This window comes from Vicia villosa, linkage group LG3, assembly GCF_029867415.1.
Source record: "Vicia villosa cultivar HV-30 ecotype Madison, WI linkage group LG3, Vvil1.0, whole genome shotgun sequence".
Classification (NCBI taxonomy): domain Eukaryota; kingdom Viridiplantae; phylum Streptophyta; class Magnoliopsida; order Fabales; family Fabaceae; genus Vicia; species Vicia villosa.
In genome coordinates, this window is record NC_081182.1 from 68690639 (window position 1) to 68834817 (window position 144179).

General features: G+C 35.2%; 6 protein-coding genes and 2 long non-coding RNA genes across 11 annotated transcripts; 7 read left to right on the forward strand and 1 right to left on the reverse strand.

Moving 5' to 3' along the window:
- Positions 1–26519: 26519 nt before the first annotated feature.
- On the reverse strand, positions 26520–28087 carry LOC131656037 (uncharacterized). The gene is made up of 3 exons (XR_009299953.1): positions 27772–28087; positions 27213–27297; positions 26520–27113 (listed from the first exon to the last, which is right to left on the reverse strand). It is a non-coding gene; the product is annotated as an uncharacterized LOC131656037 (long non-coding RNA).
- Positions 28088–28438: 351 nt separating this feature from the next.
- Positions 28439–33946, forward strand: LOC131661785 (C2 and GRAM domain-containing protein At5g50170-like). Of its 3 annotated transcripts, XM_058931412.1 has the most exons (9): positions 28443–29111; positions 29974–31158; positions 31378–31560; positions 31658–31941; positions 32051–32167; positions 32317–32579; positions 32817–32985; positions 33067–33336; positions 33438–33946. In XM_058931412.1, the coding sequence occupies exons 1-9, from the start codon at positions 28760–28762 to the stop codon at positions 33645–33647; spliced, it is 3033 nt and encodes a 1010-aa protein (XP_058787395.1). In that variant the 5' UTR covers positions 28443–28759; the 3' UTR covers positions 33648–33946. The 3 variants fall into 3 exon arrangements, with proteins under 3 accessions (XP_058787397.1, XP_058787396.1, XP_058787395.1); XM_058931413.1 differs by lacking the exon at positions 32051–32167 and having other exon boundaries at positions 28442–29111; XM_058931414.1 differs by lacking the exons at positions 33067–33336; positions 33438–33946 and having other exon boundaries at positions 28439–29111; positions 32789–32925.
- A 13545-nt stretch (positions 33947–47491) lies between these two features.
- LOC131661786 (plant intracellular Ras-group-related LRR protein 9-like) lies at positions 47492–50713 on the forward strand. Its single transcript, XM_058931415.1, has 3 exons — positions 47492–48444; positions 49230–49396; positions 49790–50713. The coding sequence occupies exons 1-3, from the start codon at positions 47710–47712 to the stop codon at positions 50442–50444; spliced, it is 1557 nt and encodes a 518-aa protein (XP_058787398.1). The 5' UTR covers positions 47492–47709; the 3' UTR covers positions 50445–50713.
- A 6932-nt stretch (positions 50714–57645) lies between these two features.
- LOC131661787 (serine/threonine-protein kinase STY13-like) lies at positions 57646–61066 on the forward strand. The gene is made up of 6 exons (XM_058931416.1): positions 57646–58335; positions 59056–59188; positions 59348–59543; positions 60167–60291; positions 60377–60535; positions 60618–61066. Exons 1-6 carry the CDS (start codon positions 58205–58207, stop codon positions 60930–60932), a joined length of 1059 nt encoding a protein of 352 aa, XP_058787399.1. The 5' UTR covers positions 57646–58204; the 3' UTR covers positions 60933–61066.
- Positions 61067–61822: 756 nt separating this feature from the next.
- LOC131656038 (uncharacterized) lies at positions 61823–63003 on the forward strand. The gene is made up of 3 exons (XR_009299954.1): positions 61823–62007; positions 62331–62476; positions 62587–63003. It is a non-coding gene; the product is annotated as an uncharacterized LOC131656038 (long non-coding RNA).
- A 12889-nt stretch (positions 63004–75892) lies between these two features.
- LOC131656039 (pachytene checkpoint protein 2 homolog) lies at positions 75893–82758 on the forward strand. Its single transcript, XM_058925819.1, has 14 exons — positions 75893–76194; positions 76287–76350; positions 76640–76746; positions 77699–77766; positions 78266–78369; positions 78457–78561; positions 78755–78844; positions 78941–79016; positions 81035–81104; positions 81192–81262; positions 81436–81526; positions 81915–82042; positions 82173–82301; positions 82398–82758. The coding sequence occupies exons 1-14, from the start codon at positions 76083–76085 to the stop codon at positions 82536–82538; spliced, it is 1356 nt and encodes a 451-aa protein (XP_058781802.1). The 5' UTR covers positions 75893–76082; the 3' UTR covers positions 82539–82758.
- Positions 82759–105675: 22917 nt separating this feature from the next.
- LOC131658266 (uncharacterized) lies at positions 105676–106741 on the forward strand. Its single transcript, XM_058927578.1, has 3 exons — positions 105676–105946; positions 106044–106255; positions 106472–106741. Exons 1-3 carry the CDS (start codon positions 105676–105678, stop codon positions 106739–106741), a joined length of 753 nt encoding a protein of 250 aa, XP_058783561.1.
- A 7014-nt stretch (positions 106742–113755) lies between these two features.
- On the forward strand, positions 113756–117354 carry LOC131656040 (uncharacterized). 2 transcript variants are annotated; one of them, XM_058925821.1, is made up of 6 exons: positions 113756–114028; positions 114502–114705; positions 115277–115386; positions 115743–115790; positions 115917–116125; positions 117086–117354. In XM_058925821.1, the coding sequence occupies exons 2-6, from the start codon at positions 114531–114533 to the stop codon at positions 117201–117203; spliced, it is 660 nt and encodes a 219-aa protein (XP_058781804.1). In that variant the 5' UTR covers positions 113756–114028; positions 114502–114530; the 3' UTR covers positions 117204–117354. The 2 variants fall into 2 exon arrangements, with proteins under 2 accessions (XP_058781804.1, XP_058781803.1); XM_058925820.1 differs by having other exon boundaries at positions 113758–114028; positions 114494–114705.
- The last annotated feature ends 26825 nt before the right edge of the window (positions 117355–144179 follow it).

Genomic DNA, 144179 nt, shown 5'->3' on the forward strand with positions numbered 1-144179 from the left:
AACAAACTAATTTTTTTGTAATTTTTGAAATTGTTTTTGGATTTTTTAAGTTAATTAAAACATAATTATATAAATAATTACACAAATAATTAAAACTTAATGATAAAATTATCCTAAATATGTACAAAATTAGTTTATGATATATAAACAATATTTAACACAAAGAACAATTTTTTTTATGATTTTTTGATTGGTTAGAATAATTAAAAAGTAAATATATAAACATATACTAATTAATTATGTAAAATATTGAAATTATGAAGAAAAATAAAATATTTTTATTTCAGAAAATAATATATATTTTTAGAAGTCTAAAATATTTTTTGTGGAATTTTTTGGAATTTAAAACTATTTTTAATTATTTTTGCAATAAAAATAAAATAAAATAGAAAATATAAAAAGGATACTTATCAAGTGTGGAATTTGATGAAGGTGCATGGTGTGGGCTGTGTGTTATGATCATTGGATGAGCTGGCTTGATTGATCATGTGGTTCAGATTTGGAGGCGCATGATATGAGTGTGGGGAGCATGTACTGAATTCAAGAAGAATTCAGATTCTCTGACTGGGACCCATGCTGGTTGACCAGCGAATGAGAAACGTGGAAAGGGCCACGCAGGCACGCTGAAAAGTCAAAGCTGGGGCTGACGAACCACGCTGGGACGCGTGGTCGTCTTCAACCTCCAGAAGTGTGGTTTTTGGACTCAAATAGCGGGGGTTTTTAACCTCCCTTATTTGAACGATAAAATATGCAGTTTTTGATAACTTCTGAACCTGCAAAAAACAAGCGTTAGCAATGAATGAAAGTGACCCAGATCCCTTAAAATCACCTCCTGAACACGATGGTGGTATTAGTTTTGCAATTTGAGGTCTGTAGCCATGGATTCGAAGAGATTCAAGTATGAACACTCATGAGCTCGTGTTAATGGTAGGGGGTGATTCTCACGTGGGAACTCTCATGTTAAAGCCCAGATCACTCATATAGGACCTCATGAACATATTAAGATGGTTAGTTTACATGGAAATTGATTGCATATAAGAAAACGAAAGTAAAGGGCATATGTACATGAAGAACTTTATGTGCACTATACGACTCTCATGGGACTATATTATGAGTTCAATCTTACTCTATGTTGTTTGAGAAGATGATTGGAAAGCTTTGTTTGTATTAATATTGATTGAAATATAGAATTGGAAAATTACAAAGTGTATGTATTTTTTGGAGAATTTTATGATAAAGATGGCTATGCTCTTGTTCTAATTCGTGTGTCCCCTTCTTTTGCTGAAGTATGATGCTTCTTTTATAGCCCAAAGTTGCTTGGAACTCAAGCTAAGAAGCTTTGTTGTCTTTGTTGAAAGTTTGATTTTTAAAATATTAAAAATCTTTGAATTGTTGACCAAGCTTGACTCCATTCAATGCTCTTGTCTTGCTCTTCAATTCTTGCAGAAAAAATGAAGATTCCTTGAAGTGAGTCATACTTGGAGGCCAAGCAACCATTATCCATGCATTTTCCTTTTAATTTTAATCTTAAAGTAAGATAAAATTATGCAAAAAATGGCCAATAAAGATGTGGGCTTTGTCTTGGTCGTGGGAGGCCCATAGTAACATGGCAAAGATGTTTGGACCATAAAAACTTGGACTCATTTGGAAAAAAAACATTTTTGGGCAATGTTGATTTCATGCATTTTCCCAAAATTTAGCCAACTTCAACAAGGTGTAAATCCTTCAATTTTTGTCATATGAAGGAGATCTTGCACTTTTTGGAAACCTCAAAGAGTCCTCTAACCAATGTCTTTGGTCTCATATCAAAATGATTTTTGGTTCTCCTTGTGTGTCCATTTGAAAAAAGTGTCTTTTTGTTGACTTTGAAAATGACCTGTAATGTCTTTGGCCATATTTTTCAAATGGTGAATGCTATGACCATGGGATCAATTGCATTTGAAAGATAATTGAATTTCCTTCAAAATGAGCTTTGGTTGACATTTTTTGGATGAAGGATGAGAGAGTTATGATCAGTCAAAGTTGAGTTGACTTTTCAGGCAAAAACCCTAATTTTGAATCTTAGGGTTTTGTTGATTTTTGATCTTTCCTTGATGAATTGTGATCATCCAATGATCAAATGTTGAATCCTTTGACAAAATATGGACTTTGACAAAAAATTTCATTTTTGACTGTCAGTTGACTTTTTTGGTCAAACGGGTCGTCTGTTGACTGTTTGAGCTGCTGACGGTGCGTCTGAGTGAATTGAAGTTTGAAAATTTGTATGATGGTACTTTGAGATGTATGGATGTATATGAAATCCATTTGAGCTCTCAAAACTTGTTGCTCCTGTTAAAACAAGAAAAACCCTGATTAGGGACTGTCTGTATAGGAGGCAGTTAAGCGTACCTGATTTTTGTGCAGTGTTGAGTTTCTGCTAATCATGTGATATTCAGAAGACTTCTAACACAAAAATCTTGGAAATTTGAATTGTGAATGATTGATTTGATTGATTGTACAAATCACTGTGAATTGTACTGTCTGCAGTTTGTCTGTCAACCGACTGTTCGTGTACTGAAGCAGCAGTTAAAGTGAAAAATCAACCGTCAAAGTTAATTTTCTTTTTTTTTTTGTTGTTATTTTTGTTTTTGTTTGGTGTGAAGCATGAAAATTTATTTACATGACTTGTTAGAAAACAGAAACATAATAAATAACTGATATTTACGGTATGCGGGCAAAATTACCGATAATAACCTGAAAATTGTTAAATGCACAGAAATAGAAATATTTGACTGGCAGAAACACACAAAATATTATCTTAGTAATTAAGCAATATTATGACAACTAGTACAACATTTAATACTGACAGTATAAATATTACATACTATATTGAAAAGTACGACGAATAAACGGTACGTTTAAGAAAATAAGAAACACGACAAATTTTAAAAATGACGGTTGACGAACCATGCTATGATTAATAACATGTAGAGGAGTGGGAATGCAACCATTGCAGGTCCACACTTCTCAGGACTGTGTAGGCAGAAGAAAGTCATGATCACCGTAGCAATGGTGATGACTGTAAGAAACAGTGTTTCTATCCATTTTGCCATTTTTGCTAGGGAAGAAGAAATGATGGATTATGAGGTAGGAATTTGAAAGATGATTTAGAATTTGATGTGAGATTTGTGAAAAGAATGAGAGGTATTTATAGAATGGAAAGATGATAGAGACGTTGGGGAATGATGTGATTCCGTACAAAAGGAAATTTGAATGGAAGTGAGATTTGAAAGAAAGTGTAAGGTATTGTTGGGAAAAGAGAGATGGATAGAATAAAGTTGAGATTTGAATTTGAAAGGATAGATTTGAAAAGATTTTGAAAATAATGGAATATAGCACAAAAGTTAGTGGGAAAACAAAAACAATTGTTACCAGTACAGTGTGAGTTTCCTGCTTTTGCGCCTGCAAAAAGATTTAACCCTGCATGAACTGTGTTAGTACTATTTATCTGTAAAATAAATAAATAGTATTTGTGAAGTAAAGAACAGTATTTGGCGTTTGCGTAAGAATAAATTCCACTGTAAGCCAAGTTACTGTGTAAGAAAAATTCTGAAAACCAAGTTCTTCATATGTCAGGATATTTTGAAAAAATCCATGTTTATATGAGACTCTTAATTTTCATATTGAAACTTTCCTGAAAAAAGAAGTGGGCAAATTTTGGGGTATAACAGAAGTCATTTACTTTCTTGCACGTTACTTTCCTTTAATTTATATTTCTGTAACTTACATTCTTGCATGTTATATTTCTTGCAATTTACACTTTCGCAATTTACATATTTTCTTATTACGATTTATGTATCGAAGTTACACTAACATATATAACCAGCGTCATCTCGAATGATCAATCATTTGACTATATTAAACACCAATTTCTCGAAATCAAAACAAACAGGTATGAACCAAATCATATCAACAGACCATTCGTTTGACTATGTCCTAGGATCAATCTAGTCGATCCTGCGAGTAACCAAATCATATTTATTATAGTTTGGAAGACTAGCGGTTGTTTACCGAAAATCACCGTAAACAAATTGGCACACCCAGTGGGACAGTGTCAAACTGAGTGTTATTAATTGATTGTTTTGTTTTGTCTAGAAATTGTCAAGACCTTGTATGAACCTTAGGAACGGTAAATTAACCAACAGTGCAAAGCCAATTCCTAAACGAAGGTACAACAAGAAAATGGTCGTAGCGGCCAGTGGAGGGGGAGAAGAAGATCCCCCACAAGGATCAGGAACGGTAGCGGCAAGTACGACGCACGTTTCGACTTCTACTCAAGGAGCGCAGCAGATACCGGGTTCGACAGGATCTGAACCAGCGGGTAGTTCGCAAGCCATGTTTGAAAATACTTCAACCTCAACAGGGACTATCCCAGTTTCAGTATCAACTACCGCTCCTCCGTTCGCAAGCACAGGCGAAATACTACCCGTATCGACAAACGCTGCAAATCATATATCTTCCCCAGGACCATCATTCGCTGCAGATGGTTGGAGGCAAAATATGCCGTACGGGATGCCATATTCATACATGGCAGGATTGCGAGGACCAGGACCCACATATACTACAGCCAACCCAACACCGTTTACACCGAACGTGGGTTCAATAGGTCGAAGTGCGCACAATACTAGTTTTTCTGCTCAAATGCCCCATATGACCACTAACACTCAAGCAGCATTTCGACAGGAAATGGATGCAAGTAACCAGGATATGGTAGGACTCCTTGCTAGGGAATTAGGAACAATCTTTAATCCAATAGCAGCAAGCATCACTAGGTCTAGCCAGGATAGCGCAGAAACATACCAAAGGTTATCATCGCAATTGGGACGAATGGCGGATTTTTTAGGAGTCCTACAAAATAGACGAATGAATAACCAATCAACCTACCAGGAAGAGGATCCAATTTCCGAACAGATCCGAAACGCAGTACCCCCACCAAGGCCAAATCCATTCGTACAGAATCCAACGGTCGAAGTAGGAACTCAAATCGAAACGACTGAGACTGGCCAACAAGCTATTCCCCGGCAACAGCCTAGACTAGTTGTGGTAGGGAGAGACGAACATCCTGACGAAGTTGTCCACATAGTCAGGAGAAATGATTTGGCAACAGAAAATAATCTTACTGCCATGATAGAAAGAATAATGGCTAATAACGGCCTTAATACTGGATTTCGACGTCCAAATTACACATCCCCCATACCCGAATACATCATGCAAAGTGAATTACCAAGAGGTATTAAGGTACCCAAGTTTACCAAATTTGTAGGGGATACTAGTGAATCGACGGTGGAACATATAGCCAGATATTTAACAGAGGCAGGAACGCTAGCAAGGAAAGAAGATCTAAGGATCAAGTATTTTCCTAGTTCACTAACAAAGAATGCTTTCATTTGGTTTACTACTTTACCCCCAAACTCCATAGATACATGGACACAATTGGAAAGATTGTTCCACGAACAATTCTATATGGGTCAAACCAAGATAAGTTTGAAAGAATTGGCTAGCATCAAAAGGAAATTCATAGAGCCTATAGATGATTACCTAAACAGGTTCCGTTTGTTGAAATCAAGATGTTTCACAGTCGTTCCAGAGCACGAATTAGTCGAAATAGCCGCTGGCGGTTTAGACTATTCGATTAGAAAGAAACTGGATACCCAATATTTAAGAGACATGGCCCAATTGGCAGATAGGGTTCGACAGGTCGAACGACTGAAAGCAGAAAAGTTTAAAGTGAACAAGAGTTATAAGAAAGAAAGAATAGCCTACGTCGAAGCTGAAGACATTGATAGTGAAACTTTCGAAGACTCATGCAGCATAGAGGAGGTCGAAATAGATTTAGCTGAATTAAAAGAAGCACCGCCTTATGCTTGCAAACTGCTTACCCCTGCCAATGGAAAAAATCCAGTAGAGAATGATAAAAGCGATAGATTTCCTAAGAAAACCTATACTTTCGACGTCACCAAATGTGACGAAATATTTGACTTACTAGTAAAAGATGGCCAAATGATAGTGCCTCCTAACTCTAAAATCCCTCCGTTAGAGCAACGGAAGAAGAGAGGCTTTTGTAAATATCATGGTTTTTTAGGCCATAAAACCTCACAATGTTTTCTTTTCAGGGATCTAATTCAGAATGCTATTAAGGATGGTCGTTTGAAATTCGCTGATAAGACCAAGAGTCATATGAAGGTCGACACTAACCCTCTGAACATTGCTGACACCAACTTGTGTGAGCCATGTGACATCAACATGGTGGAAGTATCTGAAGTCGAAATTGCTGAACCAGAAATGATGTCAAAGGGAAAGCAGGCTACTGAAAGCCTAAATGATGACGTGGTCTTCAATACTGATGTTGAAGGATCCCTCGACCCAGAAATGACCGACAATCTGGAAGGAAAAACTAGTGAGGCCACTGAAGACCTCAGGATGAAACTTTAGCAGATACAAATTTCTGAAGCTCCTCCAGCAGTTGTTAACATGGTAAATGCTAGACGACCTTTGTCTGAAATCGAAGAGCTGGAGAAATGGCTGATAAGGCAAGAGGGAAATGTGGATATTCCACCAAGGGGCGAAACTTTGAAAGATTACCTTTGGAATTGCCACGAGAAGAATGGAGGAAGAATGCTGATGTGCCCAAGGGGCTCTATAATGCTGAATCGAAGAGTCCAAGCCAACTTCGAAAGGGCCCTACGAGAAAGATTGGAGCAACCTTGGAGAGGCGGAAACCTGCTGCTGAAGATATACCCAAGAACTGAGGAAAGTTTGGTGAGTTTCTTAGTCAGATGCCATAAAGCAAATACAGAAGTGGTGTTGTGTCCCAGGTGTGGAGCAGTGTATGATGAACTCCTAGCGCGTTCTCTCGAAAGGACTTATTTTATTATGAGTCGAGAAACCCAGGGTCTCCGTCCTAATATATATACGTTCGACAATCGAACTTCATATAAGAGGCCTGACAGAGTGACAGTCCACACCCTAAGGCACGAAGGGTCACATTCAAAGTCCCTGCAGATATACCTAGGGACAGATGGATGCAAGCTGGTGCAAGAACCGATAAGTGGAGAAGTTGGGACCAAGGAGGAAGAACTACAATGGCATATAGGAAGCAATTCCAGGCCTCAAATCGAGAGATGTATAGGCTAGAGAATTACAAAGGCAGAAATCCTATGTCCAGATCCCAATGGAGAAGGCACCAGAGAATGAAGAAGGCTCAAAGGGAATACAAGCCAAGAGAGATTGGAGAATCTAGTAGCAACCAAATTTCAACCCAAGGGGCAAGAATAAGCAAACCTCCAGTTGAACGAAAACTGTTCGAATCAGAAAATGAGAAAGAAGAGGAGAAGTTGCATTCCAGCCCTTGGAAGGATGACGATAGGATAACAAATGATTTCAATTCGGATGGAGTATCATCTCTCAACCTGATTTGTAACATGGTGTCAGTACTTCCTCACGAATTTAATCAAGAAACTGAAGTTGAGGATTGTGAAGAAACTGACATCGAAGAGATGGCAAAACACATACATGTGTGTTACTATGTGCTAAACAACGGAGCAGTTGAGGAGCAGAATGCTTTCTTCGAAAGGCCTGACGAAGGCATGCGAAATCATCTGAAACCACTCTACATAAGGGCTAAGATTGAGAACGTTGGCATTAATAAAGTTCTGGTAGATGGGGGGCAGCAGTGAATCTAATGCCCCAATACATGTTGAAGAGAATTGGTATGTTTGACATAGATATAAGTCCACATAATATGGTTTTGTCAAACTACGAAGGCAAAATTGGGCAGACTCTAGGAGTTGTTCAAGTAAATTTAACTGTGGGTTCCGTTACCAGACCAACTATGTTCATGGTAATACCAGCAAAAGCAAACTACAACCTCTTGCTAGGTAGGGAATGGATCCACGGAGTTGCTGCGGTACCTTCAACTATGCACCAAAGACTAACCATTTGGAGGCAAGATGGTATAGTGGAGAACATCGAAGGGGACCAGAGTTACTATATGGCTGAAGTTAATCAAGTCAACAAAACTAGCTTCGACAGGAACCTGGGAAATATAGGACCTTGTCATGCTGCGGAGGATATATACACCCCGAACAAGAACGCATTATATTATCTATCTTTACATCCAAATGGCTTCTAGTGGAATAGAGAGATAATGGACGGTCCAGAGGATGCCGCATCAAGAGAGAATTATCCAACAATACGGCCAACAGGCTGGGACGACGACGTTGATGATGTCTGAGTCCTCCTTCTTCGAGAAGATTTCGGCTTATATAGCCGAGAACAAAAGAAACACGGTTCTCGAAGCCGAGTTATCAAACATGACAGTAAATTCAGTTTCAGGAAATAAAGGGATATCGAATTCAGGGTTACATGCGTCCCCTCAATCCTTTGAAGATCCAGTTCGAGTGGTAAACACCTCAAAGGAAGAATTGACCCAAAAACTGAACGCAATCTACGATAAAGAACCTTTAGGGTTCGAAAAAGACCCTATGGCCTCAAATATCAAGATGTTAGCCCAAGATCCACTTGAAGAAGTAAATCTTGGAGAAGGAGATCAGAGGAAGGTAATGTATGTTAGTGCAAAACTGGAACCAACTCTGAAGTCAAAAGTTATTGCGTTGCTGAAAGAAAACAAAGATTGTTTTGCGTGGGATTACGACGAAATGCCTGGTTTGGGACGAGACTTGGTCGAACTAAAGTTGTCGATCAAAGAGGGAAAAAAGCCCATTAAGCAAACTCCAAGAAGGTTTGCACCAGAGATCCATTCGAAGATCAAAGCAGAGGTAGAGAGACTTCTGCGCTGCAAATTCATCCAGACCACAAGGTATGTTGAATGGATTGCTAATATTGTACCAGTTATTAAAAAGAATGGTTCATTAAGAGTATGCATAGATTTTCGTGATCTGAACGCAGCAACACCAAAGGATGAATATCCTATGCCTGTGGCAGAAATGCTGGTAGATTCAGCCGCAGGTTTCGAGTATCTAAGTATGTTGGATGGATACTCTGGATATAACCTGATTTTCATTGGAGAAGAAGATGTATCTAAAACAGCTTTTCGTTGCCCAGGGGCAATAGGTACTTACAAATGGGTAGTAATGCCTTTCGGCCTAAAAAATGCTGGGGCAACATACCAAAGAGCAATGAATTCTATATTTCATGACTTTATAGAAACATTTATGCAGGTATACATAGATGATATTGTGGTAAAATTTGTATCAGATTCCAATCATCTAGATCATCTGAGCCAATCATTCGAGAGAATGCGAAAACATGGCTTAAAGATGAATCCCCTTAAATGTGCTTTCTTTGTGCAGGCTGGAGACTTCCTAGGTTTTTTGGTCCACAAAAAGGGGATAGAAATTAACCAAAATAAAACGAAGGCTATTATGGAAATGAAGCCTCCCTCCACGAAGAAGCAACTGCAGTCCTTACTGGGGAAGATAAACTTTTTGAGAAGATTCATCTCCAATTTAAGTGGACGCACACAAGCCTTTTCACCCTTGCTTCGACTCAAGCAAGGCAAGTTTGAATGGCTTGCTGAACATCAAGAAGCTTTCGAGAAGATCAAGCAATACTTGATGCATCCTCCAATATTGGCTCCCCCAAATGGAAAGAAGCACATGCGCTTGTATATTTCAGCTTCGGATAATACAATAGGTAGCATGTTAGCTCAGGAGGATGAAAATGGCATCGAAAGAGCCATTTATTACTTAAGTAGAGTACTCAATGATGCAGAGGCTAGATATAGTGCAATAGAAAAACTCTGCCTTTGTTTATATTTCTCATATTAAACTCAAGTATTATATAAAGCCAGTTGATGTTTATGTTTCGTCCCATTGTGATGTTATTAAACATATGCTATCAAAGCCAATATTGCATAGTCGAATTGGCAAATGGGCTTTGGCCCTAACTGAGTACTCTTTAACATTTCAACCCCTTAAGGCAATGAAGGGGCAGATTGTGGCAGATTTCATTGTTGATCATGCAGTAGTGGAAAACTCTCAACAATATGTGGAATTACCACCCTGGAAGTTATACTTTGACGGTTCAACTCATAAAGAAGGAACTGGCGTTGGAATATTGCTAATTTCTCCTGAAGGAATTCCAACAAAGCTCAAGTATAAAATCGAAGGCCCTCTATGTTCCAATAACGAAGCTGAATACGAAGCGTTGATAGCCGGACTTGAAGCTTTGTTAGAATTGGGGGCAACCAGAGTCGAAATTAAAGGAGACTCCGAATTGGTGATTAAGCAACTGACGAAAGAATACAAGTGCATCAAAGAAAATTTGATCATGTACTTTGTCATAGCAAATAGGTTGCTTAAAAAATTCGAATATGTGGATCTGAACCACGTTCCAAGATTGCATAATCAAGAAGCAAATGATTTGGCACAACTAGCCTCAGGGTACAGGGTATCGAAAAGCAAATTCGAGGAATTAATCCAAGTAAGAGGCAGAGCAATGGCTACGAAACTTTCTCCAAGTGATTTGGAAAATTCACAGCTAGGGTTTGCTAACAAAGAAGAATTCGAAGTTTTGAACATAGACTCGTTGGCAGACACAGACTGGAGAAGTCCAATTGTGAACTATTTAAAGGACCCTTCGACAGACACGGATAGAAAGGTAAAATATCGAGCCTTATCATACTTTCTGATGGGAAATGAATTGTTCAAAAAGACTCCTGAAGGAGTATTGCTAAAATGTTTGGGTGAAGCGGAAGCTTACTTAGCTCTCTCGAACGTGCATAGTGGAGCATGTGGTGCCCACCAAGCGGGGCACAAAATGAAATGGCTTCTATTTCGATACGGAATTTATTGGCCTTCCATGTTAAAAGACTGCATAGAATTTGCTAAAGGGTGTCAAGAATGTCAAGAACATGCAGGTATCCATTGTGCTCCCGCAAATGAACTAAGTTCAATAGTAAAACCTTGGCCTTTTAGAGGTTGGGCGATAGACCTAATTGGAGAAATTCACCCCAAGTCATCTAAAGGTCAGAGATACATTTTAGTGGGAATAGACTATTTTACAAAATGGGTCGAAGCGATACCACTCGCGAATGTTGATCAAGAAGCTGTGATCGAGTTCATTCAAAAACATATTATATACAGATTTGGAATCCCAGAAAGTATAACTACAGATCAAGGATCAGTGTTTACTGGGCGAAAAATGCAAGACTTCGCCAAAGAAATGGGCTTCAAGTTGTTTACTTCTACACCTTACTATGCTCAGGCAAATGGACAAGTCGAAGCGGCGAACAAGATAATAATTGGTCTCATCAAGAAACATGTAGGGAAAAAACCTAAAAATTGGCACAAAACTTTGGACCAAGCACTTTGGGCTTGTCGAACATCTCCGAAAGAAGCTACAAACACTACGCCTTTTCAATTGACATTTGGACATGATGCAGTACTCCCAGTTGAAATATACTTACAATCAGTCCGGATACAAAGACAAGCAGAAATTCCCCCTAACATGTACTGGGAACTGATGATGAATGAATTAGTTGACTTAGACGAAGACAGACTTCGAGCTTTGGAGATGATAAAGAGACAGAAAGAAAGGGTGTCCAGAGCATACAATAAAAAGGTGAAAGGTAAAACGTTTATTAATAATGACTTAGTTTGGAAAGTTATTTTACCTATAGATCGAAAGAACCAAGCTTTGGGTAAATGGTCCCCACATTGGGAAGGACCCTTTCGAATCCTGAAAGTATTCTCAAACAATGCTTACGAGATAGAGGAATTAGCAGAAGATCGTAGGATCTTAAGAGTGAATGGGAAGTATCTAAAGAGATACAAACCAAGCATGCATGAAGTAAAGATTGCAAAAACGTAGACGTTTAAGTTATACTACGCAAGCCAAAATGGTCAGATTTACACCAAAATGGCTCTATGACCAGAAAAACATGCATGAATAAAAGTAAGAAGGCGAAGATACGTCAGAAGAAGATTTTCATTAATTTTAAACGAAGTACAAGCTACATTGGTCCCTATGGAACATCAAGGGTTACAAAAACCAAAGCAGTAAAACCTAAAATGATCTACCCCTTAGTTGACCCTTTGATCTAAGCCTTCCAAAGACAGCATAGGAAGACTCTCTGCTTCGAACATATTCATGCGCCCCGAGTCTCGCATCCTTCGCACTACACCTCTCTTGAGGAACAAATAAGACAAAAACCTCCCGTAAGGAAGACAACTTACTGAACCTTGTCGAGAGGAAGTTAATGCGACAGCTTCCACGATTCGTTTAAAGATCAACAAAGGAAAGTTGATCTTCTCCCCTCGCAAAGCGCAAGAGATAAACTCTAAGTCCTCCACCATAATGCTGTTTTCGTCACAGCTTCGTGGATAAAAGTTACCCACCAGAAGTTGGTGCCAAATCCTGATGACTTTGGCGCTATATGGATCATTATCCATGAGACCCTTCAGTAAGACAGAAGTGGTCATGGTAAAACTATTATCATCAAAAGTCGCTCCAGTGTTGCTGCAGTGCAACAAATCAGAGATCGTAGAGGGCTTAATAGAAACTTCAGCCCCTCGAACTTCAGAAACTATGGTAGTTCTTCCTTCAGGATCAATGCGTAGATACGCAAACATCCAGAAATCAGCTAGCATCTTGGGATAGACATTTCCTTCTAAGATTGCTGGGTAAAATCCCATCCCCTGGTTGTTAAAAAGGGCACGGAGGCTGACATGATGTGCACTAAATTCTTCTCGGGAAGGTTTGAACTCTTTTTTAATGAGAGTTCTGATGTTAGCATATGTTATGTTGTTGTTGAGTGTCATTCTAAAGGTTGAAAAGATTTTGGACTTTGTGTTGAAAAGGGTACGAGAGGAAAGAAAGAGATTTCTGAAGCGAGGGTTTGGAGAAAGTGTGAAGAAAAGAATGGGATACTGACCCTTTATATAGCCAAACTGGGCGATAAAGGAACGTTTCAGTTTTAATGAATGATTAGACTGCGTTTGGTATTTCCAGAGAGAAGTTATGGTCACCGCCGTTTCCCGCCCTTGGAAGTTGGAACGTAATCATAAAAAACTGATGCACGCACGTCTCAAAGAGACGTTTGAAAGGAAATGAAGTCATCAAGTAATGATGATTACGGCTAAAAGGAGTGGAAACGTCAAGTCTAAGGCTGCGAAGAGTAATCGAGCCACGTGAGGCATTCATTAAAATCACTGTGGCATAAAAAGAAATATATTTTGATACGTTTTGAAGTATTGCCGAGACATTACCCATGGTCATTTTAGAGCAAAAATGTGAACAGATAAAAAGATGAGTTTCGCATACATACATATATCTTGGAAATAATTGATTATAAAACAAAGGAGTTCACACCACAAAACGGAGTACAAAGTTTGAAGAAAACTAGTCAAAGTCTCTAGGAAGACTATCTTTGATCTTCGAATACTGAGTCTCCCATGAAGACATACGAAGCTCAAGCAATGCTCGTTGCTTCTTTAACTCTTCGATTTCTGGCACCAGTTTCTGTGCAGCCTCGAAGTGTTGGATACCCAATTGCGCTACTTCAGTTATCTTTTGATCATTGGCTTGTCGAATGGTTGCCTGACGAGACTCAGCTTCCTGTATCTTCTCTTCGAGCCTCTTAATTTCTTGCTTCCAAGATTGTATATTTTTCTCACACTTATCATATTCTTCCTGGTTCTTCAAACGTTCCAACCTAAGCGTCACCCTTTTTGGTTGCCTCAGAGGCAGCTTTCCACGAAGAGCTATGAGAGGCCATTTTTGCAGCAAGTTGTTCATTAACATTTTTCTGTCGAAGAATGTTAGGCTGAAGTTGGTCGATTAAAGAACCCAGTAGTACAATCACCTCTGAGACTTCTTTCGAAACCGAAAGTAAATCCACTTTCTTCAAGAGTTGTTTCAAGCCATGACACTTCGTGGGATCCTTACTTAAGATTTCAACGAGGTTCGTTTCGAAGAAATTTTCCTTTATTTGATGAAGGAGGCGCAGTCGAAGCCCCTTCTGCAAGGTTAGAATCCTCTAAAACTGGATGACCTTCATCATCTATCTTAATCTTGCTAACCAGAGGCCTAGTCTTATAATAAGCGGGAAAGAATTTATTTGACGAACTATTTTCTCCTGGTAACGGGCCCATGAAAGCGTGAGTTTTTCCAGAAAGTTCAAAAGGGATGATTACCTGAGAAGCATAAATGGCGCGTGCCTCCGCAGTATTCGGATTTGGTATGTACTCTTGGTTCCCCATCTGCGTAGGTTTCTGAAGCTTCAGAACTGGTTGGAGAACATTTGAAGAAGACGCCATTGAATGATGTTTGATTTGAGAAAGGAGCTTGAAGGCAACTAAGTACGGTCTTTTCTGAAGGAAGTTTGAAGGAATAGAACTGAAAGTTAGAAGAGGAGGAAAGACCAAGTAGTTAAAGGTTTAACGGAAACCCTTTCAAATCTTTTGGGTAAAAACCAAAAGACACGCGGCAAGCATTAATTTAATCCAATGGCGGTCGAATAGTCACCAGCTCTACTCCTAGGATGTAGGAGTAGTGATCATGAAGTAAGGTTAAGACGTGGGAATGTAACTGCTGAGAAGATGTTTTTGAAAGCGACAAGACGTTTTAGAAATAGAGTCATAATTGATTATGACGTCAATTATTAGTCTCGGGACTCTAAGAAAATAAAACGAAATCCCATCATGGCAAGAAACGCCCATTTCTCTCGTTTTTCGAAACAGGCATTTATTGGGGGCAATTTGTTAACTGGAGATTTTGTTTAGAAGTTTGATCTTCGAAGGGCTTAAATTCGAAGAATGATGGTTACTGATGACCATCTTTGAAGATTTAAAAATGGCTACTGATGGCCATGCTTCGAGAAAGTGTTTAAGTTAAACGAAGGAAGAGAGTATTGAAGCTGATACGAAAGACACCTTTGCCAAGACTTAGGCATTTCGCGAAAAATACATAAAGTACTGAAGCTTAGTGTATTTCCGTGACTTTTTCGAATATAATTATATGGCCACACGTCGAAAAAGGACTTGAGCGGGAAGGTTTGAATTGCGAAACGGTTTATATAACTGCACACAGACAGATGGCATCCCCAGAGTTCTCGTGGATAACGTGGCATTAGATTATTGTATGACCGTTAGGGTCGAATTTAGTATAAATAGGGGTCTTAATGATAGGATTCCGTGTGTTCATTTTGTACAAATCACTCACATATTGCTTGAGTATCAAGTGTTAAGAGAAAGAGTTCGCTGAGAAATGTACGTATGACACCACCAATTTGAATACATGTGTATTTACTTTATCAAGCATCTTTTCAATTTCTTTATTTTCCTTGTTTAAACTTTTACTTTCGAAGTCATTTACTTTCTTGCACGTTACTTTCCTTTAATTTATATTTCTGTAACTTACATTCTTGCATGTTATATTTCTTGCAATTTACACTTTCGCAATTTACATATTTTCTTATTACGATTTATGTATCGAAGTTACACTAACATATTAACCAGCGTCATCTCGAATGATCAATCATTTGACTATATTAAACACCAATTTCTCGAAATCAAAACAAACAGGTATGAACCAAATCATATCAACAGACCATTCGTTTGACTATGTCCTAGGATCAATCTAGTCGATCCTGCGAGTAACCAAATCATATTTATTATAGTTTGGAAGACTAGCGGTTGTTTACCGGAAATCACCGTAAACAGTCTGTGAATAAGGTTATAAAAGTTCAATCAATGGTTGTGGGAAAATTAACCTAGGGTTTATAATTATTATTATTGAGGAATTAGTTGTAGAAAATTTCTAGATGTTGGTGGAGTATAACTATAATATTGCTATGTTCATGTGATGATCGAAATTGAATTGTACTGGAATCGAAGGAAGAAAATTGAGTTTTAATTTTGTTGGAAGATGCTGTCAGCGCAGGTAAGCGCCAAGGTTTAGACGCAGCACGAACTGAAGGTTTCTGTGGTGTTCGCGGCGCAAAGAGAGATTCACGGCGCGTGCTATACGAGTTTTAGAAATATGTTTTGATTTCTGGCTGTTGATGTTTTATGTTGGTTGTTGGGATCAAGCCTTAGTAGGATTAACTTGAGAAGAATTATAATTATTATTAGTGAAGAAATTGGTTTAAATTAATTAGAATATTATACCGTTGGAATTTATTGATTTAATTAGTAGAAATTATAGTGATTATTCTTAGTGATGAAATATGTAGTTAATGGATTAAGTTGTATGATGATGGAATTGGTGTGAAGAAGAAATAGCACTAGTAATAACGATGATATATGTAGCTGGCTGAATTAGTAGCATAATTGGGATTAATAATAGAATTAACGAATAGTAGAATTGGAATTAGAATGATAAGAATTATTGGTAGTAGATTAATTAATAAATTGAAGAATTAGTACCTAGATGTTTAGGGGCTGTTTTGTAATGATTAAGTTGATGCAATTGATGCATGTTTAAGTTGTTGTTTTCGTTGCTGTTGTTCTGGTTGTTGTTGTTGATACGCTGATTAAGTTGCAGGTCTTATGACCAATGTTGTTTAAGTTATTGATGATACATTGATTAAGTTGCAGGTCTTATGACCAAGGTTGATTAAGTTGTTTGCGGTTGTTGCATTGTTGTGTTGTGATGTTGTAGTTGTTGTTATGGTTGCATGCATACATTTGCATATTACGTTAGCCTGGATTGACAAAATGTTTAAGTTGGCCTTGACGGCACCTGTTTAAGTTGGCCTTGATGGCACCTGTTTAAGTTGAAATGCCTCGATAACCTGGCATATGTTTAAGTTGGGAGTTCTGCTCCAATGGTACCACATGCATTTGCACAGTTGGGACGCATTTGAAGTTGTTGTTGTTATTACATTGTTATTGTTGTTATAAGTTGTTGTTGTTATACTTGTTGCTGATAATTGTTATTATACTTGTTGTTGGTAAATAATTATTATAACTGTTGTTACTATTTGTTATTATAACTGTTGTTTGAATAAGTATGAAGTAGTGAAGTTGTATAATCTAATCTTAATATATTATTTATCATACGCTTGTTTATATTGTTGGATATCTCACCCTTCTGAATGATGTTTCCTTACCATGGGAAATTGACAGGTACTCAAGATAGCGGTGGAAGTTTGAAGTGATTTTATGAAGTTTTAGTTGCTGTTAGTTCGAGTTGGTCTTGCTCTGATACGTAGCACTCAGGGGGGATGAACGATTGTCTTTTAATTGTTGTTATAACTATAAGTTGTTAACTTTTAAGTGGAATTTATGAAGTAATATGATGTTGGTGAAGTTGTTTTAGTTTAATAAAAATATTATGCGAAGTGAAGTTGAATAATTGATATAATTATTATTATTATTATTATTATTATTATTATTAATAAAAGGTGTTTTATTTTTTTAAAAGAGTAAACAGGTTTTATCGGTTCATCCGAGTTATGTGTTATGTATCTATGATATATGTGATTAAGTTGTTTGGTTTTTTACGTTGAATGTGACATCCCAATTGTATGTTGAATTTCCGCACTCTGATTTTATTAAAAATTCGTTGGGTAGATTTGGGGTGTTAGTCCTAACCTAAAATAAGTGTCATAGCTGATACATTTTCACTGATTAAAAAAATGTGATAAATGAAAGAGAGAATGGCAGTTTTATCAAATTATCCTCATTTGTTCATTTGTTATTAGAGTATTTTTATTATCATTAATGCAATATAAAAGAAATAATTAAGTAAGAGTCTTAATTAGAGGGTACAATTCGGAAATAACCCCTAAAATTATATTGAAAACTAAAAGTAACACTTATTTTAGGACAAATATTTTTTATAAATGTGACATTTATTTTGAAACAGAGAAAATAGTATGTTTTGTTCATGAGACTTAGTAATATGGTTTATCTGAATTTATACTCAAATCTTCGGATATTCTTCATAAGAGCTTTGGGCCACATATAGGCTTTTCTCTAGCCAAAGGTATTGGTATTACTGACTTATCTTGTTACTCTAATTCATTATTATAGTTTCATTGAAAACTTCTTGAATAAGTATCATAAACAATTGATGTTGATTCAAAATATAAAGATATTAATCTTGAAGACACTATGTTTAGAGTCATCGTTACTCTAACTAAAGTGCTACTTTCATAATAAAACTTGAAACTATTGAAGAGTAATTCAATATTCAGAATTTGAGCATCAGAAGCTTTGGATGTCAGAAGTTCTGATGCGGGTTGATCTTCTGATGGTTACTCAGAAGATAGTGTTGACCAGAAGTTCTACCTTCTGGGTCCAGATAGCGTAGCTGCTTATTTAAAGGGTACTTTAGTATTTGCTAGTTTTGTACTATTTGTCCTTTAGAGTTGTTCACTAAGTTTATTCTATTAGGGCTTATGTGGCAAGATTTTCTTTTGTATAAATAGCCTTGTAGTAGCTATCATTTAGTAGTAGAATATACAACAACACATTTATCCTCTCATTCTCTTTTGTGTCGTTATTCTTTTGTTTATTCTCTTTGTTATCATCTTGGATTCTTGTGCACCAACAATTGGCATCTAGAGCTCCGGTTCCAAACACAGAGAAGCACAAATGAACATGAGTTTGTGTGACTGTGTGATTGATTTTGCTTATGAGAAACAAAGTTATGTTGAATCACATTTTTCTTGGTTGTTTGTGGGTTGGGAAACACTGTGTGAGTAAAATCTGTTTTTCTGCACAAGTTTGATGATGAGTGGAAGAAACTTGAATACCAAACTTCTAGTTCTTGATGGCAAAAGATGGAATAGATGGATGATTCAAATGCATGTATTATTTGGTGCTCAAGATGTTCTAGATCTTGTCACTAAAGGATATGCTCTGATTGCAGCGGATGCAACAGAATAACAAAGAGAAACGCAGAGAGAAACGAGGAAGAGAGATCAAAAGGCGTTGTTCTTCATCCATCAGTGTGTGGATGTGAATGTGTTTGAGAAGATTGTTGATGCTATAACATCAAAGGAGGCGTGGGATTTACTGGTCAAGTGTTACAGTGGTGACGTATCAATGAAGAAGGTGAAGCTTCAATCCCTGAGAAAGCAATATGAAAATGTCAACATGAAGAACAATGAGAATGTTTCTGAGTATATCTCTAGAGTGATTTTGATCACTAATGAGATCAAGGTTGTTGGAGAAACCCTTTCTGAACAAGTAATCATAGAGAAGATATTGAGGTCACTTACTCCTCAATTTGATTATATTGTTGTATCTATTGTGTAGCGGTAAAAATGTGACTCGACGCGTTTTCACGCATTCGAAGTACAACAGAGTCGCCACCGAACTTTATTTATTCCAAGAAGGAAAGGGAAAATATCGATAAAACCCACATAAAGAAAAGAAATCGGATAAGTTGGTCATCGCAACCAAATTTAGGTTCGGGAGTCGGTTAAGCAAGGGGAAGTTATTAGCACCCCTCACCTCCATCGTACTCGATGGGACCCATTTAGTTAGTTTCATGTTTGCAAAAGAAATCAATTTGAGGCCTTTTATTTCATTTTCCCTCTCAAATTTGTCCAACTTTGACAAGGCATATCTCCCTCAATTTTTGAGGTATGAAGGAGTTCTATGACTTTTTAGGAACCTTGAAGAGTCCTCTAACCAGTGTTTTTGGTCTCATGTCAAAATAATTTTCCATGCTCCTTGTGTGTTCTTTTGAAAAGGACCTATAATGTTTTGGTCCATATATTTCAAATGAAGTATTTTTAGACTTGGCATGTGAGAGACAAAATTGTAGAGAATTCAATTTCCTTCAAAATGAGCTTTGGATGGAAAATTTCTGATGTTCCATGTGAGAGTTATGGCTGGTCAAAGTTCAGTTGACTTTCTCCTATGAAAACCCTAATTTAGAAACTTTTGGAATTATTGATTTCTGATCTCTCTTTGATGAGCCATGATCATTTCTTTATCAAATGATGAATGATACTTCAATATGAGGATGTTGACAAAAAATCAGGAGTTTTGACTGTACTTTGACCACAGTTGACTTTTAGGTCAACTCAGTCGACTGTTGTCTTTCTGAGCAATTGAGTGATCAATCTTTTGAATTGAGACCTGAACTTTGTCATGGAGGTAGTGTGGAGTATCATAGACCATATGGGATGCCTTGGAGCCTTGGGTTCATTGATTTTCCCTCAGAACAACAAAACCCTAATCCTTGCTTAGGAGAGGTGCCTTTGAACATTGTACCTTGATTTGAATTTGAACAAGAGAAATAGTATGGACAAATTTTGGGGTATGACAATATCAATCGGACTGCCGGAGGTCTTCCATCACATTCCCAGAGGACCTCTGATAATCTAAAAAACATATATTTTAATTTCTTATTTTAATTTATCAAAAAGAAATTAAAAATGAAAAAAAAACCTTTCCTTTCAATTAAGTTATTTGATTTCCAATATATACATCAATTATTTGTTTTAGACTTTATCTTTTTTTTAAACCTCAAAAGTAACAATTTATATATATATTTTCTAACTAAGTAATAATTTTTATTTTTGAAAACAGAATCTAAAAATATATTTAATGTTTTGTTTAAAAATTTTAATTACTATAATAAAATTAAAAACTTGTAAAAAAAAAGACATTTACTATTTATTATTGTTATTTTTTAAATTATGATATTTATTTAAAAATTAATCCTCAAAAATATCGATTATATTTTAAACTGAAAAAGTAATTAACTAACAAAATAATCCCAACTACTTCTTAATAAAAGGAATTTAATTTATTTTAAAATTAAAATAAAAAAGGAAATAACTTATTATATTGATAAAAATTTATGACATAAAAAAGTTATTCACGTTGAAAATTCTAAACGACCTTTTGTTTTAATATTTTGGTTTTCCAATACCACTCTTAAATTTTTTGGCAGTAACTTTTTTTCAGTTTTCATGCTTCCCATGGTCTTAATCATTTCATCTATGGATATAGAAGTATCTTATCTCTTTCATATTTTTTTTCTTTGGAAAGGTTATAAGGTCTGAACTGTTAACAAAAAATTAGTACAATTTCAAGCAACAAAAATGGAAGAAGAATTTGTTACCTCTCCTTTGGCAGACGAAAAGTCGTATCTTAGATTCTTGTGGGAAAAATATTTCTCTTATTTTACTCTCATCCTCCAGGTAAATGCTCAAACACTGCACTTCTGATTTATTTTTGCTTCTAATAATAAAATAGATTGATTTTTTATTTAACAATGGTTAAATTGTTAGAAGTCTGTGAATAAATTTATAACATTTCATATTATTTTTTTGTAATAAACAGCCAAAAAGAAGATGTTCTCAAACGGAAACAAAAGAAGGAAAATTATGAAGAATGACACCCTCTACTATTCAAAAAAGAAAAAGAAAATAGTTCTGATAAAAAGGAGTACTCCTCCGTTCCACAAAATACATCTTTTGAAGATGTGATGTCTTTAAGGTATAAATATATTATTTTAATACATATAAGTTGTTTTCTTATAAATTTTATTTTAAAATAGGTAGAGAACAATAACTGTTTGTTTGTTTATTTTTTAAATTTTCAGCCAGAGAGAAATTAATTACATTTGGAAAACGAGAATGGAAAATTATGATGAATATGCTAACATGCATGGTAAAGCAGATGGCCATGAGGTAATTAAATTATATTATAATTTTAGTTATTTTAATTTATAAAATATTTGTTTATTATTTTGAGCACATTCTCATTTACTATTGTTATTGTCAATATATTAATAACCAGGGTGATCATTATTTGCTACAACAAAGGGTAGCAAAATTGGAAAGAAGATTTGATGATGTAATACAAGATATTGATCATTTTAAAACATTTATGTTGATTAAATTTGAAAATTTTGGTCATACTTTTGATAATCACAAAACATCCACTCCTTATAAATCTGAGATGATTGAAAGAGATGGAGCTGAAGAACAGGAAGTGACTCCAAAAAAGATTGTTAGAGACCACGAACTTAAATTTTAAAAAAATCTCCAAGAATTTTATCCACCATCTCATAAAAACAAAACATGCATTCCGACTTTTGTAGCAATCGGCTCACCCACAGGTTTCTACATTAAGTCTAGTAAAAATTTCGACTTTTCTTCTAAATTTTTTTTTCTGATGTAAGTAATTAATTTCATACTTGCTCATGTTTTATATTCATATTTTATAATTCTATTTTATATTTATTGTTTGTATCTCATATGTTGATGCAGGGTTTATCTTCTTTGTTTAAAACAATAAACACAATGAATCTAAAGGATGATGAGTGTGTTGTGGCATCATATTTATTTGACTATCACACAAACAAAACTTCTGAAAAGTTAGTCATATATTATTGATTGTATTTAACTTTAATAATATTTTAAATAAATTGATTACACAAAATATAAATGGAATGATATATTATTTTTTATCATTAATTGTAGGACCGAAATTTTAGTTGTTCCAGATACATTAATTTGTGAAGGAACAAGAAAGTTGTTTGAATGCTTAAAGCCTCGTAATTTGGTTGACCAAGAGGTAAAAATATGTGGTAATAGTGTCTATTTTTAAACATATTTAAAAATTTCTAATGTCTATTGTTTCAGATTCTTGATTTAGCTGCAAGTATGTTCACTTATGCTGGAAAAAAAGACAATTTATTTCAAAGATGTTGCTTTCTACCAACTACTTTTTCGGTATTAATTTCACACAACTTTAAACTCTATTATTTAATTTGTTTAACTTTTTTTCACGTATACCAAAATGATTTTACAAATGGATATTCTCTTGTAGCAATATGTGGAGGCATGGAATGCAGGAACACAAAGAATGATTTAAATATACCAAAACAAATTTATGGGGAAAATAGATAATATTTCAAAGGTAATGAATTATTCTACATAGAGAAATTATATACTGATATATATATATATATATATATATATATATATATATATATATATATATATATATATATATATATATATATATATATATATACTACCATTTATATAAATTCAATTTTGATTATCTAATATTGAGTAAATACAGATATTCATACCAATTCATGATTGGGACTCAATTCACTGGTTTCTTCTTGTAATTGATCTTGTTAAAGAGGAGTTAGTTTGTCTTGATTCTTTCCCATCTAAATCAGCATTATATCGAAGGAAACATTATATAAAAAAAATGGTAAAATAATATACTTCAATTTTTTTTATTGTCTTATTTGAATCTAATATAATATAATTTCTAACACAAATATCACTAATTTTTAGGCTATTTATATGGAAGATTTACTCTTGGATCCTTCTTATGTTATTATGTTTTGGGAAAGCAGACATGCGACTCGTATGTTATTATGTTTTTATTTATTTTTTATTATTTATTCATATTTTGTCTATCTAATGATGAAATTAAAATTTAGGAATGATTGTGGAATATGGATGATAAAATGGATGGAGCAAATGAGAGGAGATGTGAATAAGATTTGTGTACGTCGCTCTTCACCAAACTTAATTTTAATTTATGTGAATTTCACTAATTATAACGATATTTTATTTTATAGGTTGACGGTGGTACAAGACTAAGGATTGCATTAGATTTGACAATGGATTCTTACAACAAATTAAATGGTTTCATTTTGGAGAGGACGTGGGAAAAATTTAAGAAGTTGGACAATGCATAAGAGACATGTGATGAATTTTGCAAGAATTTTAATACTGATTAAGTATTTTGTAATTAAATTATGTAACAACTCATTTTACTCTGAGTCGAAAATCTTTTAATATTTTAGTTTCATTTTAAATCTGAATTTTGAATTGGTGTAATTGAATTTTCTTTTAATGCATGGATTTAAGACCGTGATTCCTCTCCAAAGAATTATGTGTGATTACAAAAAATTAAAGTGTTATATATTTTATGTTGTGTAATTATAATTTTTTTATGAATAAAGTAAATAAATTACCTTGATACAAAAAGTCAAAAATTTATTAACTAAAATAATGACTTTTAATTGATTTATTTTAATTAGGGTTAATAGTCATTTGCCCCCTGCCAAAGTAGCGAGATTCGGTTTTCCCCCTTATTAAAAAAAAATTTAGCCTGAACCCCCTGTCCCTTGTTTGGCTGACTGGGCGAGGGGAATCTTGCTGACTGGGCGGGAATCCTGCTGACTGGGCATGGTTTTGGAAAGCTTGCAAAATTGCAAAACCTGGGTTTCAAACCCAGGTTAGAAGGGTTAATAGGCACACAACCAACCATTGAAGCAGAATGCTCAATTGTTATAATTTCCAAAGCAAATATATATATATATATATATATATTTCGTTTATATATTACTTTATTTATTTATTTATTAATATACTTTATTACTAATATATTAATATATGCTTATATATTACTTTATTTATTTATTAATATAATTTATTTATTTATTATTAATAGTTATATATTACTTTATTATTAATGTTTATATATATATGTTTATTTATTTATTTATTTATTTATTATTAATAGTTATATATTACTTTATTTAGTAATATATTAATAGTATATATTCATATTTATAATGTATTATTTATTTATAAATTTATTATTAATATGTATATATTATTTTATGTATTATTTATTTATTTATTTTACATAATCGTTTTTTAATAATTTTATTTAAATGTTTTTTTTATTCAGTTTTTTTAATTTATATAAACGTTTTTTTAATAATTTTATTTAAATGTTATTTTTATAATTATATAAATGTAATATTTAATAATTTATATAAACATTTTTTTAATATTTTTCATAAAAAAATTTATTTAGGTTTTTTAATTTATATAAACGTTTTTTTAATAATTTTAAATAAAAAACTGAATAAAAAAACTGAATAAAAAAACATTTAAATAAAATTATTAAAAAAACATTTATATAAATTAAAAAAACTAAATAAAAATGTTTATATTAACGTTTTTTAATTTAAAAAAACTGAATAAAAAAACATTTAAATAAAATTATTAAAAAAACGTTTATATAAATTAAAAAAACTGAATAAAAAAAACATTTAAATAAACATTTAAAATTATTAAAAAAACGTTTTTATTCATATTTATAATGTATTATTTATTTATAAATTTATTATTAGTATGTATATATTACTTTATGTATTATTTATTTAAATATTTATTTATTTTACATAAACGTTTTTTAATAATGTTATTTAAATAATTTTAATTTAATTTTATTTAAGTGTTTTATTTAGTTTTTTAATTAACTTTTTTAAAATTAATTAACTTTTTTTAATTTACGTTTTTTAATAATTTTTTTTAATTTACGTTTTTTTAATAATTTTTTTATTTAGTTTTTTATTTAAAAAAGTTAATTAAAAACGTTAATTAAATATTTTATAAAAAAACGTTAATTAAAATACTTTTAAACATTTTATAATTATATAATTATTAAATAATACAGCTTTTTTAATTTATATATTACTGAAAAAGTTAATTAAAAAACTAAATAAAAGAATGGATTATGATATAGAACTGTTTTGCAAATATAAACAAGAAAACATGCATGGTTTGGTGGTAAGCTTGCAGGAATGTAACCTTAGTGACTTGGGTTCAAATCCCAAACAGGGGTCAAGGCTAAATGTTTTGCTAATTTGGCAGGGGGTAAATAGTATTTAACCCTTTTAATTATCAATTATTATATATGAGAAATTAAATATACTAAAATAATGGCATCAATTTGAAATGCAATCAAGAGGTGTTGTTTAAAAAAAATAGATACGGTAGTTATATATGGAATATCAAATCACCTATTTATTAGTCTTTACAAATATCATATTAATAATATTCAATTCATATTAATACTATTCAATTTCTTAAGTTGGTCGTTACACATTTCATATTAATACTACACAATTTCTTAAGTTTGTCTTTATATATGGAATATTTATACTGTAATATTTGATTCTCTTTAATTTTCATGTGAATGAGTTTTTTTGTCATAAATTTATATGAATTATTTTTAATTTTAAAATAAATTAAATTCCTTTTATTGAGGAAGAGTTGGAATTATTTTATAGCTAAACTATTTTTTTAAGTAATAACCAATCTAGTTGAATTTTTTTTTTATGTATTACTAGTTGAAATTTGACATTGTGGAAAATCTATTTGATGCTTTTGTTTTATTTTTAATTTAAAATTTGAATTGGCATAAATTGAATTTTCTTTAAATCCATTGATTTAAGATTGTGTTTGTCATTTATTTGTTTGATTTTTTCATTTATTTAAGAACGTGTTTGTCATTTATTGGTATAAATTGAATTTGTCATTTATCGTGATTTAATACCGTGTTTGTCATTTATTGGTATAAATTGAATTTGTCATTTACTTGTTTGATTTTTTCATTTATTTGTTTGATTTTTTTTAATTAAAAATAATTCATTTTTTAATTAAAAAATCAGAGGTATTTTGACACTTGATTGATTAAAATAAATATCAATTAAGATCTAAAACAAATAGATATAAATATATAAACACAAAAACTGGGCATAAGTCATGCCAATACAAACCACCTATTCTCATGATATATTACACAGCTAATGCTTACGGTCACCTATCAAATTAACACAATGCAAACAGAACTATAACAAAGACACCAAATATAAGCTTCCACCTTCCCCCAATTACAACGAAATAAACAAAGTATCAGCAACATCAATCATGCTTTCATTCCTTAACTCAGCAGTATAACCAGTAAAAAACCAGAAAGCAAGGAACAACAACCGAGAGCCACCGATAAAATTACACCGATGCAGAAATTTCTAATCAACTGAACATAAATATCTAAAAATTAAGAAAAAAAACACCCTGCACTTAAGCATGAAAATGAACCGGAATAGAAGCACCTCTAGGCATATAAGAAAAATTCCAACAGAAACTAACTTAGATTGGGTTTGGCAGCTAGGAGGAATGAAAACTCGACGAGACGCCACAGCCCCAACCGAACTAAATAACTCCCTGCAAAAAATTGGCCCCAAATTGATGAAAAAAATACTGAAGCAAAGCTGTCTATGATCACCAAAAATAACCGGACTATTACCACCTGAATATAAGAAAAGACAAAGCAATTAAAAAAGACTGCCAAAGTTATAAAATCTCTTCTTTTTTAAAGAAAAAAAACATTGGAGAAATAAAAACATACATTTGCTATCAATGTATTATTGTTGCCTCTTATTGCTTCAATTTTACATTCTTCTCAATGTCCTCCATTTTCTTTCCATAATGATCTACAAATAAGACTATATTTAGATTTAAAAAGTTCTAAAAATAAAATAGAAACATATCATACCAAAGTACTTAAATTTAATCAATAATTTGGGTTAAGTGTTTTATAGAACAAGAAAGAAGATTAAAATTGCATAGAATACTGTAATGATTGTTCAAACAGAGATGAAAAACAAAAAGCAACACCCCAATGACAACCTGCAAAATCAAAATGCAATTAATCTATGCATTGAAACACTAATAATAATCATCATTAAAAATGAAGGAAAAAACATTAAAAAATCTAAAATTGAAATGAGATAAAAAGTAAGAGGGGGTATCAAGGGTTTTACAAAAAAAAGACATACCATATTCCTCATACACAAAACCCATATTTATTTTCCATTAAAAGTGTAAAAATAACCGATGAAAACATTGTTATTGAGAGAGTAAGTAATCTCTATGTGTGTGTGAAGAAGAAGGAGAATGAGAAAAACCTGTGTGTGATTTTGTAAGTATTGGAAGAGTTATTGATTTGACCCTTTTTCAAAAACGAAAAGACGGAGATGAGAAAGTGAGAAAGAAGGATATTGTCAAGAGGAAGAAGAAAAATATTCTCTTCTTTGAAATCCCAGCGGCAACTTCAACTCTGCCATTGTTGTGCTGGGTCTGATGCTTTGTTTGCTTCTTGTTAGGTTTCTCAATTTCATCCTATTAGAAAATGAATGAAAATAATGTAATTTTTTTAATTAAAAATATTAATTTAAAATAAAAGGAGAGTTGGATAAATATGTAATTATAAAATGATATGGGCAAAAATTAAAAACTACAAAATAGTATGACATGACAAATGATTTAAGTAATAACCAATCTATATAAGACATGTCAAGTGGGTAAAGTTACCCAACATTTTAAGTTGGGTAATGAAGTAGGATCCTTAAAAAAATCATTAGGAAGTGAAAAGTGATCGAATGTAGGAATTATAGTCATGCGCTTTCTGCTTCATACATGTGTAGTGTAAGTAACACGTCACATTGGCTTGTATTCAAAGTAGACGAATGTTGATTCATCTCCTTCAAAAGCTATCTCCCACTGCCAACTTATTTTATTACTTTAATCCCGCGCCAATACTTATCCTATAACTCATGCAAACGCGATTTCATTTTAAACTTTCCTATGGCAGAAAACACACAAAACCACACGAAAACCAACTTCTTTTAAGTAAAAGTTCCCCTCATAACCACCAAAGCTGAGTAACAAACGTGAAATCTGACTAAGGAAACCATCTTTCGTAAGCAAACTTTTCTCTCTCTCTAAATTCCACGTTCTATTATGGCACTTCCCCTCGTGTCATTTCCTTCAACTTACACGTCTTCTTTTCACAATAACAAAATCATAAAACACTGAGAACGGTAAAACCCATTCACACCGTTTCGCTTCTTCAACATGCGAAATCGCTTTTGCTTTTATTTTAAGCTCTAATCCATGTTGAAGAAACTATATGTATGTGTATTGGAAGCCCGAGACTTACCCGTGAAGAATTCTCGTGTGAAGCTTAAACTTGGAAAGTTCAAGTACAAGACAAGGATATTGAGAAACACGTTCAGCCCCATTTGGAACGAGGAGTTTGTTTTCAAGGTGAAGGATGTTGCACATGAAGTGCTTGATGTAATTCTTGTTAACCATAATGATGAATCTGTAGTGGATTTTGTGGGTGAGGTGCGGATTCCGGTTGGTTCGGTTGTTTTTGAAGAGGATAATAAGCAAATATTGCCGCCGACGTGGTTCTCCCTTCAATGTGTTAACAAGAGTGGCAAATATTTCAACAAATTTTGTGGTTTGTTTTCTTTACTCAATTATCTTCTTCATTGGTTACTTCTACTAGGTGATCATGTTGTAGAATGCTGAAACTTGGCTACATAAGAATGTTTCAATATTTAATTTTGCGGTTCCTACTTTCTACAACATGTCTTGAAATATATTTGTTGAGTAATGTTTACTAAAGAACTCATAGGTTAGCGTGGTGATTTTAATATGTTCAAATCACGAGTTGATGCTGCATTTTGCATCCGGAGCATTTTAGCTGGTTAGTCAAACCATACATAGCTTGATAGCATGAGTCCAACTCAATATTTAACAACTTATCGATCAAGTGTGTGATTAGTTCTGCGGTTAGTCAAACTATACATAGCTTGATAGCTTGAGTCCAACTCAAAATATTTAACAAATTTATTGATTAAACATGTGATTAGTTCTATGGTGATAGAAATTGATTTTGAATTAATTGTTTTTAACTAGAAGTGATTTGAAAGTAAATTGATTTAACTGTCTTGAATTATAAATGAGTGACCGTTTTGATACATTGACTGTTTTGAATTATAAATTGATTTATGTTTTTGATACATTAACTGTTTTGAATAATAAATGTGTGAATGCATTAGCTTTTATAGAATCACGTTGAATTTTCACGTATGGGCAAAAGCTTAATTTTGGAGCTTTAGCATTTTCACGTTGAAACTTGCATCGGTTCGTGGAACCAATTCTTGAATTTTTTTACCATTGCCAGAAGTACCAAGCATTTCGATTTTTACCTTATACACTGTTTTGTTCCTTGAAGGTAACTTTTGTGTTTCTTGAACAACTGTTCAACATACGAGACTGATTTTTTTATCTGGATGGCTTGTGTTGTAAATGATCAGGGAAGATTCTTCTTACAATATCTCTTCATTGCAAGGACCATGCTTCTTTTATAAATCATAAGCATTCTCCAAACTCGACTACTGCATCCGAGGACTCGACAGATTTGAAAGGTCTTCACATTTCCTCTCAACCATCGTTTTGCAAAATTCGTAAAATGGGTGAAGGCAAACATTTGTTCAAGGTTATTGCTAGGATTTTCAATAAAAAGGAACGAAATTCAAAATCCACGGATTGTTCAGAATCATCAAATTCACTATCTGATAATGAAGATAGTGTACAGGAAAATTCACCTCCATGTAGCTTCGAAGAAGGCATTGCAATAATGGAATCAAAAGAAAACCAGCCAGAAAGTCCTGAAAATTTGCAAGGTGGCATTCTAGTAGATAAGATTTTTGCAGTGTCTCCATACAACCTTAATGTATTTCTTTTTGCACCAAATTCACAGTTTAGGAAAGATTTAGCAGAACTACAAGGGACAATAAATTTACAAGAGGGAGCTTGGTCCTGGAAAGGTGAAAATATCTCTTGTTTGACTCGAGTTGTTACTTATACAAAAGCTGCTTCAAAATTAGTTAAGGCTGTCAATGCCACTGAGGATCAAACCTATATTAGAGTAACTAAAGATGAATTTAATGTACTTGTTAGTGTATGCACTCCTGAGGTTCCATATGGGAATACATTTCGGGTCGAATTGCTTTACAAGATAATGCCTGGAGATGTGTCTTCTGGAGAGGAATCTTCTCATCTTGTAATATCATGGGGAATTATCTTCCTTCAAAGCACAATGATGAAAGGTGTGATAGAGAGTGGGGCTAAACAAGGTTTGAATGAGAGTTTTGACCAGTTTTCCAACCTACTTGCTCAGAGTTTCAAGGTGCTTGATAAGGAAAATTTAACTAGCAAAGAACAATTCTTAGCAACTTTGCAGACAGAAAGCCAGTGGAATTGGTGGCAGGCAATTGCATATTTCTGGAATTTCACAATAGTCTCCACACTTTTTATGTTTTTGTATGTGTTGTTGCATATTTTAAGGTGCGGTCCAAGTCAACCTCAGGGCTTGGAATTTAGAGGGATTGAGCTGCCAGATAGCTTAGGAGAGCTGGTTACAAGTGGAATTTTAGTTATCCAGTTGCAGCGTGTTTATAATATGGTATCTCACTTTGTGCAAGCTAGATTTCAAATGGGTAAGCATGTTATTTGAACCTAATATTATTATATTTGTTGACATTTGCGATCAAATGGGTGTACAGTGTCTAACACCGACAAGACACAGAAGCATGTGGTTACATTCAATTCTATTTTCACAAATTATTATCTGGCTCCAACGAATCTGGTGTCCTTATTTATGTCAGTACTTCATACTCGTCAACAAGGTTAGTTTTGATTTCATCCTCTTATGATAGGAACTGACCACGGCATGAAGGCACATGGTGATGGATGGGTTGTTACTGTAGCTTTAATTGAGGGGGTTGACCTGGCTTCATTGGAGTCAACAGGGTTGTCAGATCCCTACGTGGTTTTCACTTGTAATGGACAAACAAGGTCAAGCTCTGTCAAGCTTGAGACATCGAATCCTCAATGGAATGGTTTGGCCTTCTTGTTAGTTATTTAAAAATAAATAAATTGTTCTGATATGAATGTTCTTTACTTAAATTCCCTATTGGTTTTTATACTAATATGCAGAGCTATTAGAGTTTGATGCTATGGAAGAACCGCCGTCAGTTCTAGGGGTGGAAGTTTTTGATTTTGATGGTCCATTTGACCAGGATGTTTCACTTGGACGTGTCGAAATCAATTTCCTAAAGCACACATCAACAGAATTGGCAGACATGTGGGTCATGCTTGAGGGAAAGCCCACTCTTTCTGTTCAATCGAAGTTGCATTTGAGAATTTTCTTGGATAATAATAAAGGAGTTGAAACTATAAAGGATTACTTGGAGAAGAAGGAAAAGGAAGTAGGCAAGAAGGTAAGCACACTCTTCTCCATTTATATGCACTTTCCTTGCTTCATAACAACTGTAGAACATTTAGAAGTTAACTACTTATTAAATCTGACTATTGATTGTTGGGTTGTAGTTAAGTCTTCCATCACCTCAAAGGAATTCTACATTCCAGAAATTGTTTGGGTTGCCTCCAGAAGAATTTCTAATAAATGATTTCACGTGTTACCTGAAGAGAAAAATGCCTTTACAGGTAGTACATGTGGTAGGATAAGACTTTGTAGTTAGCAGTACATGTGGTTCACAAACTTTAAGCACAGACAATATAATGCTTCAGAGTGGAGAATTGTTTGAATGTCATTGTGAACTTCATAAACTAAATGAGCATACCTTCTAATGCAGGGTCGACTATTTCTTTCGGCAAGGATTCTGGGATTTTATGCTAATCTATTTGGACATAAAACCAATTTTTTCTTCCTTTGGGAAGATATTGAAAGCATTCAAGTACTTCCTCCATCATTAGCATCATTAGGAAGCCCTACATTGGTCATAATTCTTCGAAGAGGACGAGGTACTGATGCAAGGCATGGTGCCAAGACGCAAGATGAAGAAGGAAGACTTAGGTTTCATTTTCAATCATTTGTCTCATTCGGTTCTGCATCCAGGTATTATTAATCACAGCATGCATATACTTCTAATCTTATCCACTAAGTGCATGTTGTGAATCACGATGAGTCTGATAAAATCACAGTGGCAATGTGAATTTTTTAAAGCTCTAAAATGTAGCTTTTGCTTAAATCATTGTAATACTCTGTAATTTGGGGTCAAACTTTCCGTCCATCAAAGTGAGTTGATGGTATATGTTGAAATTCAGCTGACAACACATTTTCTTTCTATGAAAGAACAATAACGGCATTGTGGAGAACAAGAATACTCAACCCCTATCAGAAAGAGCAGATTACAGAAGAGCATGAAGATCAAGATGTCTTGTTGATGCCTGAGAACTCTGGATCAATGATAGAAGCTGAGGAAAAAATGTTCAGAATTTACTCAGCAGAACTACCAATTAAGGTAACCAATCAATCACAAGATTCTTTTGTACGTAGTATTATTATTAAGCCTTTCTTTAATCTGTTTTTTACTCTTGCACAGATGAGATCAGTGATAATGGGAATTTTTGATGGAGGACACCTAGAACATAAGATTATGAAGAGAACTGGTTGTATGAACTATGACACTACAGATTGGGAACCAGTAAAACCTGATGTCCTTGAAAGGCATGTTTCTTACCAATTTAACCGGCATCTGTCAGTTTTCGATGTCACAAGCACGCAACAAAAATTACCAAATACAAACACTGATGGGTGGATTGTGAATGAAGTTATGGTCCTTAATGGTGTCCCATTTTCTGATCATTTCCATGTATGCTAAACTTGAAACTCAGTCTCATACTGAATTTTTCATAAATAAATTTTGTTCATAATGTTCCGTGTTGGAAAGGGAATCTGATATTTTTGCTGCAGATTCATTTTAGGTACGAAATTGAGAAATCAGTTATTGGTGAATGTGCTTGCAAATGTGATGTATACATTGGCATTATGTGGCTTAGGAACTCTAAGTTTCAGCAAAGGATCAACAGAAACATAACAGCCAAGTTTAAAACTCAACTGGAGGAAATATTTGAATTGGTGCAGAAAGAGATTTTATTGATGTCTCAGAACTCTTATGAGTAAAGGAAGAATAGATAGTGTATATATTAGGGTGATTTAAAAAAATGTTGTTTGTATTTGGTGAAATAAACGACATCTGCGTAGTGTGGCAGTTTGATTTTAATTTTCTTTTTCAACAGATAGTCATGGTTAATGAGTAATACAAAATTAATTTAATTTTGGGCCAAAAAGCTATTGACCTGTACTAAAAATTGTTTGTAGTGTAATGTGAAAGGCAGAAAGTTATATAGATGACAATAAAAGGTTCAAATCTAAGAAGATGGCAATTTGGTGACAAATGAACCATCAAAAGAACTCTTTCACTATTATATGCAACACTAACAAACCGAACTTTTTTGGTCTCCAGAACTTGGAAAAACTCCTTTTCAAACCTGGCATGGAAATTTGTTGCTGATGCTTAGCAATATTTTCCTTCTTCTTCCTTTTAAAATCGGGTCGGAGCGGGTTTTGTCTATGGGCTTTTTGTTAAATTTTTTACTTTGGATTAAAATTGAATAGTGTTTTAAGGAGGCCAATCCACTATTTTTTTTCTTCTTTGTTGATAAAAATTAGAATTTGAATACTTACGTCTAAAGTCACCATAAATTGAAAAAATTTGTTTTCGTGTTGTTTCGCTCACATGGATGGTGGATGCAAGTTGCAACCATGAAGCTCAATGATTTATGTGATAAGAATTAAAAAAATAAGAAGTAATAAAATAGTAGTATTTTTTATATTATAGTTTAATAAAATACTACAACTTATATATGTTATTATATAAAATACTACAACTTTTTATAAAATGCTACAACTTTTTGTATATTTTATTATATAATGACTCTTGTGTATTATTATTTTAGAAGATTATGACATATAAAATAAAAAATCAATCAAATAAAAAATTTGTAAGCAAAGTAGTAAATCAGACTGTAAATAAAATAGTAAATTATTAAAAAAAATTATAAATTAATTAGTAAATTAAACTTTTTAAAAAAAATAAAAAAATTTGACGGTCCGACCCGCCAACTCGTTAGTAAACGGGATGAACTTGACTTTTGAGTTCGGACACTTAAGTTGACCCGCCCAGCTTTTGGACGGGCTTAAATCGGGCGAGTTTAAACAAGGCGGACAACCCGCTTTGCCAGCCCTACTAACGAGTGCTCCAAGGTGTCGCACGCTCGCGAAAAAATAATCAGAGTCGCCACTAATATATTTATCCCATCAAGGGAAAGGAATATCAGAAAACCTAGCAAAGAATAAGAACAAGGTCTTTCGACCAGAGAACTAGGTACGGGAGTCGGTTACGCAAGGGGAAGGTACTGCACCCCTCACGTCCGTCGTACTCGACGATATCCACCTATGTTTGTTTCTATCTAAAGGGTGTAATCTATGTCTAAAGCCTAAATGCGAATGCATGCAAAAGAAACACGAGGAAAAAAGGAATATTTACAATTGTGCTCGCTTAGGCTCCGCGATCCAATGCCTACATATCTTTTTCAGGAATCAGAGCGTCGTAGTTCGGCTCACATGTTTTTGTTTGTTTTGTGTTTTTTAGTTGGGCGGCGTTAACGTTCACGCTCTTGCATAAGGGACGACCTACGATGCGATCGAGCGGAAATAACATTGCCCTTAGATGCCTACGAGGCAAAAAGAAAAAGAAAGGATTTGGTTTGTGTCTTTTAAGGTAATTCCATGATGAACAAAACCCACTACAAGGCTTCACACCACTTCCTCACTTTGTTTAGATTTGAACCTTTATTAAGTATTTTGACTGTTTTTGATTGGTGTCTTTTAAAGGGGAATTTATTTATGACTTGAATCATACCAAAAAGTTTAAGTATTTGGTGAAATAAACCAAGGTCTACACCTCAATCATTTCTCTAAGTAGTGGTCAAAAATACACTGAGGTCTACACCTCAATCATTTCTTTTCCACTAAGTTGAAAAGAAATACACCAGGGTCTACACCCCAATCATTTCTTTTCCACTATAAAAAAAGTAGTAGTATGATCCTCGTCGATATTTATTAGGATTTTTAAGGTTGAAAAAAAAAAGAATGGAAAAGGGAGAATAACCTAATATTCTATCCTAATGATTGTTTTATGAAAGTTTAAATCCTAATTACGATATCTAATACCCTAATGGAATATTCTAAGTAAAAAGGATAGAAGAAAGTCATTTAAGTTAACATAAATCAACTTTAACGACTAGGAGTATTTTGGGCACTTCACAAAGTACAAAAATATTTACAAAATAAGGGAAATAAATTCTACGCTACTCAATGAAATATTCACAAGCATTTTTGTATTTTTATTAAGCTTGAAACTATTTTCTATAAATTAAAACTAAAAACTAAGTATTTTTACATTATGTAAACCAATCAAAACATAGCAAACAAATCAATTAAAAAAAACCTAAAATAAAATCTATAGGTTCCTAAAAATCTAATTGGTCATGAAAATATTTTTAACATTTTTTTATTGGAGGGAAACTGAATTAATCTAACAAAATTAAAAGAAAACAAAAAATTTTAATAAAAAAAGGAATACTGGCAGGAGGTGAATTAGCAAAAAGCAATGAACTGAGCCTATGTGTAATTGGCGCGTGGGCCAGGAAATCGGGGGGTGTGGAAATGAACTGCACTAGGCCCAAACGCAATCAGAATGTTAGCATCAGCAATAAAGGGAGTGTAGTTCAGAAAAAACCCAATCAGGCCCACACAACCAACCAATCTCGTGGCCCAGTCTAATTCTCTCTCACTTTATATTTCATTTTTATTATTTATTACAGCATGCATTATACTACACAATGATTTTATTAAAAAGTGTGGAACGTGACATGCACATGAAACATGAGATGTCAATTGGTCATGGTGGAATTTAAGTAGAATAAGACAAAACCCAAAGCCAAGGCCAATCATAGCACGCCACATCATTACCCAATGATTGAGATAAAACAAAACTAACAGCTGGGAATATGAACCAATGGTTACGTGCCACGTGAGCAGGGGAGATTTAAACATTCAAACACATATAGACGCCGGAGCTCCGCTCCGATCGTCTTCTCCGGCCAACACACGGCGGAGATGAACGAAATTTTCCAGAAACGAACAAAATTAACAACAATCAAATCGGATTTCCGTGCTGAGTATGGATCTAACATTAGTTTTTGTGTTTGATACTTCTAACATCATAAACACGAGCCAAGAATCTATGCCCTAACTTCTGAAACTTCAAAAAATACATGATAATAGCACCATAATCCTCACATATACGCACTGAGTTCAATAACGAGGTTTAAATTCATGGAAATTCAAACTTACTTCATGTAATCACCAAACAAGATCTACATACAAGATGCATCACACGTTCTAAGCATGCTCAGAAAGTTTTGAAAGCGTATCTGAGGAATCTTGCCAGAATACGAGACAGAAAATGCTACCGATTGCTTCTCTATTATTAATAGTTGTTGTTGATTCAGTATGAATCCTTGAGAAATAAACTCAAGGTTCTTGAAGCTTGAACAAGATGGAGCTCACTTCAAAGAATGATGAGGAAGCAGTGGTGGTGATGGTTGATGAAGATGAGAGAAGTTGAATGCCACTGAGGAACACGTGGAGAGCTTGATGATGATTATGGCGATGAAGGTTGAAGGTTGTGGATGGGGATGAAGGTGTTTGAAGAATGAAGATCATGATGGAGATTAGAGGTTGTTAAAGAGTTTGTCGTGGTTTGTTAGAGTTTGTTAGAGGAAGATAAAGGATGAGAGAGAGTGAGGAGAAGAAGATGAGAGAGGAGAGAATGAAATGTGTTTGAAACTGAAAAAATGAATGTGTCTTTGCACTTGTGGAGAGTTAGGGTTTTTATATGTGAGCTCATGGTGCATGGCTTAGGGTGGAGATGCAATGTAGTGAATGATTCCCTCTAGCCTTCATGAACAAGTCAAGTGCATATGAGGTAAATCCCTTGCATGCTTTCACGTTTTCAGCAACTTGCATGGTGATATAAGGTAAAGGCCAAAGATACTATGCTTTAGCTTGGTGTATTGTACCAACACAGGTCTGAGAAACCATCTTTAGGTTCATGTATCTCTAGCTGTAGGTTGCCATTTGATTCACTCTTGGGCTTAATACAAAGAGGACGTGGAGAAGAGTAATTTTGGTGTTTGGAAGTCATTCTACTAGTGCTTGGAAGGACGAGAAAAATGGCTATAAACATGATGTGTCACCTGTGAAGTCTTGCTCGCACGCGTGACCTACCCAGCCCTAGCCAGATACCCAGTTCCAACTCATGCCTTTCAGCCCTTGTATCTCACAAATTATGTGGCCAAAAACCATGTTTCTTGAATCAAAAGAAAGAGAACATGGAGAAGAATAGATTGATGTTGGAAATAGCTCTAGAAGATGCTTGTAACGTCTCAAAAATTGCTTTGAAAATGGCCCACCACGTGCTTGATCAAATGCCTCGCGCGTGCCCTAGCCCCTAGCCTAGGTTCTTGGCAATACGTGTCTTGGCAAGGTCATGACTTTGAGGCACCATATCTTCCAAACTACACCCCCAAAATTAGTGATTCTTTGATCATTGTATAAGGGGCATAGAAGAGAGGAGATTGGTATTGGAGTTGATTCAAGGAGATGCTGGAAATTCTCTAGAACTGGCTTCCAAGATGGCACGCCACGCCACCTGTTTGTTGAATTGCTTGCGCTGCCCAGAAATTTGCCTAGCAAACTTGACTTGCATCAGTTTGAAACTCCCAACTTCAAGCCTTCATATCTCTTGATCCATGCTTCAAATGGAAAAATGTCCAACTACAAAGTTGTTCTCCTCCATGAGAAGAATAACTTTGATGTTGAACTCTTTTTGATACAATGCCTCTATCCATGTGTAAAGTGATGGTGAAGTTGACCGATCACCACATTTTAAAAATCCAAACTATTTTCTAAGTGCCTGAACTTTCTATTTATGGAAATTTCTCATTTCAACCACCTTCCATATTTGGCAACTTTTTGGTTATTCTTGATTTTATTTATTCTTTTGACTTTTCTTGCTCAACTTTCCTCCAAAAGTCAACATTTGAATAATTGGCATGATTTTGACCAAAATACCCAAAAGTCAACTGTTTGACTTTTACAATTCCTGATGATTTTCCTGATTGATTAACTTCTAACCAATGATAATAAATTGAATACTTCCACATATATCCCATGCAATCTCCCATTATAAAATCAGCTCCTGATTGATGTGTTAACCAAAAAAGTCAACGGTGGTTGACTTTGGTCAAAAACCCTAATTCAGGGGGACCAGTTGAGTCTCAAACTTGTACATTCCAATCAACACCTTGAGCTGAAGATGAGGAAACCCTAATTCAAGAAAAGCTTCAAAATAGGGATGATGCCATATAACTAGACCTCAGATCCTTTTCTTTTGATCAGGAATTCTCTTCAATAGAAACTCCTTTCTTGCCATCTTTTGAACAGTATCAATGATATGAATGCATGTATTGGGTGAATGACCTAAATGAAGTATGTCTATGAATTATAAGCCAAATAAATATGGTAGGACAAATTTGGGGTATGACAAAAGGTACTGGTTAAGCATTCTTAATAAAGAAAATATTATATATTATTGGATATACACAATATTTTTTAGAAAAATTGATTATTTATGTTTTTAATGCATTAAATACATATATTTTGCGTAAAAAAACTTATCTTTATCCTTTATTAAATAATGTTCAACTTAAATTTTTAATCTCTTAATCAGTATCTTAGGGGTACTCCTAAGCATTACCCTTATTGTATTATTATTTTAATTGATATTTGAAAAACCTTACTCTTAGTATTGCGTACCTGATTATAGTTCCATTTCTTTATCAATATCGTCAGCAACAGTGACACACTGACCACCTTACTAATCCTTAATTATTGAGAGATCATGTGTATCTACTTTTAATATAATAAAGTAGAATACATATGAAATCCTATAATTATCCCTCTAATCACCATTTTGAGGGTGATAAACGGGGACATAAATGTAATTGCATCTCCCTTAATATTTTAATTAATAAATAATTTTTTTAATCATTTTGTAACCTTTCATTATCTCTTTTTTCTTTTACCATCATTATTAACATGAAAAACTTTATTTGGAATTGTGCAATCTTTCTTGGAATACAGCAAAACCACTTTCACGGTTCTCCTCTTTGTAATCATTTTGTTTTGCTTTCAAAACTTTCATTCTTCTCTCTTCCTCACTGCATCATTGTCATTGGTTTGTCTTCTACTATTTCTTATTTCTATCTGTTCTCTCCCAAACCCTAATTCCTCCATTTTCATTTTTTCTCCTCTGTCTTCATCAGCAATCGACATCAAAGGTTGGATTCTAAATCCCTTTTTCATTTTCGTATGAAATCCTAAATAATGAACAACAACCTTATCTATTTAACCTTCTTCAACCTTTTATCAAGCAGAGGCTTAATCAAAGGAGAACTTTCAGAGAGAGACATTGAAGGCGATGATGAGCTCCAAAAGCTCCTAAACACGGCTACAAAGGGAGTCCGAAAAATAGTGAGTTTTGATTTTCAATTTTAGATTTATTCTAACTTTTTATTTTAGGGTTTGTCATTTTCTATTGAGTTGTAAAATTAGTCTATAGAATTGGGAACATTTGATTCATTCATTGTTTGTTAATATAACATTTGATATAGTTTTTTTTCCTGCAAGGAGTAAGAAGGATAATTACAAGACCTTCAAATCTCCATTATCATTTTCAAGGTTTGTACATTCCTTTTTTTAATTCATTTAATAATTTGTCAACATAGTTATGAGATTTTAAACCATCTATTTTTTTTACATAGTTATTGCAGAGTTTGAGATAAAGGAGGTTAGGTTTCTTAGTCTTGCTAAACAGAGGCTCCCTGCACTATGTGAAAGTTTCCTATTTGCAACTCAGCGGGGTTTGTCTCCATTTATACAACTCTATTAACTATTATAATTTCAAATTTTCAATATTCCATTTCAAAGGTTTAGGGTTTTATTTTTAATTATGCACATGCACTTTTTTTTTCATTTGATTTCTATACGATGATCAACAAAATATTAGTTTGATTTCTGTCATTGTTTTTAGATTCTTAACTCAGAAAGTACAGGGTTCCTTTTCAATGTTTGAAAAATTAAATATTCAGTTGCAAAGACCAATATGTATTATTATGATTTTTTTCAATTCTCCATATAAACTCTTTATTTTAAATTTGTTTTCTTTTATAGGAAAATGACTATAAAATTTGATTGTATGAAAATATCAATGGTTTTGTTCATGAATTTTCTATTTTTTTCAATAAATATTGTTAGTAAAATAGTCCTTTTTATGATATTGATTCTTCTAATACTATTTTTTCTCATCATTATCATTTTCAGTTAGTGTTCCGTTTCCTCAAATTTTGTATTATCTTCCAATTTATGTTTTTTAATTTCCCCTAATTTCTTTTTTGATTTGCAACACATAAGTATTAATGCTTAGTTGTGCAACTCCTATTTAATTTTTAATTCTTCAAGTTTGTTTTTAACTGACCTTTTAGTTTTCAGTCCTTCATATCCATAGTTAGTGTTTCTTTTTAATTTACAATTTCTACTGTTTATCTCCAATTTGTTTGCTATGGCAGGAAAATATCTTGAAAATTTGTTGGGATTTTTTATATATGGAATGTTACAATGGATTTAAAGTATTAAGTTTTTAATATTTTAAATATGATTAGAATTTTATAATGAATTAAAAGATATTAGATTTTCTATATTCTAAATAGGATTATGTATTCAAAAAATTTAGATTTTATTCAAATATGGTCGTAATATTATAATGGATTCAAAGGTATTAAATTCTTTATATTTCAAAACTGATTATATGTATTTAAAGGAATTATAGTTATCCAAATCTAGATTATAATCGTTTCATACTATCAAATGTATTAAGTTTTTTTTAGGGAGTTTTCAATAGTCCCAATTGTTCTGAGTATTTAATTTTTTTGCAAGGTTGATTAATTTACGTTTTCAATAGTTTTAAATGTCTTTCAAACTTCTAAGACTTTTATTGTATTTTTATTTATGATTTGAATTCAATATTTTATGGATTATATAATTAATGATTAATATTTTTCATAACCATATATAATTGATTTATCTCTTATTTTATTGTGAATTTTCTGCTAAAATCTTTGTACTTTTATATTTTCTGATAATTTATGAAGTTTTCAATAGTCCTAAATGTCTTTCAGACTTTTTGTTATTGTATTTTTATTTATGATTTCAATTCAATATTTTATAGATTTATATGATTAATGTTATTTTCCGTAACCATAAATAATTGATTTATCTCTTATTTTACGACCAATTTGCTGCGCTAATCTACTTTTAATATATGGAGTTTTTCAATTTTCAGGTAAAGAAATTGAAGATTAATTTAGGAAGTTTTCAATATTCCAATTGTTCTCAATATTGCAAGGGTGATTAGTTTAGGAAATTTTCAATAATTATAATTGTCTTTCAAACTTTCTAAAATTGTTATTGTATTTTATTTATGATTTCAATTTAATATATTATGGATTTATATAATTAATTGTCCATATTTTTTATAACAATATATAATTGATTTAGCTCTTATTTTACTACGAATTTTATGCTAATCTACATCTATTATAAATATATTATAAATATAAGAGATGCTATATAATACGAAACAAAATACACGGAGGCTAAAAAAATTAGTTACCAAAAAACATAACTTCCACTTTATACTGGAACATAATCGGGATTGTTTTAATTCTTGCATTTCTTTTAATTGGACTACGTAACATATATAATTTTCCTAAATATAATAATTAGGGACATAAAGGTAATTACACCCCCCTAATTATTTTAATTATTAATAACCTTGCATTTCTACCATATTTTTACTACCATCATTACTACCGTTTGGAAAATATCAATTTGCAGCATGTTTTATCACAAACTTCCTTGGAATTGTACAAAAACGATTTCCATTCATCTCCCTCTTAGAATTCTACAAAATCCTTCAAAAGCAAGATGCTAATCTCTTAGAATACATTAGTCTGCTAATGTCTTAGAATACATATACAATCAATATCATAAAGTAAAATTGATGGTTACCTCTAAACTTTTCTCTATAAATTATAGGAGGAGCTGCTCCAATTTAGTTTCATGTTTATGAAGGATAAAAAAAAATTGTAATACTACGTACTTACTATACATTTGTTAGGGATTTTTATTCTTTACAACAAATTTTCATTAAAAATAATTTGATTTAGTTTTATATCTCACTCAATCTTATTGAATAGGTCCATATTAAAACGGGTTTTAGTTTTTAACTTAAAAGACCACTTAATATTTATGATATATTTTAATTAATGTTAAGAATATGTAAATTGAAATTACACATACTTCTTTAATTCTAAAGTTCATTTTTCTTATATTGCAACAAGCCATAAGACATGTCAATTGAGTACACCAATAAAATACAATCACATATCAAAGTTCTATAACACAAAGATAAAATGGTATACTATTTGCACTTGATATAGTTTTATCTATAAATATTATTTATTTTTTATGTCTTTTTTAAAAATATATGTAATATATTAATTATAATTAAAGATACTATTAAAGTATAATAAAAGATATTGAAAATTTCAATTATTATTAAAAAATGTTAGTAATTTTATATGATAAAATGTTAACTTTTTTACTAAAAAAATTACTACTAATATTTGTTTTTGTTTTTTTAAAAAAATCATGATACAATTATGATTGATAAATACATAAATTTCTTATAAAAAACATACATTTTTCGACGGGGTGAAACGACTTATAAAATTACATTTAACATGAGACAATTATGATCGAAGAATACATAATTTCTTATAAAAATAAAAATTTGTTATTCTTTTTGCATTTTATATACATTTTTAACCATCACTATAATATATTAACTTACTATTTAACCATCGTTAATTTATAGTTAAAGAAATATTATATTTTTAATCTTAATTGAGTTATATTTGTGAATACAAATAAAAAATAAATCAAACTAAATGCATATTTTTGTTCAACGATATTATAGCTAAATTATTTAATAATTATTTGTTTATTTATTTTTAAAATATTTTATAGTCATTTTTTTATAATTACTGTGAGAATAAATTATTTAATTTGTATCAAATAGAATAAGATTTCTCAATAATGATTTACATATTCTAAAAGTGTATGCATGATTATTATTGATATTCATATTTATCTTCATCTCCTTAAAAATAATAATATGACATTCATTCTTTTTTCAAGTGAAATATTTGGATGCTTTTGTCATTTTTTGATGTTCTTTCAAGTGATTATTCAAATGGGATGAATTAGATTTTAATTATTTTTCTTTTTTTTTGATATTTTATTTTTCCTTTTTTTAGTAATAATAAAATACAATAACTATTAATAATTGGGAAGTTTGAAATATCACATTTAATGAGGCCAATTACAATTATACACTCATTGTTATTCACGTGAAAAAATTATTAGTAAAAAAAATTATGTTGAACTATTCCACTTCCGATGCATTTTTGGCGGCTCTCCATCACGTTTCATGTGCATAAACCAATTTCAGTGTCATTTTGCAATTATCCATCACGTTTCATGTGCATAAACCAATTTCAATGTCATTTTGCAATTATTCTCTTGGAAACATTCACAACCCTTCAAATTATTATTATCTTTATTTTATTTATTATATATTGTGATAGGAAGGGTATAATCAAATCGATCATCAATAATAATAATAACTAATAAATTATAAAACAATATTTGTAATTTGACATAAAAAATCTTAACTTTTAATAATTGTAATTATAATATTTATTTAAGGAAAGAAAATATATTTATTTTTAACTATGACATTTACTATTATAATAACCTATGATACTCACAAAAAATGAGAGCATTTATAATAAATCTATTAATTGATTGCTGTAATAAATCAATTCATGTCCTTCAATATAATTACCACCATTATTAACTTTTATTCTAATCACGCATGACTCACACCAAATGGAATTCTTAATATTAAACCCTTAATAATATATGGAACAATTCATCTGAAATCATATCAATTTTATAAGGAAAGTTTTATTGTTTAATATAATCATTTAATTATTTTATTTATTTTTTATCATAATCAATGTTGTCTTTTAATATTTGTTATTTGAAGTTATATTGATTAAACTGAATCTGTTAGACAAAAGAATAGATTGGTCTTATATACATTCATCCGGTAGGTATTAGCTGTAGGTGATAATAATTAATCGTCTTTTTAATTAGTTGTAATTGAGTTTAGGTGGTAATAATTCATTTTATAGGTAATTATAGGTAATTATTAGTTGTATCAACAAGACTAAATTCATTTTATAGAAAATTTTAAGAAAATGTCATTGGAAATATGTAGTTTTAGGTGATAATAATTAATCAGTCTTTTTTAGTATTTGCATTATTACTGTCTTTTAAGAAATTATTCATCTACTACTATAATAACTACTATCATAATAAAAAAAATTCATTTCTACCAAAATTAATTTCATTTCCAAGTTTAAACTAATATTTTAATTGGATTTACATGTCTTCAATTATCTTTTTCATCATTAACTCATATTAACACGCCTATATCTTTAGTATTTGACAATATTAAAAAGAATCATTATTTTACGGGATACATTTAAAATATTAATTAATTAATTCTATTTTATTTTAGTTTTCAAATTTGTTTTTGACTTAGAACATTTTTTTTACCACTTCTTAAAATCAATTCAAACTATTAAATATCATTTCTCTTATTTCTCTTTTTTATATGAACAAATATCATATACTTTATGACAATATTGTATGATGCATGTGATTGCAAGATAAATGACTACTTAATTATTTTATTTATTCTTTCTACTATAGTATATATTTCTAATTAAATTAATATTTATATGATAATTATAATTTCAAATATTTTTTCTTTTTAATGTGCATATCTTTTACATATATTTATTAACCATCGTTATATATTTATTTATTATTTATATCGAATTAACGTGACCCGTGCGAACGCACGTATTTGCAATTGTTACTGCTTTTTAAGAAATTATTCATCTACTATTAATATATTATAATATCAATAACTACTATCATAATAAAAATAATCATGTCTACCAAAATTAATTTCATTTCCCAATTTAAACTAATATTTGAATCTAATTTGCATGTCTTCAATTATCTTTTTCATCATTAACTCATTTTAACACGCCTATATCTTTAATATTTGACAATACTAAAAAGAATCATTATTTTTTGGATGCTACACTTTTTTCGATGACAAAGTTTTGCAATATCTAAAAGCAATAATTATGCTTAATTAATTCATTGGCATAATCCAATTAATTATTACGTTGACAAGTAATAATTAATTGGATTATGCCAAGTTACAAAATTATTTAAAAAATATAGATTGATAATTTCACAATTGCTTAAAACTATTTTTCAGTATCAATAAATAATTTTTAAATTCTTTTTAATTGTCATTTCATAAATAAATATACTTTTTTTTATATGTCATTTCGAGACTTATATTACACTTTTTATTATTATTTAATCAATAATACTCATATTGAATTTTACGGGATACATTTAAAATATTAATTAATTAATTCAATTGTATATACCGGATCAATTTTACGAAAAATAAATTACAAATATTTTTATAAAGAGGAAAAAGTTTTTTGTTGATACAATTATTTTTATAAATGGTAATAAGTTCTAAATAATTTTAGAAATGGAAATAAGTCAACTACTAATACAATTATTTTTGTGAAACGGGAATAAGTTACAAATATTTTTATAAACAGAAAAAAGTTAAATGTTCGTACAATTATTTGTATAAACGGAATTAAGTTATAAATATTTTACTTATCACGTTCCATTTTTCAAAAAAAAAAAGTTTCTTTTAAGTTTTTCAACAATTGTTATTTGTTCAAGATTTGTCACAGATTCCTTATAAAACTTAACTGTCTTTAAATTTATTTTCTATTGATAAAATCATTTAATATCAATAGTATCCATAAATTTACAACACATAAGAATTTAAAAATTATAGGCATGCCCGACGAGCCGAACCTATTTTTTTGACGGGCCGACAAAATATTGACTTAAATTGAACAATATTAGAGATCATGGGTTTAATGACTTCTCAATTACTATAACATATGTGTTTTTTAACAAATATTAGAGATCATATGTTCAATTTATTAAATTTAATCATATTATTTGGTGTGTAATATATTTTATTTTATAATATTTATTAAGAGAAATTGTAAAATTAAATTAACAATTACCAAACCTATTTTTCCACCATATATTTAGTTTGATAGCAATTACCAAATCTATATACTCCTAACAACTACTAATAACTTGATAAATTAAATTAATATTTGTATGACTTCGTATAAATTAATATACATTTTTTTTTGCTATAACTATATAACATTTATTTAATATTTATTTCGACTTTACGTGACCCGTGCGAACGCACGGGTCCATTACTAGTTTTTTTTATAGGGAAATGCTAACGAGTGCCCCTGGGGCACTCTTTAAGTAATTAAAGTGGTAAGTTTTTCTTAAAATGCGTGTATTTAATGCATTGAAAATGTATTGGAATTTGAAATATTGACTTTTGTAAAGAATATTTTCTTTATTTAGTATCCTTAAAGAGTGCCCCGGGGGCACTCGTTAGCATGACCCTTTATTATATTGTTGAACAAATCATGCCACTTCATTAAATTTAACAAGTGAGGAAGATGGTCTCTCTCACTTCCCAATCGTATCCAAACCAAACAAGCAAACAAAAGCAGATCGATAATCTCAACGGTGCACTAATTATAATACTAATCTAATACTAATCTTCCCAATATATAAACCAATTCATCACCATCTTCCCCTCACATCACATCACACAATCCCAAAACTAACACTCTCTCTCATCTCAATTCCCAACGCCATGGATCCCAATCCAGGAACCTTCCCGATTCTCTCTTACGTCATGTCCCGTTTCCCTTCCTTATCATCCCTAACCTCCGCCGCCACCGCCGCCACACACCCCGAAACCGAATTATACGACATCGACATCGAACAGCCACCCTCAGAAATCATCGGCAAAATGCCTAACCTAGCCGACCCCGAACTAATCGCCTCCATGGGCCGGGCCATCGCCAACGTTCATCAGGCCCGGTCCGTCCTCAACCTAATCGGCGAGCGGCCGACTCACGAGGAAATCGACCACGCCAAGGCCAAGCTCGCGGTGACTGAAGCCCAGCTATCCCGTCAGCTGGAAGAAATCGTGCACCAGCCGAGGCCGCCGGAGATCGAGATCCAAGGATGGCGGGCTCACCAAGCGGAGAAGGAGAAGGAGTGTAGGGAAGAGGCGGAGAAGGAGAAGCGGATTTGGAAATCGCTTATTCAGCTTGATGAGATGCATGAGGCTTATGAGAAGCTGCTTAAGGAGTCTGAGAAGCGGTTGGTTAAAATGTATGGTTCTGGTGGAGATGGTGATGTTGGAGGAGATGGTGATAATGGTGATGAGGTGAATGAAGAGGTTGTGGGGATTCTGCAGGAGGCGGATGGGAAAGGAATAGAGAGAATTGACCTTTCTGGCCGGTCATTGAAGATTTTGCCGGAAGCTTTTGGTCGGATTTCTGGTTTGCTTGTGCTTGACGTTTCAGCTAATCAGCTTTCGGTAAAGTGCTTTTCACTTTCAGTTTTTTTTTTTTTTTTCCCATTTTCTTTAGCATATGTTAGAAGAAACTGATTCCAAAGTTACTAGACAAAGTTTGGATAGATAGTTTAATTATGTACACTTGTATAGTACAAGTAAGTATTTAGTGTTTTCATAACGTGTTTTAAGTTGCTTTATTTGTCTAATCTTGGACGGAAATAAGCTGTAGGTGAAAACAGCTTAAGAAATAAGCTGTTTCATTAGTCTCAAGATTGCTTATGATAGTAGATAAACTCCAATAAGTCAATGCAAATGACAAAGACCCTAGATTAGTAACTCTAAATACACACTAATTTCCTTGAATTTTTGCTTCTAAACCTGTTGTTAAGATTAGACTAATCAAACTATCAGTTATGCCTATGACATGAATTGAGCTTGATTTGGAATTTGAACGTGCTTGTTTGGCTCTGTTTGTGTCTTCAAACATTTAGAAAACTGTTAATATGTAGGCTGAATAAACTTGATGTTTGAACTTTCAGCAGCAGAGAGGATGGATGTTTTGTGTTCTTTGTTATTGTGTAGTTTATGAAATGTTTGCTAAAGAACCGTGATTGCTCTATGGACAAAAAATAACCGCTTTAAGTTCATATTCAACAATTTTTATCTGCTTCATTTTGAATATTTATGCTCCTTGTGCTCTGTTGATATCTTTAAAATCATATCAGATGTAGTACTGAATTACTTACATGGTATGGCCTCTTTTGCAATTCCGCATATGTACTAATATATTCTGTGCGACATAATAGGCCATTCCCGACTCAATAGCTGGGTTGCAAAATCTGGAGGAGCTTAATCTCTCTGCAAATCTTTTGGAATCACTGCCCGATTCAATTGGGTTGCTGCAAAAGTTGAAATTGCTCAATGTTTCTGGAAACAAGCTTACTGCCCTTCCTGATTCCATTTGTCAGTGCAGGTACGAAATTATTTTGGTCATTCACTTGTTTTAAGAATCACCTCATGTATTTTGAAAGCCTTCCTTGTGGACAGCTTGAGTAGTGATAATTAGAGCCATTTTTCAGCATGCGAGAGCAAGAACTGTTATTTACTTAAATTCTCCGAACTATAAATGACAACACGATTTCTTATTTTATCATTTCATTTGTGTTTTTGGGCCCTTTAAGACTAATTTTAGCGTACAAACATTGGGTATGAATTCCACTGGGTATGAATTCCACGTTCTGCTTCTGCACATGTCATTTCATTTCTTAAGCCACAAACATTATGCATGCTCAAGTCACTTAGGAACTTGTTCAAATTATTAATGTTTTTATCACTTGATCTAAGCTATTTTATATCGAGTGATCAGGTCATTGGTGGAGCTGGATGCAAGCTTTAACAATCTGTCCTACTTGCCAACAAACATTGGGTATGAATTACCGAACTTGAAGAAACTCATAATTCATTTGAACAAAATCCGATCTCTTCCCTCGTCCATTTGTGAGTTGAAGTCGTTATGCTATTTGGATGCTCACTTCAATGAGCTACACGGGCTTCCAATAGCAATCGGGAGACTGACTAATCTGGAAGTTCTCAACTTGAGCAGTAACTTCACTGATCTTATAGAGCTTCCCGAGACATTTGGTGAATTGACTAATCTCAGGGAATTGGATCTCAGCAATAATCAGATTCATGCACTTCCCGATACATTCGGTTACCTTGATAATTTGACCAAGCTCAACTTGGAACAGAATCCTCTTGAAGTGCCACCTGTGGAGATTGTAAATCAAGGGGTGGAAGCCATATTGACTTTTATGACCAAGAGGTGGATTGATATCTTGCAAGAGGAAGAAAGTAAGAGCAATCAAGAAATGCAAGAACAAGTAGAGGGTGGCTGGTTAACTCGAAGCACGTCGTGGTTGAAGAATGTTTCTGGAAATGTAGCTGGGTATATCGGAACTACTGTTGGATCTCCCGTGTCACCCAAATCTCCCACTGAGGCATATCTTAATCAACAGCGATAAGGTGAGATTTGTCCAACTCTTTATCAGGAACTGTCAAGCATGCATTTCTGATGATGATTGTAGATTACAGATACTATGTTTGTTACCAAGCAGTAGTTTCTGCTGCTACTTTTTTCTTTTGTTCTCAACCCAATATTCAACATAAGGGTAGGGTGCTTTGGTAATTAACTTGTATAATGGAGGGGCATGCATGCCACTCACAGGAACTGACTAAATTTTGATAATTTGTTTATTTTAAATTTAAATCAAAATAATTATACACTTCACCACGTGTTGTGATTCGAATGTAACGTGATTTGAGTGGGAATAGTATATATTCTTGTTGTTTGTTGTACTAAAGTTTTTTTTAAATGGTGGGATGCATTTGTAACATGCAATCAAAGTAACAAAGAGAATGGATAGCGAGTCAGGAGTCTCTCATTCTCAGGCGAAACCTGAGAGTTTGAAGGAGAGAAGAGAAGATTTCTAAAAACGAATTTAAAATAAAAATAAAAACATTTGAAAAATTTATGTCCTTTAAAATCCTCCTTCAATACAAATTTTAAATTTATGTAAAACCTTTCAAAAAAAAAAATTCAACAAAAATCATCAATTCTTTTCACTCAAGCCTTCTCATTTTTCAAAGTCCTTCTTTCCCTTCTTCTTAAAACTCCCAAACAAATTCTAAAAGAAATGAAGAGATCATTATTATAGTTTTATGTATATAAATTCAAATAAATATTAAATATATGCCATGTCTTTAAAATGTATTATTTTCTTACAATTATAGTAATGGAGGAAACCGAGTAAATGAAAATGGAGATAAATGAACATTCAAAGAAAATAAAGCAAAAGTAAACATTCGATGGAAATAAAGCAAATTCTAGGATTGATTAAACTCAAGGCACGGTCAATGGTTTTTAGAGTTCCTACAATCATGAACACGGTGAAGAAATGACTGGTTTTTAGAGTTCCTACAATCATGAACACGGTGAAGAAATGACTCTTGTATAGGCCACATCTGGAGCACATACACGGGGGACCATGTTGCGGTGGTGAAGCAGAGATAGTAGGGAGATAGTAGCAACAAAGTTGTGATAAGCATGTCAAAAAAGGAACTTGATATTTTCAGGTAGACAATTTTTTTATCTCTAATTCTAGGATTGATGTCTCGTGTTAGAGATAGTAGCAACAAAGTTGTGATAAGCATGTCAAAAAAGGAACTTGATATTTTCAAGTAGACAAAGTTTTTATCTCTAATTCTAGGATTGATGTCTCGTGTTAGGATCAAGTAAATCTTTTTTATTCCGGAAGATCTAACAACACTCTTAGTGTAAGTACCACTTATGTGATCAAACTAAATGAAGATAACTTATGTATTTGGGTTGAACCTAAGACTTTTGTTGGTGATTTTATTCATGATATTATGTGGGAGCTAAGTATATATACATGCAGTTGAAATGTGGTAGTGTAGTAGAGTAAAAATCTATAAGATTAAATTTAAGATTGTGAATGTGTACATAGTCTACAAGAGCATCCAAGAGATCAAGAGAAGTCTAGTAGTTGTACTAAAAAGAAGAGAAGTCTGACTCTGACCTCCAGTCAAACCTGTCTTTTAGCACATTCTTAACTTTGATAGTAAAATTTAAGGTGGAGGAACTTGTGGTGGCAGAAATGGATAGAAAACATGCACTAAATAAATGCTTTTATCCAAAGTTTATCAGTATTTTGAAGCATATCAAACCACCTTGCTAAGAAGGGATGTTTTGACATCTCTAGTTGATTAAACGCTTAAGCCACCCAACTTTCTTAACAATTGAACACGTGTGAGGTGGCATGAAATGCAGTTAGCCGTCAGATCGATCAAGAGGGCTAAGAAAGTTTATGAGGGTTTACTTGCTTGGTAGAGAGAAAGAGTCCACCGGTTATGTGCTTACAATTTACTTTTCACCGCCATCCTTCTATGCTTTTAGGCCTTGTGGATGGTTTAAAAAAACTTCCATTTTTAATGAATAATGTGAGAAACAGTGACACACTAGCCATCTTACTAGTCGTATATAAACTCTCCAATCAAAATTAAATAGTTTAGAATTTAAGTTTAATATTTTAATTTAAAAGAAATAAAACATATAATATGTGATACATATAATGATGAATACTATTTATCTTGTTTTTTTATCCAAACGTTTCCGTCATGAATCGATAAAAAGTATGGATGACTAAACTCAAGGTGAAACTGATGGCTTCTAGAGTTACTATATCCATAAACACATAGAAGAAATGACTTACAAGTGTGGTGGTAATAGTCTTCCAAACAAAGTTTTGAGTCATACGATCAAATGAGTCACAAATGTTTTTTTGGGAGTGAGGTGGTTTGCATGTAGTAATAGGGGATGGAGATAAGAACCAATGTAGCTAATCTACCAGGCTAGTTGAGAAGCTTGTTCTTTTTAGGAAGCCATGCATGTTTGCATTTCTTTTCCATGATGAGGATTGTCGCTACCGCAAAAAAACACATAGTCGCCACTGAACTTTATTTATCCCAACAAGAAAAGGAAAATATCAATAAAACCTCACAAAGGGAAAAGGAATGATCTCGCAATCAAGAAAAGGGTACAGGAGTCGACCACGCAAGGGGAAAATATTAGCACCCCCCGCATCCGTACTCTACAGGATCTACTATTGTTGTTTCAAATCAAAGGGTGTGCATATTTAATGCTTACTTGCTAATGAGAATGCATGTTGTATATTACAAAGGGAAAACAAAGGATTTTTTATTATTGAGTTCTCCATGGTTTCTGGAACCTTGCGCCTACGTATTCCTAATGTGCAATAGAGAAATCAGAGCTCCGTAGTTCTTCTCAACAATTTTTGTTTGTTTTGTATTTTGTAATGGGCGGCATTAATGTCCGCACTCTAGCATTGGGCACGACCTTCGATGCGGTAGAATGAAAATAACATGCCCTCTTATGAAAAGGTTAAAGAGAAAAGCAAAAAGGCAGAGAGTTTTGATTGGTTGAAGTATTTTGGTGGGAGAATATCTCAGTGGTTCTCTTAAGCAAGAGATACATGAGTATTTCTCCTTTAATTTTGAAATTGCTTGAGATACGTATAACAATAAAGACTATGACCCGAGAGACTTTGAATTATCGAGTCAAGCGCCTCGGATTCAAAGTACCCCACACGTACTTAAGGCTTATGGTGTATGTATACGTATCAAATTTTTATGTGTTTTGAAATCTGATTAAGAAAGAGATTGTTTTAATTGGATAAAAGAAAATGGGAATTTGTCTTATTGTTATCATGCAAAAATCTACCTAAAGTTTTAGGGTTTTTGAAGGGAAATTTCCACCTAATTATTAACATGTTTGGATTGAACATAAAGTTTTATTAGTGTTCTGGTTGTGACTTTTGTGGTAACGATAGTACTTCGACTTATATGTCATAGCTTACGATCTAACTAGATAGGGGATTCATGATCCCTTTTTCTTTGAACTTAGTGTTCACGCATTTTCTCCAGATTTTCTCGCTCAATTTATTTATGGAAATATATGCAAAAAGTATGGATTCGGACCCTCTCTCTCCGTCATCATTACGATTATTGTTATCCTTTTCTAGATCCCGGTCGTATCTGGGGTTTCTCGGCCACTGGGTCTTCTCTTCAGCTTGGAGTACTTCTTTGTAATTGATATAGAACTAGGCCTTATTCACCATGTCATTTACAATGCAAGCTCCCTCCAGCCTTATTTTTTTTGGGACATGCAATTTGATCTCATACCTTTTTTGAATATCAACCATTTTAATCTATTATGTATACTTCTTACTTCCACTACTACCTTGGTGAACAAGTTAATGTATTATTGCATGGTCTTTTTCTTCTTTTGTGTGATCATGTTGAATACAACCATAGTGGTGGGTTGCCACTTTTGAGCGGTGAACCGAGTAGTGAATGAATCACATAATTTCTTCAACGAATCTATGCTCTACTCTAGGATAGACTTGAACCAGGTCATGGAAGCTTCCTTGAGAGTTAACACAAAGAGCTTACACTTTATAGCTCTGCGAACATGGTAATAGTACAACCAATTGGACACATGTTTGTCGTGTTTGTCTAAATCTCCAGTACTATCGTAGCTTTTCAACTTTTGGGGTTTCTCAAGAGACCTTGGGATCATACTGTCCAGACTGCGTGCGAAGAGTGGATTCCTCTTCCGATTAGAGATCAGGGCATCTGCGTTGTACCCTTCCTTTCTCTAGGAGCTGTCTATTGGAGAGCTACTAGGATGGTAAACCTCGAGTGGAGTGTGACTGTCACTTCTTCCTTCGGAGTTGGTGGGGGGAGGGGTCTGATGTCTTTTGCTCTAGTTAGGACTCGACGACTTGAGATCTGCTCAGTGTAGTGAGTTTGTGTCTATTGGAGTTGATTGTGGAGAAATGACAAATAAATTTGTAATTAAAAATATAGCAAATAAAACAATAGTAGATAAATTCATCATTAATCAACATACGTTTATGAAGGAAGCTTACGCCTATGGTGTGTTTGAAAGCTTCCTTCTAATTTGAGCAAAATTGGATTTTTTTTATAGAATTCTTGAGAGTCTTTTAACTTTTTTTAGTATAATGATGTACATGTTGGATACATTAATTATATAACTTAAACAGAGTTAGGTTAATAAAGTCACAATATTTCTTAGGTATGTATGAAGAGAGTATATCTTTATATGTTTGCTTATGACCGTTTTTTTATAGAACCTTCATAAACCCGGGTCTTTATAATAATTTAATTATTATTATGAGTGCTCATTTATCTATCTGAAAGCAATAAAAGAAGTTAAGTTCTTTGCCCCCTTGTCTCAGACCGGTCTTTTAAAGCTTTTCAATAGCTTTAATCCTCAATTTGTGAGAATAGGGGATAATTACTATTTATTATAAGTGAGTTGCATTTGATCTTGTGTCGGCCTCCATGATCTAACTCATTAATGGCGATCCGGCCTAATTATTTCTCGTGACATGATTAGGTCAAGACGGGCTATGTCATATTTAGATTTAAGTCTCATCCTAATACTTTTAGATGAAATACCACAATGTACACAAACTCTTAAACATGAACGCAAGATGCTTTAGGGGAAAGTTAAACTTTATTGCAAATAAATTAGTATGAGAAAAAAGGACTATAACCTTCTCCTATCCTCTAAACTTTTCTCTCTTTTCATTCTTTCTTCGTAGGGGTGGTTGATCAGTGGTTTTTACATATGTTTTTACTGTTGTTTTTAGTTATCTTTAAGTTATTTTATTTAGTGCTTTATTTCATTATTCGTCATTTTATGTTTTGGTTCTGTGTTATAGTGTTTGTAGGCTCAGGTAAATGAAATGGGAGAAATTTGGGCGGAAAAGTGCAAAACTGAAGAAAAGTGAATAAACTGGCAAAACGCATTCCTAGACGCGTGTGGAAGAAGAAAAATGCAATCAGCTGCCAAAACGCGTCCCCAGACGCGTTTGGAAGTGAAAAGTGCCATCTGCTGCCCAAACGCGTCCCCAAATGTGTCCCTGACTGTGCATGCATGTCAGACGCGTCCCCATACGCGTTCCACTGGCCCAGACGCGTCCCGGGACGTGTCCCAGGAGAAAGAAAAACAAAGGAAAAATGTCTGTCTGCCAAAACGCGTCCCGGGATGCGTCCCACTGTCCCAAACGCGTCCCCACATGCGTGTACACGTACGGGGAATAAAAGAAGGAAAGCGCGTTGGGACAAGGGTTCGACGAATTTGGGAGCGAAAATACACTGTAGAAGGCTGGAGAACTCAGATTTGATGCAAGGATTGAAGAATTATATGAGCTTTTGCCATTGAAGATTGGATTTCCTTCATTTATCTGTAATGTCTATAATTAACACTATGTTTTCTGTTATTGTTATGAGTAGCTAAACCCCCCATTGCTAAGGGTGACCCTGATTTTGAATATTATAACTTTGTTTATCGTATGCAATAATAATTTGGTTTTCATATCTCTGATTTGTTCTACCACTGTTCTTAATGCCTTAACCGTCAGAAAAACGGATATTGAACCTTTATGAATAATTTTAGCTGGACATCGATTATTTGTTGATCTGAGTAAAACATATGGTAATCACTATCACCTAGGACTAGGGGTAAATTATCATAACCGGAAATTCTCGATATTGGGATGCTTGAGCATAATTATAATTATCTATGGACATAGTAATTAGGTTATGATGTCAAAGATCTATTCACTTAGGAATTAGGATTAGATAATCTTGAGAACCGGTAGTCAATTGTGATAATTTAGTTGTTGCATTGAGAAAGCAAGTTGTAATAGGAAGAATCATTCACCACCTCTAGCAATCTACTCGTCTCTATTCATCGTTCTATTATTCTGTATATTTACTTTATTTGCAAAACCAACCAAAACCTCTTTTGAACTTTTATTTAATTGAAATATTGATAAAACTCTTATTCGTCAAGCAGTCATTGAGATTCGACATTCGGGGCATTTGCCCTTAGTATTACAAAAGGCAAAATAGTACACTTGCTATTTTACCGATCAGTGGTTTTTGGCCATTTTTGGCTAGAAATCACCCCTCAACACCGTTTTTCTTTCTTTTATTTATTTAAATAAATGGTTATCTATATAGATCTGCTTCTTCTTTTGTGTGTTTTTAAGTTTTCGTCTTGTGCGGTGTTTGTTGGTTTTCTCGTCTAAGTACGGTGTTTGTTGGTTTTCCCGTCTTAGTACGGTGTTTGTTGGTTTTTCCGTCTTAGTACGGTGTTTGTTGCTTCAGATTGACACATTTACTTCAAATCATTGCAGATATGAGGAAGACTTGGGCGTCAATGTTGCAGATCCAGAAGTTTGAATATTCTAGTGACTTTTATTTTCTCATATTTGTAGGCACTTTCATGTTGTCGTTGTATGCTCTTAACCTAGGTGTTGCAAGTTTGTTTGCAGATTCACCTTTTTCAATTTTTAGCGATCTTAAATTTGTAATGATCGCTGTAATTTTTAATTTGAATGAATATTCTTTTAATAAAAAAAAAAGAAATAAATGAAAAGTCTTCTTAAAAAATCAACACACATGGGCCCATATAATTAACTTAAATTTTAATTTTCCACCTCAATGACCCCTACTTAGAAAACCAAATCACAAAAAGCAACCATCGTTCGTGTGGGTTGCTTTGCTTATGTATCGGGTCGTCCCATGTTGTCTTGCTCAGTCTCCATGTGGTCTTCATTACTTTATCATATTATTATCCCCCTCTCACACTCTATTAACGTCCCTTTCTTCCCTTAATCAAATCATTAATCAATAATAATCAATCACTCACACTCTCATCTCAATCCTTTTCGTAAATCACGTTTCTCTCTGCAAATCACAGCTACATTACTCTTCTCAACAAAATCCCACTAAAACCCATTTTTACTGTAGTAATTACAGAGATAAAGATTCATTTTTTTTATTGTTGATTGGTTCTTTTCCATGCTCCCCTTTCCGGGGTTCTTCTCTTTTTTCCCATATCTCTTTGGGCTTTGGGCTTTTTTTTCTCTCTCATGTGGGTTCCATTTCCATGCTTTTTCTCTCCACGTTTTGATCTCCGAGCCTTTACTTTTTCAGATGTGGTTCTGAACTTCATACCACACTTCAGAGCATGTTGTTGTTACTTGTCTGTTTCATCAACTCACTGTATCCAATGTTTTCCTTCTAGGGTTCTTTTTCTCGTTCGTTTCACTTAACTCACTCATGTACCATTTTGGTGAACTGCAAAATGGAATCTGGACCTAGGCTCTATTCTTTTGATCACTTCAATTTTGACCCTAAATGGTTCATTGATCCTAAGCATCTTTATGTTGGTCCCAGGATTGGTGAAGGAGCTCATGCTAAAGTCTATGAGGGAAAGTAAGTTTGTTATTAACTTCAATTTTCTATCTTTGTTAATGATCAATTGTATTTTGCAGCTAGATTTGTGATTATTGATTGTCCTTTTATGACAATTGAATAGTTGTTCTCTTGTGTTTACTTCATAGCTTTATGTTTTGCTTAGGGTGCATATTACTTTGAATTGAACTCAGTGCTGTCAATCATGGATCACAAATAAATAGATGTTTGTTCAATTTTTGCATTGATATAGTGCTATGGCTTAGCTAGCGCCGGTATTTGACGATACTTTATAGTGAATAGCTTTGTTGCTCCACACCTCTGAAAAAAAGTGTGTCAATGTAGGTTGTGATTGCGTTTAGTTTATTCAGTTTTTAAATTATTACTGATGTCGACGTGTCAGTGACCGATCATGTTTCCGGTGTATGTGCTTCATAGATGAATAGCATAACGCATGACAATAACGGTTTGTTCAAATTCGGCTGTATTATAATGTGACAGCAGTATTTGACAGCAACGCGGATCAAACTTAATGTTCATTTTCTGCAACAATGACTAATGGATATGAATTAGCCTTCTTTGATCTGAGTGGTTAGTAGATGTGTTGAACGCATATGTTGATCTGCTCCACCCAAACAACCTTAACACTCTTACCTGAGTAGTAGTTAATTTTGAGTTGTTACTTTTTGGTTTATAGATACATCACTCATCTAAGTAATTCTGTTGTTGGGTTCGTATCAGATATAAAAACCAAATTGTTGCTATTAAAATTGTACATAAAGGAGACTCTACAGAAGAAATTGCCAAGAGAGAAGATCGGTTTGCAAGGGAGGTAGCTATGTTGTCTAGAGTACAACATAAGAACTTGGTGAAGGTGAGAATTTGGTTTAGGCTCTCTCACGATTCTTCTCCATTGCGTATACTATATATGTTATTGAATCAATTTTTTGACTTATCATACAATTAGGACAACTTGTTATTTGTTAAGTTTGCAATAGATGACTGAATAAATATTTTTGCTCTCTCTGTACAGTTTATTGGTGCCTGTAAAGAGCCAGTAATGGTGATAGTCACTGAGCTGTTATCAGGTGGAACACTGCGCAAGTATTTGCTTAACATGCGTCCTAAATGTTTGGATACGCATGTTGCCATTGGTTTTGCACTCGATATTGCACGTGCTATGGAGTGCCTGCATTCTCACGGGATCATACACCGTGATCTTAAACCTGGTAATAGTTTCTTCCTCCTATAAAAGAAACTCTTTTATGTCGGGTCCAGTAAATGTAGGCTTTTTTGCTCTGTATTTTACATTAATGTTTCCTCCGGGTGGTATTACGGCGGTTTTCTTTATGCCAAACTTTCCTTTCTGGTTTTTATAAGTTGTAATAAACTGGAGTACTTATTTTTACAGATTATTATTTATCCCCGCCCTATCAAAATTTGAAGTCCGAAAAAAGGATGACATTATTGTGGTTTGAAATTATCATCTTTAATCATGGTTGTCACCTGTCACATGCTTACTTGCCTGGCATTTTTGTGGAACTACATGTCACTATCAACATGTGCATTTCATGTTACATGTCTGAGTCAGATTTCTTTTTGTTTTAAGCTCAGTTAGGTAACTGGTATCAAATGTTTTTTACAAACAGTTTCATATGAAACAACATTGAGGACACTTTTATCCTTGTATGTTTGTGTTTATTGGGTTTGAAACGATAGTTTTCGCGGACACATACAAATAGATTTACTGATTTAGCATTATGGTCGGGCGGGCCTAAAGATTTTGGCCATATCTTATTGTTTCAACAGTGCAATATATGAATATGAAGATTCTCTTTTGTCCTTCATACAGATAACTTGCTATTGACAGAAGATCATGCAACAGTCAAGCTAGCAGATTTTGGTTTAGCAAGAGAAGAGTCTTTAACTGAGATGATGACGGCTGAAACGGGAACATACCGTTGGATGGCCCCAGAGGTATATTGACGGATAGATGTAATTTTTTTTCCGTCTGATTCATATTTATGTGCATCTTGAACTGATAGTGCGAAAACATTTGCAGTTATACAGTACTGTCACACTGAGGCAGGGGGAGAAGAAGCATTATAACCATAAAGTCGATGCTTATAGCTTTGCGATTGTGTTTTGGGAGCTCTTACACAACAAAGTTCCTTTTGAAGGCATGTCAAACCTTCAAGCAGCATATGCTGCAGCCTTCAAGGTAAAAAAAGATCATGCATATTTCCTGCATATTGTTTTTAAAGTTGACGAAAACTGTTGACGTGTGTTTTTTGGTTTTTTAGAATGTAAGGCCGAATGCGGATCATCTACCCGAGGAACTGGCTATAATTCTTACTTCATGCTGGCAAGAGGACGCAAATGCCCGACCCAACTTCACTCAGATAATCCAAATGCTCTTGAATTATCTTTACACCGTTTTGCCTCCGGAGCCTGCAATTCCTTCAAGAATATTCACTTCTGAGAACACAGTGCTGCCGCCTGAGTCTCCTGGTACGAGTTCCTTGATGGCGAAACGTGATGACACTGGCGATACACCGAGAGTAAAAGACGAAATCAAGCCTAATGGTTTCCTTTGCTGTTTCAGTCAGTGTTATTAACTCTTGAACAAGTCTTTTAAGTCAAAAATGGGATTAAAAATTGTAATATAGAATCTTGTCCAAAGAGGGATCCTTTTTTGATAACTTGGTAAATGTTCAGATTAATAATAAATATTCTTACAGTTCTAGTAAAACATACTGTAGTTCTTTATTTTGCTTATAATGTTTGGTTTACATCTAACAAGAGTCAGTCACGTGTCATAATTTATCAAAGGCCCATGATTGGTATGTTACATCACCTACTTAACCTACTCCTCATTTTCCCATTCTCATTTTCTTACATTTTGTGTGGTGTGCGTGAATACTACACAAATTCATCCAAAGCTTTTTTTTTTAATGAAACATCAAAACTATCGTGATAAACTCACTAACAGCATCTATATCCATGACATTTAATCTATTTTAATATATAAAAATGAATTACCACCAAATTGCCTTAATTACCCTAATCACAAACAATTAAACATGGTTTTGCATACCCCTGAGCGTCATTTTACATCTAATCATGATTACATTCCAACAGTTTATTTAATGCAAAAGTTCTGTATTGGAATATGAAAAAACCTGCACTATCTTCTATACTGTTATTGCATTGGAACATACATATTAAAAAAACCCTACCTTTTCATTATTTCTCCCTATGTCTATATATTTAAGTCATTATTACTTTTAACTAATTAATTTGTAGATTTTTTATATTAATAATTGGACCGTTGGTTTTCCCCAAATAGTTTCACGCGTAAAACAAATTATTTTGGCATTTCATCACTTCCAACGCTTCCTTCTCATTATTAAAGTCTCTATTATTTTCCAATGCACATCAATGGGAGCATTTGCTATAAAAATAACTACATGAATAATTCTCCTCATTCTCCAATTTTCTTTTTCCATTAAATTTATTCCCCTTCAACCTTTGGATGAGCGACTGTTTTTTTCAATTTTATTTTTAGGGTTGTATTTTCTTCTTCCTGTTTATTGATCTTTCCTAAATAGTGTTGTTGTTCTCTTTAGATTCGCACATTCAGTCTAGGGATCTGAACGAGAGGGTTGGAGAAATCAGATTCGCTTATGCAAGGTAAGTTATCTATGAATCTCATTCAATCCTCCTTTCAATCTTTAGTTTCTTTTTCTATTAGAAATCTCCTTTTCTCTCTACTTCATATATTTCAGTTCTTCTCCTAACTGATTATGAATTCTATTTTTAATCCCAGAACAAAAAACAAAAGCAACGCATTTTAGAAATTTGTTCAGAAACTTAAGTATTTCGTGTAACTAAAAATCAACCCCAAAGTCGATGTAAAGATAGTATTTTTAATTATTGTTAATCGATTTTGTTTAATTTTAGTGTTTTTAGTAATGTTTTCAAATGAGTTTTCTGCTATGTGTTGATTTTAACAGAAAAAAGAGGGAGGAAGAGATGGCTAAAGAGAAGGAGCAGAATAATTTATTCAAAGTTGTTGTCAGTCAGCTTAAAGTTCCAACTGGTTATTATTTCACTGTGTAATATTTTTTGGGATTATAGTTAATGGGTTTCTGTTATTCAGGTGATGATGATATGCTGTTCATTGATGTTGTTTGTTTGTTATTGTTTTGGTTTTGATGAGATTTCTTTTTCATTTTTTTTCTTCTGTTGTTTTGGTCTGATGTTATTTAGATACAATGGAGAAATGGGATGCAGAAAGTATTGGAGGCGAAGCAAAATAATCAGAATAAATCGAAAGGAGTATAATCAGAACAAATCAAAAGGAGTATAATCAAAACAAATCAAAATGAGTATAATTAGAACAAATCAACTGACATCTTAGTTTAAGTTGGTTTTTTACAGTTTATGTTACAAATGATTCTAACAATTTTAAATATATAGGTAGGATTTTACTCTGCAAAAATGGAATGGTCCTAAATGACAAATACAGGGATTTCCATGTGTGAGCCGAATGTTGCTTAACAATGAATCTTATTGCGCCCCCTGTGGGGAAGGGGATGAGATGTTTTTTTTTTAATGTTTTGTCATACTTTTGTTTTCAGGGGCATAGTCAGGGAAAAAAAAGAAACTAATATATAATAATTTGTTGGACATCTACTTTAGTTTGTGTTATTATTATCAACCTATTTGGATTTTAGTATTTTAACTTATTAAAACTTTCAAACTTGCCTTTTTAGTATTCCAATAAATTGATATTCGAAATCATAATGTTCAATATTTGATAATTATGTTAATAAATAAAATAAGTATTCATGTATATGATCTAATTAATAAAATAAAATCAATAATTACATATTTCACCATTCATATTTGTACTTTTGAAATTTTCGAAGTTACGATATTTTTCAATATTTTTGTTAGCACAGGTAAACCAAAAGTTTGGTTTTGTCTCTTCATCTATATTAAAAAAAATAAAAACAGAATTATTTTTAAAGTAATATATTGTAATTATTGTATTTTAGTATTTCAACAATAACTCTTTATATTCAAATTTCACAAACATTTATAGTCATCATTATTATTGTCATTAATATTTAACCTAATTATCTTTTTTTTTTAAAAAATAAAAACGAATTTTTTAATACATGTATTTCAATTAATATATTTTATTATTCCAACAATATTGTATTATAAAAACATTTTTTTAATACATGTCTTCCAATTTATATATTTTATTATTCCAACAATATTGTATTTCAATTTTATTTATTTTTGTTGTTTGTTCCAATGTTAACCACCGTCCTTGAAAAAGTCATTTAATTTTATAAATTAAAATAAGAAAATCAATATTAAAATATTTTTGAATTTATGTTTAAAATATAATGGATTAATATTTCTTATCTAATATAATCATTACTACGATATTCTAAATATTTTTTTTATTTAATCTATAAAGTAACAATTGAAGTGTCTAATACTAATTATAGATTTATTTCTTAATAGTAATTATAAATTTATTGATTAATAGCATTTATTTTATTTTACAGTTGAAAGAAATTTAAAGGTTAAAGGAAATGTTAAGCTATAACTATTATTTATATCTATATGTGAACATTAATGTGATATTTTTTTTTACACCAATCACCTCTTTTACCGTAAAAGTATTCCAAGCATGTTTCATATCAATTTTCCACGCATGCTTTCTCTTCCAATGAGAATATTTTAACTTTTTAGTTTTCCAGCATTGGGAAATATCACGAATTTGAAATACTACCCATTCCAATTCCTTCTCTACATCTATAAATTCATACTCCTAACCAAATCTACCTAACACTTTTCTTTTTATATTATTCAGTAGCATTCTATCAAGCAGAAGGGTCTGTGTCTCTTTTCATCTTCCTTAACCCTATTTTTTTTCTCCGGCTCCGCCGATTATAGGGGACATAGGGATCCTTCTTCCTTCTTATAAGTTTTAAAACATAAATATAGGGATCCTTCTTCCTTCTTTTAAGTTTTCAATCCTACATTTTCAATATATCCTTTACTTTTCCCCTAAATTATTTCATCCTTTCTGATTTGCAGGTATGATTTGTTCTCTAATTTTAACAATCATATATTTTTCAACTATCGTATTTTGTATTAGATTTTTGTATGTTCTACTTATCTTTTTCACTCTGATATGAAACAATCCCCCCTCCTCAAAGTTACCGAAAATTGCTCAAAATTGTCGCTGCCATCTTTTTATTTTGATTTAGTTTTCTGCAGTCTGTTCCTTCTATGAAAATCCAAAAATTTCTCCTTCATTTGTGTATTCTATGTTTTAAGATTTTTCTTTTTTTTGTGTAATAGTTTGTGTATTTTATATTTTGAGGTTTTTTAAGGGTTTTTCTTCTCAATATGTTTTTATTTTGACAAACAAAGTCATAAGTTTAACAGTTTGTTTTTAGGGAACAAAATAGAAATTTAACAATTTGATTTTGACAAAAAATCATTAAATAAACGTAAGAGAATACACAAACTATTGTATCTTTTTAAATGTCTCTTTCTCCAATCTAAACCTTTTAATTACTTATAAACAAGGGAAAGAAAAAGGTGAAGATGGTGGGCACGAGGGATGGCATAAGAGAAACAGCAGCGCAGTGGATTTGTTTCCATTTGTTCTTATAGGGAAATTGGAGTTGCCTTATTATTTTATGGAATTAATATGGTTGTTATTGTAAGAATACATTTACTTTATTTGCTTCAAGTAGATTGTTAGAAGAAATTAGAATTGCTATTGCTTTTATAAGAATACATTTTATTCTGTTATAAATATATGAATGTGTTGTAAGAATTTATTATTTCATGAAAATGATGGTTCTCTGATAATGGTTGCATAGCTTTTGGATGAGAATTGTTTCACGGCTTTGTGGCTTTATCTTTCACTTGGTTACTATTATGAGAATTGGTTTATTGTTCTTGGTGTATCAAAGCTATGTTAGTAATTTATTAGTACATTTAGTTTTATGAGAATTGATTTATAGAAATGTATGGTTCTTATTGTACCAAATGTAGATATATTGTTTAGAGGTTTTTTTTTTATAGAAAGTTATGAATCGATGGAATTGTTGTTTGAAATTGTATTATGATTTTTTTTAATCATGAAAATAATGATTATTAATAAGAAAATTGATTTTTTTTCCAAAAGAAAAGGGTGTGAAATTGATTATTTATTCATTCAACACAGATCTTATTCATAGCTTAACGGAAAATGCTTAGGGATATATTGTCTAATAAAGGGTCATATTTCTCTCTCTTCTAAAATAAATCATAATTAATTATTACAATTAATATTGTGTATATGGCATAATTAATAGCCATCAATATATTAATCATGCCCACTCACTTAAATAGGGTTTATTAATTTGCGATTTTATTGTAATTTTGGACTATTGGTTTAGTCAATATTTTGAGTTTATACAAAACATCAGTTTCTAATGCTTCTATACACGTTTCTATATCATTATCCTCTAAGAAAATGTAAAGTCCCTCTTTTACCATGGCGTAGACTTTTTCTGTTTTGTTTCTATTTTTAATATAGGAAATTGAAAAGTTTTCCATTATTTATTTTCCACTATTTATACTCCTTCAAAATCTCATATTTGTCGAAGAAAGAGGGAATTTTTTTATTGGGCTTTTTATCTTTTATTTCCAATTTTTTATTAGACTTTTGAATATATGGTCTATATATAATTTATGATTATTATTATTTAAAATTTTAAATATTATAAATAATCTTGATCTGTGTTTAATAAATTTTAAGATGTTACTTTACATATATTTTTTTAAGTAATAAATATAATAACTATAATAAAATATATTAATTAAGTAAATCATTTGAAATTACAATTATATTATCGAAAAAAGTATGTTTTTATTTTTAATGGTTTTTAGAGGTTTCCATAATAACTACATTACTTCTATTTTTAATGGTTTTTATTTCCAAAGCATTTTATACTAAAGGTAACTCTACTCAACTTTTTGTGTTGGATAGATAAGAATTCACCTTTAAAAAATATTTGTATTAAATTATGTAATAAAGGATAATAATGATTATTAACATCATTTTGAAATATTTATATTTAAAAAATAACATCATAGTTTTTCTTATCTTTATATATAATAATAATAATAGTAATAATAATAATAATAATAACAATATAACAACAACAATAATAAAAATACTTTCTATAAAAAAATAAAATAATAATAATATTAATAATAATAATAATAATAATAATAATAATAATAATAATAATAATAATAATAATAATAATAATAATAATTTATTAGTATTGTAAATGGTGAATATTTATAAAATTTATTTTATATATTTATTACATATTAAATATTATAAAAAATTCTTAATTTGGAGAAATTTGCATGTATTAAATTGATAAAAAAGATGGATAACACAATTTTCTTATGAAAAACTCAAATTTGTTATTATTTTTATTTAATTTATTTTATTATGTATTCAATATTTATAAAAAAGATGGATAAATTCATACTATATTTTTTGCATATATAAATTCATAATATATAAATTTTATATTCATATGAATTTTATACTCATATGATATCTTTTACAATTTACTTATCACATTGCATTTTATAAAAACTTTTTCTTTTAAATTTTTCAACAATGATTATTTGTTTAAAATTTGTCAGAGATTCCTTATAAAATTTACCTGTGTTTAAATTTATTTTCTATTAGATGATAGAATTATATATTATCAATAGAATTAATAAATTTACAATACAGAAAATTTAAAAATTATAGGCATGCCCGACGGGCCTAACCTATTATTTTGACGGGCCGACAAAATATTTACTTAAATTGAACAAATATAGAGATCATATATTAATGAATTCTGAATTACTATAGCATATAACTTATAAATTACTACACAAATTTAACAAACATAATCAAATTGTGTTATCCATCTTTTTTTGGTGTATATTTTTTTTTTTATTTTACATTAAATCTAATCAAATTATTAAACCAATATATTTTTTTGTTGTATAATATATTTTATTTTATAATATTGATAGAATTGTAAAATTAAAATTATAAACAATTATAAAAATTATTGGCATGCCCGACGGGCCAAACTTTTTTTTCCACCATATATTTGGTTTAATAGCAATTACCCAATCTATCTATATCCTAACAACTACTACAACTTAATAAATTAAATTAATATTTATATGACAATTAATATTGATTTTTTTCTGTTAATTCGTATAAATTAAAATACATTTTTTAACCATAACCATATTATATTTATTTAATATTTATACCGACTTTACGTGACCCGTGCGGACGCACGGGTCCTTTACTAGTTTGGTAGTATCGTGATAAACTCACTAACAGCATCTATATCCATGACATTTAATTTGGTAGTATAAATAGGATTCACTCAATATATTATATTTATTCAGACTTTTTAATTATTTAAGCAACTAAATTATATTTTTCAAATATCCATAACACTCATTTAAAATTCTAAAGTGGATCCTATTAGTCTTACAATATCCTCCATGTCACTTTATTATTGGTTAAAAGAGAAGAAAAAATATTCAAAACCTGCCAAAACACCATGGCTGCAGAAAGCAACGATGGTATACTAAAAGCATTGCAAATAAATTTAGATATTAATATTTTTTGACATGTGTGGCTTTTCAAATCTAAACCACGACCAATAATGGTGCTCTAAGATCTTAATTTAATTGTTGTTAGATCAAGTCCATTGATATTCTTCATTCTAATCATTTAACTCATGTGAGGAGGGTTTCCTCTTCCTTGTTTCTTTTTCTTTTCGTTGCATCCCTCAAATTTAGTTGCTTAAATACATGCTAAAACACCTCTATGAATTGATTCAAAAGATTGTAGAGGTTTCATGATGATTTTCAATGTTTTGAAATCATGATGGTTATGTATTTTTCAAAAATTTGCAGGCTATAACCGGTTATCTAAATGGTGTAACTGATTACCACCTTTGGTAATAGTTAAAAATTTCAAATAGCCTGAACCTTTAACAAGTTACATAAAAGGTGTAACCGATTACGACATTGTTAATATGCAAAAATAAATTATAGAATGATCTTTTAACCAATTACATATAGAATGCAACTGGTTACACTGTTGTGTAACTTGAAAAGTCCTTTTGCAAATGACTTAGTATGCAAGATATTAATGCCTGGAAGCTTAGAAACATTTGAGATGAAAAGGTGAATGATTTTTCAGCATCTAAGGTTATACATAATATGAATTATAATCAAATACCTTTACATCATGATCAATTCCTTTTAAATCAACATCCAATGACTTTATCAATCTTGATATTTGAATGATCTTAGACTTCAACCTTTTTCTTCTTTGATAAGCTTTTGGTCTTCATCAAAATTAAATTTAAATAGATGATGAATATTTTCTTCACATTTTTAAGGGTTTCACCGGTGCTGACCATGGATGAGTTTCGATTGTCTCGGCTTGAATCAATCTCTCACTTTGTTGTTGAATAAGTTATGTATGCCTTTGGACGAAGAAAATGATATCTCTTAGTAATATGTTGGTATTTTTTATTTCATTAGAGCCTTAGGTACCTCCACACTATAATGGAGTAGCCTTTGCTTGTTGTGGCGTGACCAACGCTCCTTGAGACGAAGACAATTAATCCATCTTGGGATTCTAGTGTCACCTTTTCGATTGTGCTAGCGAGAATGGGGAGAGGTCGAAGGTTTCTTATAATTGTTGTTGTCGTTCACTTTTTTTTTGAGGATTCACAATTAGATTTGGATTAAGTGGAAGCAAGGAAATGTTAAAGAATGATTTCCACAGATGATGCCAAATGATCTTGTAAGGCCTTTTCTTCAAGTGTCGTTGATAATGGTGAACAGTACAAAAGTCTTCGTAATATTGTGGTGGTGGACGGTGTACTTATAAACATTTTGAAGATCAAGTGGTGGCAGTCATAAGTGTGAAATTTTGAGATTTATAATAGTGCTTATCTGAGTCTGATTTATAGCCTCCAATTCATAGTATAATTGTATGGTTTATAGGCCCAAAAATTGTCTATGAGACATTTGTCTCACAAGAAAGATGTTATGATATTTTATAGTTTACTATCTAGCCGTTTATGGGGACCAATCATCACTAATTCGGTGTACTGCTAAGGCAACAATCTCATGGTTCTGAGGTCCCCAAAACCTTCTTCTATAAAAGTTATTTTATAGAGTCGATGCTAGTGAATTTAGTTGTCCATTTGATAGAATGATCCTTGAGTATTTGGTTGGGCTAAAAATGATATGATACTATGCTTGACTACCTTATAATTCCAATGTTATAGATAGTTTTTTGGGTATGACTACTCTCAGTTGTTTTAGAAGACATTTGTCAAGGTCTAACCATCCTTATGAAATGACGACCATGACTAAGTGCGCAGATAAAGAGATACTTCAACTCCCAATATTAGGTGTTATGACTTTAAATGACTTGAGTCGACCCAGACCAAAACCATTGAATCATCTAAAATCTACACACTATACTAATTAGATTAAATAAAAATATTTTATTTCACGCTTATTAACAACAAATAAGTATTTTCAAAATTGTCATTTGTGAAAATATGTCGTATGATGATAAAGAGAAATTAAAAAATAAAATAAGTAATCTCGATTTTAAAATATTTTAAAAATTATATTATTAAATAAATTTAAATATATAATTGGTCTTTATATATAACAATTTTGTTTTTTGTTTTAGTCATGGTGATTTTTTTATTAAATTTTGGTCCTTGCAAATACATTTTATTTTGTTTTTGTTTTTTATTAAATTGTTTTAGCCATTGCAAAATTAATTTATATTATAATTGATTTCTATAATATGTAATTATTTAATTTCAATTTTTATATCATTAATCCTGAAATGATTAAAATCAAATATTCTATATGTTACAGAGATTAATTTCAATATAAATCTATTAAGCAGTTACTAAAAAAAACAATAAGAAACGAAAAATAAAAAAATATTTATAAAAATCCAAATCAAACAAAAGAAGAAAAAAAAAACTAAACAAAAAAATGCTACATTTGCCTATATAAACCTATTAAATATAAGGATGAGTTCATGATGATGGGCAGAATTCCATATTCTAGAAGGCCTCATGATATTTGTACCAAACAATACGCGTAGCATTTTAAAAGAATTTCATGAAATGATGTTTTTAGAGAATAAAGTTAGATCGATTTTCTTTTATATTCTCTCAAATAATTCAATATCTACATGCTCTCTAATAGTAAAATTCTTCTATTGAAACGATTGACGTACGTCAATTTGGCCATAAAACTTGCCAAGAACAATGAACTTCATTGTCTTATTCACATCAACCTTTCCCCCCACACCATAGCATCCTCTTTTTAGCTATTGGTAGCTGTCATATACATGAAACGAATAAGATTCAATATTTATCATACTTTGAATAAATTTGAAGATAATAACAAATAGTATATGCCATTTCCATCATATAAATACACACACTATGGCTTTGGTAGTAATCAAGCAACATTAGTCTCATCTACAAAACAAAAGAAAGAAAGAGAGAATGTTGAGATCCCAAGACTACCACAACCACATTGCTGGAGTTAGAAGGGAGCCAAGTGTTCTCTCCGACTACGAACGCTACCCGAACGCTGAAATGGCCTTCAACAAGAGGGTTGTTTACGATGAGGTCGAAGGATCCCACCGCCACCACCACCACAACCACAACCCTGAAGTCATCGAGAGGGTTGAAGTGGTGGAGTATGAACAGGCTAGGCCATATGGTGGTGAAGTGGTGTATGAAGAGTACGTGGATGTTGAAACCAACCAGTATAACCCACGAAGGAACAGGCCAAATGGTCTTGGCTTGCAAAAGTGGAAGACATACAGAGCATAAGCTTGTGCAATTTGTGGTGTGGCTGATTTGCTAGGCAGGCTAAACCCTAACATATGATCACTGTGGGTGGTTGTATTAAATTAAATAAATTCCTGCTTAGTTTGCTTGTTGTTATGATGTTATGAATCATGTATGAATGTTTAATAAGACATATCTATAGCATGTATTTGAATTAATTAATATGTCATGGTTATTGTGCTGTTTATTTAAACAACTGTGTTATTTAGAGTTCCTGTTCTTAGTTTAAAATGAATAATTGATTTTAAAATTTCAAATGATTTAATTAATAAATTAATTTAAGTTTTATAAAACATAAGTATCTTAATTAAATATATAAACAATTATTTTTTATAACTAAAAAAAGTTAATTTTATTAATCAATATTTTCTTAAATTTCTCATATAAGATCAATAACTCCTGAATTCGGCATAGCAAAATAGGTTTCTTGTAAAGAAAGCAATACTCTTCGGTATGTATCATAAAATGTCCTTCGTGGATTCTTGTAAGAAAGCAATACTCTTCAATTCGATATGCATCACTAATATCCCACTCATGAGTAAAATAGGTTTGTAGGTTAAGATTTACATCATTCAAATTTAAAGGTTCATGTTATGGCGTTGAGGGTGGAATGGGTGAACGAATTTGTCTTCTTATGTTTCTTGTTGAACAAAGTCTTCATTCGTTTTTGTATCTAGGCATCGATGGAAGTAGTCAGAGATCTCAGCTGGCAAGAAGAGGGATTATCTAGAATAATAGAGATTTAATGTGCATTTTTTGCCATCAAGAAGGGGAAACTTTAACTCGCTTACTGTTTTATTGTTCTATGAGCAGGAAAATCTGAAAAGTGGTGGATGGTTGGACAAAGATTAAATCAGAAGAAACATCATCAGGATGGGAATGCTTTACCAAACATGGAAGGAAACTAAAGTGGAAAGTGAGGAAGGGGAAGGAAGGAGTGGAGTGGTTGAGAACATGTTGGAGTTTATGGTTGCAAAGAAATAAAATGATATTCAAAGAAGAATCTAGCAAAGTGAAAGGCATTCTACATTCCATAAAATTGAAGATTTGGCTTTGGAGCCTAATTTGGCATACTACCGATAATCCACACATAATCTCATGTTCCCATCTTTCTTTTTAACCAATAACATTGGCGCTCCCCAAGGTGACACACTAGGCCTGACAAATTTCTTTTCTAACAGTTCCTACTTTCGCTATTTAAGCTCGCTCAATTCCAACGCGGACATTCTACACGATGCCATGGATATAGGTCTAGTACCAAGTACTAAATCTTTTGCAAATTCGACTTCACGCTTTGGTGGAAAATCTTCAATATCATCAAGGAAGACATCATGGAATTCACATAACGGGAAGATTAGCAATCGAAGCTTCACTCTCTACTTTCAAGGAAGCTAGAATCATGAGCACTTTAGCATCGTGTTTCAAGGACATATCTACTTGGTTGGTGTTCCCAGGTGTTTTTAGCAAACAATCACGAGTTTAATTCACTTGTGAGATTAACTCGAAAAATCTTGGAAACAATCTGTATAAATTAAATGTGCGAGGAAAAATGTTTGCAAATTAAACACAGACGTTTGTATAAAGACAAAACATACTCAAACTTTAATAATGAAAAGACTTGGATAAAAGTAACGACCGAAAAAGACCATAAATAACATTAAACAACAGTGCAGTAGATGACATTAAAGAGAATGTTTCAAGTTGGTGGACACTCAACCATATTGTCTCACATAAGACATTTATAGTTAAAAGTCAATAAAGTGAACTAAGTTGGCTAAGAGAATAGTTTTTGAGAGACTAAAACATAACGTTTATTATATAAGGGATTAAAATTAAACTTTAAAAAAATTAAGAGACCAAAAGATGCATCAAACCTAATTTAATTGTTATGTTTACGGTTTGAATCCTTATTGCAATTGTTTTGACAGTTTATGTAAAATAAAATTAAAAAAATTATTATATATGTTTGCTACAAGGGTAGAACAGACAACGCTGAATTCTAAATAATAACTCATGGTCGTTGCAGTACAAGTGTAATATTGACTATCTTATCAAAACAAAATTTTTATAAATAATTTATATTTATAATTGTTACAAATTTGAGACCCATGTATTTTGAAGGCCTTGTGCAACATGGCGGGGTGGACATGCCTTAAACTGATCCTGATCATAATAGTCACACTCATTGAACATTACTTTATCCACCTCACGCGGGGTTAGTCCAACACGGTGAAAGTCACAAATACCATTAGATTTCGGAGAAACATCTCTGAATGCACCCATATTAAACATTCCCAATGCTTTTTCAAGTGAGCCACTCCATGTTGCCCAAAAAATGTCCGGAGATGCATTTTCACGTCCATATTAAGGTTAATCTGGAGGTTTATCTCCGTAATATCCCCTATTTCAAAATTTATTGAGTTTTACGGAGATGCTTCTACGGAATATACTCTTTTAGCTTAAACCACAAACCATTAACAAATGCAGAAAGTTGTAGAAAAACATAAATTACATGAAAATAACATTATATAGATAATCATTTACATAAACTTAACATTACATTTCATTAGGACGTTGCAACATCATTAGAATATCTTTGACCGATCGTGCAATTGTTGCATCCACCTCAATTAGACACATATCAATACACACCCTATTATAAACACGTCCATTTTTCCATCGATGTCGGACCCCTAACACAAGGAACAAAAACATCATAAATTGCATCGTAATGTTTTTTTTTATCTTAAAGAAGAACATGTAAGGGTAATGTTTTATTAGAATTTCTGCTTTAACATTTTCGAAGATTGATATTCAAATTAATTTTTTATATAAACAAAGGATAACTCACTTACAACAACTTTTTTATGTATATTAAGTAAGTCTAAAAATGCATTTTTAAAATATACTAAAGACAAAATCGAATTTTTTAAGTGTTCGCCTTCATCCTCACCCCATGGGGTGGGCCCCTACTAATATTTTTACAACTTTAGTAAAGTCTACGTGTTTATATTGTTGAACTAGTCAGAGACCCGTGCTTCCGCACGGGTGATTTTTTTTCTGGTGTAGTATTTTTGTAATGATATGAATAATATAAATAAAAGGAATTATAAGCAATATGCATAATTAAAAGGAATTGTTTTACTTGAATAGAGTTAGAGTTTTATTGATTGCTCTGTTATACTCCCAATTCTTTGAAAACCTAATATCCATAGGAATCGTTTTGAAATTTGAAAATAAATACTTTAGTTTTCAAATAAAAGTCATTATTGTTTAAAATAAAATAGGCATTGTATTGAAAGTGACCCTTAAGATTAAACATTATTATCTTATTCATGTGCTAATTTTGTGTGTAATAAAGAACCATATAAAAAAGGACATGTGAGTTGGAGAAAAAAATAAAATTTTAACAAATGCAAATGTAAAATTTTAAATATAAATGAAAAATATGAAATAATTTACTTAATTTTAAATTTAACAATAATTATATAGAAAACAATGATCCACAAAAAAATGTTTAAGATAGGTTAAGAACACAATAGCAAAATTGGGTCAGGTAATTTAATAACTGACGGTCCAACAACAATTAAAAGAAAATGATATAGATCACTATGGTTTAATTATAAATGAAAAATGATCATATAAATTCAATTATATTAAATAATCATATAAAGAAATACTATAAGATGGAGATAATAAAAATGAAATATTAACATTTAAAAATAAAAATTATCTCTCAATTAATAGTAATTGTTGATTAAAATAAAATAGCTACTATGTTGATAATGACCCGTGAAATAAAAAAATAATTTGATGTGATATAAAATATATTTAAAAACAAATGTAAAATAAACAATAATCATGGAAATTTAATTGTATTAAATAATGATAAAAAATCGTGAGATGGAGAAAAAAAATAAAAATAAAGATATTATCTCTCAAATAAAGACAATGATTGATTAAAATAAAATAGACATTATGTTGATAGTGACCCGTGAGATAATAAATAAATAAATAGAGAAAAAAAATTAAAATGAAAGTAAAAAAGTGTGAAAAAATGTGAGAGAAATTTGAAATTTTAATTAAGATAGAGAAAATGTGTAATGATCAATTAAAAAAAAATTAAATATTGAGTTGATAGTGGCCCGTGAAATAATTAAATATTTTTGGGAATAATAATTAAATGATCGATTATTAATATTTTTTGCAATATTAGATAAATGTTGAAAAATTAAAATGAAAGTATGGAAAAATGAAATGCGAAAGAAATTTGAAATTTTTAATAAGATTAAAATTTAAAAATAGATTATTAATATTTTTTGTGATAATAAATAAATTAAGAAAATATACTAAAAATGCATTTTTAAAATATACTAAAGACAAAATCGAATTTTTTAAGTGTTCACCTTCATCCTCACCCCATGGGGTGGGCCCCTACTAATATTTTTACAACTTTAGTAAAGTCTACGTGTTTATATTGTTGAATGTTAAATGGCATTAAATTTAGCAAACACTACCCTTCAGAATTAAAATCACGGTACCATTATCATTTCACTAAATTCAAAGCTACCGTCCAAAAAAAAAATAAAAAAATAAGCAGACTTGTGGAAAATAGTAGCAGTAGAAAACATCTATGTTGAAATATTGATTTCCCGCCGAAATTAAAAGAAAACCCTGCTCCCATTTTCTTCTTCCTCGAGACCCGCACAGTCGCAATTCGCAACCAACAGAATGAGTTCTCCTATGGAGACGGAGCAAAACCTTCAAATCGATCAAAACGGCGCCGCTTCCCAACACTCTCCTCCACCTCCGCTGCCACCGGAGGACAAAGTTCTTGTGCCTAGTACTCTCTCTTTCCCTCTCTCCCTCTCTATCACATCTACTCTATACATTTTCATTTCTCATCTTACTTTCATTTGATTTTGCTTATTACAGTCGAGGTTTGCTTAAAACCTTCCAGTACAGCTTCCATTCACGATGTCCGTTCAGCCATTGAGGGGTAATATTCTCTTTCCCTTCTTCAATTTACTCCAATTTTACTCCTAGTTTTTTGTCTTCTTATTCAGAAGATTTAGGTTATGCAAGCTTATTCATAAGTGCTTATTTTGATAAGCGTTTGTGCTATAAGTTGCAAATTAACTGTTTATCCAAACAGACCCTTAATACATCGGGAATTACTTTTTCAATTTTCTTTGCCTTATTTTAGTTGGGAACTGAAATTGAACTAACTTTGGTTCAGTAGGCTTCTGTATTGTAGTTATATGCTTGACTGTTTCACTGATTTTCAGGATGCTTGAAAAGAGGAGTTTGAGCTATAATGGCGGACCAATTCCTGTTCCCGTTGATGAGCCATTTCTTGCTGATAATGTGCAAAGAATTTGCGTTTGTGATGCAGGTCTGTATGATATTCATTTGTCAATTTTCAATTGCACTTATGGTGGTAAATTGTAGATTTTTTTGCTATTATTATGGAGTAGCAAGATATGGAACTTGTTGATTTGATTTTATAGTATCATTTTGTTTTTACCAATCTAAGATTCCATTAGCACTGTTTTGTACTAGTTGAATCGAGTTATTTGGCAATTAGTATGTTAAAATTGGAATATATGTGTTAAAATATAAAATGCAAACTAGAGTAGTCAATAGCGGCGCTATCCCGCTATAGTGGAGCGGAGCGGAGGCCGACCGCTATGGGAAGAGCCTTAGCGGTGTTGAACACTATAGCGGCCGCTATAGGGTAAATAACGGGATAGCGGAGCAGAGCGGTTCCCGGCCCGAAGCGGTTTATGGCCCGCTATCCTTTTTCCCTCTAAAAAACAGTGCTATGAAATAGCGGCGCCATAGCCGCTATGGCGGATATATGGTGGTTTTTGGGCCTGCTACACTGGTAAATATTGGCTAATATTGTTGGTTTTTCCACCATAATCTGCTATGGCAGGATTTTGGCTCTCCGCCATCGACAACACTACTGAAAAACTAAAATTACCCCTTAAATTTACAACGTCTTATGGATAACTTTGGGGTTTTCAATCAAATTTGAGTTGAGACTCAACCTTAACCGACCCTCCTTCATAGTCGTATATGCACTCATGTGTGCTTTGATTTATGAATGTTTTATGAGTTAAGTTATTTGTTGAATTTTACATCAAATATATGTTTATAATTATTATTATCTGTAATTTATCCAAAAAATGATCAAGCTATCCCACTTTTGGGGCGGCCGCTATCAGGGATTCGCTACTCTGTATAAGACTAACTAAAAAGAATTTCCTAGACACATACACACAGACAAAGATCAGTTGTTTGCTGCTTCTTTGAGTCTGATGTTGGTAACTTTTTTTGTGTAGGTGAAGGGATGCAAAATGATAATGTTCTTTTGTTCTGGCAAGTCAAGCCGGTTGTACATGTGTTTCAGGTGATACCGCTTGCTTAGTCCTGACTTTATAACAGAGAATTGAGAGTAGGAATGTATTTTGTTAAAATGGTGATAAGCTTCAATTGATTCATCTACCAGCACATTTGAATATACACTCTCCTGAGAACGCTAACCAATAACAAGCTTCCCCCATTATAATAACACCTAAGCAGAATTTATAACCACCTATTGATAGAAAATGCTGACACACATGCTTTACCATGCTTTCTAACTGAAAAGAGAAAATAATAAAGCAGATATAGTAGAAATATGCATAAAATAAAAGTTAAATTAGATGATTTGAATTGCTCATCTTAACAGTAAACAAAGGGGGAAAGATAACATGATATTGCAACATGTTAAAGCTGTAACATGCGATGTTTCATTGTGCATCAATAGCAAACTCCTTCCAATATCACTTTGCTTTAGTCTAGAATCTCTTTGTTCTGTTAATTTGGCTCAGAGCTTAGTGGATATTGTTTGCATTTTGCTTTGTCAGCTTAGCGAGGAAGGACCATGTGAGGATATCAGCTCTGATGGCCAGTCTTCTAGCTTCAATGAATGGATTCTTCCAGCAAAAGAATTTGATGGCATGTGGGAAAGGTTCTTACTTCTTTATAGTTCATGCCTTTCCCTTGATTATAGTTTTCTTTATAGAATTAAAGTTAATATTTACCATCACTTTTGCAGCCTGATATATGAATCTGGTCTAAAGCAAAGATTGTTGCGGTATGCAGCAAGTGCTTTGCTCTTCACGGAAAAGGCTGTTGATCCGTTCCTTGTTTCATGGAACCGGTAAGCACTAGAGATATTTATTTAGTTTGGCATTGGCTTTATATCTGTGATCAAGATTTACTGGTATGATTATCCGTCTCTGTACAAATATTATGCATTTATATATTAGTTGATAATTTCATAGTCACACATGAGTTAGGTGATTGAACTATGAACATATCTTGATATTTTAAGGATGTGTAATTATTTGCAGCATAATTCTTTTGCATGGACCCCCTGGAACTGGAAAGACGTCTTTATGTAAAGCATTAGCTCAGAAGCTATCAATTCGATTCAATTCGAGGTGCTTTGATCTATTATTAATACTCTTAATCATATTTATTAATGAAAACAAGTAAATGAATGGAGTAAATATTTAGCTACCATCTTTCCCACTCAGATTCACACAGGCCCAGCTTGTTGAAGTGAATGCACATTCTTTGTTCAGTAAATGGTTCTCCGAAAGCGGCAAGCTGGTATGCATGTATGCCTTTACTTTAGGTTTCTGACATTTTTTTGTAAATTTTTAGTACTTAATAGCTTCAATGTTTAATATATTGGTGGGCTTGGCAATCAAGTTTCCTTCATGTTACGTGGGCTGGGGGCATAAAATTTCTGTACTTACCTTACCATGCCACTTTCAAATTGATATCAAGCTTGATCAAAGGATTGAATTGACTTTAGTAGCTTGGAAAACCCTCTGTTTGGTAGTTAGAATTGCATCCAGAAGATATGAATTTCTGTTTATTCCTATGGTTAGGGTATAACTTTTGAGTTCGGGTAGTGATACAGATCATTAACCATAGCGTTGATTAAGGTTGCTTGAATGCCCATTTTACTTCTATACGATGTCTAACAATTACCAACTTTATGCTTAAACACACATTCTTATCCTGTGATGTAGACATAGTTTTAAGGGTTAATAGTAGTTTACCCCCTGTAATATGAACGTGTTTTGGTTTACCCCCCACCGTTGCCAAAGGCAGGTTTTGGCAACGGTTTTTTTTGAAAAACCCGTTGCCAAAAGGTAGGGAGGGGGGAAAAGCAAAATTCGCTAACATTACAGGGGGTGAATTACTATTAACCCTAGTTTTAAATATCTTTGCAATGATCAGCGTTGTCAAATATCGTCCAAGGTGGCGCCATGGCGGATATTGGTGGTGGAATTTTGGTCTTCCATCATGACCAAATATGGGTAGAATGGTGGCGCCATATGTTTGGCTTTAATGTGGAATTTTGGCTCTCCACCATCGATAACACTGGCGATGATAAATAGTTTTGATTTCTTATGGGGGGTATTCAGTGAAAAATAGGTTCTTGTATAAAGACAAGCCATACAAAGCAGATACATCTGCAGACTAGTATTAGCATTTGTTGAAAAAGCAAAAAAAGGGCAACATCATCTTCATTGTGATTGTTACTTTCGGAATTTAAGCATTTAGTTGTCTTTTGTTACATCTTAGTATTAGTCTGGTTTTGCAAGCCAGATTGTATCAATTGACATTAGGTTTGTAAAAAGAAAGCTTGCAGTAGATGCTTGCTTGGGTAGAAGATTATGCTGGACGGTTTCTCATGGTGTCCGAAACTATGCACTACCATCCATACATGGTACAAAAACTTTGTACATAATAGGATACCGAGACATGATGATACAAAAACTTTTTACATGATAGGGTATAAGAAAAATAAAATATATACAAATAATAAAAAAGGCAACCTGGTGATACAAAACTCCTACTATGGCTAGGTCAATTCCAACCTTTGCACCAGGGCTTCTCATATAAGGCAAATAAGTGACTACCAACCAAGATAAGAAAAATAAATATATATGCAAAAAATAAAAAGGGCAACCTGGTGCTACAAAACTCCAACTATGGCTGGGTCAATTCCAACCTTTGCACCAGGGCTTCTCAAATTAACAAATAAGTGACTACAATATTATAGTGAATGAAAAAAAGATAAGTGACTACAATATTAAAAAAAAGAAATCTAAACGCCATAAATTATACCAAGTGAATGAAACATGTTAAGGCACAGGTGAATTAGCAGTCAGCAGTTTGTATTAAAATATCGGTTCATTGAGATACTTAACCTATGTGTAGTCACATGCATTCAACAAAAAAGTTTGAAAGAAAAGTACACCAAATGCCTATCTATACCAAGATAATTAATACTGATACTGCAAACATTTTGATATACTCATTTTCCCCTGGATAGTATTCTTCATTCATTATATATATGAAAATAAATGCATGATTAACAAGTAAATTACATGTATGAGACCCATTGGAATCATTAGTCGTCGAAAACTAAGTTATTTCACTTGACTATAATCCAAGAGTCCCTTATGAGTTTCATTTAACTGTACCCATTTTGGGAATTTAAGGAGTTTTGAATCAGAGATTAGAAAATCAAGTGGTAAAATTGCGTAGTATACACGAACCATTTTGTAGTTTTGTTATGTTGAATGCGTAACATGTTCTTTGTTTTCTAGGTAGCAAAACTATTCCAAAAGATTCAAGAAATGGTAGAGGAAGAAAGCAATCTGGTATTTGTTTTGATTGGTGAGGCATAATTGAAGAAAAATCAACTTAATACCCATGTGTTATTCTTATACTTCTGCTTGAGTATATATATTTCTGATCCTGCAGATGAAGTCGAAAGCCTCGCTGCTGCTAGAAAAGCTGCTTTGTCTGGTTCTGAACCTTCAGATTCTATTCGGGTAAAACCCTCCTTCCCGTGCCTCTGCAGGAATAAAGTCTCTTCCTCCCCACTATTTTCTGAAAATGCTATAGGTTGTATCACAAACTTGTAGAAATGTAATTCAGAAGTAATGGCTTCTGTATGGGTGTCTTTATTTTTTAATTCGGTTTCAATCTGAATATTCAATTTCAGGTTGTCAATGCATTACTAACTCAGATGGATAAGCTAAAATCATCTCCAAATGTGATCATTCTAACCACATCCAACATTACCGCTGCTATCGGTAAGCCTAAATCAATTTCTCATTCATTCAATTTTGTAGGTTATGTCGGTGCAAATGAAGTCCTGTCTTCTCCCATAAGCTTGATATAGATGGTTAGATCTGTTTGTCATTATAAACCAACCTACTTTTATTCCAAAGCATCCTCTTAGAGCATGGAAAGTCAAATTGCTAAATAATTAGGGTCGGGCTTAATATACATGGATCCAAAATTAGCACCACTTAAACATTAAGCACATCACAAGAAATATTTTTTCTCCCACTAGTTTGGAACACCCCAAAGTATTTCTAAAATAGTTTCTTCAGTATCCACTTCCCATATAAAATTTAATTTAAAAAACACATGATTACAAATGTTGCAGATCATGCAAATTTATCAATTTCTTTGCAGATATTGCTTTTGTTGACCGAGCTGATATCAAAGCATATGTTGGTCCACCAACTCTTCAAGCTCGATATGAAATATTAAGGTCTTGCTTGCAGGAACTCATGCGTACAGGGATATTAACTAGTTTTGAGGTGCAAATAGATCTCAATCTTGTCCTGGAATATTTTCTGATAACAAAAGCCATTATGAATATTTTAATCTATTTGAATTCAGATATTTTAGTTTGTTAATCTTATGGGATAATCATGCTGACTTGGTTAGGGTTGTAAGAATATCGTACTTCCAAATTATGCTAGTGCAAAACAAAGGATGAATGCACCCAATTTTCACGAGGCTACTGCATCCATGCAACTGTGCAAAAAACTAGTTGAAACTGCAGAGGCATGCGAGGTAGGACAAAAAAAGATAAAATACTTCTGGATCTTTAACCTCTCTGTCTTTAGGTCTACCTGTATATCTAAACTGTTGTGTCTGATCTGTCTACAGGGAATGAGTGGAAGGTCTCTCAGAAAGCTTCCATTTTTGGCACATGCTGCACTTGCAAATCCTTTTGATTGCAACCCTATCAAGTTCTTAAGTACAATGGTAGATACAGCAAAGAGGGAGCGATCTGAGCTTCCCGATTAATGTAACTGAAATTTCTAATTAGAAAATTTTCAATCAAAAGTGTAACACTTACTTCCAGTGCATTATAGTGCGATATGTTCTTATGTAATTGCGATGTTTATTTATTATACACAGTTATCAGGAGTTAGTATCCTAAACAAGTTTTAGGCTCAACCATGGGATCAATGTCCTGGAAACTTGAGACTTGTTTTAATAGCATAATTGACCGGTATTAACATGACTTACATGCCTTATGTTTTGTAAAAAATTTCAACGGAGGTTAAAGTGCACTTTGAAAAAGTTGGATGACTTGGTTTCTCTTGCTAACCAAAACGGGAAAAGGGAATCACATCCTGTCTGGTTGGTCCTAGCTGCTATTGGATTTCAGTTTGAATTTGAAGCTTCAAGATCAAACTTTGTCTTTCACGCCAAGTTTTGATTTGACACTGTTCCCACGAAAAAGACACCCGGGACCTGGACAAGTAGTGGTTGGCTACGACTAGGGGGAAAGTGATGAAGATTGCAATAAATGTAAGCTGAATTCAATTATTATAAAATATCTGGCAATTATATAGTTGAATGACTCTAAAGTAGCTGGTTAAATTCTTCAGCATAAATAGTAATTGATCGATGAAGTCAGTGAATGGATTCTAATAATCAGATCCAAAGTATTAATTGCACATGAAGATCCATATATTAATCAAGATACCACTATATACATGCTTTCACTTTTTCTTTTCTGTTACATTAATATTCCTTTGTCATTCTTAATTCAAAAAGAACATTCTTTAATTCAGTATCCAACAGACTAAACTAATATGTGGATCACAAAATTAAGCTTATATAGTTGTCTGACTTGGCCCAGGTCATTAATTATTGGCCCAGGTCATTAATTAATCTTAAGATTCTTAATAATACAATTAAACAACACCAACATTATCCTTAAAATATGTTGATAACTGACTTGCTACATGTGCTAGTGGTCTCTTTTACCATCCTTTGTTTCATGTTAATACCCTTGGGAGAGGTATCACTGACATGTGGGGAGACATCATTCTCCCACACAGTATTCACACACCCAATTCCATACATAGCAAATAGGTGAAGATCAGATCAGATTCAGATCACTGTGAGTAAAAATTAATATATTTTCTTTATTAAGCTTCAGACAAACCCCACATGCATGCTACTGCACCAAGCACTTACAAACAAAGTGTTCCAAAAAATTATAATACTTTTTTCACATAGACCGACCAAAAGATAAAGGAAAAGAAAAACCAATAAAAAGACAAAGGCCTATTCCAATATCAGGGAGCAGCCTTTAACACAACTTACCAACAAAAATAATACTTAGTGAATTCTAATGTGGACAGATGGCCTAAAATTGACTGCTATTTCAAAATTAAACAAAACTCTAACTAATATGATGACAACAAATCTCTTCATTTTTGTTATGATTAAGACAATGATCTAATCAGTGTAAAAAATTAACACTGATCAATTCATTGTCTTAGTCGTGAAAATATGAGAAAACGGTTAATTTCATTGTCTTAGTCGTGAAAATATGAGAAAACGGTTAATTTTACTCTCTCGAAAAAGAGTTAGAATCTCATACTATATTCAAATATCTGAGCACAGTAGACCACAAACCAAAAATAGTTAAAATTGTACGTTTGTAAAATTTGCTTACTTAATTACTTGGGATCTTGAACACAAAAAAAACCCTTTCACAGTTTCACTATCTCTATATACATCACTTTCATCGTTTGCCTTTTTCTTTGTGGAAACGTGCCCACACTGTTCATTAAAGAGAAAATATTTGCATGCGGGAATATAAGATTAGCCAGCTTCTCTCCACACACAGTATGCGTGCATCACAACCCTACCTTTTCTGTTTTCACATACAAATATATATATATATATATATATATATATATATATATATATATATATATATATATAAGATGTAACATGTTCGTATATTTATAAATAAATCTCTCTATCTATATGGCTAGCTCGTTCTCTCTTCTCTCTCTCTCTTGCTAGTACTTTTAATTGTTAAACAATTAACAAGTCATGATTATGTTAAAGTTGAAGAATGTCTTCTTCTATATACTCTCACTCTCAACATGGATCTTCCCACCTTCACTTTCGACGATTCATCTCATCTTTCTCATCATCATCATCATCAGCAGCATCATGCAAGACAGTACATGCCTAGTTGGATATGGGAGCCAAGATTTCCATATTAATCTAGCTTGAGGCAGTACACAACACAATCATGAAATGGAAGGCATGAAACCATCCATGGGGAATTAAGCATTCCTGGTCCGAATTTTATCGTTTTATCAGTTCTTCTGAATCAGTTATTCGGTTTCTCTTCAATTTTCATTTTCTTGATTTGGTCTTTTGGAAGAGTGTGTGTAACCATGCATAATGTTACACTGATATATATGCATGGTTTCATGTTCATTCGGATTTATTTCTTGTACTTTGTAATAGTTGTACCTTTACTACATTAGGCTACAACTATAAATCTGCAGATGAGTGTACTTGTAACAGATGAGTGAATGTAAACCTATCCATTGCTGTATTCAATAACATTTCTAGATTTACTTATTTCAGTTTCTTCTTTTACTTTCTTTCTGTTTTGTTACAATCTTCATTTATATATTATTCAACACCAACATTCATACATGATTACAATCATCTAAAAGAGGTTTATGAGAAAGCATTTCCTCATGAAAAAAGCAGTTTATTTATGCCATATAGTACTAAATTTGAATTTTTATGACTAAAATTGGGTTTGAAATGTTGATGGCTATCAGTGGACAATTGCATATTGTAATGAGTTTAAAGGATGTATGTATATACACTTTTCTTTTGCTTTTCTCTTTAATGATAAAAAGCATTGGTTGACTAAGTTGTTGTTAATGTGCCTACTGAATCCTGGGCAGGCTCCATGTACGAGACACATATGATATACTCAAAACATGGTAAAGCTCATTTTTATCATTGTAATCATTTGTGTCTTTTTCTCTTTTCTATTACCTTAATGATGACTGGACGGAACTAAAGTGTCAATTTGGACACAGCATTCAAAGTGTATCTGATATCTGTCTCTCTAATTGGCGCACCATTTTTTTTTTCATTTTATTTACTGGTTATGTTACATACACAATAATTCTTTTTTATTCTCGAAGTTAACCGATACCGTTACAATGCAAGACAAATTTATAGAGTAGAATGAAAATCACTTCATAATATCATTGATATAAAATGCACTTATATAGGCTTATTACGCAAGCAAGGCATTACTTGCAATGCAAGCAACTAATATTGGCCTAATTACATTAGTTAAGCCGAACAAACACTCATCTAATATGAAACTACTAGCAGGTGTTCTGATTAAACATACAAACACCAAACAAGACAGTAATAAAAACTAGTGAATCTCAGCTACATCACACACTCCAAGCTTTACTCTCAATTTGCAAAAGGAGTCCAACTTCAGAGGCTTGGTCATCATATCAGCAAGCTATTCTTTAGAGTTGCGATGGGACAGTTCTATAACACAATCTTTTTGTGAGATCCCTTAGAAAGTAGAATTTGACATCAATATGTTTACATTTGCCATACATTATTGGATTCTTTGACATCTTAATGGTTAAGTTTTTGTTACAGAGTATCACTGTGCAATTCCTTTGTGTCTACCCCAATGCACTGTACAATTTCCCTGAGCCAAATTCCTTGGCATGCACTGGATGATGCTGCAACAAACTTTGCTTTAGTAGTTGATAGGGTAACAATAGGTTGTTTTTTAGATGGCCATGGAATGGTTCTTGAGCCAAGTGTAATATCCTATTTATTTTCTATTTAGTTAGAAGGTAACTAAATGGCATCATGGGAAATAAAGTCTAGTTGGGGGGTATTGTGGTCATTGCACCTAACACTAAGACTTAAGGGGTTGTTTGACTGAGTTCATTTTCTTGTCTTTGGAACAAAACATAATTTTGGGAGAAAGAAAAGAAAAGAAACGTGAAACAAGAAGGAAGAGGAGGAAGACCCACATCACAACTTCACCTTCTACCTTGCATGCTCCTTTGATTCAGCAATATCCTTCATCTTCTTCTGATTTTCGCAGCTTCTTCTTCAGCTTAGTCAGGTGAGTCTCATAGATAGAGACCTTGGGGTATTCTATGGGGTTAATGCCATGTTTGGGGTTAAGGGTTTTTGAGAGTAAATGTTCAATGATCTTACAAATTGCATGTCCAACCCTTCATCTTAGTAATAATGAGTATATGTATGTTTACTATAGCTTATTATTCGATCATCAATGGCTGCATGTAGAAATTTGGGGCTTGGGGACCCCAAATGCGTTTCTGCATTTTTGCTGATTTTGCAGAGTTCGCTGCAGCGAACTTTCATTCGCTGTAGCGAATGGTTCGCTGTAGCGAACTGTGTAGTGAATAAACCTGGGAGCAGAATTGATTTATTCGCTGTAACGAACTTTCATTCGCTGTAGCGAATCGGGGCTTCGCTGGGAGTTCGCTGTAGCGAACTAACCTGAATTTGAATAAGTTTGCTTCTGTTTGAGTTCGCTGTAGCGAACAGAAGTTCGCTGTAGCGAACTAGTCTGATGCAGAATTGATATTTCTCCCATTTGAGTGCAGTTTCGTTTCGTATCGAAATCGAAGGCCTCTTATGACTTGTATGGCATTCTGATATATGTTTTAATTGTAAAACACCATGATATGAATGAAATCCCTTGGATATGCTTGTATGTTGTGAAATACAAATGGTGTGGATTATTTCCTGGTATTATTATTATTATTATTATTTATTTCGTTTGTTCCGGTTGAACATTCGAATGTGATTGCCTGTGTGATGGCTGATACCGTGCTGTGTGATCTCGGTGATGTGTGATTATGCTTGAATCGGAGTAGGCCTATACTACTAGGGGGTAAATCGCATAGAACATTTATTACTGTTGCGATGTGCTTGTGAGGGCCGTAGGGGGCACTTCCACACTTGCGTTACACATCAGTGTTCTCGGTATGTTCTACACACCTGAGCTACCAGTGCGATGTGCTTGTGAGGGCCGTAGGGGGCACTTCCACACTTGCGTTACACATCAGCGTGCTTGGTATGGTGGAGAAGTAATGCCATGTAGGCGACATTACTTCCGATTCACCTCTAGTGATGCCACGTAGGCAAGATCACTAGGCTTTCGCCCAGTGGGCTTGTATTGTCAAGAAGGCGTGTTTGCACTCGGCGTAACTCATCTGCGTGTGGAAAATGATGGGGCCGGACGCCATTTAGGCAATGTCACGGTGACAACTCATCTCGGATGGATTCCATTTAGGAAGAGTGTCCGATTGGTCTTGCGATGTGCTTGTGCAAGTCTCTTGACGCTATGTACTTGGTTACTCACCGAGGGTGTGGATGGCGTGGCCTAATGAGTGGGACGTAAACTTACTCCTGGATTCCTCGTACATGGGTACGGGTCTTCATACCTGTTTGTGATGGCGTTAAGCCTGTTGTTGTTGATGCCTCATTGGATAGTTATGGGACTTCCATTGATGGTGTAACCTTGTTTGTGCTTGTACCTAGCCGTGAGGATAACTCGGATTCTCGGTGAATCCGTTGATTGCATGTTCCCTGTAGAACCGAGTGAACCCGTAAGATAGGGAGACTCACTGAGATTTAGTAATCTCACCCCATTCCAATTATTCTTTTTACAGGTGGTTCGAGGCAGGATCGAGGCAAGGGTAAGATGGCTTAGCTTCGAGTTGATGTTTCTTGGCGATGCGTTCTTTTGTAGTTCATGATCTTTTATACTATCATCTTTTGTACCATGGATACGTATTTGTACTAGTTGGAACTCATGTATTTTGGCCATGACAGTTTGGGCTTTTGTACTTTTACTTATACATTATCTATTCCGCTGCTTATGTTTATGATTTTCGAGTACCATTTTAATGCCATATACGTATATCCTAGGCAATGTATGTATGGGGTGTTACAGTTGGTATCAGCAGGTCGAACCTCGGCTTTGCCACGAAACATCATAAGTCAGCATAATTCTGCCTCATATGTGTAGTGTCGGCATGATTCCTTATGTCTTACTTATGGCATTAAGCCTGATAAACTTGATTCCGTGTGTAGGACAAACAGGAAGATGGCTGATCGACGCAGAGGTCCCGGAAGGCCCAGGACGAGGAATGTGGAGACTGAGCCTGAAACTGAGAATGCGGGTGTGCCTTGGGTGCAGATAATGCAACAGATGCAGCAGCAGAATCAAATGATGATGCAAATGATGCAAGGCATGCAAGGGCAACAACCAACCGCTCCTGCTCCTACTCCTCAGACTGCAGCAGGGCCTGACTTTCGTGCCTTCTTTCGGATGGATCCGCCAGAGTTCTTGGGTGGTTTAGATCCTGTGATTGCTCATGATTGGCTATATGCTATGGAGATGATATTCCAGGCTATTCAGTGCACAAAGGAAGAGAAGGTGATCTTTGCTGCTCAGAAAATAAAGGGACCAGCAGGTAGATGGTGGAATACGGAGTCTACGTATTTCACTAATCAAGGAATCCCAAAGGATTGGCAACATTTCAAGACAGCTTTCTTGGAGAAGTACTACCCCAACAGTGTGCTTGCTTTGAAGGAGCGTGAGTTTCAGTCCTTCAAACAAGGCAACATGTCGGTGTCTGAATATGCTGAGAAGTTTGAGGACATGGCTGCTTATTCTAGACAAGCAGCTTATGCACCAGATGAGTTGTGGAAGATTGATCAGTTCCTTATGGGGCTGAATGCTGATATTGTACACAGTGTGTCTCAGAGGGAGTTTACCACTTATGCTGAGTGTTTGAGGCAAAGCTATGTTACTGAAAACACATTAAAGAGGGTTCAGGAAGAGAAAGAGCAGAACAAGCCGGTTCGTAGGGATCAAGGGAGATCGGGACAACATTTGAAACCCTGCAATTCTCCATCTATGAAGAAACCAGTTTACAGGGATCGCTCTAATCCACCTCCACAATGTGGGAAGTGCAACAGGAAACATTTTGGGCATTGTAGACCAGATGTTGGGGTCTGTTTCAGGTGTCATTAGCCAGGACATATCGCGAGGGATTGTACTGCCCCAAATGTTCCTGAGAAGACTAAGGGCCGTGTTTTTACCTGGTACGTGTTATGTCAATAATCAACCCTTGTTTGTATTAGTAGATTGTGGAGCGACACATTCTTTTATCTCTTATCATTGTGTGCGAAGGCTTGGTTTTGAGACAAGTTTCCTTCCAAATCCTATGGTTATTTCTTCGGCTACTGATGATGTAGTAGAAGCTCGAGAAATTTGCAAGGAGTGTTCTATTAACTTCAATGGTCGTAGATTCTTGATTGACCTTATTTGTCTACCGCTTAAGAAGATCGATGTAGTACTGGGTATGGACTGGTTGACGGCTAACTCGGTGTACATCGGTTGTAAAGAGAAGGCTATCTTCATTCCTGCTGAGGAGACTACACCAACCGATGCCATTGAACATCTTCTTGAAGGTACGGTTAACATGATCAATTACCTTTTTGCTCAAGAGAAGTCTTTCCTTTTGGTTCTTACGTCGGACTCCAAGGACAAGAAGAGTGTATCGGAGATTCCAATTGTGTGTGAATTTTCCGATGTTTTTCCTGAGGATGTTACTTCTCTTCCGCCGGAAAGGGAAGTTGAATTCTCTATTGATCTTGTTCCGGGTACCGCTCCAGTTTCTATTGCCCCTTATCGAATGTCTCCTGCTGAGCTAAGAGAGTTGAAGAGTCAGTTAGAGGAGTTGTTGGCGAAACACTTCATTCGTCCTAGTGTTTCTCCATGGGGAGCCCCAGTCTTATTAGTAAAGAAGAAGGACGGTAGCATGCGATTGTGAGTCGACTATCGTCAGCTAAACAAGGTGACCATAAAGAATAAGTACCCTCTACCGCGGATTGATGACCTTCTGGATCAATTGAAAGGAGCCTGTGTGTTCTCGAAGATTGACCTAAGGTCGGGATATCATCAAATTTGGGTTAAGAGTTCGGATGTATCTAAGACTGCTTTTAGGACGAGATACGATCATTATGAGTTCTTGGTTATGCCATTCGGGGTAACCAATGCTCCTGCTGTCTTTATGGATTACATGAACCGAGTGTTCCAACCGTATTTGGACCAGTTCGTGGTAATCTTCATAGATGACATCTTGATCTACTCTCGGACTATTGAAGAGCACATGGAGCATTTGAGGATTGTGTTGTCGGTTCTTAGAGAAAAGCAGTTGTTTGCGAAGTTTAGAAAGTGTGAGTTCTGGATGTCCGAAGTCAAGTTTCTTGGACATGTCATATCTGGCGGCGGCGTAGCTGTAGACCCTTCAAAGGTAGAAGCAGTGATAAATTGGGAACGACCCAAGAATGCAACTGAAGTCCGTAGTTTCCTAGGCTTGGCAGGCTACTATCGGAGGTTCATTATGGGATTTTCCAAATTGGCATTACCTTTGACCAGACTTACAAGGAAGGAAGTTTCTTTCGAATGGAATTTAGAATGTGAGAAGAGTTTTCGGAAACTCAAGGAGAAACTGACTACTGCTCCAGTGTTGGTAATCCCAGATCCAAACCGATCTTACGAAGTGTTCTGCGATGCTTCTAAGAAAGGCTTGGGTGGAGTGTTGATGCAAGATGGACAGGTTGTAGCTTATGCATCTAGACAGTTGAGATCTCATGAAGAGAATTATCCTACTCATGACCTTGAACTCGCTGCAATTGTGTTCGCGCTCAAGGTGTGGCGACATTATTTGTATGGAGTTCACTTTGAGATGTTTAGCGATCATAAGAGTTTGAAGTATCTTTTCGATCAGAAGGAACTCTACATGCGTCAGAGGAGATGGATGGAATATCTTAAGGACTTTGACTTTGATTTGAAGTACCATCCCGGTAAAGCTAATAAGGTAGCGGATGCCTTGAGTAGAAAAGAGATAAAAGTTGCAGAACTGATGATGTTGGAGTTTGGACTTATGGAGAAGTTTAGAAATTTGGATTTACAATTTGAGTGGGCGCCAACGGGTGTGTTGATTAGTAACTTGTGTATTGAGAATGAGTTGCGGGAAAGGATCCGTCAAGCACAGTGGAATGATGTAGAATTGCAGGCTAAAGCAAACCTTCCAGAGTTCATTCGTACATCTGATGAACTCATTCTTTTTGGACGAAGGATGTGTGTGCCAAATGACGCGGAATTAAAGAGATTAATTTTGGACGAGGCTCACAAGAGCAAATTCACCATCCATCCCGGATCGACCAAGATGTACCAGGACTTGCAAGGGAACTTTTGGTGGCCTGGTATGAAGAGAGATGTGGCTAATTATGTAGAGCAGTGCATGATTTGCCAACAAGTGAAAATAGAGCACCAAAGGCCCGGTGGTATGTTGCAACCATTGGATATTCCTGTTTGGAAATGGGACAGTATATCCATGGACTTCATTGTGGGACTACCACGGGTATTAGGTGGGCATGACTCGATATGGGTGATAGTGGACCGTTTGACTAAGTCCGCGCATTTCTTACCGATTAAGACAACTCATAAGGTTTCTCACCTTGCGAGGCTTTTTGTAGTGGAGATTGTAAGATTGCACGGTGTACCTTCTAGCATTGTGTCAGATAGAGATCCGAAGTTCACTTCCCGATTTTGGAAAGCCTTTCATCAAGAGATGGGTACAGATCTGAATTTGAGCACTTCTAACCACCCTCAGACAGATGGACAAACAGAAAGGACTATTCAGACCATTGAGGATATGCTGAGGGCATGTATCTTGGAAATTGGTGGAAATTGGAAAGATAACTTACCTTTGATAGAATTCGCGTATAACAACAGTTATCATGCGAGTATCGGGATGGCACCGTATGAAGCCTTGTATGGACGGAAATGTCGATCCCCTTTATGTTGGTCTGAAGTTGGTGAGAAGGGAATTCTTGGACCGGAGATAATTCAAGAACCACAGAGAAGGTTAAGATGATCCGAGATAAGATGAAACAAGCTCAAGATCGACAAAAGAGTTATGCGGACAAACGAAGGAGACCGTTGGAATTTGATGTAGGAGATCATGTGTTCTTGAAGGTGACTCCGAGGTTGAGGTTGAAAGGACCGTTTAAGACGCGCAAGCGTAGCCCGAGATACGTAGGACCTTATCAGATTATGAGACAGATAGGTGAAGTCGCATACCAGTTAGCGTTGCCTCCTTCACTATCCGGGCTGCATGACGTTTTCCATGTGTCTCAGTTGCGGAAGTTTGTGCAGGATTCATTTCATCCTATCCTGCCAGATACGATTGAAGTAGAACCAGATCTTTCGTTCCAACCGAATCCATGTTGTATTCTGGAGTATGCTAGTAAGTCCTTGAGAAGCAAAGAGATACCTCTTGTCAAGGTGTTATGGGAAGAGTCGCGTCCTGACGAAGCTACTTGGGAGCTCGAGTCAGAGATGCGGGAGTTGTATCCTCACCTGTTCTGGTAAGTTTTCGAATTCGAGGACGAATTCTATTTAAGGGAGGTAGAATGTAATATCCTATTTATTTTCTATTTAGTTAGAATGTAACTAAATGGCATCATGGGAAATTAAGTCTAGTTGGGGGGTATTGTGGTCATTGCACCTAACACTAAGACTTAAGGGGTTGTTTGGCTGAGTTCATTTTCTTGTCTTTGGAACAAAACAGAATTTTGGGAGAAAGAAAAGGAAAGAAACGTGAAACAAGAAGGAAGAGGAGGAAGACCCACATCACAACTTCACCTTCTACCTTGCATGCTCCTTTGATTCAGCAATATCCTTCATCTTCTTCTAATTTTCGCAGCTTCTTCTTCAGCTTAGTCAGGTGAGTCTCATAGATAGAGACCTTGGGATATTCTATGGGGTTAATGCCATGTTTGGGGTTAAGGGTTTTTGAGAGTAAATGTTCAATGATCTTACAAATTGCATGTCCAACCCTTCATCTTAGTAATAATGAGTATATGTATGTTTACTATAGCTTATTATTCGATCATCAATGGCTGCATGTAGAAATTTGGGGCTTGGGGACCCCAAATGCGTTTCTGCATTTTTGCTGATTTTGCAGAGTTCGCTGCAGCGAACTTTCATTCGCTGTAGCGAATGGTTCGCTGTAGCGAACTGTGTAGCGAATAAACCTGGGAGCAGAATTGATTTATTCGCTGTAGCGAACTTTCATTCGCTGTAGCGAATCGAAGCTTCGCTGGGAGTTCGCTGTAGCGAACTAACCTGAATTTGAATAAGTTTGCTTCTGTTTGAGTTTGCTGTAGCGAACAGAAGTTCGCTGTAGCGAACTAGTCTGATGCAGAATTGATATTTCTCCCATTTGAGTGCAGTTTCGTTTCGTATCGAAATCGAAGGCCTCTTATGACTTGTATGGCATTCTGATATATGTTTTAATTGTAAAAGACCATGATACGAATGAAATCCCTTGGATATGCTTGTATGTTGTGAAATACAAATGGTGTGGATTATATCGTGGTATTATTATTATTATTATTATTATTTATTTCGTTTGTTCCGGTTGAACATTCGAATGTGATTGCCTGTGTGATGGCTGATACCGTGCTGTGTGATCTCGATGATGTGTGATTATGCTTGAATCGGAGTAGGCCTATACTATTAGGGGGTAAATCGCATAGAACATTTATTACCGTTGCGATGTGCTTGTGAGGGCCGTAGGGGGCACTTCCACACTTGCGTTACACATCAGCGTTCTCGGTATGTTCTACACACCTGAGCTACCATTGAGATGTGCTTGTGAGGGCCGTAGGGGGCACTTCCACACTTGCGTTACACATCAGCGTGCTTGGTATGGTGGAGAAGTAATGCCATGTAGGCGACATTACTTCCGATTCACCTCTAGTGATGCCACGTAGGCAAGATCACTAGGCTTTCGCCCGGTGGGCTTGTATTGTCAAGAAGGCGTGTTTGCACTCGGCGTAACTCATCTGCGTGTGGACAATGATGGGGCCGGACGCCATTTAGGCAATGTCACGGTGACAACTCATCTCGGATGGATTCCATTTAGGAAGAGTGTCCGATTGGTCTTGCGATGTGCTTGTGCAAGTCTCTTGACGCTATGTACTTGGTTACTAACCGAGGGTGTGGATGCCGTGGCCTAATGAGTGGGACGTAAACTTACTCCTGGATTCCTCGTACATGGGTACGGGTCTTCATACCTGTTTGTGATGGCGTTAAGCCTGTTGTTGTTGATGCCTCATTGGATAGTTATGGGACTTCCATTGATGGTGTAACCTTGTTTGTGCTTGTACCTAGCCGTGAGGATAACCCGGATTCTCGGTGAATCCGTTGATTGCATGTTCCCTGTAGAACCGAGTGAACCCGTAAGATAGGGAGACTCACTGAGATTTAGTAATCTCACCCCATTCCAATTATTCTTTTTACAGGTGGTTCGAGGCAGGATCGAGGCAAGGGTAAGATGGCTTAGCTTTGAGTTGATGTTTCTTGGCGATGCGTTCTTTTGTAGTTCATGATCTTTTGTACTATCATCTTTTGTACCATGGATACGTATTTGTACTAGTTGGAACTCATGTATTTTGGCCATGACAGTTTGGGCTTTTGTACTTGTACTTATACATTATCTATTCCGCTGCTTATGTTTATGATTTTCGAATACCATTTTAATGCCATATACGTATATCCTAGGCAATGTATGTATGGGGTGTTACACCAAGCATGAAAATGTGCTCTAATGTGTTTTTCCTATCATCGATGTTACCAACATAATATGGATATGATCATTGATGAAGCTCTTGCATCACTCCTCTTTTGTATAGAAAACCAAGGCTCAATGTCCCCTTGAGATATCTGAGAATTCTTCATGCTGCAAACAAGTGAATTTCTATAGGCCTCTCCATATATCTGGTTATTAAGCACACAAAATATGTTAGATCATGTCAAGTGGCAGTTAGGTACATCAAGCATCCTACCATCTGCTTATAGTTAGTGGCATCTACATATTTTCCATTCTCATCTTAATAGGCCTACAAACTTTATTGCATTGATCCATACAAAATGTTGCCAATATCTCTTTGGTAGATTTCTGCTGATGAATGAAAATTCCAACTATGTCATAGCGAAATTCCACTTCACACCTGTCCTCTTAGCTCATCAATCTCATTAATATCTTCATCATTAATTTCATCACCGTCAACATTGCTAGTTGACTATACTGCAATGTGTGGGAATAACAATGCAAGTGTGAGTAGGTAGAGAATCTTAAGATTTTGGGTGAATAAATGGTGTGTCTCTCACAAAGCGCCTAATCTTACACTATGTATCAATGTTCCCTAGTGAAAAACTCCCCTAACAAATGGTATCATGAGTCTTTGGTTCGAGAATGGGACCGACTCACTTGTATCGAAAAGTCCAGGAAGTGGTGTCCCGTTGCAAAGAGTCAACGGCGGTACAAGTGTGAGGGGAGCATTGTGGACTCACAAAAGTATCTAGTCTCACACTATGTACAATGCTCCATAGTAAAAACTCTCCCCCCCAACACCTTCTTGACTCTTAAAACACAAAGTCTCTGCTAACCATGTTTTTCTTTTCAACGAGCTTGTAAGCTTTGGACTCATCACTCATTCTTAAGTGCACACATTTGATACTTAGGGATGTGCACAAAAGCTAAGCCACCAAATAATCTAAAACGATGCACATATGGTTTTACATCACTTCATGCTTCTTCTAGAGTAATATCATTGCCAGACAAGGTATGACTCCTATTGAGCACACAGTAGGCCATGTAGTTACTTCAAGCCAAAAATTCTTAGGTACACTTCTTCCAACTAACATGCTTCTAATCACATTCTTTAGAGTCATATTCTTTTTTTTTTACACTCCATTTTGTTGTGGAGTGTAAGCTATAGTCACTTTCCTTTTGATTCCATGAAAGTTGCAAACATCATTAAATACAGTAGATGATTCTATTTCCACCAAGGCCTTGAATCATTTGAAATTTTTTCCGGGTCTCCCACAAAGCCTAAAAAGTCGAAGGCCCAATAACGATATTGTAGTTGCATGTCTCTAATACATTCAGGGAGAGAAATCCAATACGACTTTCTTAGTTGTCTTATCGTTTTTGTCTCGTTTATAATTGTTTATTGAGTTTCCTTCATGATTGCACATCTTTGAATCAAGTTTTGAATCAATTTGTTTTTTAGCATGCATAATTCAAATTGGTTGTATTTGAGTTTTGTCATGATGCTTTTAGTCAATTGGTTGAGTTAGTGGAACAAGAATCATATGCGTTGAAAGGAAAATATTAAAGTATTTTGAAAATCATGAAAAATTAAGATTTTATGTGCATGACTTGAATCATGTACATATATCCTGACTCGAATTAACTTGAATAAAAGCAAACAAAAGTTTTTCATACTCTGTGACTCGAATTACAATTTTAACTTGATTCAAATCAGGTAGCCCTGTGAGTTGAATCACAAGTTACACTTGACTCGAATCAAACAAATCTGGTCAGCTTCTGCTTCATTTGATTCTAATCACCTTTTATACCTGACTCGAATAAAACTATTTTTCATATTTTTCTGTTTGGCTCTACCCAAATTGACCCAACCCAAGCCTTATACGTGATTCAAATCACGAGCCTTTGTGACTCGAATCAGAGTTATTAGATGATTCGAATCACACAAAAAATGAGTCAATTTTTTTATAAGATCTTGTTTCACCCCACTTGCTCATTTGACTCAAATCATAAAATGTTCTTGACTTGAATCTAACTAAATTTTTCCATTCATTTTTGTGCTTAATCTCAAGCATATATAACTTCTTTTTATCATCTTTTTTTTTTAATTTTTTTTTCATAATCTATATTGTGATTTTGTGAAATCAAAACCCTATCTTTTTTGAAAACTCAAACTCTTACAAATAAAAATTATTTCATCTTCAACCTCTAGTTTGATTTCAGATCTTAATCTTGGAGATTTATAATTGTTGAGGGAGACTTGTCTTGAAACAAACCGTTCTTGAAGATTTTGGTAAAGATTTTCACGAAGCTTGCAAGATTGAGGTTGTTGTCATTGGTAACGACAAATTCTTGTGAAAATAAGGAAATTCTTCTCTCCAGGTGACCTTGGTAGTGACTGTGTGGAAGTCTACGGAAAAGGTGGAATTTTTCACAATCTTCGGACAATTCATCGCTCAAGAAATTCGTGGGATCAAGGGGTGATTGTCACCCACGAAGACTGTGAGCAGATTTGTAAAGTTGGAAGATTCAAGAAGCGAGAATCGAGTAAATATTTTGCAAAAGAGTTTTACATTATGTTGTATACAAGTCAAGATCCAGATATGGATTAGTGATTGTATGAACTCTTGCAATATTTGTCAAAATATAAAGGCAGAAAACATGTTCCATTCAAAAATCATTGAAGACTGGAGTAGGATCTTGCGTGGGCGATAGAGATGAACTACTATACATCCCGATGTACTTTCTCTCTCTCTCTCTCTCACTCTCTCTGTCTCTGTCTCTCTCTGTCTCTCTCTCTCTCACTCTCTCTGTCTCTCTCTCTCTCTCTCATACACACACACACACATTCTCTCTCTCTCTCTCTCTCTCTCTCTCTCTCTCTCTCTCTCTCTCTCTCTCTCTCTCTCTCTCTTGAATTTTAATTTTAGTAGGATATTGCCTGCTTAGGTTATAAATTATTAGCGTAGTTTATCATTCAACTTAATTGATAGCGATTTATTACATAAGTTTAGGCTTTGTTAGAATTTGTACCTAATTTATTACATAAGGTTAGGTTTTGGTAGTGATTTATATGTAAAATGAATTTTCTATATATGTGGCGGGAGTGGATATTAGAGTGTATTACTACGTGTCACGACGCGATAAATACCCTTGCATAGGAACGCTCAAAATACAATAGAGTATCTACCGAAACTTATTCATTCGAAAGGAAAGGAAAAATATCGCTGAAACCCTTAACATAAAAGAATGGTCGTCGCAACCAAAAACGGGTTCGGGAGTCAGTTATGCAAGGGAAAGATATTAGCACCTCTGATAAGTGCCAAAATGTACTTATTTTGTGTATGTAAATAGTGGCACTTATCGATACTTTTGTTAATACCGTTTGAATAATTTCCCGTTTTGTGTATAAATACGTATACTTTGTGAATAGTTGTATTTTCATATACTTTTATACCATTTGATAGTTTTTCCTTTTTTTTATAGGTATTCATGCTTATTGGAGCCTTGAGGAATAAAGTGTCAAAGGCAAGGCTTCGATTTCGCAATTTTGGTGAAAGCCCGCTTAGCCACCGTCAAGCGGACTTCCAAAGACTCAAAATAAGGATGGCCAAAATCATCATTTTGATTTCCATTCATTAATTATTGGATAGAGCATTGAATAAGCTTTCCAACGCTTCGAACCGGGCGCAATTCGGAGTTACGGTTCTCGAGTTATGGCGAAAACAAAATCTGATTTTTAGCAGACTCCGCTAAGCGGAGGGGGTCCGCTGAGCGGAGCTCCAGCGGAGCAAATCAGCGTCTGGAAGCAATTTTGAGTCCGCTGAGCGGAGGGGGTCCGCTAAGCGGACCTGCTAAGACAGCAGCTCGTTAAAAGGGGCCAAAATCACATTTTTAGGTCATGGGTTGGGTATTTTTGAGTCCCAACACCATCAACTTCATTCTTAGAGTAGAATTGGCTTAGAAAACAACTTCGGAGGTTGCATAAGGATGACCGGGGGTGGATTGAGCGTCGAACGGAGCTGACAAACCGGGAGATTTTCGGTTCATTTCTCTTCTTCTTTGTGTATTTCTCTTTGGTTGGGTTTGTTTGTATATTTACTTGAATCTTATGTATATTTACCGATTATAATGTTATGTTTAACTTGCTTTACAAATCTGTGTTGATATTATCCTGGATTTTTGCTCTATGCTGGGGATTTTGGGTGCTTTAGAGATAAACTTCTTGAATCCTTATCTAGGATGATAATCTGTTGGTTCTGAACTCTAGAGATAGATTTAGAGCTAGCATTCACTGTGGATATCTGTACGTAATGCTTTCGTGTTTAAGCGGCGCGCGAGAGATCGCCGACGCGAGAACACGGATGTTCTCGTGACTTTGCGTTAGAGATAACCTTAGTTGTGAGATGATCTCGTTTGTGCTCCAGAGATGGACGCTTATGTGAGAGATACGTGATGACATAGATGAGTATCGTAGGTTGAGTATAACGGGTTGGTAAGTGTATGTTTGTGAAGAGTGAATATATTTACATTCCTGATAAGTTATTTCTCTTCTAAGAATGTGTTTATTCTTTTCCTGTCTATATCTTTGTTTACCTTTCGTTCATTCAAACCCAAGCTCGAAACTATATAAACTATTGAATGGCATCTCTCCATCTCTGAGGACGATAATTCCCGGATCAATATTTCCAAATCTTTTTTGTTGCTTGCCCTATACTGCATTCAACAAAATGGCGCCGTTGCCGGGGATGGTTATGATTGCATCGCAATAGTTTTCGTGGTTTTGAGCTTTGTATATATCGTATATATTGTATAGTTTCACTTGTATATATACTTACTTGTACATGTTTACTTGTTTATGTTCACCATATAGTTTTACTTGTATATGTTACATACAAGTATACTTTTGTTGGTGAATGTTGGTGAAACATGTTGATCTCGGATTAACTCTTTACTTACAAATCTTCACTTTTCAACTCGTGCATCCAACATTCACCAACTTTCTCTTTGTGTATGTTAATAGTTATAAGTGTTTCATGTTTGTATATATGTGTTTGTTCATGTACATATTTGTATACTTGTGTTTTCCTTTATGTTCGTTTAATCATTGTATATATTTGTACCTGTAACATTTGTTGAGTGCTTTGGTTAGGACACTTTCTTTAGGCTTGTGCGGTGAGACGTCACCATGGCATGACGAGAGGAAGCTACTTTCCAAACACCGAAACAATAAAGGCGTCGAGCTAACGACGTAAAACAAGCGCTTGTTGGGAGGCACCCCAACGGTTGTAAATATTGTTTATATTTCTATTTATGAGGTATTTAGGTGAAGTGGCGAGTGATTGAAACAGCTGGTGCAATTCTGATTTTTCTGAGTTCTGATGTGCCCGCTAAGCGAGCTCAGCTCCGCTAAGCGAGCATAGCAGAATTTTGTTTTTCTGCTCTGTACCAGTGGGGTTCCCATTCCACTTGGTTCACTCATTTTTTCCACTCTCACCAAGGCTAATTAATAGTATATATTAGTTTTGTTTTTCTAATTCTTTTGTTGGTTGTTTGTACTCAAATTTTGTTCGGTAATTCGAAGATTTTTGAGGTGATTTTCCAGAGCTTGAGTGTTTCAACTTACAGGTGTATGGTAGGATATTATTTTTGAAGTTGTATCATTCAAGGTACTCATTTATCGCTTTCTATAGCATAACATGTTTAGGAAACTTTTCATTTGTACAATTACCATACCATTCATTCTTTTGCATTACTTGCTTATTGATTGAATCACTTTAGTTCCCAAACCATAAATGTGAGGAAGCTTTCCATTGTTTACATATGCTGGAGGCCACAATCTTTGTTTTAACTGGATTTTATTATGCTTAATCTTTTGTTTATGTTGATTTTATGAAAGCATGAAAAGGATCAAGGCATTTTGTTTCATTTTGAGCACAACAACCATAACCAAATAGTCAATTCACCTTGTGAGTGTGTGATCATTTGTTAACCCTTTTGAGCCTTTTTGTCAATGTCCATGTTGTTTTTGCTAAATGCTTATCTTTGAGTGTTTAGTTATCATTTTTGCATGGATGATTGATTTTTTTTTTCTTGAACGCTCAACCATGATTTTTGGTATGAATTTTTACCTTGCCTAGAAAGTAGGGAGTATTCATATGATGGTGTGGTTGAATTCAAGTTGGGGAGAGAAATGGTTGCTACTTATGTGGTTGTTGCTATGAGGTTGAAAAGAAAGAAGAAAAAAAGAAAAAAGTGAAAAGAAAAGAAAAAGAAAGAAAAAAGGAGAAAAGGTTTTGAAAAACAAAAAGAAAAGAGAAATGAATAATTGTGCTAATAAGTATTGTGATTGGTTTGAGAAACTTGTGGTTAAGGAAGAAGTTTAATCGAGATTTTGTTGCTTGGAACTTTGTGGATTGATCACTCCCTTAGGTTTAGGCAAGTTTTTGTTTCCATTAGCCTTAGGACATATCCCTTATTTGTTAACCAAGCCACATTACAACCTTGAAAATTCCTTGTGATTCTTGCTTTTATATCTTCAATGTGATTTTTGGATGAATGCATAATTTAATCTTTTGTTTGCAGGATTGTTGGATGAGTGTTAAAAGTCCTTCACCTTTGTGTGTTCTTAATCCATTGATGAATTTTTGCTAGGTGTGATTCATGAGATAGCTTGTATTGTGTTAGAATGTTTTGTATGCTTTCTGTGCTTAGGATTTGTTTCGCTTACATGTTTTCGTTGTAGGATAGTGGTAAGTACTTACTTTGTTTATACGTTTTTATATTGAACCATACATTTGTTTTTGGTTTTCAAAACTTGTTGATTCATGATTCTTTGGTTTATTGCTTTTGATTCTTTGATTTATTTGACATTGTTTGAGGACAAACAAAGTTTCAAGTTAAGGAGAGTTTGATAAGTGCCAAAATGTACTTATTTTGTGTATGTAAATAGTGGCACTTATCGATACTTTTGTTAATACCGTTTGAATAATTTCCCGTTTTGTGTATAAATACGTATACTTTGTGAATAGTTGTATTTTCATATACTTTTATACCATTTGATAGTTTTTCCTTTTTTTTATAGGTATTCATGCTTATTGGAGCCTTGAGGAATAAAGTGTCAAAGGCACGGCTTCGATTTCGCAATTTTGGTGAAAGCCCGCTTAGCCACCGTCAAGCGGACTTCCAAAGACTCAAAATAAGGATGACCAAAATCATCATTTTGATTTCCATTCATTAATTATTGGATAGAGCATTGAATAAGCTTTCCAACGCTTCGAACCGGGCGCAATTCGGAGTTACGGTTCTCGAGTTATGGCGAAAACAAAATCTGATTTTTAGCAGACTCCGCTAAGCGGAGGGGGTCCGCTGAGCGGAGCTCCAGCGGAGCAAATCAGCGTCTGGAAGCAATTTTGAGTCCGCTGAGCGGAGGGGGTCCGCTAAGCGGACCTGCTAAGACAGCAGCTCGTTAAAAGGGGCCAAAATCACATTTTTAGGTCATGGGTTGGGTATTTTTGAGTCCCAACACCATCAACTTCATTCTTAGAGTAGAATTGGCTTAGAAAACAACTTCGGAGGTTGCATAAGGATGACCGGGGGTGGATTGAGCGTCGAACGGAGCTGACAAACCGGGAGATTTTCGGTTCATTTCTCTTCTTCTTTGTGTATTTCTCTTTGGTTGGGTTTGTTTGTATATTTACTTGAATCTTATGTATATTTACCGATTATAATGTTATGTTTAACTTGCTTTACAAATCTGTGTTGATATTATCCTGGATTTTTGCTCTATGCTGGGGATTTTGGGTGCTTTAGAGATAAACTTCTTGAATCCTTATCTAGGATGATAATCTGTTGGTTCTGAACTCTAGAGATAGATTTAGAGCTAGCATTCACTGTGGATATCTGTACGTAATGCTTTCGTGTTTAAGCGGCGCGCGAGAGATCGCCGACGCGAGAACACGGATGTTCTCGTGACTTTGCGTTAGAGATAACCTTAGTTGTGAGATGATCTCGTTTGTGCTCCAGAGATGGACGCTTATGTGAGAGATACGTGATGACATAGATGAGTATCGTAGGTTGAGTATAACGGGTTGGTAAGTGTATGTTTGTGAAGAGTGAATATATTTACATTCCTGATAAGTTATTTCTCTTCTAAGAATGTGTTTATTCTTTTCCTGTCTATATCTTTGTTTACCTTTCGTTCATTCAAACCCAAGCTCGAAACTATATAAACTATTGAATGGCATCTCTCCATCTCTGAGGACGATAATTCCCGGATCAATATTTCCAAATCTTTTTTGTTGCTTGCCCTATACTGCATTCAACAACCTCTCACATCTGTTGTACGGGAACCATTTAGTTAGTTCCGCGAAAGAATGTTAGCATGATGTTATTCATTTCCTTTAATTATTATGTGTTATGAAAAAGAAAGAAAGAAAGGGTTTTTAGATTATTATTATTATTATTGTGTCTGACGAGACGTTGAATCTTGCTCCTACGTATCCTTTGGTGCAACGAGGAATTGAAGACTACGTAGTTCTTAGTATAAAAATACTCTTTTTGGTTTTATTTTTAAAATAGTTCATGAAGAGACATTAAATCTAGCTTCTACGTATCTCCAAGTGCGCTGGGGAACTCAAGGCTATGCAGTCAGGTAGAAAACTATGTATGTGTTGGTTTATTTTAATGAACGATGCATAGGTCACACTCTAGAAGTCAAATTTTGCTTGTATACTCGCGCATGGGAGGCTTAAGCGTTTGTTTGCATTGCTGTATGGATAAGCTTGGATCGCATTCTAGCAGTTAAACATGGCTTGTATGCGCGCGTGTGGGAGGCTTAAACGTTTGTTTGCATTGCGATAGAATGGATAAACATGTTCTTAGTAAAAAGTTTATGGAGTCGCGCTAAGGCAAAAAATAATAGTTTGATTGTTTGGGTTGCTTTTAGGTAGGAGACGAGCATTCTAACTACAAGCTAAGTACGACTAGCAATCAAAATACTCGGGGAACATAGAGGATAAATACACCAAAACCATTATTTTTTCATCCCAATTTTTTTAGAAAATTTGTGAGGCGAATTTATTCATAATTCTTTAGTGAGAGACACGCATTCTAATCACAAGCTAAGTACGCCGAGCAATAAAAAATACTCGAAAAACAGAGAGGATAAATACGTCCAAACTATTCCTTTTTCATCCCATAAGGACCAAACTAAATTTGTTTAATTAACGTGTTTTGAACGGAAGACAAGTATTTGAACCACAATACAACACGACTATCAATCCAAATACTCGGGAAACATAAACGATAACTATGTCCAAACCATTCCTTTTTCGACCAATTTTATTATGAAAAGATCTTGAAACTTTTTTACTTATGCGGAAAAAGAACTTGGTGTTGACCAAGTATTTGATTGCATTTGCGCGGAAAATGATTTAATTTAGTATGAAAAAGAGACTTGATATTGATCAAGTGTTTGGTTTTCATTTTTTTGAAAAGTCTTTGGATTGACGGTGTAATGATTGATTTTATTCGCGAAGGTGAACAAATGTTTAAGCGTTTGATTTATTCGAAAATGTAAAATTTGTTTTTGAAAAGTCCTTAATGTTGATCAAGCACCTTTGATTTTAGTATTTTTTGAAAGGTTATTTTAATAGTTATTTTATCTTTTTGAATTAGCAATCATGCATCAACTAAAAGAAATACAATAAAATAAACTAAAAATAATAAAGTAATAAAAAATGAAATAATAAAAGAGAGGGGGATGAACTATCAATACAAGAGTGGAACGAGAGTAAAATAAATAAATGGGCTTACGGCCCTTATGCTAAAAATAAAGGAAATTTCTTTTTACATCTTGTAGGGGTGAAAAAAACCCTGAAAACCTCAAAATGCCCTTTGGAGATGCATCTCCAAACGCACCTCATATCAAATTTTAAGGCGTTTCAGAAATGCATCTTCGAAAACATCCTATTTACATTTGAACGTTAAATTAAAACATTCTGGGATATTTTAGGAGATATATTTTCGAAATAATTCAATAAATACCACCTTGTTGCATGAACTATTTCGTTCTCCTCTTTTTACTCCATAACCAAAACCCTAAAAAAAAATTCATCCATTCTCAATCCATTTTTCGTCTTCAAACCAAGTTTCAATTATTTTATGAAGTGAAAGAGAGCATAAAAAGCTGCAATTCCAAGTAAACTTTCATCATTTCATCCCTCATTTCCTTGCATCCGAGCTTTTTTTTGGATCAAAATATTGCGTCGCTTTGGAAATGCATTTCCGAAACTCACCTAAATTATTTCGGAAGTGCATCTCTGAAATTGTTTGTTACAGAAGCATAATTCTTAACAAATTTTATATTTTTGCTTGTTTTAGATATGGTGCACCCCAACATGTTTCCCAAAGTTGTTTCGTCCAAGGTGAATGATGATTCTAAGCCGTATGAGGTGAATGATGTTGCTAAAACGATTGTTGTTGAGATAGATGTTGGGAAACAATTTTCAAATGATCAAGTTTTCAATACTCGTCAACATATGCTTGACTGGGCCCAAATGGAAGCTAGCAAACTCGGGTTTGGCGTTGTGATTGGAAGGTCCGACAATGACACTAGTAGAAAGCAAGCATTTGTAATGATGATGTGCGAAAGAGGTAGAAAATATGTTTCAAAAGTTTGGAAGAAGTTAAAACATGATGACAACAGATCGAGGAAATGTTAGTGTCTATTTAAATTGCACATATCATGTAGGATGGATGATACGCGGCGGTTTAGTGTCATTTGTGGTTAGCATAATCATGCGTTGGACACCAAGTTACAATCAATTTGTAGGTCGACTTAAGGCACTTAAGGCGGAGGAGAAAGAAAATTTTTCAGAAATATCGATAATCAAAGTTGCACCGAGAAATATACTTGCAAATTTGAAACGGAAAAGACCACAAAATGTGTCAAATATCAAGCAGGTACACAATAAACGTTTTAAATAGAATATTGCTAACCGAGGTCCGAGATCCAAAATGCAACATATTTTTAAACTTTTGGGTGATAACCTCTATGTTTCAAGGTACAGAGTGTGTGATGATAAAGTCAGTGTTCGTGACATTTTTTGGACTCATACAGAAAGTATCAAGTTGTTCAACACATTTCCAACCGTTCTTATAATTGATTCAACGTACAAGATCAATAAGTATAGGCTTCCGCTTCTAGAAATTGTTGGTGTCACTTCTACGGAGAAGACATTTTTGGTTAGATTTGCATTTCTCGAAAGTGAGAAAGAAGACAACGTTACATGGGCGTTAGACATATGCAAGAGTTTGTTGAAGGATCCACAAAATATGCCTAGTGTCATTGTAACCGACCGAGATAACACCCTTATGAATGCAGTTGGTAGTATGTTTCCTACATCCTATGCATTACTTTGTCGGTATCATATAACAAAAAATGTGTGAGCCAAGTTCAAACCTACGGCCGCTTCATTTGTATTGGGTATCTTAGATCGCTCTATTTTATTCATGTTTATTTGAAATCGAAGTGTCCTATTCCGGCTAGGTCAGTGGAGTGGACGTCACATTCTGCAAAAGAGGCGGAAACTTGGTCGAATAACTTTTTGGAAAGGTTGGAAGAATTCAAGAAGTTGACAAAGATTGAAAGAGAATCAAATAGGGAGAAGTCGAAGAAAGAATCTATTTTAGATTTAAGCGGTGACAATTCATTCGATATATTTTATAATGTAATCGAACCATTTTTTGTATGTATACATTTATGATATATCTATTCAACATTTTACCGCTGCTTACTTTTACCGATTTAATTGTTTTTATGTTTTCATGGTGCTGATTTTGCCTAAATAATTTCTGTTTTTGGTTATGTATAATTCATAAAGGGTTACTACTACTTTACCCCCTGCCATATAAGCGAGGTTCGGTTTACCCCCCTCTAAAAAAAAAACTTATTGGACAAACCTTGCAAAATAAAGATTCCATCAAATTTGACCCTAATCAGTTTTTTGGCCAAGATTCTTAGAATCTTGCCTACGTGGCATTTTTGGTAGTGCTGACTGTACAGCACATTGCTTATGTGGCACAGTCAGCATTGCCACGTGGAATTTATTTTTTTTAATTTTTTTTTTTTGAAAAATTTTTTTATTAATTTTTTTTTAATAAAAATTTAATATTTTTTTATTAATTTTGTTGATTTTTTTAATTTTTTTTAAAAAAAAAAAATTAATATTTTTTTAAAAAAAAAAATTTAATATTTTTTTTACATATTTATTATATATAAATTATAAAAAAATTGAAAAAGAATTATAAAAAATTGGAAAAATTAAAAAAAAATTACGTTTTTATTAATTTTTTTTCCAAAATTGTTTTACTGCTTTTTTTTATTATTTTTAAAATTTATTTTTATTATATATAAATTCGCAGGTATTTTCAAATCCGTAGGTAAATCCACAGGTATTGTCAAATTCGCAGGTAAATCCGCATGTATTTTTAAAGGTAAATCCGCAGGTAATTTTAAATTCGTAGTTAAATCCGCAGGTATTGTCAAATCCACAGGTATTTTTAAATCCGTAGGTAAATCCGCAGGTATTGTCAAATTCGTAGGTAAATCCGCAGGTATTGTCAAATTCGCAGGTAAATTCGCAGGTATTGTCAAATTCGTAGGTAAATCCGCAGGTAAATTCGCAGGTAAATCCCCAGGTATTGTCAAATTCGTAGGTAAATCCGCAGGTATTGTCAAATCCGTTGGTGAATCCGCAGGTATTTTTAAATCCGTACGTAAATCCGCAGGTACTGTCAAATATTTTTTAAAAACGTAAAAAAATATTAAATTTTAAAAAAATAAAATTTTTAATTTTTTTTAAAAAAAATATTAATTTTAAAAAAAAAATTAATTTTTTTTAAAAAATATTAATTTTAAAAAAAAAATTCAAAAAAAAATTAAAAAAAATAATAAATTCCACGTGGCAGTGCTGACTGTGCCACATTTCTTATGTGTTGTACAGTCAACACTACCAAAAATGCCACGTAGGCAAGATTCTAAGAATCTTGGCCAAAAAAACTGATCAGGGTCAATATTGATGGAATCTTTATTTTGCAAGGTTTGTCCAATAAGTTTTTTTTTTTAGAGGGGGGTAAACCGAATCTCGCTTATATGGCAGGGGGGTAAAGTAGTATTAACTCATTCATAAATGCATATCGAAAATGATTTTTTTTTTGAAAAACACATCGGGGAATGTTTCGAATATGCATATTCAAAAACACCCTTTTTTTGTTAAAAAATAATGAGTGAATTCGGAAGTGTATCTCCGAAACATGCCATTACACAAGATAAGAAATCTTGGGACCAAATTGCTCCAAATCTTCTATAAATAGGATATATAACAAATTCTTCAACATCACATAACGCAAATCAGAGATGACCCAACATATCATCACCTTGCTTTTGTTTACTTCAATGGTGCAAAACCACCACTTCAATTTAGGTTCTCCGAGGACATGTCGCTCGCCAAGCTGATTACCATACTCAACTCTCTCCTGCAATATCCAGAAAATCGAAAGATAGTCAAGCTTGAATATCGTTCACCATCACTTGACACAGAAGGAAAGGTGCAGTTCACCCAGTTTGCACTGAAGACGGGTGACGGTTTAAAGGTTATGTTGAGTACTTTTCATCGATACTCCACTAAGGGTACGGTTAAAGTTAATGCGAAGATTCAAATATCTGGAGAAGATGTCATTAAAATGTTGCAACGTCATTAGCAGGAGCGGAGCCAAGGCCCAGCTAGCCCGGGCAGGCGCCCGGGCTCAACCCCTATTTTCTTTGTACTCCCTCCGATTTAATAGTTAATTTTTAGACAAAATTAGGGACAAAATTAAGGGCAAAATTAGTAAAAATAGGGTGTGAAAATTAAAACAGATTAATAATCAATGGTGTAAAGTTTTTCCCCAGGCTGCATAAAATTCCTGGCTCCGCCACTGGTCCTTAGCCACCCGTTTATAACAATATGTAATGTTAAATTTCACTTTCAATATGATGTAATTTGGACCATCTATGTTAAATTTATGTTAAGCTTCTATGGTTTTTAGGTATTGGTTATGGAAATAATTATTTCGGACATGTATTCCCGAAATCCACCAACGGGTTAATTCGAAAATATATCTCCAAAAACACCCCTAAAAAAATGAAATGTGGTGCGTTCGGAGATGCATCTATAAATTTTGAGAATAAAAAGAAAATTTTGCCAGAAGCCCTTAGAAGGTTAAGGAGTTTAAAAAGAAATCCCCAAAATAAATACAAAAGAATTAGTAAATAAATAAAAATAAAAAATAAACTAAAAAAAAATAGTGCAAGAAAAAACTGGGGGTGTAAAAAGATTGTACCCACGACGGACCCATATGAAAGCCCAAGAGGGCGGACAAAACTAAAAAAGAGGGTGGAAAGCTCAAAGCCACGTGGCGTAATCTACAACATCCATTCGGTCTGAGTGGCTGAGATCAGACCTGGAGAATAGTCCTTCTTCTTCATCTTGATGCTGAACCGTAAAAAGAATGTACTAACAAATATCCATAGAAAAAAATCCAAGATTCTCAAAACACTACGGATTTGAACAAACTAATATACCATTTCGATCAGAAAAATGTGACTAACAATAATTTAAGCTCAAAATCATCGACCAAGCAACAAATGATTCACGAAAATCAACAAAACCGTGCGGCCCATTTTTGTTCGATTAGACCATTTGAGCATCTTTCATGCCAAAAGAGTTATAGATTCTTGTTCAGTGATACGTTATGAAGCTATTAGTGTTATTATTTGTTGAAAACAAGCAATAATTCATGATTTACCATTTTTACTTATGGAGACTCAAAACCTTGATTTTCTAAAATTAAAATTAACGGAGCTTTTATACATATCTGATTATTATGATACTAATTAAGTGAAAAAAATATAATAATGCAAAGAAATTTACGAAATAACAAACATTAAAGGCTACCTAAATGAATTCGTCCAAGAACACGAAGAACGGGATGAATTTTTTTTTCAACGAATTTTGAATGAAGTTATTTGTATAATGTAGAGACAATACTTTTAGTATTGGATTTTGAATTTCTTCATTAACAAGAAGAGATTTACAAATCAACTTAGAGTTTCAAGTTTATTTTCAAAGTTTCTTAAAGATGAAGAAACTTAAAATTTGGAGAGTGATTTGTGCAAGGCTTTATGACTATTTTTGCATATGATTCTTGGTGTCATTTGTGAATGAAATGGTGTTAACTTATAGGCTATAGTATTATGGGAAAATGTGGTTTAGGTATTATGAAAAATGTAAAAAGTACGAGTAAATTTGATTTAGCATGAAGATGTCTCAATTCCAATCTAAAACTCGGATGCATTATATAACTAGATGAGATCAAATGAGGTGTAAATGAGAAGTGTGATGACGCAAATTATATGTGATTATTTTTTGTCTTTTGTCATATTCTTGACTTTTCGTAAATGAATAAAATGAAAAATGAAGTAATTAAAATGATGATGAAATGATAATTTGTATTGGCTAATGAATGCAATGCCTATCACAAAATCAAGGTAGGACACTACAATAACAACTTCTATACTTGTGAACAAGAGTCCAACTGACGAGTTTAAGATGGAAAAAAGTCTTTGTTAAGGTGACTCGCTTTCCCCTTTCCTCTTTCTAATAGCAAATGAAGGGTTACACGTTTTGATGAATGGTGTAGTGCTAAAAGGAGTGTGTACAAGATATGAGGTGGGGACGCAAAATGTTGTTACTGTTTCTCATTTACAATTTACTGATGATACGATATTGGTGGGGGTTAAAAGTTGGGCAAATGCCTGAGCTTTAAAGACGACGTTGATTCTTTTTAAAGCTATATTGGGTTAAAAGTTAACTTTCATAAAAGCATGTTGTTTGGGGTCAACGTCTCAGGATCTTGGTTGCATGAGACAGCGATGGTTATGAACAGTTAGCACGATTGGCTACCTTTTTGTATTTGGGGTTGCCTATTGGCGGAGATTGTAGGAAGCTTAGTTTTTAACTTCCTTTGATTGATTGTGTCAAAAGAAGACTGTCGGGGTGGAAGAGTCGATTTCTCTCTATGGGGAGTCGTCTGATTCTTATTAAGTCTGTCATGTCCTCCATTTCGGTCTACTTTCTTTCCTTCTTCAAGGCGCCCTTAAGTATCATATCTTTTCTTGAATATATTCTTAATGCTTTTTTTGAGAGAGAGTGAGAAAAAATTTCTTGAATTAAATGGAATACTTTTTGTTTGAAAAAAGAAAATGGAGGTTAGGAGGTTGAATAAGTTTAACTTAGCCTTACTTGATAAATGGTATTGGAGGATTCTAAATGAGACGATAAGTATTTGGTATAGCGTTTTGTGTGCTCACTATGGTGAGGATGGGGGACGGTTATGTTTTGGGGTAGTGGTGGTTCTGTTTGGTGGAGAAATTTGAAAAACATAAGGGAGGGTATCAGGTTGGTTGATAGAGAGTGGTTGCTTGATATCATTGATCAAAGAATAAGAGACGTGTCTTTTATTCTATTCTGGATAGATGCTTGGCTTGATGGTACATCGTTGAATGTAAGATTTAGTAGGATGTTTGATTTAGCTGAGAATAAAAGGGAAACGCTAGCAGAAATGAACAAGTCGAAGTAGGGGAGAACAGTGAGGCATGGAAGTTGCGTAAGAGGTTGCTTGTGTGGGAGGAAGAGTTAGTGGGGGAGTGTATTGAGGAGTTAACATCTTCACTTGTTTTGTAGATGGACATAGAAAATCAATGGGTTTGAATTTTACACCTCTTTTCTTACTACACGGTCAACAATGCTTATAAAAATTTGTTTGAAGCTGACGTCAACAACAATGAGGATAATCCTCAATTTGTATGGTTGGGAACTATGTCACATAAGGTATCTATTTTTTCCTAGCGGTTGTTTATGAATCGTAGCCCGATTAAGGACAATCTAATTAGAGGAAGATTTTTTCCACAAACGATCAAATTTGTGTGAAGACAGAGATCATTTGTTTGTTACATATGATTTTGTTCGGTAGGTTATGGCCTATTATTCTTAATTGGCTAGAGTACTCTACGACATCCCAAGGAACAGTTTGGGATCATCTTTTGCAATATGGTGGACTTGGTGGTTTTTTTTTAAAAAATGTTCGTTTAACTTTGAACACTATTTTGTTTGCAGTTGTTTAGGTTATTTGGAAAGAGCGAAATATGCGTGTTTTTATGGAATAAAGCGGAACAATTGCAGGAGTTATCTAAAAGAATAACACTTCATTTGCTTTGGTGGTTAAAGTCGAAATATGACTCTTTCCATTGTGATTACTAGTTATAGAGGTTAAATCCTTTATCTTGTTTATTAAATGTTATGTAGACCACTTTTTTTATTGATTTTTTTTTTTAAATTTTAGATTTTATCTTATCTTTTTTTACACATCTTGTGCTTAAATGATTGATTTCATGTTATCTTTAGTGTAAAATGTCTTAGAAACAACAAACAATTGTCCTATTTTATAATTAATTAAATATGTTAAAATTAAATGGGATCTTATGATTAATTGAATGTACACAACCTAACTTTTTATGATGGGTAGAGAAGTTGTTCCCTCAGGGTATGTTTGGATTGGTGGTATATGATGAAATGAAGTGGTAATTAATGAGGTTCTATTGTTTGGATTTGCAAATAATCGATTGAATGGAATGGAAGATGATGGAATCAATTCCATCCAATTCTCTATTTTTTGTTCCATCCAATTTGAGGTGTATGTGATGGAGTGAAAGATTTTTAAAAAATTAATCAAACAATGGAATGTGATCTATATTCCATTCCATTCCGCTCCGCTCCACTCTGTTCCGTTAAGTTCCATCAATCCAAACATAGCCTTAGGCTGCGTTTGAATTGATGTAATCAGATGGAGCAAAGCGGAATGAAATGAAATAAAATGATATTCCATTTTTTGGATAATTTAAAAACGGATGGAGCGGAGCGGAAAGGAGTGATATGAATTTCATTCCATTTCATCACTTACCACCACATTCCTTCTCCTTCGATTTGGGTGGAACTAACAATTTGTCTTATTACGTCCTAAACTTTCCAAACAATAGAAATGGTATCTTCGTTCCGCTCTGTTTCATTCTGCTTCATCTCACTCTGTTCCATTCCATTCCGTTCATCTCGTCATATCCAATGAACGAAGCGGATGAAATGGAGTGGAAGGAGCGTAATGAAATAAATATGTCATTCTATTATTTGGGTATTTTAAGATATAATAGAACAATTTTGTCATTCCATCTAAATCAAATTGTATAAAAAAAAGATGTAATGACATGAAATGTATTTCATCCAATATCGTTTATTTCTATTTGTTTTTAACCAATCCAAAAAATAAATATCATCTTATTTCATTCATTCAGTTATGCTCCATTTCATCATATTCCATCAATCTAAAGACACTCTTATTATTTGGTTGAAGATGAGTTAAATAACACGATGAAAATTCCACGTGTCAGTCATCGTCCGTAGTCAAACTGTGTTCGCGTCGGAGTTCAGAAAAGCGAGGGTCAGAATTCACAATGCAAAGATACAAAAAATGGAACAACCAAATCAATCACAAACAACGCTCTCTCTCTTATGATGAAGAAGAAGAAGAACAGATAACGATGACGACAACAATCAATTCCTCCTCCTTCTTAAAATCACCATGGTACTTTCTTCTCTCTCTGTAATTTCAGCTACATTGCATAAACTATTGAGTAAATTAGGTTACTTTCCTTGAACATTGTTTAACCTATTCTGGATATTCATGTTCCTCTTCAAAATATTACTGTAATTTTCACCTATCAATGTGTTTCAAGTAACCGTTTCTTTGAAGTGAGTACTGTTTCACCGTTCATTCATATGATGGAAAAACCCACCTCGGCTTCACGGCTAATCCTAATTTCTTACTTTATTTTAATCACAACCTTCAATTTATGGAAAATTACACTTTAATAGGAAAAATTAAGATAATTAGGATAATTACAAATTATTTTCCATTTCTGCTTATCATATTATACATTCACTCTCACTCTAACTCTCCTTGGGAGGTTTTTTTTTTTTTTTTTTTTTTTTTTTTGTATATAAGCAAAGTAGCTACTACCTTGTAACCCTTTTTGCTATTTTTTGTTAGAGAAAAAGGTTGAGTGGCTCGTTGTTCGTGATTGCGAATGACGAACTTCACAGAAAACAACAATGGGAGCTCTTCCTCTTCACCAACACCTTCTGAAGTGCTTCGAGATTTTAATGTTTTTGAAGATTTGTATGCCAAAGGAAATTGGAGTTCAAACAACTATGATACCGCGATTGAGATTGATGATGAGAGTTCTTCTGAGGATGAAAAAGGTTGTTTTTTAATTTGATTTTAATAATGTTTTTCTATCTCTTTTAAAGGTATTATTTTGCTTAGCAGTAGCATAACAAAATCTGAAAAAAAATGTTGTTAGTACCTTAGAAATTGAATGCAGATTAATAGGTTTTGTTCGATCTATCGATTTTATTGTGCTTGTCTTAACATAGGGTATTCTGCGGAATAGATTTAGTTGATCAGCGCATCAAGTCTTTGATTTAGCTCAGAACATCCTCTTTGTTATGGAGATGTTATGATTTCAATTCCCTAACTTAACCTGCAGAGCAGAAGAGGGCTTTAGCACCATTTTTAAGAGATTTTTTTTATGATTTCAAGAACACAAAAAAGGGAAAGGAAAGGAAAGGAAGAGGACTTTACTATCATTCTTTTTTTCTTTCTTTTTGGTATGGTGTGAGCTTGTGCATTTGTATCGGTGTAAGAAATAGAGTTAATTTTTCTTTCTCTTTTATTTTGAGATGTACTTTGTATGTCATGTAAATTGGATATTTGTGTTAGAAATAACTTGCTGATGCTGATCCATTTTGAATGTAAACGCGGATATTTCAGAGTTCAATCCAATTGATCAGAATGAGGAGTCTCGACCGGTTGTGAAGTGTTCCGTATGTGATTTTGACATCAATGTTTCTGCACTTCAGACATACGGCTCATATGCTATGGTATGACCTCCTGGATTTTATAACTTATGTTCAGCAATACTTATTGATGAGGTATTTTCGGTCTTTGTTAGATTTGGTTTGATAGATTTGATAACTGCACTAAAGATTTTGTTTTTACAAATCAATGCTCTTGCTTAGCTGCTATGCTGCTAATGTAATTGAACAGAAAATTTGTATATCGGCTTGATATAGTGCACTGTCTTGATCTTAATAAAAAGATAAGTATGAAGTAACCATTTTAATCAAAAACTAAGGAACTAAATGATACACGGCATTTCTAAACATTTATCACTGGTAGATACTTGTTATAATTGAAATTTGATATCTTACCGACTGCTTTACTGTTCCTATATCAGATTTGTCCTGTGTGTGAGGAACATTCAAGCTTGCGAAGCCGGCGAAAGGTATTTGTCTCTTATCCTTTGATTTATGTGCTTTAATTGAGACATAGCTCAGATTCAATGTGGGAGCATTTGATTCTTATCTAACTCAATTCAATATGTTGATATAACTGTATACTTTCTACATAGCGGGCTTGGTACGCTAGGAATCAAAAGAAGTACGGTGCCTTGAATGTTGATTTGACATTGAATGACAAGAAACCTGCTCCTAGGGAAAATAAACATGAACCATTGTCACCATGTAAGAACAATGTGTATCTTTCAAGCTCTGAAGATTTCTTCTCAGATGAAGATACCATCAGCAGCAGTGCCTCCGACGCTACTTTTGTTGCAAAAAGGTATGATCCTTATTTTCATCTATATGTTGTAATGCTGGTTTGATAATAAAGAACGAAGTTGAGGAACTCTTAATTAAATTTTAACTTTTTTCATTTGCTGTCTTTGCTAATCATCTGTTCTTTGACACGTTAAATATCAAATAAACTCATATGTGACATAATCGATCTGAATTTAATATCATTGTTGTAACTCATTCATTGTTCTCAAATAATAATGTTGCTTCATGTGTATAGAATACATTATATGTGGATCTACAAGATCTCACTAGGAGTTTATTCAGTGGTAGATTATAACAGAATCTAGACACTATCGATAATCTATGTTTTTCGGGTTTTTATTTCTCTTAATATTCTTGCCATTTTAATGTTACTTTGAAAAAAAACAGAAAGTATTTGTTCATAATATATTACTTTGACTTTCCTAATTATAACTTAAATTTGATTAAGGAAGTCACATAATGCATGCAGTCTTAAATAGCTCGTGTTTGTTGATTTGAGATGCAATTCAGATGGTGTTTTCTAAATCTCGTGATCTAAGTCTAGGTTTGCACTAACTTACTATGATGATAATTTAAAGGATCGCGTAGCAAGAGCTTTACTCGGTAATTCATCATTATTGTCTTTCTGAATATGAAAACTTTCATTCCCAACCTTTGAATAAATTTTGTAGAACTGTGTGATGCCCTCTTTTATTGCCAGAATTACTTGACTGTTAATGTGCTTGACACCTGATTTGTAATATCTTTCTGTGATATGGTTTACAATCACATTCTCAGGAGACAGTAGTTCATTCCAAACATCTATGTATTGAATTTTGAGTATTTTGCACACATTATAAAGGCATGGTGTAGACCCTAGATTGAACTCAATATCTTGATTGTAGTGTTTTCTGATTAATTATTGAAAAATATTTTCCTAAAAACACTTCTGAAAATTTTGTTGATGGTTTTGTGTTTGCAGCGATGGGGAGGAAGATGCACGGGATACTACTGGCGGAGATGAACAGAATGTTGAAGAGAGAAGTAACAAGGCTGCATTTGCTCAAGAGTTGGTTATCTCAGCTTTATTCTCAGAATAATAGAATAGATAGATAATCATGCATTGCAAGGAACTATTTAATTACATCTTCATATAGTTTTGATGATTGTAAAAATTATAGGCATTGTGTTTCATTCTGGTGCATGAGTTATTATATAGGATAATTACAAATCTTTAATATTGGACGGTTAGGGTGAGGTTTTATTTTAGAGTTAAATACAATAAACAAAAATGTTTAGGGTATTAAAATCTAAACTCGAGTATAAATAAATAAACTAAAGTTTTAAAACATAAATTCCTAAAATATTTTCCCCTTGTGAAAATATATAAAATGCCTTTAATTTATTTGCTTATACTTTCTTTTAAAGCAAGTGCGGGCAAGCTATTAGTGATGATACTAAGGTCTATTTGGCTATTAGTGATGATACTAAGGTCTATTTGAGAGTTTGGAGGAAAATGGATGGAAGGACTTTGAAAAAAGAATTCAAAAGAAAAGGATTGAGTGAAGAAAATGGAAGGATTTTGATTGGGAGGGTTTTGGAGAGTCTATTTTTATTTCTAACACAAAACTCCTTAATTTAGAAATTCAAAATTTATATTGAAGGAAGGTTTTTGAAGGCTTTCACAAAATTTTCAAATATATTCTATGTTGTTATAGTATTGTGATAATTAAAAATATAGTAATAATTAACACTCTTTTATTATTTTATACAAACTAATTCTTTAAAATAATGTCAAATATTTTTCTATAATTTTTTAAAAATTCGTTTTCGAAAGTTTTTCCTTTCATTCCAAATTAACAAGAAAGAAAGTTTAAATATATCTTCTAATGAAATCTTACTAATAAAGGTGTTTTTAAATATATTTCTCAATTCAATGTATCTTTTTTCAAAATTACTTAACTTTTAGCATTTCACCCTAAAAATTTTCTTTTAATCTCTCAAGATTAATCGTAAATGAATAAGGTGAAAGCTTATATTTGATTTTCAAAATGAGGTCATCCGCATTGCACATTGCATGTGTGCAAGCATGAGTGCAACCCTATGAACCATATTAATGTGGGACCTTCAATGAAGGATTCTTGTCGTCCTATGAGACATATTATTGGACCTTCACTGAAGGATTATTGTCATTTTGAGGCATAATGATGTTGGACTTTCACTGAAGGATCCATGCCACTATGTTGGATCTTCACTGAAGGATTCTTGTCCTCCTATGAAGCATATTGATGTTGGGCATTCGTTGAAGGATCCTTTCCGTCCTATGAAACATATTGATGTTGGACATCAGTAAAGAGTTTTTGCTGTGAGGCATATTGATGTTGGACCTTCACTGGGATCCTTGCGACCATATGGGATATATTGACCTTGGACCTTCACTGAAGGATCTTTGTCATCCTATGAGACATGTTAATGTTGGACTATCACTGAAGGATCATTGTCACCCTATAGGGCATATTGACATTGGACCTTCCTTGAAGAATCCTTGTCGTCATATGAGGCATATTGATGTTGAACCTAATCTGAAGGATCCTTCCCACCCTGTGGGGTATATTAATGTTGGACCTTCATTGAATGACACTTTCTGTCTACGAGGTACATTGATATTGGATATTCACTGAAGAAAATTTACTTCCCTACGAGGCATATTGATGTTGGACTTTCATTGAAGGATTAACGCCAAGAGAAACTTAAACAACACTTGAAGGACTCGCCCCTGCAAGAAATTTATTCAGGCAAGGCGACATGAGAGGAAAACCCCATGAAATTGATTATAATAAAATCCAAATAACATGAGAAGAATCATAACAACATCTGAACTCTTCATTAATAAACTCTGAAGGTTGTGGTTGCAAAAGATATTATAAAGGGTGAAAAGAAAAATAATGAACTAACAATATATATATCCAAAGCATCAGATATTGCAACGCTTGAGGGACTTTCCCTTTAAAGCTACAGTTGAGAAACTCGCCCCCTAATATCAGGGATGTGCTTCTTTAGAAAGAAATTAACGTATCAAAGATTTAAAATCATTTTGCCCTTCCTAAGCCTCCTTTCTAGATGAGAGGTCGAGGTTGAGGTCGCCCTAAGGACCCATCTCGTTCTAGTCAAGTGTGGAAATTGTAACCGCCCCTCGAGGCTAAACCTTACAAGGTGTCCTAACCAACTTAATTAACAACAATAAAAAAGAAATCAATAAACATACCGCCTAAGATGGAAGTGTTCTGGACTGGGCCAAGGCTAGGCCCAACACCGCTTTCGGCCCAATAAACCTCAGGGGCCCATGAATAGTTCATTCCCTCCCCGCACGCCTTGCTCGGCACTAACACCCTACCCGGAGCAGATGACCTCGCTCGGCGTTAACTCTCCCCCGGACGTCATCCTTGCCGAAGACCCTGCTCCGCGCAGGGCTCTTTCATATTCAACCCTCCGAATAACTCGGATCCCACGTGGCTCCTAAAAGACCACGTCTTCCCTTGGACTTCGGAGCGGTTAACCAGGACAGAGGGCGTACACGCACCTCCGATATTTCCGCTCAGGAAACCTGGCAGTCTCCTAGTTGGGCTTGGGAATCCAACCCAATAGCGAGATCATGGCCCAGCGCTGGGGGCTATATATACCCTCTTTGACTAGAGGGTCAGGTATTCAATTCTTACTCACTCTTAGCTAAGTACTTGCGCTCCTTTGCTCGTCAACTTACTTTGGCATTGGAGTACCTTGCAGGTACACCCCCCTCCTCCTTCCTAGAAGATCCAGTCCGAGCAGCCTACGACGATTCTTCTGATCAGGTACGATCAGTGGCGCCGTCTGTGGGAAACTTGCTTCCCCATCTTTAAAGAACAAAGATCAAAGCTAATCATCTCCAATCGTCATGGCTGACAACAACAACATCCCAAACGCTGACCCTTTCCTCCTTCACGAGCTGATCGAGGAATCCTCCCGCGAGCTAGCTAATCATCGTCGGGGGGATCGTCGGCGACAAAGGTCCGGGCATGAAACCCAGGACACCCAGCTGTTGCAGGTCCTACAACAGGTCCAGAATGTTGACCATGTTCCTCCAGAAGGGCACGTTCAGAACGGCGAGTAGATCAGAACGACCAACGGGCCGGAACATGCCCAGAATGTGAATGAGACCGACCTCCGAGACGGGCAACATGCTTCCTCATTCACCCACACCTCCGAGAGGCGGAGAGCCTCTCATGGGGAAGAAGAGGAACCGCTCAACATTCCCGAGGATGCTGACCCCATCACCGTCCGCTTGCTCAAAGAAATACAATTGACGAACAGCCTCCTCAGAATTCAGGACGACCGAATTCACGAACTGGAAAGACAGCGGCGACGTCGCCCCTCTCCACGGAGGCGCTACAGGTCACGCTCCTATTCCTCCTCGCGCTCACCGCCGAGAAGATACCGTCGGCGTTCCCCGTCCTCTTCAAGGTCTCCCCCGAGAAGACATCGCCGCCGGAGGACTCGTTCCCGTTCTCCACACAGAAAGAACAGGAAGAACCAGAAACCTGAAACCGCTGAACAAAGAAGCCCCTCCCCCGAACAGGGCCGTCGGGGCCCCTCCAAAGCTGCGTTGGGTAACAACCAAGAGGATCCCCGACGAAACAGGCACTACCATTCACCAGGACCGAGCGACGAGGAGGACTTCCGCAGCCCCTTGTCCGCCAGTATCCGGAGAGCCCGCCTCCCTCGGGGGATGGAAAAACCGCCAGTATTGGACCAATACGACGGAACCACTGACCCCGACGACCATATCCGGAGCATCGAAGCGGTCATGGACTATCACGTCGTCAGAGGCTCGATCAAGTGCCGCATTTTCCCGACCACCCTCAGGAAGGGAGCGATGAATTGGTACAGGAACCTCCCTTCGAACTCCATCCATTCTTGGACCGAGCTCAAAGAACTCTTCTTGAGCCACTTCACAGCCTCCCGACGGCAACCGAAATCGGAAGCCAATCTCGAGGCCGTAGTACAAGGACCCAACGAACCTCTTCGAGATTACCTTGAAAGATTCAACAAGGAGGCCGTCCAAGTGCAGACAGAAGACTACATGAAGAGGTACATCTTGGAGCGAGGACTTCTCCCCGGCAGTGACTTCAAGAAAGCTATTAAGATTGAGAAGGTGCACTCGATGAATGACCTCCTCAGCAAAGCAAAGGCATTCATCGATTTTGAGGAAGGCGAGGCAGCCGCAATCAGAGCCCCGAGGGGCAGTGGTGCCGCTCGCAGCTCAAACCTCGAAGACCCGGGGTCACGCCGAGGACAAGACAAAAGAAGGGACGACCGGTCCCGAGATGTCAAAGAACGGCGAGGACCAGCAGGGCGTTTCAACGACTACACTCCTTTGAACACCTCCCGGGAGAAAATCCTGGCCGACTGCCAGAACGCCGAGTTCAAGAAATCCAACATCAGGCCCCCGAAGTCAAATCCTACAAGACCGGGGACGGACAAGTCCAAGTACTGCAAGTACCACAAAAGCCACGAGCATATGACTGACGAATGCATAAATCTCAAAGATGCCATAGAGACCCTGATCAAAGAGGGACACCTGGCAAGATACACCAAGAAGGGAGAACCCCCCAGAAGAGGCATCCCTCGAAACTCTGACGAGGGGAACTCACCAGACAGCAGACCACTTCAAGTCGCACTGTCCGTAACCCGACCGGAAGACTTCATCCCTTCGGTCGGCGTGACGACCGCCCTCAGCACCTGGGAACATTTCCCCACCGCTATGGTCATCTCCAACGGCGGGGACCCCGGCTCTCTCACCGTCAGTTCAGTCAAGAGAAAGTTCGACGAGCTACTCAGCGCCAATGCCGATCTCGGCCCTACTCTGCGGAAATTCCGAGGAAAGTCAGAGCCAATCACTTTCTACCTCGAAGAACTGCCCGGCGGAGCTCCAAACGCCACCATTCCCCTCCTCGTCCGAGCCAGAATGGCAAACTTCGATGTTCGACGGGTCCTGGTAGATGAAGGCAGTTCAGTCGACATTATGTACTCCCACCTCTTCCAAACACTTCAGCTGGACGACTCGCACCTCACTCCCTATGTGGGTTCCGACCTCCAAGGTTTTAACGGAGCCACCACCAAACCATGGGGCTACGTCGAGCTGATTGTCACCTTCGGGGAAGGGGAAGCGTCCAGGCAAGTCAAAACCAGGTTTTTGGTAATCGACTGCAAGACATTGTACAACTGCATCATCGGGCGCCCCACACTGGCCGAGCTAACCGCCGTACCCTCCACGGTCCATCTGAAGATGAAGTTCTACACGAGGACAGGGAAAGTGGCCACCATCAACGCCGACATTGAAGTTGCGAGAAGGATCTTCGATGCATCCGTCAAAGGACTAGAGCTGATCGCTCCTCCGACCAGCTCCAACAAAAAACCAAGAGCCGAAGACAAGCATCCTCGGGAAGATCAGGTTCCAACGGCCAACGTCAGCTCAGTCGACCTCGATGCGAGGTTTACGCAAGAAGAACTGAAGACCGGGGAAGAGACACAATCAAAGGCCCCTCATCCCGTCCGGCCTGTCCCCGACGGAGACTTCGAGCTGATCCCCCTGGGGGACAACCCCAACAGAGCGGTGAAGATCGGCAAAGGCATCCCTGACCTGCCGAGGAAGCAACTCGTAGCCTGCCTTCGAGCCAATGCCGACCTGTTCGCATGGAGCGCCGTAGAGATGCCCGGACTCGACCCTGAGGTCGCCTGTCACCACCTCTCCATCAATCCAACCGCCAAGGCCGTAGTACAACGTAGGCGTCGGCAGTCTCCCGAGAAAGCGGAGGCTGCCGAGAAAGCTGTAAAAGACCTCCTAGAGGCAAATTTTATTTCCGAGGCCAAGTATTCAACTTGGCTCTCAAATGTTGTACTTGTTAAAAAATCTAATGGAAAATGGAGAATGTGTGTTGATTATACTGATGTTAACCGGGCATGTCCAAAGGACGCCTACCCTTTACCTAATATTGATAAACTGGTCGACAACTCGGCCGGCTATAAACTGTTGTCCTTCATGGACGCTTATTCTGGTTACAACCAGATTCCCATGGCGAAATGCGACAAGCAATGCACGGCTTTCATGACCGAATCGGGCAATTATTACTACAACGTAATGCCCTTCGGACTCAAAAACGCCGGAGCCACTTACCAGCGGATGATGAACAAGGTCTTCCGAGGAGAAATCGGCGACACGCTCGAGGTGTATATGGACGACATGATCGTCAAATCTCGAGAAGACTCCGACCACACGCTACATCTCGAGCGGGTCTTCGAGCAGGCCAGGTCCTGCAGGATGCGCTTCAATCCAGAGAAGTGCACCTTCGGAGTGCGGGCGGGCAAATTCCTCGGCTTCTACTTAACAGAACGAGGAATAGAAGCCAACCCTGATAAATGCCGAGCATTCTCAGACATCCCTACTCCACCAACAAAAAATCCATCCAGGTACTAAACGGAATGCTCACGGCATTATCCCGCTTCGTCGCGAAATCCGCCCAGCATGCACTTCCATTCTTTAAGCTTCTTCGGAAGGAAGCAGCTTTCGAGTGGTCCGAGGAATGCGAACAAGCATTATCCCACCTCAAACAAGTTCTCTCCAAACCCCCGGTGCTATCCCGACCAGACAGCAACGAGGTTCTCTATCTCTACTTGGCCGTTTCTGGCGAGGCGGCCAGCGCGGCCCTGATCCGAGAAACGGAAGACGGGCAGAAGCCAGTGTACTTCACTAGCAAAGCCCTACAAGGACCCGAGGTCCGCTATCAACAGATAGAAAAAATCGCGCCGGCCCTAATAACGGCCGCCAGAAGACTGAGGTACTACTTCCTCGCCCACACTATTATCGTCCGGACAGACCAACCGATCAAACAGCTTCTCAGCCGACCAGACATGGCCGGGAGAATGCTGAGATGGTCCCTCGAACTGTCCGAGTTCGACATACAATACGAGGGCAGGAAAGCGCTAAAAGCCCAAGCACTCGCCGACTTCGTGGCCGAGATGACGACGATCTCCAACTCCCCAACACCCACCGAGAATAAGTGGACCATCTATGTTGATGGCGCCTCAAGCCACGCGGGCAGCGGAGCCGGTATCATCTTGGAGAACGACGAGGGGCTCGTCATCGAAGTATCCTTAGTCCTCTCCTTCACCACATCGAACAACCAGGCCGAGTACGAAGCCCTCCTAGCGGGCCTACGCCTTGCCGAGGACGTGGGCGCTCGGGAAGTCATGATTTATACCGACTCACAACTGGTCGCGTCGCAAGTTAGCGGCGATTACCAGGCCAAAAACGACACACTAGCCGAGTATCTATCGCTCGTCAAAGAAAAGATGAAAGGATTCGCAAATGCAGACGTCGCGCACATCCCTCGGGAACACAACTCGAGGGCCGACCTCTTATCCAAGCTCGCAAGCACGAGAAAGAAGGGAGGGAACAAATCGGTGATACAAGAAATCTTGTCCGACCCAAGCGTAGGCAAAAACGCGCAGGCCATACAAGTGTTTGCCATCGGAGACGACCATTGCTGGATGACTCCGGTATACAATTACCTCATGAACGACGAGCTCCCCGATGATCCAAAAGAAGCTTCAGCCATTAAAAGGAGAGCCTGCTCGTACACAGTCATCGAAAATAAACTCTATCGGCGCGGCTTCTCCATTCCCCTTCTTAAATGCATCGACGACTCACAGGCAATGGAAGTACTGCAGGAGCTTCACGAGGGGATTAACGGCCAGCATCTCGGCGGCCGGTCGCTGGCGAGGAAAGCCCTCAGAGCCGGCTACTATTGGCCGACTATGCAGCAGGACGCCAAAGAGCATGTTCCGAAATGCGACAAATGTCAGCGGCATGCCGACATGCACCTAGCTCCCCCCAACGAGCTCAAATCCCTCTCCTCTCCTTGGCCTTTTTCCACCTGGGGAATGGACCTCCTCGGACCGTTCCCGGTCGGCTCGTACCAAAATAAATATCTCGTGGTCGCCGTCGATTACTTCACGAAGTGGATAGAGGCCGAGGCCCTTGCCAAGATCACATCTCAAAACGTGCTCCGTTTCTACAAACGAAACATACTCGCCCGGTTCGGGGTCCCTCAGGCCATAATCACCGACAATGGCACCCAGTTCACTGACAAAAAATTCCAAGAGTTTGTGGCCAAGCTCGGCACGAAGCAACACTTCACCTCAGTCGAGCACCCTCAGACGAACGGGCAGGCCGAGGCAGCCAACCGAGTCATCCTCCGAGGACTAAAGAGAAGGCTCGGCGAAGCCAAAAAAGCTTGGGTCGAAGAACTACATAGTGTACTTTGGGCGTATCGGACGACACCCCATTCGAGCACAGGCGAGACTCCTTTCAGATTAACCTACGGCACCGAGGCCGTAATTCCCGTAGAAATCCGAGAACCTTCTCGGCGCACCGAATCCCCCCTCGAGGAAGAACTTAACGACGAGGCCATGAGGGAAGAACTCGACATGGTAGAAGAGATCCGAGCAGGATCAGCCCTCCGAGAAGCTAAACTAAAACAGCAAATAGCTCTTCGCCATAACGCCAAAGTCATAAAGCGCGAATTTGAAATCGGCGCCCTAGTGCTCCGCAGAAACATGAAAGACTCGCGCGAGGGCAAACTAGCCCCAAACTGGGAAGGCCCGTACCGAGTTTACGACAAAACCGAGAACGGCGCCTACTACCTCGAGAATCTTCTCGGTGAAAAACTTGCTCGACCCTGGAATGCTGAAAAACTCAGACGTTATTACAGTTAAACATAAGCTAAAACGCCCGGCCTCTGGCCCAAACTCAGGTAGCGGACGGGCACGGACCCACGTCGTCGGTACGGACGTGAGTATTCCACGACAGCAACGGTCGATCCCCCTCGACAGATGGACGGGCCGATCCCTCGGCGGATTCTACACCTAGACCCTCCGAGGAAGTACCTGCATGGCAGAACCCCAGCTCGCGATGGGATCGTTCACGCCGCGAACGCTTGGCCGCAACCGCGGTCTCGCGCTCGCTTAAAGCGCACACCTGCTCTGCGCACCCGGCCCGTACTCAACACGCCCGGGCAATCAATCAAGGCCGAGCATAGTCCACAAAACCGATAATATCACAAGTATATAAAAAACCTCCCCGGCGTACCCGAGCGTAGCCGGATGCTAACGAAAAATATCCTAAGTATGGAGGAAACACCTTATCTACTCGTCACTCTCAGAAATGTTATCAAAAACGAGCAGGCAACGATAGTACTTTAACAGAAATGTTATCAAAAACGAGCAGGCAACGATAGTACTTTAAGGATGCGAATAAACGAATATAAGCAGACAAAGCTATAAAACATTAAAGATGCCGACCAGATCGGCCGACGATATCCAAAGTTACAATCAAATGACGGGCACGCAGGCCCCCAAAGATAATCCGGGCATTACCCAACAAAAGAGAAAGTGGCACGCAGGCCGAAGAATACAGGCACGCAGGCCCGGGATCACCCTATCTACTCGTCACTCTCAGGAGACTCGGGCACCAACACACCGTCCACAATCTTCGAAGAAAGGCCGATGTTGTCCTCCTTCAGGCCGGGGTTCAGAAGCCTCAACTGATTGACGGCGCGCTCGAACCCAACTTCAGCCATGTCAGCCAAGCTTATCTTCAGGCCGTCCACTTTCTCCACAAACTCAGCCCTGGATTGCAGAGCAGCCACATCCGGCGACTCATCTGCCGAAGAAGCCCACTTAAGCTCAGACTCGGCAAGCTTTTTCTTCAACTCCGCTATCTCCCCGTCCCTCTGTTTCAGAGCCACGTCGATCTTCTTCTTCAGCTCCTTGCGGTCGGTCTCCATGACCTTCATCTTCTCCTCGGCAACCTTCTTGGCCGTTTCTGCTTTCTTCAGAGCCTCGGCCGAACCCGAACCACCCTTGGCCAACACTTGGGCCATTCCCAGGATCCTCATCACGGCGGCACCGTCGCACGCCAGCTGCTTCTGAAGTGACGGAGAGTCCATGTCACCAATCCGACGAGCTTCGTCCGGAGCGATAGCCAGGGGGAACTTCTCAAAGTAGCCTCCATCCTTATAGCAGGGAGGCAATACGAAGGCCCGCTCGGGACCCAGATGCGACGGCTCGTGGCGCACTCTCTTGGGAGACAGCTCATCTACGTTGACCCGAGGAGAACCTGCCGAAGCAGAATGATCCCCGGCACCAGCACTCCGACCCTTCTTCTTTTGATTCTTCTTCGCATCCAGAGCCATCTTCAGGATCGCCTCGTCCTTCTCCGGCATAGCATCTGCGAAAGAAAAGTAAAACAAGTTAGCAAAAACACAGGGCAGAAGAAGAAAAGCAGAGCGAAGGGACACGACCTAACAACGCCCGAGTCTCCTCGGGAGACCGACAAGCCAACAAAGCCTTAGTGTTAATGGGCCGCTGCTCCACGACCTGCACACCGTTCTCGTCCAATACGGGAGTTCCGTCCTTCGTCACCCACGGGGACATAGTGAAGCTCTCTACATACTTACACAAGATCGAATAAGACTTCGCATCTTGCTCGTCCAGGTCCCCGTCCTCCCAAACATAATGTTTAGGAGGAGAAGAGAAATGACCCTTCCACCAGAAAAACGGGAACCTTGTGCAGAATTCCCTCGCCACCTGTCCATCCTCGCCCCTTAACACCTCCCCGTCTTCATCGCGCATGACCACAAGGTCCGATACCTCCGTGTAGGCCAGTCGGCTGATCGGCTGGACGATAAAATACCGATCCTTGAAGCCTTTCACAGAGTCAGTGTACATCCCAAAGAGTTTTCGCTCGGCGTTTCTGAATGAGACCCAGCTATATCGGCCGTTTGCCGCCTGCCTTTGGACGCGGAAACACCGGCCGAACAATGCGGTCGTAGCACCAATCCCTAAATAGTTACAAACAATCTCGAACGCTCGCATGAAAGCAAAGGCATTCGGATGCAGCTGGGACGGTGCCAAATTTAGAAATGCCATCATCGATTTCTGAAAGTCGGAGAAGGGTAATCGGAAGCCGAGTTCCTTGAACACGTATTCATACATTGCAAAGCCATCCACGTTAAATCGAGAGCATATGCGCTCGTCTTGGGACGGGCGAACCACTTGGTAATTCGGCGCTTCACCCTCCCCCAAGGTTTCAATCTCTCTGAACGCTCCATCCAAAGACTCAGTATACCGAGAAGCGACCGTCAAGGCTTCGTCGGCTATCCAGTCGAGCGCAACCGTACACTCGTAGCTAAACAAAGGCATGGGGGAAACCCCTCCCTCGGCATCCGGACCCGGGGAATCGACATGGTCAGGTCCTGCCGGAGAGGACGCGTTTTGATCCTCGATGATCTCGACCTCGGAGCTAGTGGCCGTCGAATCGTCCGACCCACTCCTCCACGAGTCAGATTCCGAGCCAGATTCCGAACTAGCGCTCGAATCAGATCCACCTGCAGGCAGAAGGGAAAAAGTGAATTCGACAGTGATCAAATCCACCCTTCCACCGCGGTACGAGCGAAAGGGTAGAGCAGGAGCAGCGGAGCCCCCGGCTAAACCCCCATCGAGGAACAACGCTCGTCAGCCGAGGACTCACAGATGACACGACAACGGGAAAGCTTATCTAAAGCAGTTTAACGCCAACGTGCTCCGGCCTGCCAACCCACGCTGACCCCCGGGCATCGCTTAGATAACCCGGAGAAGATGATGATGGCGAAGGCCTCGAAAGCGAAACACAAATCCTATGAGAAATAGTAAAGCAACGACAGGCTAAACGAACTTACTTGCAGACATGATGATGATGGCCGAGGAGAATCCTTCGCTAGGCGACGACCTTGATATGATGAACAAGCTGGGAAATTGTTCTCCGAGGGACCCTTGATCGAAGCCGAGCAGATAAACAGAGAAAGGAAAACTCCCAAATGAGAAAATTCGCCCCCTTTTATAGGAAAAAGGCCCGGAAGGCGAAGCGTCACCTCTCCTGACAGGCGCCGCCTCCTAGACCCTAGGCCATCATTGCCTATGCCACGTCAGCGCGTGCATCCCACGCGCGACGCTTCGCCCACCACTGGATTTTCCTCCGAACGCGTCTGCGTAACGAGGATCGATTCACCGAGCAACCGCGAGGACAGGGGTCCGAGCATAGAAGCAAAGTCACAGCTTCTTAACCAGAAAACTCCGACTTGGGGGGCTCCTGTTCTGGACTGGGCCAAGGCTAGGCCCAACACCGCTTTCGGCCCAATAAACCTCAGGGGCCCATGAATAGTTCATTCCCTCCCCGCACGCCTTGCTCGGCACTAACACCCTACCCGGAGCAGATGACCTCGCTCGGCGTTAACTCTCCCCCGGACGTCATCCTTGCCGAAGACCCTGCTCCGCGCAGGGCTCTTTCATATTCAACCCTCCGAATAACTCGGATCCCACGTGGCTCCTAAAAGACCACGTCTTCCCTTGGACTTCGGAGCGGTTAACCAGGACAGAGGGCGTACACGCACCTCCGATATTTCCGCTCAGGAAACCTGGCAGTCTCCTAGTTGGGCTTGGGAATCCAACCCAATAGCGAGATCATGGCCCAGCGCTGGGGGCTATATATACCCTCTTTGACTAGAGGGTCAGGTATTCAATTCTTACTCACTCTTAGCTAAGTACTTGCGCTCCTTTGCTCGTCAACTTACTTTGGCATTGGAGTACCTTGCAGGTACACCCCCCCCTCCTCCTTCCTAGAAGATCCAGTCCGAGCAGCCTACGACGATTCTTCTGATCAGGTACGATCAGGAAGTATTATCATTAAAGAGACCCCAGAAGGTGATTTATAAATCCTCTATACTGGGGAAACAAAACAAAAGCAATGACCCAAGAGTTGGGTAAACTCCCGTTTATAAAGTATTGCCTAAGAGACTAGACTATTTAAGACTCGACTAAGGGACTCAAATATTTAAGTCTCACTTGAAAGACTCGACTATCTAAGTCTTGTCTAAGGGAATCAACTATCTATGTCTCTGTTGGTAGCGGTAAAGCGGCAAGCAACAAAAGTTTTGGAAATATTTATCCGGGAATTTATCGTGTCCACAGAGATTATTGCTACTGAATTGCCGTTCGACGGATTCTTAGTTCTTGAGTTTGGGTTAAATGGGTTTTTAGTAAACAAGGAAAATACACTTATGAACATAAAAATAATTCATTTTTCAGGAAGAAAAGACTTCTCAAGCTTAGTATATAATCTACTTCTCACAAACTTAAACTTATCGACCAGTGACACTCAACCTACAGTACTCGTCAATGTCATCCGGCATCGCTCACACTCTAAGTAATTTCAAATCCAAAGTAGAGAGAACTACTATATCATCTCGAGGACAATATCTCAGCACACCTTAACAACACAGCAGACATCCATATCAACCGTATCGATGATCTCTCAACCGACACAATTAACACAGAAGCATTAAGCTTCAACACCCATAAAGATTATTAGCTCTAAATCCATGTCTGGAATTCAGATACTAATAGATAATCATCCTAGATAAGGATTCAAGATGTTTATCTCTACAACAACCCAAATCCCTAGCACAGAGCAAAAATCTAAGACAATAATCAACAAAGATTTGTAAGGCAAATTTCATATAACGCCATGGGCGACAAATATATATGAGTTCAAGGTAAATATATATACAAAACCCAACTAAGAGAAATACATAGAGAGAAAGAGAGATAAAACCACAAATCTTCCGGTTTGTCAGCGCCGGTTGATGAGCAATCCAACTTCGAATCACTGAATGCAAGACCCATAGTTGTTATCTAAGCTAATCCTAAAGAAAAATGGGGTTGATGGAGTTGAGAGAACAAAAACCCTCTCCCAAAACCATGACCTAAAAAATCTATTTACTCCTATTTATACACTTATTTGATATGTGGTGCTTTCTTGACCATACAATACTTATCATATCTAAATGATATCTACAAAACTACTAAAAAGAGTCTTCAAAACGTCACCTAAAAATTGGGCTCCAAAACAAAATTGGGCTCGAACTCTGTTCGCGGCGCGAACTGAACGATATTCCCCACATCAGAATTCACACAAAAACAAGTTGGCTGATAACACTCAGTTCGCGGCGCGAACCGAGTGAATCTTCACTCTTTTGCTTTCCAAGCTCTCTTCAATATTTTCTCAAGTTTAATTCTTCAAGTACTTCGAAAATTTTCATGATCCATCCTTATTTGCACATGCATCCAAAGCCTCAAGAATACCTACAAAAGACACAAAAACTACCAAAAGGTATAAAAGTATATGAAAATACAATTATTCACAAAGTATACGTATTTATACACAAAACGGAGAATTATTCAACAAATATCAACAAAAGTCTTGATAAGTGCCACAAAACATATATACAAAATAAGTACATTTTGGCACTTAACAGTCTCGCCTAAGGAACATGACTATTAAAATCTTACATGAGGTACTCGACTATTAAACTCTTACAAGATGGGACTTGGATTTTAAAGTCTTTTCTAAAGAACACGACTATTAAAGACTCACCATAGGAACTCGATTATTAAAGTCTCGTATGAGGGGCTCGACTTTTAAAGTCTCACCTTAAAGAGTCAATTATCAAAGTCTCGCTAGAGGGATTCGACTATTAAAGTCTCGCATGAGGGGCTCAACTATTAAAGTCTCGTCTGAGGACTCGACTATCTAAATCTTGCATGAGCGGCTTGAGTGTCTTAATCTCTTCCAAAAATAAAATATCTCCACTTTAATTAAATCACTCCGCCCTTTTCAAGGCCTCGTTCTTGAAGGGCTATTGATTGGGATAATTTTATTAGGGCTAAAAAGGGGCGATCCATTATAAAACAGTCTGATTTGAGTCCAATAATTTTGAGCGAGTGCTTAAAGCACGAGTAGTCTGTCGAAGTGCATTCTAGGTCGCTCGGTTGAGCTTGGGTCACACCACCCGAACTATAATCCATGACCTATTTCATTCACCACACATGGCATGTGAGATGTCCATGGAGTAACATTCTAGAGATATCAGTCAAAAGAAAAAATTGTCTCCCCACGATTTGATGAAAAACTAAGCATCCTCCATTCTCACATTTTTATTAAGAAATTAGGAAAATCGTTTCTCTTGCTTTCTAGCTCGGTCCAGAAGTCTTCTATAAATATCTTAATTTTTGAATTGGGAGAGAAGATTCACGAATTCTACAAAGCAAAAACATAGAGTTTCTCGTAATCCCTACGTGAGTAGAATGACTTTCACTATTTTACTTTCAACAAGTATATTAATTAAATATATTCTTTTGAATTATATTAATTAAATATATTCTTTTGATAAATATTTTTTCAATTTATAAGCAATAAATATTAGAAGTTATACTTTAAAAAAAGAAAGTATAAAAAACTTTTACAAAACTATTTCTTAAAAAATAATTATTTATTTACTTTCAAAATTTTGTTTTTGTATTTTTTTTTCTTTTTTCCCGATTAAATTACTATACTAATTTGAAATAGAAATAAATAATAAATCCAAAATTTATTAAAAAAAGTAACTTTTAAATATTGAATTATAAATACTAATTAATAATTTTTAAATATTAAAAATGTTATTATATTTAAGATTAAATGTATTTTGATAATTCTTTAAATTATTAATTAATATTTTCTACTTTTTAATTATTAATTTTATAAATAATGAATTTAATTAATAGAGAGTAATATAGTAGAATAAAAGGGTGAACATTTCCGTACCATTGAATTTAATTGAGTATCGATTCCTTCAACTAATCGAATAGTATAAGTCAATGTCATGTCACTTTTTTATTTTATTCTATTTTAAAATAAATTAAATTTTTTAATATAGTTTATATTAATAATATCATACTCAATTTAAATTTATGGGTACCAATTAGGGGTCGCAAAACGGGTTGTGCCCCGCCGGATCGGGCCGGTCCGTGCACCCACGTAAACATGGCGGTTAGGTTAAGATTTTGGGTCCGCCACCCGCCAAAACCTGCAACGTCAAAGCCTGTCGTATGTTAAAGCTCGTTCTGCATATTCGTTCGTCCTGTCCCACCTTAAACACACATTTTTTTAGTTAATTCTAATCATTTAAATTTTTGATGATTTTATTTTATACATTTATGTGTGAATATATGCAATTTTTTGAAATAAAACTTGTTAAAAAGATACTTTATAAAAAAATTGTTCTAAAAAATAAGTGAAAAATCTAATTGAAATGTAAATTAATGCTTATTAATCTATTAAAAAATTGAAAAAAATAAATTGAAAAAATAGGCGGCCAAGCCCGCCGCCCACCAACCCACCACCTTGACGGTGTGAGCTTGATTTCTATGCCCATTTCCACTTGGCAGGCTTTCCCGCCCAGCTCATTTTTTGACGAGCTTAAGATGGGACGGGGCAAAGGCGTGACGAGCGGCCCATTTTGCCATCTCTAGTACCAATGAATTGACCATAAAACCTAATCATTATAGAGATGCATAAAATTGTAAGAGAAATTGAAATTTATAGATTCATTATATAACAATGTATCTTATCTTAACTATCTAAGGCAAGAAACTGGTCACAATTGCTTGAAAGACCGTCGATTCTCCTATCTCCAATGGTGGCATGGAGTAAGAACTTTATTCTCCCTGAATTAGTCCTATATGCTCAAGTTGTTATGGGAAATGTTCAACTCAACCAACCAGTGGGAAGTCTTCCTTAGGAACATGGTCATTAGGAATAATTTCTGTATTAAATATCATATCCTATCATCTCTTTGGAATGGGATCAAAACTCAGTTCAAGACACTAATGTCAAACTCTAAATGGGTGATTGGAAATGATGGTCTAATCAATTTCTGGACTCATAATTGGATTGAGATTGACAGTTTAGTGGATTATTACAATCTTCTACATTAAATAGCTCTAAAGTCTTAGTATAAGGTTGAAGATTATATTCAAAATTTTGTCTGGTATATTCTTCAAGAGATTAAAACTTTATTTTGTCTGGTATATTCTTCAAGAGATTAAAACTTTGTTTCTTTCTCTTTATGGCGGTATATTTCTCAAGAGATTAAAACTTTGTTTCGTTCTCTTTATGGCCACATCAACAACAAGATCAGTTCTTTGGATCCTAAAGAAGATAGGATTGTTTGGAATCATTCCACATTTGGTTTACTCCCTCTCCATGATGCATACTCTTTAATCAGTAGCAACCCTAATCATCATGTGGCTTGGTCCAAATTCATTTGTAACCAAGTCATTCCTCCATCTTACTCAACCATTATGTGGTGCATCCTTCATAAAAAAAATACACATCGATGAAAATTTAGCAATTAGAGGTTGTTACCTTCCTTCCATGTGCAGCCTCTGCAAAGCCTTTATTGAATATACTAATCATTTATTTCCTAATTATCCTTTTACTACGAAGCTATAGAGTGAATGTGCTAATTACAGATACAATTATTTTGAGTAGTATAAAAATAATGAATTATAACAAAAAATACAACGGTCATTAATTTCTAAATGTTTAAAATGTGAAGGAAAAAAAATGTAGAAATCAACCTAAAGGATTAAATTATTAAAAAAATAAATTAAAGAACCTAAATAAATTTTCCCGGAGTAGTATTTTTAGGGAGAAACTCTAGTATGCAAACGACCCTAAATTCATATTCTTAGGTGGACACATATCTAAGAAATTGTTTTACACACAACTAATCACATAATTTTAATTAATTAAAAAATAAATATTGATTTTTCTCTCTTCTTCATAATCTCGACCACTCCATGAATCCAATTAAAAACAAAATTAAAATTAAAATAAATTTAAAAAATACTCTTTCTCATTGGCTGTTTCTAAAAATGTGGATTTAGGGTCGTGTCCATACAAGAATTGCTCTATTTTTAGGAACAATTAATAAGAAGAAAAGAAAATTTTAATTTATTTTAATTTTAATATTTTTTTAACTAGATTTATGGAGTAATTGTAATTATTAATGAGAGAGAAAATATTAAATTTATTTTTTAATTAATTAAAAATTTGTGATTAGTGTATGTAAAACAATTTTTTATATCCGACTACTTAAAAATTTTATTTTATTTAAAAAGAAGAATTTTATAATGAAAATTCCACGTGCCAGTCATACGTAGTCAAGCTGTTTGAATGTATCAGAATTCAGAAAATTGAGTGTCAGAAACTCAAAATGCAAAAGAAAAATGAAGAAGATGAAGAAATGGACATGAATTTCATACCTTCCTATCTTCTTCATTCCAATCAATTCCCTTCTCTCAACCCTCTCTCCTTTTCACTCTCCTTTTCACATTCTCATCCTTTCTCAATTCCCGCTTTTCTCCGAAAACAAACAAAACTAAAACGCTTTTGAGTTAGCTCATTGAACCGTGTTTGGCACATTCAGTGCTTTTGAGTTATCATTATTTGTCTCAACCTACTTCAATGAATGTGTTCCAGGTGTCCATCATCTGTACAAGTAACCGTTTCTTTCATTCAAACTCCTTCGCAATTCATGATGTAAAGCCTTCAAGGATGATCACAATTTCTTCACTTTTTTGTAATCACAATCCTTAATTTATTCAAAAATTTGACTTTAATAGAACAACAAACATGCTTATCATCACATTATGCACGCACTCTCACTCTCATGTTTTTTTCTATATAACAAGAACAAACATCTCTCAACCCTTCAAACAGAAAATACTATTGGCGTGTGAGAATGAAAATGGTGAAATTCGTCGAACACAACAATGTGAGCTCTTCTTCTTCTTCACCAACACGTGCTGAACAGCCTCAAGTTTTTACTGGATATGGCAGATTGCCGTCTAGACTCAGAGGCATAAGGACTCATGGCCATGGAAAGAGAAGCATCAGAAATTGGAGCCCAGCCCCAAGAAGAATGCGTAACTGGAATGTGGCTGATCATGACAGAACTTCTTCTCCGGACGAAAAAGGTTGCTTTTTTACTTGATTTTAATAATGTCTATCTGTTTGTGAAAGCTATTCTTTTGATTAACAACGCCGCGTAACTAATTAACATGAATGTTAGGTACCTTAGAAATGAAGCCACTTTAACAAGTATCGATTGATCTAAAAGTTTTATTGTGCTTTTTTAATATATGTGAAATACTTTCTGATGCGAATTTATTTTTGTATCTAATAGATGATACTCCAATTGGTCTGGATCATGTTTTGATATCAATTGTGAAATGCCATGCATGTGATTTTGACATTGAAGTTTCCTTGCGCCGCGGTTGTTCAGAAGAATTGGATGCAAATAAGATGGTATGACCTCTTGGATTTCAGAAATTTATGTTTAGCAGAACTTATTGCTACAGTATTTATATTCTCGTTTTTGTTAGATTTGGTTTCCTTTTTATACTTTGATTGATTGATGACAAATGGACAATGCCTTTGATTGATCTCAATGACTGCTTCGCTGTTTCTATATCAGATTTGTCCTGTGTGCGATGAAAAGTTAGGGGAGGATGAGATAAGGGCTGCGCAGGATTCAAGCTTTGCGATTATGCATTCGGTATCTTTTGCTTATCCTGGGATTTCTGCACTTTAATTGTAACATAGTTCGGTTTTAGTGTAGGAAGATTCTTATTTAACTCAATTCAATATGATCTTAATTTAACAACGTATACTTTCTACATAGCGTGCTTGGTCTGCTCTGAATCTGGGGAAAAAACCTGCTCTGCGGGGAAAGAAAGATGAAGGAATGTTCGGTTCAGCTTTGTCACCATCTCAGGACAATTTTGATGGTCAAAGCTTCAATGATTTCAGTTCGGATGAAGATGACTTGAGCGATGCCTCAGATGTTACCGCTGCAAAAGGCGTTTCCATTGCAAAAAGGTATTACACTTATCTCCATCTATATGTTGTAATAGTCTATCTGAATTTAATATCGTTGATTATGGAGAAGTAGTTCTGTATCCAATGGATTAATCGGCCGCAAGGCCGGATACCAAGATTTCAAAAAAAAATAGTTCTGTATCCATTGTCTCTTTGAATATGTTTATGTAATTACTTGTAAAACATGTACCAGTATTTGAATGGATCTGTGTTTATGCAGTCACAATCCCTTGATTGCACGCAGTCAGCGGCATCTGACAGGATTGATTAACATTGAACTGTTCAAATTTTAGAATATGAATTGAAATCTGAACCGTGCAATATGAATCAAACGGTTTAGATGAGGTTGATGGCGTGCTATCATGCATCCGTACATTTATGATTTAAATATTGGTTATATTGAATTTTGAGTAATTTATACAGTATGTAAGTATCTTCCTTAACACACTCAATACTGAAATTTTGGTGATGGTTTTATGCTAGCAGCTTTGTGGGGGCAGATGCACCGAAGACTGGCGGCAATGAAGGCAATGAACAGGATGTTGAAGAGAGAAGTGACAGGGCTGCATTTGCTCAAAAAATGTTTTTGTCAGCTTTATTCTCGGAATAATTAATAGGGAAATAGTTTTGATGGTTGTAAAATTTATAGCATTGGGTTTGATTCTGGTGCATGAGTTATTATTATAGGTTAATAACAAAACTTTAGTATATTGGGTTTGATTCTGGTGCATGAGTTATTATTATAGGTTAATAACAAAACTTTAGTATATTGGATTGCTATGCTAGGGAATTGGAAGGTTGGCTCTATTTTGGTTACTGAACAATTTAAATATTATAAGTTTATCTTTGGTTTTTATTATTGTGTCATGATTTTGCATATTTTCATTACAGAATTTAGAAATCTGAAATGGAAATCAAATTGGCTAGACTTATTGGTCATGATTCAATGACCAACTTAATTGATGATTCAGGTGGTGGTGCCAAGTGTGATCAGTTGAGAAAGACTTCGAAAGTCTGGTTTTGGTTGTTTAAACTTTAAAATGTTGCAACAGGGTGGAAATACAAGTGGTGAGCAACAATGTTCTTTGAGAGATTACAAGGTAACAGTTTATCCAGTCTCAAATAGCATGTGTTTATTGGACAACCAAAGTAATATCTGTGATGGTAGTTGTTCCATAATGGGAACATAATATGTGGGGGTCACATGGTGACATGGACTTGAGTTATGATGCAATGAAGTGAGGTTTCGGTACAACGGAATAGGGTAGACCTACATGAGAAAATAGTTTGAATGTGTAAATGAGTGAATAACTAAAATGGTGTCTGCTGGGAGGGAGAACAACAAAAAATGTTTAGAGAGAGAAGCTCTCCCTTCTCTCTAAATTTAGGGTTTTCCATGTTCCCCTCTTTTGATGGGTGTCACATCCCCTCTTGTAGGGGCTCCTCCTCCTTCATGGAAGTTATTCACCACCATTATGGTGGTCATCTCCTCTTCAATGGAGGTTCCTCCCCCATTGTAAGTTTTCCCTCCTCTCTTTTCATTCCTTTGAAACCCCCACTCTTGTTAGATTCATACATGCTTCTTCCTCCAACCTCCATCAAGCTCCTCCTCCTCTTCACCATCAACCATCAACCGTTTGCAACTCTAAAATCACCTCCACCAACCAATGGCCTAGAGTGGAATCGACATGGAAAACGACCCCCACCGGAGCCGCCACCACCGGAAGATAAGGAAGCCCGGATTTTATGTGTGTGTTTTCATGTAATAGTTTATTTTATTGTACTTGTTTTGTTGTGGGTTCTATTTTTTCTTGTTTGGTTTGTTTTGTTGGGTGTGTTATTATTAGGCTTAGGTTGTTTTAAGTTTGTGCTCAAGGTATTTGATGAAATGCCTCAAAGAAGTTTGGACGAAGAAAATGTGTTTTGGAGTAAGAATCTTACTAGGGATGTGATAAATCAAACTCCTCTTTTCAGTCAACAATTGTTCCATTCACAAGTTGTGAGATTAATCAATATTGTGAACCCGAATAATCGATTTGAGCGTGATAAAGCTAGTGTCAAAGCTAAAGATATGATCCGTAATTGGATAGATTTAAAGATTGGAGTTCCAAAACTCACATGTCTCTTGTGGAAGAACTTTGCTTGGTTGATTGGATTAAATTTTTGCTTTGGTACCTTTCTTTTGGTTTCTATTCTCTCAAAGCTTTTTAATTATTAGTGATGTTGTTAATGTGTGGATGGGAAATGCCCTAACACATTTTATTTTTCTATGTTTGTACTCTCTTTTTCATCTAATGAGTGAGGTTGTTTTCTATCAAAAAAATGGTGTCTGCTGGATTTTATATAGTTTGGCCAGTTAGAGTTGTCCCGTGTGATCCGGCGCTTTACGGGATGGGTTGTCCGATTATATCTGACGGTAGTGAGCTTTGATTATATCTGACGGTAGTGAGCTTTGATTATATCTGACGGTAGTGAGTGTTCTGAGTCACTAATGTCTTAGCGTGCACGTTCTTGGACTGAGCCTCATTGTAATTGGACTTTACCTCCCTTGGGTCTGTGGTCGGCCCGAAACAGTTGCTCCTAAAGTTTGTCATTGCATAGAAATGAAGAGACTTTTAAGAGTATCGGGATGTTGTCTCATTCGACCATGGTCCTCGTGACGAATTCCTATATTGTAGAAGTGAAAAAAACTTAGAGAATGAGAGCAAGTAACTTTGGGAATACACACATTAAATGTGAGTATTGTCATTGAAACGTTTCACATGGATATTCTGCCATGTTGCCCTAAACTCCTAGGGTAGGGGCGACGTTGTGCTTCAAGGTGTTCAAGTGCACTTGACTCTCATATATCAAAATAAATATTGCATTCAAGAGAATGACTAATCTTAAGTATAAAAATGAGGTTTTTGTAAAAATTTAAGGATGTAAAGGACATCATTAATAAAAAGTAAATCATGTGTGAATTTTATTGTACCAAAAAAATTAGTAGTAACTGTGTCTTCATTAGGAATCCTAATGTAAATGGTTCTGATTTTACTATGTGCGTGAGTAAATGTCTGGAGTGACACACATGGTCTATTGTCCTAGTGTCTAATACCCAACTATCATTATAGTGATTTTTTAAGGAGTAAATAGAAATGGGAATATTTGTAGGAAAATTGATTGATGTTTCGCGGTGGTGAACAATGGATGATTTTTCATGTGGTGTCTGTTGTAAAAGGGAAAACAAAGCCTTTTGTTGATAAGTAGTGAAAGATATTTGACCGGCTTCACTAAATGTGTCCCGAAGGTTTTCTTGGTGACCTTTTTCATCTATGTCTTCAAAAGAAGAGGATTTGTCTAGATTAGTCTTTTTGAGGTATCGTGGGAGCCAATGCTTCTTCAAGCATACTACTATGGTGTCTCCTAGTTTGTGACAGTAGTTGCATATTTTGATACCTCAGCCACGACTAATAGGAAAATTTCTTGAACCATAATCAGTTTGATGACTTCTATTGAGGGGTTTAGCTATGTGGTCAATGATCTTGTCTTCTTCAAGAGTAGTAATGTGTTTTCTTTATTGCTATATATGAGCATAGAGAAAATTTTGTTTGTGATTGGGAGGGGGTTCATTAGCATTATTTGGGAGTATGCAAATCCTTTTAGTTCGTTTAAGCCCTTAAGAAAACTAATTTACATAATCACCTTCACGGTAACATTTATGTTGTAACATTTATGTTGGTGTAAGCTCAAGAGGCCATTGGTTTTATTAAAACTAGGTATTTGTATTGAATTATCAGTTAATAATAATAAGAAATTTCTTTGTTACATTTGTTTTTCCAAAATAATAAAGTTCTTAGAATATTTATTTCAATTAATGAAATATTAAGTGTGACTTAATTATGAGATCCTATTAAATATAAGGACATTATTCTTAAAGTATATATAGTTGAGCTTTGTTGTGAAGTAGAATATTAAAGCATTAAGACTATTATATGGATAGACTAATGATCAAATCTCATGGATCATGGATAGAGAGTAATTAAGTCTTTACATAGTTATAAACATTATGAGTAATAGTTATACTAGATTGACCAACTATGATAATACTACATAGAGTGTAATACAATTTTTTACTAACTTCCAACCAAAGAGCGAACAGAGGAGTGAAACGGTTAGTATTCACTTTAAACAACGAGCGGAGCTTTGAGCGGTTATTCTCTAAGCCAGACTGAGATATTTTTCAGGATAATCTTGAACCAAACTGGAGTTTTGAGTTGGCTATCCTTCAAACTGAACTGAGGTTTTACACGGGCTGGCCATAAACCGAGACAAGATTTTTATCGGATTGATCTCGAACCTACAAAGAGCTTTTACACAGACTGAACTCAGAAACCGAACAAAATTTTATACTTGATTAATTTCGAACCGATGAAATTTTTAAGCGGGTTAAGCTCAAGAACTGTTGTGAAGATTTTTCTCTAATTATTCTTCACGAACTCAAAAAGGGATATTTCTTCAATGGTGGAGCTCATGAACCAAACAGAGACTTAAACTAATCCTAAACGAGTTTTTACATTGGTTTATCTCAAAACCAAAATAACTATTTCCTAAGGAAGAATATTTTACTCAAGAGGAAAAAGAACTCTTGATAATTTTACAATATAGCCCCCACCGAAAACAATTTCCTCACTAAATTCAAGAGCGTTCTAAAAAATTTATGGCTAGAAAAGTGAGATAAAAGGAATTAATTTTAGAGATTTAGAGAAAAAGGAAAAGTAATAAGTTTCATGTTTTATGGATGTGAAAAATGATTGAGAAGCTCTATATTTATAGGGTAAATTTTGGTATAAAATTGGAAAGTTTTTGGCAAAAATTTAATTCATCTAAGCGATTAGCTAATCGATTAGATACCTCAACTAATCGATTATTGATGCCTAAAATGGAATATTTTGATAGAGTCGTTATCAATCATTAAAAGACTATCATAATCAATTGACTCAATTAGGCATCATCTAATCGACTAGGCCAAAAGTATAATTAATTAGATTGTTGTTAAAATTCTCCTAATCAACCAGATAAGTCCCCTAGTCAACTAGTTAGGCCTAAAAAAATTGGTGATTTAATTAAAAAATGTGAGGTTTCTTAATAGTTTTTAATGTGTGTAACTAAACATTAATGTTTTTGAAAATGCTCTTGCATTTTTACAAGAAATTGATCACTCAAATAGACAAATCAGACGAGCTTTTACATTTCCTATCTTTCACACTGTGAAGCTTCAAGACTTGACATTATTATCTTTGATTTTAGCATCACACAAGATAATTGAGTCTTCTTGATGAGGCATGAAATATCTTCATGTTGATTACCATCATATGAGAGTTGAGAGGTTAAACCACCAAAGCACCATCACTTGATAAACAACTTTTCAAGCACCTTCACTTGAACTAACACATCAAGCATCATTACTCGAGTAACATACCAAGCACCATTACTTGATAAACAATTTACCAAGAACCATCACTTGAGAAAACACATCAACCACCATCATTTGATAAATAACTTGTCAAACACCATCACTTGATCAAACACATCAAGTACCACCACTTAAGTAACAAACGATGCACCGTCACTTGATGAATAACTTGTTAAGCACCGTCAGTTAAGCAAATATATCTTTGAACAACAATACTGATGAAGACTTCTCTTAAGACCGTTGTCAATATCAAAAGTATGTCAACACGTTGCAGTCTTCATACTTGCAAGCGCATGGATCTAGACACTTAAGTGAAATACACTACACCATAAGGTGTGTTCTACTTAAGTGGATTTGTTTAGTATGCAGCCCACACAAGCGGTTTATAAATAAAACCCTTGTGCTGAAGTTTTTCTACTTGATGAAATTCGGTTTGTGCAACCCTATTCGTAATCTCTCTCTCTCTCTCTCTCTCTCTCTCTCTCTCTCTCTCTCACACACACACACACACACATACACACATACATAAGATCTTCATTTGTAACAGCTAATACTGAATAGAGACATTGTTATTCAGCGCCCGTGCGCGTTCTTCTAAATCTGGATAAAAAATTAATTGCCACAAGAGATAATCAATCTATCGCTGACCATGTCCATTTCTAAGGATCAAATAAGGAAAATTTGTTTTCCGCTGCATTTTATATTGTGATCTTTCTTCAGTTTGATGGTAGGTATTAGAGGACATGTGCATTTAACATTACAAATACAAGTAGGGATTGGTTAAAAGTTATCGAGCTCTTTCCACAGATTCTTAAGAGTGGTGTAAAATTTGGTAATATTTTGGTTACCTTGTTTGAGGGAGTAGATTTTTTTTCTCGAAGGTCGGAGATTCAGAAGGTGTCGTGTTGGTGGTACCGATCCTAGAGTTCTTGTCATATTTCTTACATTATGTATATCCAAAGAGTGCTTCAAATATTTCCGCTTTAATGCAATTGTGGTATCGATCCTAGAATTCTTGCCATATTTCTTACATTATGTATATCCAAAGAATGCTTTAAATATTTTCGCTTCAATGCAATTGGTTATCCATCAAGAAATAAATGAGTGACTCGAACTTTTTGAGCGAATTAGGCTTCCATCAAGAAATTTTAATTTGTTTTTTGAGCAAAAAGCAACCTTGATTGAGCTTGACCATGAGTGATAGTTTGAGTTATTTAGGGACAATGAGACAATGGTGATGTTGAGGCTGTTGCTACATGAATCTAGCAATTTAGATCTTCACAACCTCTATTAAAATGAATCTAACTTGATTTTCATTATTATAATAACGGCTTTGATTGGTTTCTTTTATGCTAAGTTCACATTGACATTTAATTTAAGTATTTGTTCAGTGGGAGCATCAAAATGATATGTATAACTGCAAATTATAAGTGACCACTGACCACTGCTTCCCAAAGATACCAAAATGGATGCAAATGAACACACGTTCTGAGCTTTAAGTTACACAAGGTTTGGCATTGAGCTTTCAGTTTCTGGCCAACTGCTTATTTTGGGAGAGCCAACAACAAAGAGAAAAAGCTGAAACCACTTTTATTTATCACAAGCCGTTGAAATTTAAACTTAGATATTCTCCTATTCGGATTCATATATGAAGAGATTATGTTGAAGATTCAATATTTAAATTCACCTGCATGTTTTTTTATATAGTGAGATCTAATGAGTTTA

Excerpts from the sequence above, each read along its gene's own strand:
- LOC131661785 (XM_058931412.1), top strand. The coding sequence starts at position 28,760 with ATGTTGAAGAAACTATATGTATGTGTATTGGAAGCCCGAGACTTACCC. Across the intron at positions 32,580-32,816 it reads TCATTCGGTTCTGCATCCAG|AACAATAACGGCATTGTGGA; the intron begins GTATTATTAATC and ends TTTCTATGAAAG. Across the intron at positions 32,986-33,066 it reads CAGCAGAACTACCAATTAAG|ATGAGATCAGTGATAATGGG; the intron begins GTAACCAATCAA and ends ACTCTTGCACAG.
- LOC131661787 (XM_058931416.1), top strand. The coding sequence starts at position 58,205 with ATGGAATCTGGACCTAGGCTCTATTCTTTTGATCACTTCAATTTTGAC. Across the intron at positions 59,189-59,347 it reads AACATAAGAACTTGGTGAAG|TTTATTGGTGCCTGTAAAGA; the intron begins GTGAGAATTTGG and ends CTCTCTGTACAG. Across the intron at positions 59,544-60,166 it reads ACACCGTGATCTTAAACCTG|ATAACTTGCTATTGACAGAA; the intron begins GTAATAGTTTCT and ends TCCTTCATACAG.
- LOC131656040 (XM_058925821.1), top strand. The coding sequence starts at position 114,531 with ATGACGAACTTCACAGAAAACAACAATGGGAGCTCTTCCTCTTCACCA. Across the intron at positions 115,387-115,742 it reads CATACGGCTCATATGCTATG|ATTTGTCCTGTGTGTGAGGA; the intron begins GTATGACCTCCT and ends TTCCTATATCAG. Across the intron at positions 115,791-115,916 it reads GCTTGCGAAGCCGGCGAAAG|CGGGCTTGGTACGCTAGGAA; the intron begins GTATTTGTCTCT and ends CTTTCTACATAG.
- LOC131656039 (XM_058925819.1), top strand. The coding sequence starts at position 76,083 with ATGAGTTCTCCTATGGAGACGGAGCAAAACCTTCAAATCGATCAAAAC. Across the intron at positions 79,017-81,034 it reads TCTCCGAAAGCGGCAAGCTG|GTAGCAAAACTATTCCAAAA; the intron begins GTATGCATGTAT and ends TTTGTTTTCTAG. Across the intron at positions 81,527-81,914 it reads CAACATTACCGCTGCTATCG|ATATTGCTTTTGTTGACCGA; the intron begins GTAAGCCTAAAT and ends ATTTCTTTGCAG.
- LOC131658266 (XM_058927578.1), top strand. The coding sequence starts at position 105,676 with ATGGTGCACCCCAACATGTTTCCCAAAGTTGTTTCGTCCAAGGTGAAT. Across the intron at positions 105,947-106,043 it reads AATGATGATGTGCGAAAGAG|GATGGATGATACGCGGCGGT; the intron begins GTAGAAAATATG and ends CATATCATGTAG. Across the intron at positions 106,256-106,471 it reads ATGTGTCAAATATCAAGCAG|ATCAATAAGTATAGGCTTCC; the intron begins GTACACAATAAA and ends TCAACGTACAAG.
- LOC131661786 (XM_058931415.1), top strand. The coding sequence starts at position 47,710 with ATGGATCCCAATCCAGGAACCTTCCCGATTCTCTCTTACGTCATGTCC. Across the intron at positions 48,445-49,229 it reads TTTCAGCTAATCAGCTTTCG|GCCATTCCCGACTCAATAGC; the intron begins GTAAAGTGCTTT and ends GCGACATAATAG. Across the intron at positions 49,397-49,789 it reads GATTCCATTTGTCAGTGCAG|GTCATTGGTGGAGCTGGATG; the intron begins GTACGAAATTAT and ends TCGAGTGATCAG.